Below are 144,179 nucleotides of genomic sequence, written 5' to 3' on the forward strand. Positions count from 1 at the left end.
ACTTAGCCCCTTTCACACAGATGAAGGTTTGGTGTCATGGACTGTAATAATAGCATGTTTCTGAACAAAAGCCAGTGATCTTCTCAGCCTATAATATTCTCACTGCACACACAGTCTCTCTCTCTCTCTCTCTTCCCATCTCCCCCTCTCACACACAGACACACATGTACATTTGCACTGAAGCGCCCATGCAGTCCTCATCCTACTTCTACGTTTTGTTAGATGAAGGCTTAAGCCGAGCCTCGGTCCACTTTAATTATCGTGCTCTCTTGGACTTGGAGGCCACGCTTTGCGAGCGATCAATTGACACACTTGGATCAGGCGCGTCACTCGGATCCGTGAAGTCAAACTACACCCTGACATTAACTTCCAATTCACTTCCCTAAGCGGCTCCTAAAAAATAACCATAAGCCTACTTTTAAAAGTTTAACAAGCTTCCATTGCAGGTTAGAAGTGAAGCTCTGGGCCAGGCTTCGCCACTTAAACAAATGTATCCTCGCGTTTTATGAAATCTGTTTCTTTCCACAAGCGTGGAGCGGTACTACTCCAAACATACCCCTCAGGAAATGTTTTATATCGCTTTAATGTTGACATGGGTTGTAATGATATCGCCCCATTGGCTGTTGTTTTTTACACACTAAGGTTACACTGTGAATCTTCCGCATTCTTGCACATTCTAAGCGTTCTTGCACACCGTTATTGCATCACTTATTTCCCCACAGTTTATTCTTTATTATTCTTTATTATATGATTATTGACCCTACTTTGTTATTTATTTATTTTTGGATGATTTGAAAAGCAACGTTTCCTAATTTCCTTATGGACCTACCTTAGAAACAATGGTGTTGAAGCTATGTAAAATACTGACCACCAGAGAAGTATTCATCCTTCCAATAGCCTTACACGCATTTTGGATCTTTATGTGTTAATATAAGACCGTTGTAGATAAAGGCTCAACATTGTCGTGTGTGCTATTTTGTGTGTAGGCTACAACAAATCTAGATTCGTATTGGATATTTGCAGGCCCAAGAATAATCCACGAGTAAAGGAGAGGGAACAGAACCTCATTTGTCTCATGCTACACTGCTTGCAAATTCTATCTCCAAATAGGCTATGACATAAAATATATCAAATGTCCCAATGTTTTACAGATGGAATTGTTAAAATCCATGTATAATCTAAAATTCATTAAAGGCAAATATGCTGTTTTTAAGTTATCATAGAAATCATCATTCTGCGCAGTCTATTGTGTAGCTCTGGATGTTCATTAACGAGTTCGGTGTTGTGCAATTATTTCAATGGTCTGCAGTCTCCGCGTTCCATCTCGGTCAAATAAGAATGATTAATACAAAAGAATAACAGGACTAGCAGTGTGGATAGGCTCTGAACTATTTGACAGTAGCGAGGTGTTCAGTGCTTGTATTCAGCACAATTCATACAACAGGAATGGGTCTATGCAGGCGGCGGACTAATTGAAAAGGGCTGGCGAGTGCCCAAGCGTCCGGACAGACGGCCGCTTTAACTTGAACTTGGACTTCTGCTGTTGAGACAGGTCTGCAGGCGAGACGACGCGCCATTTTCACTGATGCCCCACTAAAGCCGGCAGGCAAGTCCATTCGTAAAACGTTCGGTGTTTTCCATTCAGGGGATATTTGTTAACCCGTTTTTGAGGTAGAAATCTGCACACCACTTAGGAAACGTCGATCTCATTGACGCATCTTATATATATGATATATATATGCGTCAATATATATATATATTCTACAACTTGACTGAAATTGAAATGCAACCTTGCCAACACTTGCAACTTGCATTCGTTCGCTGTTTTTTTTCCTCCGTTGATTTTGGTAAAAGCGTCTGCCAACTGAATAACTGAACGTAGATTTGTTTTAATTGAATGTTGTTGGGTTGCAGTAGGCTACATCATGCTAATGGTGTTGCTACAGATGTTTAATACATTTGCTTAAAGTTTAAATGGATTAGCATAATGTGTGATTGTTGATATGAAGTGACATTATGATGATTCTCCTTGATTGTATCCCCATACTCAAGATGTAATTAAATTATATACATGTCGCATCTGTCGAACACACTTAAGTCTCTCAATTGAATTGTGGTATGTGCCAATGCAGAGTTGAGGAATACTATAACTCGCCTGTATGCCTTCAGCTGGATACATCTCTAACTGAATGCGTGTCAGGTACTACACAATAAATTATACCATCTCCCATGATGTTTGTGCTGTATCTGTTTCCCCTTGCGTGGCGGGATGGAGTGAAACGCGCTATATTTGTGTGTTTATTAGGCTCGCCCGGTTTTTGGCACTATTCTGATTGAAGTTATACCTGCTCGTGTTTTAATGGGCCTATATTACACATATGTGGAGTGGCCCCCTGAACTGCCATGTTACCCAAGTGCATACCAACAACTTGATCCTTCTGCTGCCACTGCTGCTGGTTCTGCTGTTTTCACGACGCCAGACGTTCCTTCACTTTATCATGAGTTTATGGAGTATTTACGTTTTACCAGTCATGGTAAATATGAGCGTATCTGCACTATGCCAAGACGGGAGAAATAAATGACGGGAGAACAAGTACAGTGGTATTATTATTACATTTTAATTGTCCTTGACAAAATTAACATGTAGCCCACATACAATGGGGGAATATCTACACTTCTCACAGTACTTGGATACACACTTACCAACACAAAAAATGCACAGTTACTGGCTAATGAGTATTACGCGAGACACCATTCTTAACTTTTTTCTGAGCGTGTATTGTTTTAATTAGAAATATACAACCATTTGAGATTACTTTGAAACAACGGAACAACAATCTCGTTCAAAAACTGTACACCATTTATTTGGCTGAATTGAGCATTTTGATGGACTACAGTTGGGTTTAAATATGTAACGTGGATTTTTTTATTTTTGTTATTTAGTCTTCTTTCAAAAGTAGCCAACATAAAAGAGACTGACTTTAGATCACCAAGAACCAGCACTTAATCAGAAACGGTCAGGAGTGCGTTTCCCGTACAATGACGGATGTTAGCACTGAACTACCCAGGTACAATGCATCGTTAAACTATAACTAACATCTGAAGAGCGACGGTTTCCCAAAAAACTGTCGTACCAACATCGAACTATGTCCGTTTGAACCATGTTGGTTAGTAGTTCGAACTAACTTGGTTACTGACGTAGTGTAGCACGTGGACTGGCACGCCTGCATATTTTAATGAGGGTCAAATCACTGAAAGTTGGAAAACCTCAATTTCATTATTTTTTTCAAATTCCTAGGTCACCTAGCATATTCATTTGTTTATATGCTTGCCTCGTAAAATTACTGTCTGCATTGAATAAACCTTTTTGGCCATTACATATGTTGAACACTTAGCCTATCTATTGTATTTGCTGACACGCATGGTATCTCATACTTGCACCTTGATAGTAACGGGTTCAAATACAGCCTGGAGTGTGCGTATTTATCATTCTTATCCTCTGTTGCTAGGCCTATGTAAAGCATACATCATATTCCTTCCCTACAACACGAGAATGTTGTTATAATTTGTAGCCTATTATCAGCTGACTTAGCAGAGGTGTAGCATCTCGCATTATTGTCTGCAGGTGTGTGAATTCACCTCGCATGCTCGTTTCTGTAAGTGGGCTTTTTAATCAGGTATTTTTTGCACAAGTAGGGCTGTACCACGTCAAATATCAGTCAGAAACGGGAATACATTTATAATGATTATTTTGGACACCTATAACTGACATTAATGATGTCTCAGACATTAAGTATCTGGAGCTAAGTTTATCCACAGGTCGAGAGCTGTGGTTCAAACTACACAACTGTATGTAGTTTGCGTCGCTAAACGATATTGTGTACAAGGAAAAGTTAACAACGTAGATGCCTCCATAGTTCGAACTATGGTTTGGGGAAACAGCAACATCGCAATTGTTCGAACCAAGTTGCTAACGTACCCCTGATTCGTAACTGACTTTGAGACACAGTTATATTTTTCTGAGGCCCATTTTGAGTGTCCTGCTTACTGCTGCTCATGGATGTGGACATACTGATGGTTGAGAATGTACCATTCTGAATGCTCTTGCACGGGTGATCACAACAGTGGACCCCCATGCAAATTGCCAAAACTGCAGAAATCACATCTGTTTGAATCTGTTCTTAACTTATTTTTGTTTCTGGGTTGCCAAATGGTTATTTCATGTCTTTCGAGTAGCTCAGAGCCTAAATCAAGGCAAAATTAGCCTAGACATACAAACTTCATACGAACCCAAACATTGAATACGTCTTACTTATAATGGAAGAGTGTCTTGCATTAGGGGGAAAGCTAGTCACGCTCATGATATGAACATAAGGTATTGATATCCCGTCCCCGGTTCTCTCTTAAACGTTACTTTTCTTGTGCGTCAAGACTTTTGACAGCATGACTAGCTTGTAGCCATATATTCACTCCCACGCTAAGAGCGGTTGGCTAATAAATTGGAATGCAAAATTTGGTGGGTTGGAGCGTACTTATGGAGCCGCAGAGCAATGAACGCCCAGCTAACTAAACTCCGGGAGAAATATGTCATGGGATGAGGTGCCTGGTCCAGTCCAGCCTCCCACGTGTTATTTGCAATGTTGGCATTAAACGTGCGGCTTTGCTACTCTCGTGTTCCTATGGAAAAATAGGGTACTTGTTTTCCAACCATAAGACGAGGGCCCTCCGAAAATGTCCATTGTGCTAGACAGCGACTTGCACCTTGACCTTGAAAAGGGACCAAGGGACGGCCTATCCCACAACACAACGCCTGCACACAACACAGAAAAGTGTATTAAAATATCTGTATCAATGTCAGGAATGTAACCAACATCTCTGGCCAAAGGCAAATGGCAAGTGCTCGGTCAAATGAATAGGCGACATGTAACCCATTGCATCCAAAATAAAAAAACATGTTGTGGGAAAGATGAATGTATTTTTTTCTATAGGACTGGGTAGCACTAAAAAGGAGTGGCCCTCTGCCACGACCTGAAATCAAACTGAAGGTTTGCTCGGTGTATGCAGCGCTGCTAGGTGCGCCTCCAAGTTCTAAATGGATGTTTTTTCGACTACGGTTCAACCACTATTAAAAGCAGATTGAACACTTTAAGTTGACATTTGGTGTTATTTGTATCCCCTTGTGTCGGCATAAGATTTGTACTTCTTGGTTCAACCGGATAATATGCAACCACTAGAAATACACTTGTATAGTGAAATATATGTATTTCTAGAGCGAGAGCCCACCTTCAAGGGGCCATACCCTACTATTGCATACAGATATCTGAGCACCTGAGCTCACACTGTATAGCAATTGACAGCCGCTTACCCTGAACGTAAACATAGGCTAAAATGCGTTGTATATGTCTCCTGAGTTACTTGATCTCAGCATGTGACATATCGTACAACTATCCTGAATTAAGACAACACCGGGAACTTTGGTAAAAGGGTTGGGATCTATCTTTCGAGTTGTAGTTCTAACTAGAATCCAAATAATAATGATTTTGCAGGCATCTATCCACATATTTGGATGAACGCAAATGTAGGATACAGTGCAAAGTGGGAAACAAATATAAAAACGGTTGTGACCACTGATTAATACAAAGTGCGTTATAAACATTTCTCCATTTAGTAGTCACCTGCATATAATATTCTAAATTCTGTATGCTTTGCGTCGGACAGACAGGCCATCTTGGGTTAATCTCAGCATGCTAATATGCGGTTCTGTCATTTTAAATGCATAGTACCAAGCGATTAAGTATATCAGGTATGCATTCTGTGCAGAGCCCATTTTCTAAGAATCCTAAATCAGGATGTCTGTTGTTGGTTTGGAAGGGGGAATGATCTGATAATGGTCATTACTGTGATGTGAGTGATGGCTACAGCCACTAGTATAAGTTTGATTATAAGCATGTTGGTATTGGGAGTGTTTTTCTGTACCCCGATTTGTTTCATGGTTGGGCCTACATTGTGATAACTCATTTGTGGCATAGAAAGTTTTTTCTATATGTTCTGGTTAGCCTCTCATGTTATATTTAATACCTGTCAAACCTAATTCAAATAGGGGATATGCGCATTATATCGTAGAGGTATTGCTCTACAATTTGAGCTAAACGTCGTAGACCCTTTGGTTTTATGATTTGGTTACTTTCAAGTGTCATTATAATACTTTGGGCAAAAATGGTGTGCGTGTGTGTGTGTGTGTGTGTGTGTGTGTGTGTGTGTGTGTGTGTGTGTGTGTGTGTGTGTGTGTGTGTGTGTGTGTGTGTGTGTGTGTGTTGGTTGGTTGGTCTGACCAAGGCACACAGTGAAAAATTATTTTCCTGAATATAGTATAGTATAGTAGTAAAGTAGCCTGCATAGTGACATTTGTCTCTTTTTGGCGGTATACGTCCACACGATGAGACGTTTTACTGTGCTCATCAGTGTTTCTTTAATTATTATTATTATTATTATTGTTATTTTCACCATCAGAAAATGCGCATTTTAACGATGGGCAATACCACTTACACGTAATTGAAAAGATAATTTAAAAAGTTAGCATTACACATTCATTGATATGCATGAGTTTTTCGGCATCAGTCATTCTAAAACTAAACCACTACACTCACGCAATGCGAATACATTGTCAGTCTAGGATTGTTAACTTGTTTTGGTGACAAATACATTTCTTTTTACCTTACGTTTTCTTTGCTCTCGGAAGCACCATTGAAAGCCTTCTCTAATTGTACCAAGTTTGCACGTAAACTCGACAATGCGAGTGTGAAGTTCATTCTTGTCTGTCTAGACTGATTACGACCCTGTTTGTCTGCGTTTCTACCTTGACCTTGGACTTCCTGGCAGTTGCCATTTGGACGAATGGTCAATATTTGTGAGCTGTTTACACTACCGGCCGAAAATGGCTGCTCTTCCTTTGGTCACACGAGTTGTGCAATCTCAGTTAATAGCCGTATTGCATTATTGTATTTTATATCCAGTAGTCAATTAACTATTCAACAGCCGCTGGGCTACAGGACTCAAACTACGACCTGCATTTCTCATTGTGTCAAAGATTAAGCTGACTAAAAGGTATAGGTAATTTAACAGTCTAAAACATGCTCAATATTTTTTTCAAAAGGCTAATATTATTATAAAATTTACAAAGGGTTACGAAATTCAAAATGAACGTGTCTTTGATATGATCATCTGTGTATATTGAATTTCCAAATTTACTTTGATGAAGAAAATCGTCCCAATCTTGTGGATTTCTGACCTCGAATAAATGTGTTTCTTCGAACCAGTAGGGCAGTAGGCCAGGGCTACCGCCTACATAAATTGTGTATCCGCGTTATTGGATCTTTATCCGCTATTTCAGACAGGATTTTTTCCATATGGTATTTTACAGATTTCAACAGACGCAATATCATCTTCAAAACACATTTCATTATACAGGCCTTTTCGAGTTTGGTATAAGGTGTATTCAGAGAAAGGTTACATTTTTTTAATTATTATTATTAGTAATAGTATTCTTGTGCATAGATGTTTAGCTTGGACCACATCGAAGCAGTGGGCATCTAACGTTACGGATGTTAAGGCGACAGCGGTCGTATTATGTTACACTAATTTCTCTCTAGTTTTTAATTAAAATTAAAATATTGATGCAATTTCCATTAGTCTGTAAAATAATTATGTATCGTCATCACTGAAAAGGGCACAACAGCCTACCTTGTGTCAAACAGGATCACTCATAGTACCTCTACAGGAAATTCTTGATGGACTGAAAACGTTCCACCTGACTTTGTGGAGAGTATTTTGAGAGGTTCCCCCTTTTCTTGTAGGCTAATATATTTGTTTATTAGACCAATTTACATTTAATTTAATCCCAAATAACGTTCGAACTTGGCATGTAACATTGCCTTATAATTACTCAGGAAATAACACGAATGAAGTGGATAGACAAATTAAGGCGATGTTAATGAAAACCAAATCATACATTCAAATGTTTTTGTTAATAACTTTCCCTCAGATTCGACAAATGTGGCGACTATTTGGCCTCCTTCCGCGGAATATTGTAGGCTCTATGCCTCCCCTTTAAGGACGTACGCGTCTTCATATCTCAGCCAATGAGTGGGCCCACAACACTTGGAAGTGCAGTTGCTAATGTGGTTCTAAATATGCTTTAAAGGGATGATTCGTTGTCCTGGCCCCCACCCCCTAACGTAGGCTCACGTTGGTCTTGTTATCGTCACATGTCGGCCGAATCCCTAGTCTTAATAATGAACTGGACACTTCGAATAGGTTCGCCTGCGCATGCGCTCAGCGAGAAAAAATGAGCTTGGAAGTGAGGTGTCCGTCTTGGAGTAGTCGACTTTTAAAAAGCATCGGCAGCCCGTGATATGACGACTTCGCTGGTCCTGCATCCATGCTGGGCGGACACCTTGATGTACGTGTATGAAAAAAGTCCGAATGAAAATAATCCACATAAAAACCAATCCATGGAGGGACTAAGCGGGAATTGCCCCGCGACCCACTGCAGGGATCTCATCTCGCACCCGGCACTTGGCCGACACTCCGGGAGCATTGCTACCCACCAGGGCTCCGTGTACCCCGACCTACCCTCGCAAGACGCCGGGCGACAGTGCCCTGCTCCGCAAACTTCGTCAAGCGCCTCGCTGGGCTATGGCTATCCATTCGGAAGCCCATACTACGGGTGCCGATTGTCTCACTCGCACAATGTCAACCTGCAGCAGAAGCCATGCTCTTATCACCCTGCCGAAAAGTACACGGAGCCGAGCGCAGCATTGCCCACAGAGGAACTCTCCAGCCGAGCCAAGGAGTTCGCCTTTTACCCGAGCTTCGCCAGCTCTTACCAAACTGTCCCGGGTTATTTGGACATGTCAGTTGTGCCGGGAATCAGCACGCACCCAGAGCCGAGGCATGAAACTTTGATTCCTATGGACGGTTACCAGCATTGGGCTCTGTCGAACGGATGGGATGGCCAGGTGTATTGTTCCAAGGAGCAAACTCAGTCGACCCATCTCTGGAAGTCTCCATTCCCAGGTAGGTAACAAAAGCAAAATATTCAGCGTTAAATATTGTATACTCATGTCCCAGTACATGTCCTAGTTTCTCTCCTCATAGACCACCAGTTGGTAAAATGGTTATTAAACCACTGAATATAAAGAAATATCGGTACTATGTGTGGGCATACACATCATACTTACACGTTTTTCATGTATTTCTGTACATACACATTCATGCGTCACAATTTCTTGGGTGGTCCCGGTAATGTCACTTTTTATTTAACGCCAATCTTTTCTGTAATTGTAGAAATGTCTGCAGCGAAACGCTTGTCATGTTGTCTTCCTCGGTCCCGTTTCTAGATAATTAGCTTTATCTTGTTTATGCTCTCAGTTACAGTGTGTGTCAAAATACAATATTGGACATGATGATTTGTGCATGCTTTTTTCTTATTTATGTCGAGAACAGAGAATGTAAACAGTGTTTTCCGTGGCCTAATACGCATGGAATGGGTATTGACCACAACAGTTTCATTTGAACATTACATAACTGTGTTTGAATAAAGAAGAGCCTTGCGCTTAATTTTATTTTGCGAAAAGGGACTGTGTATGAAAGCGGAAATCAAAGCTGAGCTTTCGTGTTTTTTTATTTTATTTTATCACAAGCATATTGTTTTTAATGAATCAATTGCTCAATAATCTGACACTGTAGTACTAAAATGTAATACCATATTCACAGCCCTTGTCATTATATTGATAATAACGTTATGGTATTTGGACTGCGCATGAGGGTACCATGGCTTAGAGTTGCCCTAGCAAGTAATATTGTGAGCTCTGTTTGCTCAGGCTCAGTAAATCTCTGTGTGCTGACTGTCATGTCTGTGGGAGTGGTGGCAGTTAGCCATCCACGGTCCCTTCTGCTCTCAGTTGCAGATGTAATCGTTCATAGGAGGCCTGCGATCTCCTTTGATCATGCATTTTATTTCGTTTTATCATTTGTTTTTGTTCAACGTCACCAAAAGTCTCCGTAACCGTGGCACATGTCCATGACTGTGGGGTATTATTGAAACTCCAGTATATGGTTTCCTTCCACTGTAGAGGTACATACGTGAATTGTGCATGCGCGTGTACGTGAGCGCGTCCATGTTCACATATGCGTGACTGCGTGCCCCTGCATGTGTGTGTGTGTGTATGTGCACGCGCAGATATGCATAGCTTGTAACAGAATGCAAGTATTTTACATATATCTTCAGTCAATCACCCTCTTCAGCTGAATGTTTCCACCATGCGACTAACGCAGAAGGACCTGCCCATGCGATGGATGCAAAGGCCATTTGGTCCTATTGGATGACACATTCTATTTCAGAATATCGGTTTCACGTTCCATCTTGTTAAGAATAGCTCCCAGATTCCAGGGTTGATTGGCTTATCACTCATGATCTAGTTAACGTTTAACACACGTCAGCTTTGCTCTTGTTAGTAGTCTTCAGTTCCACAAGGAAGAATACTATCAATTTCTATAGGCGCCAAAACCACAGTCCGTTTCAGAACTTTTCATATCAGAAAAAATATATCAAATATATAATGTCCTGAACGGCATTCTTTTTTATTTTGGAAGTAATCAAATGTCAAAATATATTGTATATTGTATATTTGGACCGTTTCCAAATACTAGAGCATTCCATGCGGTCGGTCGTCATTTTAATTGGCTATAGTTTTCTTCTCCATTGTCTTCAGTAAGACTGTCCTATTAACCGTTGTACATGCCCTCATAAACAATGCCAGTTAATTTCCTCTGCTCTGCAGATCCAGTCTTTAACTGACTGAAATATATACTTTTAATGATTGCAATAAGAATAGCGAATAAAGAAGAATCAGTAGTTCTTGTACATAATGTAGAAACAGGAGCTTATACATACACATTTATGATAATCATGGCAAACTTAAATCCATAACTGAATTAGTTTCATAAAACCGCATTACTTTCTGGTTCTATGTGATGACGTGTATTATCAAATAGGCTTTAATTTAGCGTTCAGGAAAACACTGCCCTTTCTCAATAGGATGTAAATAACCAATACTTATTTGATTGAGCGGGATTTGGTTGCGGTTTTTTCCGACTGTATACCACGAACGTGGATAGGTCTATGCTCTAGGTCTATGCGTGTTGAGGAGGAAGGCCTGTTGCGACCTATTTGCACATTCAAATGAATACATGGCCTGTGCATTGATTGGTGTCGGCAAAGAAAATATCCTTTAGTGATCTGTTTTGACGTTGAAGAAGGCCTGATAAGAATTACGAATAACCGCTTGGGTTATTCGCTATTAATAATAGCTTGGGCATATGCCTGCTGCTCCATATCCTGTGACTCCAACGTATTAAGACCAATTTTAGTAGATAACCTTGACGATTGCACATTTTTGTGCATTTTATGATCTGACCCGTGATATGGTTACTGCGCCAAACTCTAGTATTGGCGTCAACTAGTTTACCCCCACCTGCCCTCCACCCACCTCAAGTCTCGACATCACCCCAAAAACGTTTTGCATTTTTGACATGGCTATCAATCATAGTCAAGTTCCCTGTGAATCACTTCCATATTCCCTGTCTACCTAGAGGCAATATATTATTTAAATGCGTTGATCTTAGCAAATCTGATCTAGTCCTTTCTTTAGGGATACTAACTTCATGCCAATGTCAGACCAAATTGTGCTAATTCCCATCATTAGATAATCATTGAATTGGACAAGTGAGTCCCACTGCATACGAGCCGTTCAGATGGCCTTTAGAATGCAGTCTGCGGCCTTTTTGTGTAGCATGTATTACATCACGGACAATATTAAGTATTTTGTACCTATTGTTGTTATGTAGTCAGTTACTAAACTTGCTTTTTTGTTTGTTTACTTGTTATGTGACGAAACATGCACTGACGTCTCTCGCTCTTTCCTCCTGCAGACGTGGTACCACTACAGCCCGAGGTCAGTAGCTACCGTCGAGGCCGCAAGAAGCGAGTCCCTTACACCAAACTCCAGCTGAAGGAGTTGGAGAAAGAGTACGCGGCCAGCAAGTTCATTACCAAAGACAAACGACGGCGGATCTCTGCAACCACCAACCTGTCTGAGCGACAGGTTACCATATGGTTCCAAAACCGTCGCGTCAAAGAGAAGAAATTCATCTGCAAATCCAAGACAAATGCCCACATGCATGCCACCTGATCATCGCCTTCTTTCCCAGCGGCCATGATGATGACTTACGCCCAAGTTTATAACCTACACGAACTAAATATTTATATTTTATCTGAAATCTGATGCGCATCTGTCTCACATCAGTTAATCATCTGGATTTGACATTCATAATCGAAGTGTGTTGATAACAAGGACAAAACTAGAGAAGGTTGACTGTAACGACGCAGCGTTGGATATAGCCCAAAACCCTCTGGTGCTTCGAATTATTACTTTCCCCAGAAAGAAGAGTTTGAGACAGATGTAGCGTACTGGAATTATTTTCAGACCCACAAATAAAACTGGGAATGTTTGTGTGGAGAATTCTAGGGATGTTCTCGATATTCTGCAAGCCATTTCTGGTTACAGGACACTTCAACTTAAAGAGTTTTCAGTGACCGTCTCTTGTCTGGTACCAAGTGTGGAGGGAGGCTGCTAATGTGGAATTGTACAGTTACGTGCATTTATTATTTAAGTAAGATTCTCGAATGGCAGGGGTTGTAAATTGCTTATATTTTATGGTTCTCATAATTTGTTCTTTGTCAGTGAATGATATGTCTGTCATGCAACTGGAATGATTATCAAATAATGAATATTAAAAGAGAACTACGTATTAATGCACAATCTCTTACTTGGTTTATATAGCGAGTTCGCTCCCATTGCATTCGAGCCGATAACTCTCATTGTACGCGTTTTTCATTGGTTCAGTGCAGTATGTGAACAGTGATGTGGTGTGTGTTAAAAAGTTACTCAAATGGAAATGTTTCATAAATAAAAGCCAATGACTACACAGTGGTAGTTTTTTTCTCCTTATTATGATTCCTTAGTGATATGATCTCTCTCTCTCTCTCTCTCTCTCTCTCTCTCTCTCTCTCTGTCTGTCTGTCTGTGAGCGTGTGTGTGTTGGTGTTCATTTTCACTGAAAAGGAACCACGAACACTTTTGCCTCGATTTGGTATATTTTTGAGTGCCATTGTTACCACTTTGTTTGAAGAGTTTGAGGCAGTATGACTGTTGCGTAATTTTCCGTGATCTAATATCAGACTTTTAGATGTGAAGTCGCATAGGAAAGTTACTGTAACTCACACTATTGGCATATCAGTTAGTTAACTCATAAATAGGGCTTAATTATACCTAGCTGTCATAGTTAGACGATAGGCTAACAGGCAAAAAGACCATAGAACTTTAAGTATATAATAAAAGTTGAGAATGAAATGCGTATCAATTCAGTTTTACTGTACGGAAATGCACGACTGTATTCGGAAAACATTGATTTGTATAGACACATTTTCAAATGGCGCCTTGGTGTCGCCTCATGCGTAAGGGAGATATTACGTGAATGCAATTATGTTTTCGCCCCGGGAAAAGACATAAGCATACTCATTCAGGAGACTTGCATAAATCACATGAAAAATAAACAAAGGATTTTATTTATGAGGGAAACCGGAAGCTGAAGAGTCACTTTAGGCTATGTAAATTGCGTTCAATATAGCGGTCCTATCACAGTAAACAACTTTTTGTGTGGTTGATCCGGTTTTGAAACTATTCCTTATCTTCTTAACACCATGTGGTCGGTCACGATTAATAGTTTCACATGATTGACTATTTTTTAAATAGAATACTCAGTGAGTGTTTCATGAGATACTGTTTTCTATCTGAACTGGTCAGTTCCACAATGCCTGTGGTATACGCTGACACAATTCAAAGGTCATATGAATGTTTTTGCTCAACTGATGGGTGCCTGTGTATGAAGAGAATTGGCGACACTGTTCGTGCACATAAGTTCAGCTGCAATATTCAGTTCAGTTGAATATTGTTGTATGTGTATGGGCAAATACGCAAACATAATTTCTACGCATGAAAAGGTGTATATCTCAGTCGTATATGTCTATGGAGTGTTGATGGTAAAGTTGATGGTAAACTGTGATCCTATGTAGGTGTAGGCCTGTTTGTGTAGGCCACATTTACATATTTTGGGACGTTAACAGAACATTTTGGACACGTAGACATAATGGTCCGCAATGGTTTAATCAAAACACCCAACCAATATGCCCCGTCTACCTCACATTTTCAATCGGAGTCATTTTCAATTAAATGTCAGAACAAGCATATAAGAACAAGAACTGGTGTAGGTGTGAGCTCAAAGTTTTCGCAGTAGGCCACAATTTGGAAAATGTGTACGGAAACGTCTGAGAACAAAACGCATGCATTATTTTTGTTGTGTTGTCCCGTCCTGCGGTGTTTTTTTCTTGGATTTTCAGCATATAAAAACAAGTAGGTTTTTCTTATTTTTTGCTTATTTTTTTTGCCAAGAATAATTTATCATAGTGTGGGCCTACATTTGAGGGCTTCAATGTTGCTATTAGTCCAATGCTTTTCAAAACCGCAGGGGCCTGCGATAGTTTATATCGTAGTACTTCATCCAAATGACAACATTTTTTGATATTTTGACCATTTCTATAGAAATGCTAAAAACAGTAATATTTTTGTCTGAGGTGAATATTGCGGTGGCCTCATATATTAGCATGCTATATAAGTAGAGTATAGAGCATGTAGACTTAATACGCAGTATATGCAGTACTATGTAGCCTATAGTTCCATTTGTGAATATTTTTTATTTGCTGTGTTATACACCTGTCATAATGTCACCATTATTGCGTCACAGCCTCTATGTTTTACACTGTGTCACTGATGTAAAGTAGAAAGTAAGATCATCTTCTGCCTGGACCATTTGGGGGAACATGTGAAAGGTAAAGTGCACTTTTGATCCAGAATTTGTAGCTTGTCGCAGAACATGTATTGGCGTAGGCCCATTGCAGTGTGTTTCTTGCCAGTGCATATTCCCAACTGTTGATCAAATACTCCTGAAACAACTAGGCTCAACGCTGCTCATATGTAGGTGGACCTTTCTTTAAAATGAGGGAATTGGCGAAAAGAAGGGATAATTGTGCAAGGAAGGCCATCTTTCATTTACTGTTACGATTTTACCTCCAATCAAGAGGGCTTAGGACAATTGAATCCGCTTAGAATGCATTTTATCCCCTCAATTGTTTGGTTTTCCTGGTCTACTGTTTCGCCTACCCATCTGAGTGGCACAGAGACTCTGTTGTGTCCTTACGTCACTTCTTGGCTACACTTGACCATGACTATGCAGTCGCTTTGACCTTGACACAACAGCAGCTCGTGCATAGCAAACAAGGAAAGGGTGGGCTTCCTCCCAGAGATGGCGCTAAGGACTGACGAGGGGGGGTCACTGTCTGCGGACGAGGCAATGCCCTGTTTTTTTTGTTTTTCAGTTTAACTAAATATGCTTATATTTAATTCATTATGAATAATCGATATGAACATTGCCATACTGTCAATTCTGAACGTAGTCATCATACTGTCTATATCCCCACAAACTCTTTATTTTTTTATTTCTAAACTCTGTTCATTGGCATTGTCCATAATTTCCTGTCTCCTGACTGACATCCAGACTATTTTCTCTCCAGCTCGCGAAACCTTAAATTATCTCGCACACTTATACAGTCATCAGTGGAGTTGTGTGGTATTTGGACCGTGGATAACAGGTAGACCGCTGACGTCTCAGCAGACACGTTGACACGGACAAGTTGGAGCCGGGTAGTGCTCTTTTTCATGCCGAGATTTAAGATGCACCCAGGCAGATGAGCGGTGAAGCTGCCTTAAGGAAAACAGACGTCGGCAATAAAATCATTTTCAAGGTATGTAAGCTGTTTTAATGTTGGGTGCGAGTTGGCTGCGGCGTGAGGATACGGCGATGTCATATATCAATAGCTCGGAGAGGGTGCCTCGCTGATGAGTTACGGCAACTTGCCTTCATTATGATGCTTAAGTCTGGACATTATGGATGATCTGAAGCCGCGACGTCATGTGATGTTAGCCACTAACCTTGAGATGGATGCGGCACCTTGTCTTGCGTTCTTATGGATCCGGGTGTCAGTAGATAGACTTATGTTTAAGTCAGTTTTCGGATTTTCATTCATTGAAGTCAGGGCCTTTTAATAAAATTCGTTATTTTTTGCATTCTAATATAGCCCATTGTTTTAATGTTAAAGTTTCGTGTTGCGCCGTCTTCCAAATAAATGTAATGTTTTTAGAACAAACTAGGGTACTCTTATTATGTGGTGAGATAGGGAAGGGCAAAGTGTACCACATCATTGTTTTTATTATTGTTGTTGTTGTTGTAAGGACAGCCACTGAAAAATAAATGCTATCAACATGTCCCCTGACGTTTTTATTAATAATTATTGGTTTCTGAATTTCCTTAGTTGTAGCAATACAAATTGTGAATTATGTTACGAAATCTGCTGACCGTCTTGTTAGATCGTCTAAGTTTGAAAAACATATTTTTAAATCATGGAAGTAGAAAAACAACTACATACATACATAAATACATACTAAAAACTATTGTTTGACAGTGTATATTCATGGAAAGCTTTTTATTTATTTTGAAGCAAACATACAAATGTTTTTTGTAAAACCGCTAAACTGAAAGGAAGCCCTGTTATTTCAGGTGTGTGTCCACACATTAGAATACATACCTTAAGCTAAAATTGTTATTAATTAATACACTTTTATTGTATAATATTTTCCCTGTACGCTTTTAACTTAATCTGTAAATGTAAAGCATTGAAAAATGCCTAGAAGTGTACAGTTTTGTTTTATTATTTTTTTCCTTCTAGATACTAAGCTGTAGTTCATCATCAGGCCAGCCTTATAAAGTAGACTAATAATATTATTAATACACTTAAAAAAAAAACAATGGACTTTCATTCAGATTGTCACAACTGGTGACGATTGGGTAATGGAAGTAAAATAAATGCTGCTTGTAGTCGTTAGTGGCCTGTCAACACTCTCCAAAATTGGAGGTTCAGGTTATGGAAAAATAAATATTATAATCAATATAATTTGGAGTTGTTTAAGCACATTCATTCCAATCTGTAACTTAGAGTAATGCAGGGTAGCATGTTCTCCTGATCTTACTGTTCATGTGCTTGCAAACTGCCAGCACGGCCACAATGTGAACGCATGTCAAAACATTCAAATGGCCAGGGACGGATGGTGTGTGTGTGTGTGTGTGTGTGTGTGTGTGTGTGTGTGTGCGTGTGCACGCCCGCGCGCGCACAGTTATAGTGATAAGCAGGCGCCTGACAGCCTCTGGTGGCGAATCGAGGTAACATCAGGCAGCATGTGAAAAGGCAAGATTCATTCTAAATCTAGCACACTGCAACTCTGGAATATATGTGAAATTATTAATTTGAAGGTTATAGCTTAGTTATCTTTAATATTATGACTTCTACACATAACACATTAAGTATTGGTAACCCTGATATGGAATATGATGTAAAATAAGGCTTTATAATATGAAGCAGACTAGCTGGGGTAGTATTTGCTTAGCATATACGCCCAATGGCTTGCGTCTTATCTGGAACAGCTGAGAATGAGTCTGTCTGGAGCTGACATGGCATAAAGAAATAATTGCTGCCATACTTTCCTGGTGAAGTCAGACGCAGTAAGATTTAGAGGATATTGCATTTGCTTTACATGGGTCAGACTCCAGACGGATGTTGCATTAAAGAGACCCAGCCAAAAAACAGTCGACTGCAGGTGATTGACTCTTTTGCTTTTTACCATGGTGAAATTCAAATTGTAAGCACACAATCATACAACCAATGCTGAACCTTTTTTTTTTCTAAAACCACAATTTTCTCAAAACACACATACGCGTACACGCTCTCTGTCTCTCTATCTTACATCAACACACACAGAGAGAGAGAGAGAGAGAGAGAGAGAGAAGCCAGCATGCCTATGGGCTGTATTCATTTGTTAGACTCGAGGTCTGTGAGCTATAGCCAACAACCATTTTTTTTGATCGGTTATTGATCAGTCATTAGCCTGCATAAAGAGTATTTGTGGCTAACGCTTCTGTTAATTTTACTGGGGTTTGGAGAGTGCATTATTTATTCACCCCGCAAGAAGTATTAGTTTCATTTATAGACGGGTATATCTCAAATTGATAGAACTATTTTTAGACCTAGCAGGCAAGGCATAGACGCTGATGTAAGTAGTAACTATTGTAACAGGATTAGCCCTTTCGTTTATGACGCTTTCTAAATAGAAAATTTCACTTTATGACTGTGCGTAAAACTGTGTATTAATGAATTGCAAAACACATGCTAGTATGTGCTGCATATTGCTATATATTGGATGTTATTAAAATAGGGCTTTTTTGTTTCTTCTGTTTTATTAAATGTGATTTTGAGAAATCTTTGGCTCGACCATAATAAAATGAGATTTACCCTGTCTGACAACCATTTTAAAATACGAACCAGCTTATCCGTTTCAACACGAATAGCTCACCGTTTAAATGGTATTTCATTGATCTAGGTAATATCTTACACGATAAGACTTTAGTGTTTGTCTCTCTGTTGTTGAAAGACCAGGTAGAAGCGATACAAACACATGGAGGCATTAGGATACTTTTGCACACCTTTATTTGCAGTTTTCGTTGTGTGTTGTGGGTAGGCCTAACATAGTTTCTATCCTACTGTTTTTATTCCTGTGAATGAAGTTAAAAATGATCCGTCTCAAATTATTCACGGGAGTTTCACAACTGGGTAGTACGTCTGACAACATGTTGTAACAAAGCCAACGGAAGGGAAGACTCTTTGTTTACGTTATTGCCCTGTCTGGACAAGGAGCAGGATTCCAAGACGGTCGTTTCGATGCGCCGCAGACATCAATGCACTAGACAGTGACCTTGAACTGCAAAACGCCAATTGGTAGAGTCCTTCTCCAAAAACATAGCAAGAAAGAAGTTTAGTGAGAGCAGGAAGAGCGGACGTTTCTCTACATAATTGCATCTCCATGTCAGAATTGGGTTCTCTGATTTTTTTTGATTTGCCCAAAAGAGACATTTTGACGAGTAATGATGCATGTTTACGGCGTCATGAACTAACAGAAGCCCAGTCACGTTCAATGGTCTCGAAGAATGTTGGTGTGCCGCATGTAAGTTATATTTTATTTTTGGCGTTGTTGGCCATGTGTTCTGATTACGCTGATACTGATTATTGCTGTACCTGATTGGAAGTACATAACCACAGAGCTCTGTTTCAGTTATGTGACCCCGTACAGCCACATATGCTTTTTAACAGAGATACGAATAGGCCTTTTTTTTTAAAAGTCATTATGACACAAGGATAATGATATCTGTCTGGTTGAAAATACTGCATATATCACTGCTTAGATTACTGACGTTTTGTCAGGAAAATTGGCATGAGAGCATTTGAGTATTTTGAGTTTTGTGTGTTTATATATTGTGGCGTTGTAATCTGTCATTTATATGACTCTTAAATACACCAAAGACATTCATTGGCTTATACCTTTTGAAATTAACTATCTGTATTTACATGTGATCTATTGCAGGCTTCACGCTGATAGTCTTGATCCAAATCCTAAAAGACACGAAGATATAATAAGTATTATAAGTAGTAATAACTACTGCATTTGGCCAATCTCTCCTTCTCCCTCCACAACCCATTTTGGAGCGTCTTTTTTCAGCAGATCTGTGATTATGTCACGCAAGACACATTTGGAAACTTTTGTGTTTGGCACAACGTGTCGCAATGCGATCCCGTGACACTGCAGCTAAGGGTAGGCTAATTCCATTACTACTGAAGGAGGTTAGAATGGAGGACTTGATAGGAGGAGCGTAGCAATCCATTTAAGAGATTAGCTTTTAACTTTGCCATCTTTCTCTTTATTTGGGCCAAGAATGCGGCTTTGCTCCCAAAGTAAGATTTTTTCCAACTAATTTGTTCCTAGCAAGGACGGTTTTTTTTGTTTAGTTTTTTTTTACATTTCGTTGAAATCCTCTATCCCAAACTGGATTATGATTAATACATTGCATTTGTGAATGTAATACTTGTGAAAGTATTTGCGCAATGGTGTCTATTTCCATGCGCACCTGCAAACAGGCTGATCCTTGTGGTCTGGCATGAAAGAATGTATCAGGGCTTCTGATGTGAGATTGTGCCTGTATCACCAGTCTAAGTAGTTAGTAGGTTCACAGTTTGTATTTTATTATCATCATCTCTGCCATTTTCAAACAAGCGAAATGGAATGCAATTGCTCATCATCCACTTAGTTGCGCCATCACACTCTATTGACAAGAATGCGATTATTTCACTTGCCCATAGGTAGTTAGAGCGATAGAGAGTGATTGGGGATCAATTCAAATCCGCATATTTATGGTCATATAAAAACTATATGGTACAAATGTTTAAACACATTGGCAGTAGGCAGGGAAGCGTGCATACATTTATGCAAGCAGTTTACGTACATAGGCCTATACACTGGTAAGCCGAGCAACCCTCTGCAATTACAAACTATCGACATTCCCTTGGTGTCAATAACGAAATGCCTTTTCAACCCTTTTTTGCAAACCTCTCATTCTTGAAATGTTTAATAATGCATATTGCTTTGGTTATATATACTCTGCCTGTTCCGTGTCTCTGGTAACCAGCAAGGCCTCATATCAGTAATGTAGGTGTGTAATATCAGTTGAATTGGTGTCGTAGATCAAAAATCCAATTTAGGGGACATGTTCTTCATCTCTCTTTCCATCTTACTCAGAAAGAATTAGGGATGAAAAGGAAAGGCGAAATATATTACAGCATAGCCGTGCCATCCTAGTATTTTGACGTCCACTATAAAACTGGTGTTATATATTGCCCAGAAGGGCACCCCCCCTCGCTCCCATCGTGACTGGAAGGGCACCCTCCATCGCTCATCTCTCTGTCTCTCTTCTGTAGTCGAATATGAATACCTCCATCCTCTTTTACCATCATTCCCTTTTGCCGCATAGCAGCAGGGAGGGTTTATGATGAAAGTGGTGCGAAAGAACAGCTATCCCACTTCAAATTAACATAGTAACCCCCTGTTCGGCATGTAACCTGGTATGAATTTAACCCAGGTCAGAGCGAGTGTATGTACGTATCAAACCACCAGCAAAGTAAACATAATATTATAAGCATGATTCTAATTGTTGATTTTTGTTGAATTGTTGAAGTATAATAAAGCTTAACGACAATATCGGTGTCATAACTAAGCCTTTCGCCATGAATATGGAAAATATAACTCGGACCCAGGCCTAAATACGAAAAAAAACCTATTACACTTTTATTCCCCAAACCCTTCTAACATTAAGTTATTGCAGTTTCACAAGATGCTTTGTCGGCTTCAAACTGTATTTGAGTAGACTTTAGATTTTAGTGGACAGCGACATCTATAAAGTGCATATCATTACTGCCCAGTTTTCCCCGTATAAATCCACAATATTCTAGAATATTTACCAATTCATTGTAATCTAGAAATGCACTGGGCGTGATTCCAAAGTCCTGAATATACCTTTTCATACTCTGTCGTTGTGCTGGAACGCACAGTGAAGATCAATTCACTTATTACCCTGACATCAACCTGATGAAATAGTTTCACCCTACTTCTAGGTCTTTGCAAAAACCCACATGTAAGAATTTAGGAGGTTCTTTTCTAACGACCCCACCAGTCTTCAGTTACCAACGTTTCATAGGGTGTCTGTTTAAGTTGTTCCTTAGAGGTGAGCGAGATATTATTTGAAATATACGCTCTTAAAATGAAGCTTATTGCGACGCGTCTTTTTTAACAGAGCCAGTGGTTTCATCCCACTGACCTCGTTACTGTAAATACGAGAGGAGTGTGGCGGTGAGCATCACTCTTTCCTTAAAACGGGCCCGTAAAAGGGGCGTATCACAGCTTTATTTGACATTCAATTCATTTGTAATTTGCTCTAAAACAAAGACATCGGTGATCCTTTCCGGTAGGAATTGAAAACATACAGGTGCAAGTTAAATAATCCAACGCTTCTGCGTGCCTTAACTCCATACGTGCAGCCAGAATGTCATATTTTGTTTCAGAAAGGCATCGTTGTGTTTACAGAACCAAGTCATTAAAAGAGGCATAGGGAAATCAGTGGAGTTTCGGGGGTCCTTAAACACTTGAAACTCTGTAAGGCATGGGGAGAAAACGTTTTCTATTTTTGCATAAAATGTTTATAGTATTTTTAAAAAGCTTATAAAAACCGTAATACAGAAGTTAATGTTTTGTTTTGTCAGACTTGGACCTGGTGGGTGGCACCCTCTGTAACGCAAGTTGGCTGTTGCCACGTGATCTATGCAGAGCCAATCAGGCGCAGCGTACGGTTTAACTATGTTAAATGTCAGATTGCTATAAACTAGAAGCTCTTGGTCGGGCCCGCCGAAATGGGCGAGCATAATCTTCTTAATCCCGGTTTTGTGGGACCTTTGGTAAACATCCACACCGGAGACACATTTTACCTTCCCAATTTCCGAGCATCCGGGGGACAACTGGCGGGTCTACCCTCTCTTCCCTACCCTAGGAGGGACAATGTGTGCTCCTTGCCGTGGACCCCATCGGAGCCATGCAACGGATACCCTCAGTCTTATTTCAGCAGCCCCGTGTCCCTTAACCCCAGTTTTAACCGAGCATGCGAAATAACGCGACAAGACCAAGGCAAATGTTTCTACAGCAACAGCGGTGGAGGAGGCGGCGGGGTAAACCGAGAAAACTGTGTAGAGAGTGTAAACCTCAAACGTGAGGACAGGGCACGGGGGGACCCGTCCGTCTCCATAGTGGGAGAGCAAGGACTACACAACCACAACGCAAACGCAATGGGCAACGGCGGAAACTTCTCCAAATACGACTACGGAACCACTGGTGAGCAGCTGACCCAAGATCCTCCATCCTGCCAGTCGCTAGAGTCCGACTCTGGGTCGTCGCTGCTCAACGAAGGGGGCAAAACACCATCAGGCATCGCACACACATTGACGTCCCCTGGCACACACACGCATGCAGGCAGCGCAACTCCAGGCACTGGTGAGTGTGAGTATGTTTATATGCGACAATGCATTGCTCTTATTGGACGTTAACAATAACTGGCGCGTTAGCCCAGTTTTGTCATCGAAGCATTATTTCTTGATTTGTTGTTCTTGCTTATCGGACGCAGATAACGGTTGCAAGTATTGACTGACTCAGAAGTTGCACGTTGAGATGAGCACCACTAGGGGAAGCATTGGAAAAACAGACTTCACGTTTTCGTTTACACCCAGTTCTTTACACACCAGTAAACCCTTACTGCGCAGTAAAATGAGGATATTGTTTGTGGTAAAAAAAGGATATGTCTAAATCACAACTGCAGAAGCGCTTCATATCTGCTCCGAGTAGACATGATTCCGTTAGTAGCAGAAGTAGGCTACACTCGCAAAAAGTGTTATTTTATGAAAACCAGGACCCTGGGCCTTTGTGTTAGGCTATGCAAAGCGTTTTAACGAGGATTTACGCACTCGTAAAACAAAAAAAAAGTAATATCACCGTTCACACCGAGTGAAATTGTTTGAATGCCATTGAAATACAAGCCACCTATACTGAGCGTAGACAGGGTGAGGATCCGTACTGAATCCACCTGTGACCACTACACTACTATGACAAAATGGCATGAATTGTCGCAGTGTCAGGACCGAGGGAAAACATCCACTCACTTATCATCCACCACGATCACTCGATCACCCTTACTCTCCCCGCAGTTCAATTTGGTGATTGCCATGTGTGTTAGGTTTAGGGATTGCCATGTGTGTTAGGTTTAGGGATGTCACCAGTATAAAACGTTCACCTATAGCACATGATACATGTCCAGGGCCTGTTCAGCATACCCTTTTTCCAAGGCTACCCTATAATTACAGCTACCTTCTCTATGCACTAACTCGCGCTGTGCTCTCTACTAACACGAATTATTAAGTATACTTTGCCAAAGTAAGGAAATTTGTGCAAAATGACAAGGGCATTGATGTTTATATATGTGTCCATTTGCTTCTTTAAGTTCTGACAGCTCGGACACTTCATGCATCCTCGCCCACTAACTGCCCTGTGCCCACCTTTCTCCAGGTGCTCCATGGTACCCCATGCACACGCGAACCCGCAAGAAACGGAAGCCCTACTCCAAGCTACAGTTGGCTGAGCTCGAGGGCGAGTTCATGCTCAACGAATTCATCACCCGCCAGCGGCGGAGGGAGCTTTCTGACCGGCTGAATCTGAGCGACCAACAGGTCAAGATTTGGTTCCAAAACCGCCGCATGAAGAAGAAAAGACTGTTGCTTCGAGAGCAGGCATTGTCCTTCTTCTAGAGAGAAATATTTGAGAGATGAGGCGGGAGAGAATTCGGTGATGTGGATTCACCACACAGTGAGAAATGGGACTAGTGGGGACATATTGTTTAGTTTTCGTCAATTGTTCAATTGCATGATTTTAAAAGGAGCCTGGGATTCTTCTTTTCTGGTAAGGTTTGTGAAAAAGCAACTTCAGATATACTATAACTAAGAATCTGTTAAGCAGACAAGCGACCAAATACGTTGACCCAGATGCTTTCATTGGTTTAATTTTTTAATTGTTTTTGTTGAAATGGAGAACAGTGCACCTGTAATTCCAAATAATACAGACAGTGTCAAAATGTAACTGAGTTTCTATACTTTCGCTGTTTCGTTCTTCCCTTCTATTGTAATCTATTTGTCCAAAATGAGAATGTATGCAAATCGATAGTTCATCATTTCCGAAAACAAGGAAAAACACGTTTGGCCCACCCGCTAAACACTTGTTTCATTAAAAAAAAGGGCCATTGCCAACTTTTCATTTAAGTCCAATCGTTCAATGTGAATATTAGGTATAAAGAGGAATGTTTGTGCATTAGTGTAACGTCCAGCATACCATGAGCCAAGCATAGAGGTCAATGTCAAAGCAAACCGCCAAATTCCTTTGAATAGTTCATCTGTTGGTGCTGCATAATATAATAATGTGCGTGCTCCAATGCTGGAAAAAGACAAGCTCTACATAATACGTATGTACCACTGTCAGTAAAGACACTTTAATGTCAGAGGGTATGGTGCTTCTTTGGACATTTCTTAATCTTTGTGAATAATATAAGCTCGCTCTCCCTCTAAATGAGAGAAAAGCCTCCATACCTTTCTCTCACTCTCTGATTAATGCCACGTGCTGCGGGTGATGTTCACGGTCAAGGACAGAATTGTCGCCTGCACCTCACGCATCTCCTACTGACCCACGTCCGACGTGGTCGTTAATGTGCAGATTTTGATAGAAGGAAATACAATGTATCTCAACATTTCAGTGCTGTGTAAGTCTGAATAGTTTATTCAATAGAGACTGAGACGATAAATGTGTGGGTGGGGAGGGAATCGGTTTCTGCTTCTATTTCAGGATTACGATCCGCAGAGTCTCGGCGCTTGGGTGCGAAATATTAGTGCGCTGTCGTGACTCTTTAGCGACAGAGATCGTTTACTGCAATAATAAGCGACATCCAATATAATGTTTGGTTCTCATATAGGCTACACAAACACGCACGCAGGCACGCGTGTGCTTACAGGTACACACTCAAACAAACTATATGAAGTTGGCGTAGTCTGTTCGGGTTTCCTTTCTTGCTATTTGGTAAGAAATGAAAAAAGCTCGAATGGCGTTTGTGCAAGGCCTGAATTTAGTTAAAAGTAGGCTGCGCTGTCGCGCTCCATACATGGCCAGGAATGGGAGCAGGGCTGCGTGCTACAGCCTCTGCCATCTGATTTGACATGAGTTATGAACGTCGAGCCTCACCATCTTTGATTGGCGTGATGACAGAAAAAAGACTTAGCGGAAAGTCTGGTGTAACGGAATTATTCTTTAAAATGAAAATTCTCGTTCGAAAAAGTATTGGAAAAGGTATCTAAATGGACAGAATCTTCCATTTTGCGTGTCTATATTTTTAGTTTTTGTTCTTTTTGTAGTCTAAGTTTCACAAACCACCCCGCAGATACTCATTTCTATGTATAGGTAATTGTTATTTGTGTGTTGCTGCTTTTAATTTCAAAAATGAAATCTGTATTTGCTATTTCACTTTATTTTGGTGTCGCACTGCATCCATGTCAGTCGCTCAGTAGGCTAGTACATTAGACCAATTGTAGGCTAATAGAGATTGCGTTATCATATAAGAAGCTCTGTGTAAGCTCGTCCAGTAGCCAACAGTATTTGTATAGAACTTGAATGAATTCTTCCTCCAGGTTTTTAACTTTGAAATGTATTGATGTCTAAACGTTTTGCTGCTCTTCCTCTCATTTTTACCTCTCTCGGGTGCTATGTTTTGTTTCAAAGCAAGCAAATTTGGTTGTGTCTGTGCTATATTTGTATAATAAGCGAAATTTGTGTATTATACTGATATTGCCGTCTTAGAACGATCAATGTGATATGAATGTTTTCATTTTGTCTGTGTTTTCTGTTCAATAGCACCTATTTTTCTTCTGTAACCTCCGTTTACAAAACGTTGTGTTCTACCAATATGCATAATATGAATGTATTGATGTATGTGTACGTTTATGATATCTATTAAAATCTATAAACTTTTATATTACTATCATGATCATGATATGCACGACTGTGTTCGTAATTGTTGTTACTCTCGTGGACACGATAATATTAGTGATGGTTTCATACGGGCAGAAGTTAATCAGATTAATCAAAAACAAAACACTGAATACAACAGTTTACTTTTTGATGAATATTACATAGTTCATCATGTTTCCCTACCTTAACAAGACTAAGGAAAGAAAAGAATTGTATCACAACGAATGGACATTCCGGATGAGATGCTCCACGGCCTAATACAAATCCCCTCGGCTTCCTGGCCTTCGAACAATCATTTTATAAGGCACTAGTAAGAAAAATGATAACAATAAATCCAGTTATATTTCCTTTTTACACAAGCTGGCCAGAGCAAGCCATTCCTTTACAAGACTGCTAAGAGGATGCAATAAAACAATATATTTGCAATGAAAATCTTTACCCGCTGCCCGCGCCACATTCTAATCCCGTGCCGCGTGGCATCTGTGGCAAAGGATGGAGCTCACTGCTCGAGGATGGTAATGCTTGACTTCAAATCAAATCTACAACTAAATATTTAGAAGGCACAATCTTTTATAAATGGGGTTTCAAAAAGGAAACCTTTGATGATGTCACTCTACCCGGTTATTTGTAGTGCTATGCGCTCGTGGGCCAAGAACAATAGCCCGCTGCAGTGTCTTGAAATAAAATGCCTATCACAGCAAGCACATGCCGCTTCACAGCAGGACGTATCAGTCTCAAGTCCAGTTAGGACACAGTTCAAATTATTGAAATACTCGCTGCCATCATCAATTATTTAAACAGGAATCTTGATCCTCGTTATCTCCAAGGCACTGGCAAGAACACATTCAGACAGTGCATGGCAGAGAAGCAATTCCTAAGACTCACCACAATACCACAATCACAATAATACACTTCTAATTTCTTGTCTGGGTTCAATGCAAGATAAGTCTCAACTGTATGAGAAATGTTTTAACATGCCTCAAGATAGCTTCACGCTGCAGGCTCAAATAATTTCCCAGTCCCCGTTCTCTTTGACTGGTGTTGAAATATAGGAGAGACCAGACGAAAGATCTGCCTTAGCGATTAAGAGTTCACGTGGAATATTTGTTATGTTATAAATCCAACTACAATAATTTGATCTTTCAACTAAGTTACATTCAGCAAAGGCAAATATGTTATATTTACAACATGACACATATCTGTGATATATAATAGGCCTTTGTATTGGAATACAAACGAGTGGTTTTCTAAGTAAGGTCTTAACGTGATATGAACGAATGTTCTAACGATTACTTGCCTCACATTTAGAACCTGACATTGTTCCATTACGAATGCACAAACTGAACTGCAGAACTATGCGAAAAGATAACACGACTACAGTTTTTCCACGTTAATGGACATAAAGTTTTTTGCCGGATAAGACCTGGCTGGCCCTTTTCTGTCGATACGTCATTACTTCCCTTTGTCAACAAACGCAGGAATTCGTCAAGGCCGCTTCCCCAACAGAATGCCAGTTTGCATCTTCAAGGTCAAATGCAGAACTTACAACATGACAAAGGGCTTTTATAGTGGCGGATATGGGGTGCTTTGGATGCGCGATGGATTGTAAAGCTTTGTGTTTTAGTTGTGGCGTCTGCATACTCTTCACTCAGCTTGACTGACCCACTTGAACGGACTACCATATCACCCGAAAAGATGTTGAGTTCTCGAGCGATTGACCAGATTTCTGTTGTATTCTAGTAAAGAGGATACATTAGAAATGAATTAGAGACATAGGGAGAGAAAAGGTTTGGCGTTAACCATTCCACTGGAATAGTCGAATCTGGGTCCAGATGCGTATTCACATGTATTTGGCTGGATTATAAATAGAAATGAGAGTTGAAGTTGTTGACGAGTATCACCAACGGTTTAACCAACTAACACGGATTTGACTTTGAGACGGACCAGGCTCGTTTTATGGCGGCCTGTCTGCGAGGCAAAGGTCAGTGATCTGCGGCGTTGACGCAGACCTTGAATGTGAAGCTGCAGTCTCCCCCATGCCATGGGAGGAGACCAGAGGCGGCAGGATTGGGAGGGACAAGACGAGGGCCATCACTTTGTTTTGCTATGGACTGAGTAGCCTTGAACTATAGGCTGCCATGCAGTGACATTCAAAATACCAGCAACACATGAGGGGCCCAAAACGCCCTTTTGGCACGGGTTTGATTTTTTTTGGACTGTAAATTCCCTAATGAAATGCAAATTGATCGGCTTACCTTTTCTGTATGCTCTCTATGAAGACATTAGCTCCCGCTCTCTTATTGCATGTGAGCGGGAGGAAGGACAAAGTCAGCTAGCGTGTGGGGACTGTACTGTGTCTTTTGTATTCATGTGTCATCCTGCACCTTGCAGGGTGTGCAGAGGCCCTGTCATTACATCTATTTTTGCTAACAATGACGGCTGCTATTTGGGCTCTCTGTGGACGGGTAAACATATAAATGGTAGACGTTGGACGCTCAGACACAAGAGCATGCAAGCACACACGCTTTGTCAAACTCATACACACACACACACACACACACACACACACACACACACACACACACACACACACACACACACACACACACACACACACACACACACACACATACAGAGAGACAGAGAAGAATAGTCCCTGTCTGATGTCCTTCATTCTTCATTGCAATACGGAATTATAACGGTTGGGTGACATATGTTGCTAACAGGCGGGTTATGGTGTCTTTATATCAGTTCTTCAGATTTACGCACGTTACCGTATAACCGTAGAATGGTACTTTAATATATATATGTGATATTTAGGTATTGTAACTCTCATTATTCATTGTATGATTTAGTGGTGAAACAGGCTTGCATGAATAAGCCATGTTAACTTTTTTAGATTTCCTCGGCATGTAGATGAACTACACAGGATGGTATGCGCATTTATTAAAAATGAATATGTCCTTGTATTAGGATTGGTCGTTTGTTTTCCACATAATATTGTTCAGTAGGCTACTCACAGGAAACTCTGCTCATATATTAACCTTATTTCGGTGTGCGCTCATTGTTCGTTTTGCATATTTAGTTTGTAATGACACAAATGCAAAATATTTATCTGTGTATGCAGTGGAGGGATGGAAAACAAATTAATCTGGCTAATTATAAAGCACAGTTTAAAAAACTGGAAAGACACCTTACCATCTTCCTATTTTATGACGTTTATCTCAGAAGGTGTGAAAACAATTTCCTTTACTGTCACTATTTCACTCTGGTCCAAGTTCATACAAAAACGAAAAGCATATAAAGCAATTAGGATTAAATGAGTCAAACCTTTTGTTAAGTAGAAACAATAATATAGTTCAAATATAGTAAAAAAAAAAAAACATTTATAAAGTGAAATGTCTGGCTCTGCAGGGTCGAATGATTTCAGGATTAATTTATTTTGGGTTATTGCATAGGATGTGAGTGGCCACGAATGATCTATGTCAAAAGACTATAATAACGAGGTAGACACTGTGCTCATCTCTGTCTTTTTTAGTTTTGATATTATTGTATTTTTACCCTTTTAAGGACTCCTTCCCTCTTTCCCTCCATCTATCTATCCATATCTCACACGCACACGCACACGCACACACACACACACACACACACACACACACACACACACACACACACACACACACACACACACACACACACACACACACTCTCTCTCTCTCGCCATCTCTCTCTCACACACACACATACACACACTCTCACACACACACTCTCACACACTGTGTGCGTGCGTGCGTGCCTGAGTGTGTGAACCATGCGTTTTTGTGCCTCAAGCGGGAGCTTCAAGTGTATTGTTGCTTGTGTCACTATCCATGTTTGTGTTCACTATCTGTATCCATTTACCCATTATTGCGCATTTGAATTCTAATTTCATTCGTAAGCCGTCTGTCTACTTCTTGTTTTCACGTTTTACATATATATAAACCCTCTATGCATATCTATTTACCCATGATTATGTGTACGTTTTAAGTTGGCAAGAATTCTATGTATATATAATCATCCATGATTGTTTTCACTGTTAACATTTGTATATCTTCTATCTGTGTGTTTCCGTTCGGGTACGTATGAGTATGAGCACGCGCCAGCGGGCCTTTGCGTGTGTGTAAAATCAGAGCAACAAAGTCCTCTCAAATTCATTGAAGTGATCCGTTTGTGTTTGCCATTATTATAGGACTGTCAAACACACCGTTGTGTCCGTATTAAACAGTTTAACTGAACGTAAACAGGTCTATATTATTTTCATTGGCCGACTGGGCGTGAAGGTCTCCACGGGAACCTAGAGCTGGGTTTAATGCGTATTTACAGACTGCTGTTCATTGGCCTCTGTCGATCAATGCGTGAAATTTCCAACATGAAAATTCCTTTAAAAAAATCTATTCTGTATAAGATCTATTTCTGTATAATAGCTGCATAAAATGAATGGGATGAAGACATTGGGATCAATGTAATCAGAAAAAAAAACATATTCCTTAGTTCGGGTCTAATCTTTCTTTTTGTTCTTTCTAAGTAATGAGAATTAGAAATCGATTTTATTTTTGAAGAATGCGTGAATTGTCTACATTGAGTTCATCGTATAGGCAAACGTTTTAAATGTCATGTCTTCTCCCCGCAATTTAATAATATGCCCTTTCCCTGCGATTCAATGGCATCAGGGTTTGGGTAGCAACGCCAGTTCAAATTGAAATGTGTAAAAAATGATATAAATGTGTTCAGATCTTGAACGTTGATGTCTTATCCATAATTCCAATGGTTTGTGGTGTAAAAGGCTTTACCATTGGCGAATTTGTGCATGCGCCAAACCTTGGTCTTAACCTTGCCCTTGACTTTAAAATAAATCATTTATTTTCGACCTGCTCCATAGTATGTAGTGCATGAATGAAAGAAGGGCTTTGCAATTCTTTCGAACTTAATATTTTTAACATATGTGACATATAGGCCTTCTGAAGTGAAACCATTTAAAATACCCCCCCCCCCCCCAACACACACACACACACACACACAAACAAATGCTTTTGTAAAAAAAAAGTTGCACTTATAGACAGATAGACCTGTGTTATGCTTCTGCTGGTGGGTGGGAATGTTTCTAAAACGTTGTACTCTCCCCTGGAAATGCCGCAGTTTAATGTAATCAAGCAGACTGTTGATCACGCAGTTTTATAAGCACACTGTTGAAAGTAATGTATGTTTTAAACGTCTCACCATTGAATTTCTGATTGAATTTTTCTGTGGATGTAAAAAATGCTACACCAGTACGTTGGTGAGACTTAATGTCACCCGCACTTTGTAACCCAAATTCTCTCGCCAACATAATGGCGGTGTTCCACATAGAGCGTATTATCTGTGTTTCTAGGAGCTAATTGACTGATAGCATGCAGGCAGCGGAAACAACTAGCTTCGCATTGATATGGAGCAAATAGCCTGCACATTAATACACTTTGTTTACTTTTGCCCCTTTGTCTGGGATGCTATTTTTGATGTGGAGTTCCAAGGCCTGTGTGGATGCCTCCTTCATCTGTCCCGGCGGAGTGTGAGCGAAATTTACCCCGTGTTTCCTGCTGTCTATGTGGGCGGGAACCCATACAAATTGAAGGTCAAGTTAGTAAGCGCCTTATATGGGGTTCAGGAGTCCACCAACAATGTTTTGGAAAAGGGCAAAGAAGACCAAGGCCTGAGGAGTTTGTTGGATGAAAAAAAAGTTTTTTTATTCCTCCCTGTCAGTCGTATTTTATCCTTTAATTGTGGTAGGTATAAAGTAAGACTTAGCACTCGGATAGATAGAAAGGGACAAGAAAGTTAATAGGGACCAAGCCGCATTTCCAAGTGATCGGGATGCCGACTTCAAAAACCACAGTCTCCTCTAGCTCTTAAGGTATCAGTGTCTAGAGTCGGAGAGGAAATTAAACGTCATAAAGAGAGGGACTCAATTAGGGCCCAAGGTTTAGCGCTACCGAATCCTGTAGGAAACAAAGACGGATTTTCGGTAAGAAAACACAGATACTATTTCCTCTCTCATAAATCTATTTTATATTTCAGATACTTTTGGAGAAAAAAACACCTTTACGTTATTTGAAAGTGTGCCTTAGATAACCCAATGCCGAGGGTGTTTAAAGTCACGAAGAGTTCATTGTGTCCTAGGCTGTAGGATAGTTAAGGAAGGGTCGTCTACAACTATGTTTAGTAACCTAGCGCGTCAGCTTGTAGCTAGTCGTCATTCATTAACAGGACTAGCCTAATCATCTCACTCCCATTTCACTAGGTTTATGGAGAATTGTCCATAATGTCTCAAACGCTTTTTTGCATGATTCCGTTTATTCCAAATTGTTCAGGACTGGGTCTTCCGATAACCTGTTTCTTAACTTGAAAGTATCCCTTACTAAAATTGTTTACTTTTACACGCTTATTTCCTAAACCACCTCTTAAGAGTCTCCCTAAGAGAAAGCTTCCAACGTATACCTTAAGAGGCTGAATCCATGTGTCTGGCATCGATTATTGTCAATCACGTAGATTTGAGTATGCGTGAGATGAGTATGATGGACATGACTCAGATTGGAACGCAGGTGATCATTATTAGAAAGAACATACAAGTAAAGAAAATCTAAACAAGTAAAAGTTTCAAAAGGGTCCCAATTAGGGACGGCTTTGGGCTAGATGTTATTCATATATTTGTATTCGCAAAGGCCTATGAACGACTAATTAATTAATACCAATGTTTTTTATTTTTATTTAATGAAGCACAAAATGTAATGCAACATATATCAGTCAGTGTATACGTTCAGACACTAACACAACATTTGTAGGCTCTAAAACGTTTGTTTTATCTAAAAACTGGGTTTAGGTAAAGCTAAGAGTGGTCCAGACTAACATTGCGAAAGTATCTAAAGTGTGAGAAGGTATATAGAAGGTTTAGCCTACTTAGCTAAGGACGTTCTGGGAAACACCTCGAAATGTTAGGTATAATTACGAATGACATAGCGTTTAGAAGGCGTTGGGAAACCCTGTTCTGATCTATATATCGAATGGCCGTGATAACCTTGCATTGCAATGCAGGATAGTTTATCATTTCTGAGTACAAATAATAAAAGGTAAAAATTACAACATAAAACAGATACAAATATTTCTCAACCGACAAAACGATGAGTTGGCTGTCCAAAACACGCAAGGGCATGCCAAAGATGAGTAGATATGTTCCTGCTTTTATTAGACTGCTGAGAAAGCAGTTGGATATGTTAGCTCCATCGGTAGTAGTGTTAGCGGCGTCTGAAACAAGTCGCAGTTGAAAATTTGCATATTAAGATGGGATGTACCTGTATGGGTTGTCGTGACCTAATGTTTGCTGATTTTGAGTTGTTTTGAAAATCAGTTTTTTCGTAAAATAAACCATTGGAATGCGTCTGTTTGGTATTTAATATACAATGTTTAACAAAGGATATGTAAGACTAGTATATAACCTACTAGTTTTGTTTTGGTCAATAATGTATGCCAACAAAACGCTCACTAATTATTTAACACTTGTAGTGAACCAACAAGAAAAGGTAAGGCGTTTAAGCATGTATTTCTTGTCACGTATTGTTATAATTAAATAATACGCTTTTTTTTTGTTATGGCTTGTGTCTCTTACACACATACTTCCCTCTACACTCCCTCTGTCTCATTACCGTTGTTCCTCGCATGTACATTTCCCCATCCGACGCGAAGGACATGGCTACCAACTGACGGGCCTCCATGAACTTGCGGACTTGAGTGTATGTGGTCTATGACTACACGTGTATAAACGATCTGCTGCCCAGCTGGATCGACCACAGAAATAGTAATAGTCAAGAAACCGCTTTGTGTACACTCCACCTACATAAACTCAAACCACTTAGAATTTTGACATCATTGGATATGTGTCAGCAATGGGAGAAAAAGAAAACTTTGCAATTTTAAGGGCTTCCTTTATTTTACAAGGCACAGAATGACTCTTGTGCTGTATATATAAAGAGTTTTGCAGTCCTTTTGATGTGTTGTGTATGAATGTTAAACAATTGCTTGTCATTAAGGAAGATTATTGTCAACACAGATTCGCTGCAGTGGTCAGACCACACCTTAGCTTGTGGTTATTAAAATATTTCTGTTAGCACCAGACGTCTTTTTTCCTTGTTATGGCAGCCATTATATGACCAACCATTGTAATAAATTACCAAGACGGTCTAAGGTGTAGGTCTCTTTTAGTTTAAGCATACAATACCTCAACAAGCAGAATTTGAACTAAACAGTCTTGTACGGCGTTCTGCGTTATCACCCAGTCATTAGGTTGCCAATTGCATACGTTGCATTTTACACACATACACATCAGTATGGACATTTGCATTCCCGATTTAGTCTTTGCAGGCAAAGTTTTTAAACAATGCATTCATAATGCACAATTGCTGACAATTTGACGTTATGAAACATCAAATGGCACATATAATATTACGCTCATCTCCAAATGTACTATGTACTAGTAAAAATACTACATCCATGAATATATTGTATACCTAGTTTTTCGCGCTTTATTTTATTTTATTCTGTGTCTACTACTGAAATTGGCCCTTTGCATTTAGGCATATTTGATAGTTCTCATGCAGTGGCCACAATGTGCTTCAAATGGTGTTAGCACGCATGGGGGCTCTATGGTAAAAACCTGATTCCTGTTCACAAGCATTGCGGCTCGGTATGTTGCACAGGACCTCAGTGTTATCGAGGGCCTTTTTTCTGACGCTCGAAACTGTTCACAGCTCAGACAAGCGAGTTTAATAGCCTGGCTTACATCCAATTAAAATGATCTGAGCCATGAGGGGACAATAATGTTATTCCACACGCTTGCCACGTTTAGCGCTTGTTTCTGAGCCGATTTATGTGCAGTGGGCGATGGACGCCTAAAATTGACCACTGCCTTGAGAGAGAATCGGCTGAGCTCACTCCTTCTTGATTTTTCTTACTGGGGTTTCATTTTTGTAGGGTTTAAGAAGCAGTCTGTAATTCTCACAGTTTTTACTGATATAGTAAAGAGTGCCGAGGCGTTGCTTAGATTCCGCAGACAGACACATGTCGTAAAGTCTGCTCCCCAACAGTGTTGTTTTCAAACAGAGAATGGGAAATATTTACAACAGCGCTTGCGTTCTTACAACCTCCGGGACCCGAGCCTATACTGAAGCTGCAAGGCTACATCTTACCTGTGCAAACCTTGAATTTATCTGTGCTATTTCTCGTATCACCTGCATGGAGAAGCGCAGCGTGCAGTGATTGACAACTTCAGAAAACGCAACACTCAGCAATTTGGTTGACAAAAAATGACTTTATTTGAGGAAGGTCTAAGACCCACTATTCATCCCCAGGGTCCTATTGCTAGTAGGCTTGGATGATGAGAAAATGTTTTGGCGTTTCATATTGATATGTCCACAGTAGACACACGCACACAACTCACGTGGTGACTGGTTTGGAGAGACGTAATCTTCTGATAAAAGAAATACATTTAGCATGATTAAATGAAAACGACTACCCCGAGCCACTGCCGCAATTGCAAACGCTTAAGTGATAGAAAGATGGTCGCTTAATGGTCATATACGGTAGACTGGCCCAGGAAGAAGATATCGTTTTTCAAGACTATTTGTTTATTAGTTATACTGTTCCCGATATACAGTTTTATTCAATCTAATACTCCCCCCCCCAATATGACAAGAAGTAGACAGATATTACTGATATAAACCGTATTTGTACCACACACTTTATTATATACTACTGTTTAACCCTTCTATCCCTTATTGACTTTCATACTCACGTTAAGATATGATCCCATGCATTTATTAAATACTTTAAGATAGTTACTGCGTAACTTGGGTGAGCATGTAGGATATGAGAGAAATACAGATGCGGCTAGTATCCAACACATATTGAATAGCTGTGAATAAAGCAATAGTTATTACTTCAGAATAGTCCAATGTAGGCTATTTTCTGTCTCAAAGTCTCCCCAAACGTGTGACTACTTGTGTCGCTCTGTTGCTATTCGACGTTTTATGGCAGGCGAGTCGCTTGGAGGATTTTAGTGGTCAAATTCAAGTGCTGTCTGGACAGCTGTCTGCTTTCTTTGTACTTGATTGAAGGCGTCTTACACTTCAACCTTTTATCTGTGGAAAAGGGGGCTTTTGAACCAACTGTCCGACGTTAATACCGCGACCACATACCTTCCTATGAAACGGATACTGACCTTAGTCTGTTAGGCCTTTCTGTTTTTCGGCGGAAAATACGTGCGTAATGCTTGGGCAGTATGATTTAAAACTTTTAAAAAATTACTGATTGTGTGATTGTAAACGCGTTTAAAATATTCGTCATTCACAACATGAGTATCGCCGAAGCAGGATGATTCTTGTGTTTTTGATGCTTTGCATCTGGGATGTTTGACAGGCAGTTTATGTCTTAGACAATAACCCGACCAATAATTAGCAGATATTGGGAAATATTCTGTCGAATGCAAACAAGGACACCCTTAACAAATCAGTATGACCTATTCCAGTCTTGTATTTTGTCAAAGGAAATTTAGCCGAATTAACAAACGGATGTCTCAAAGAAAGAGTTGAGGAAAGGGCGGCGGCATCTGCTCCTTTATGTAAGCGTGGCCTATTCCAGGGAAATGCTACACTTGTATAGGAAATGTTATATCAAAGACATTTTATTGGCAGTTTTTATCTCGAATGTAAATCAGACAATAAATTCATAAGAGTGAAGCGATTACAGTCACAACATTTAAGGGGACCTCACACATTTGTAAATGTAAATGCTATTGAGTAGGCCAGTAGACTTTGCACAATTTCTCAACATAAATCCGCTAAAACTCTGTTTAGTCTAAAACAATCTTCATGTCTAACACTGTGAGGAACAGCGTTAATGTCTAAAAATAATTGTGCATAGGCAAGCGATTGTGATCACATGCATTCAAATACATATAGTCCCTCTCTCCTCATCCGTCTCCCTCTCTCTCTCTCTCTCTCTCTCTCTCTCTCCCACTCTCTCACTCGCTTACTCTCTTTCTCTCACACACACCCGCACGCAGAGAGAGAGAGAGAGAGAGAGAGAGAGAGCAATTATTAGCTTTTCCTTGCTGCTGCCCATATACATTTTGCAGGGTCCAAATCTGGCGTTGGCTCTGGTTGTTTTCATCGTATTTACATACATAAAAAAAACTACGCCTGTTTAAGTGAGGCGGTTGCCTAACATTACCATTAAAAACTGTTAGCTAGATGATTAGCCATATTGTTGTTTTATTGTCAATCTGAGCAATTGTTATTGCACTACTCTTATGTGGGGTGAATACATTCTAATAATTCATCAAGTGTTTTAATACAGATGATGAAGATGCTTGCAGAGGCATCCGACTCTGGAAACTGAAAGAAGAATATGAATTCATGGGAGAGAAGTCATTGACCTGCCCTTTATTGCCCTATATAAAGTATGTAATTATGTTTTGTTAAATGGGTCGTTATATGTGTTTAATTAGGAAAGATCCTTTTGATACCTCAGTACTCTATATTCGGGAAAATAACAATTATTTTATGGAATGTATCTTATACTGTGCTGTTTATGTCGACTTTATTAAGTATTGTAACAATAAGAGCAACATTTAAGAGTTAAGAACAACGACAAAGAGAGTATGAAGAGGTATAAATAGCATCGCGAGTGAGGGTGTAACACACTACCCTATACTTTGGTGTGGTGCGCATGTGCCATAACATATTCATAATTTGATTGAAGTGTTTATGTGTGTATAGCAGAGAAAACGATGCAATGTCTGTCACCAATTTTCATAATGTTCATGCGATCTTTGAAAACCAATCGCTTCTACCTCCTATATCTTACCTAAGTGAACCACTCCTACGCATGTAAGTGTTCCAAATTGATATATGACAATATCTACTTTCGATCACGTGTCTAAGGGTGACTTAGACGGATGGCGCGTCATCTCGCCTTCCCAAATTTTCCCCTTCTGCAGTTCGAATCCAAAACATCTATCTATAGAGCGAGTGAACGGGGAGAACGATGTTTAACTCGGTCAATCTGGGCAACTTCTGCTCCCAGACGCGAAAAGACAGGACTTCCGAGTTCGGGGAGCGAGCGGGCTGCGCCTCCAACCTCTATCTCCCCAGCTGCACCTACTACGTGCCTGAATTTTCCGCCGTCTCCTCGTTTCTGCCACAGGCCCCGTCGCGGCAGATTACCTACCCATATTCCACGAACCTCTCGCAAGTGCAACCGGTTCGGGACGTATCCTACGGCTTGGATCCCTCGGGTAAATGGCACCATAGAGGAAACTATGCATCCTGCTACTCAGGGGAGGACCTGGTGCACAGAGACTGCCTTCCGCCATCATCCACCATGACAGAAATGCTGATGAAGAACGAGAGCGTATACAACCACCACCACCACCATCATCACCCGACCTCCAACCACCCGTCAACAGGCTTCTACACTGGCGTGGGGAAGAACAATGTACTGCCCCAAGGTTTTGACCGCTTTTTCGACGGCGCCCACTGCGGAACGGAAAACAGCTCCACGGAGAACTGCTCGCAGAAGGGGAACGTAGGCAAGCCGGACCCGGCGTCTCAAGTGCCAAACGCCCCGCATGGCGCAGCGGACCCGGAAAAAGATCCAGAGGATGAAGAAGAAAACACAAACTCGGGTTCATGCGCCTCTTCTTCGGGCACGAAAGACGACAGCGGCGCTAGCAAAAACAGCCACTCCAGTAGGTACCCGCAGCTGTAAATGGGGGAGAAAAAAGGTTAAGGGACTAGCCCGGTGTTTTGTCGGTCAGATTTTATGTGGAGTTTTATAAGCATTCAAAGGATTTTATTATAACCTACAAAGCTCTTTCTTCCAACACGAAGAATTTTTACGATGGGAAAGCGCTTTGGAAAAACGATATGTTACACACAGGCACTGCTATCTTAGAGTCTGTGAAATTTTAAGAGCAAGCTATTGTGACAAATGCTAACTTTGATCATGAACTTGCGCTGGGCATTTTAAGGGTTGTTTTGCGGGGCCGTCGAGGGTAAAAAGCAATTGGGCAGAACACTGCTTTTGGCGAATGGCAAATTTTAGCAGCCTGCATGCAAAGTAGCCTGCTGTCCAATTCTCAAATATAACAGTGGTTGAGTTCATGGAACTTAGGGTTGAATGTGAAAATAAGTAGTTGCCCTGTTGGTTAATGAATAGCATGTATACTGACACCAGTGTTGCTCCTCTGAGAAAATATAAAGTACGCAAGTAATGCTCTTCTTGGTCACTTAATTGTTCTATTACAATTGCTGTAGCCTATTATCTGTAGTGATAAATGTTGCCACTGTAATGGATATTGCTACCCAGTACTATAACCTATAATGTCAAAAGAGAACAGCATGGACAACGGATCCACTGAAATAGTTAAATATGTGTGCCTTAATTTATAAAACATTTAGAGCTTCGATATTTCAAAGCATCCCCCTAACCTTAAGCAGTTTTTCATTATTTTGTGGAGAAAATGGGTTACACAGGCCACACTCTGCTTAGGGGCGCTATGTGTTCTCATTCATTAGCGCGTAGTGTGTGTTTGTAACTCACGCTACCCATGAATTCCCTTCGTTACCAATTTGCTGCTCAGTAACAAAAATACGGAGAAATACCTCCTATGTTATGACCGTCGTGCTGGATGTTTGTGCCTCTGAACCGCAATGGAGAAGTTACCCCAAGATTGGAAAAACAGGGCTTTAATATATCCGCTCTAAAAATTAGCAGCTGTGTTGTAAGCCACGGGGTACTTGATAGGTAAAAGTTGCGCAAAGGACCTTAGTCCATGGTGCACCGTGACATAGGCCTTTGCTTGACAGGAATTATTAATATTTCATGTTCCATGCTTGTTTCAGTGTCACTGAATAGACTGTGAAATGGACTGTTGACTAGATAATATGGGAATCATCTGGTTAAGGTGTGGCTTGGATGTGTGTTACAGTGTTCATTTTTCACCCACTTCCAGTTATTTAGGATGTCGTTTAGTCGTCATTTAGATATATTTTAGCCTTGAACGAGTCGCCTATGGCGTGCTTGTGTCACGTCACACTAGAGATGTTGTTGACCTTGCCTTCTCTGTTTTCTCTCCCCCATGTCTCTGTTTCTTTTTGTTCTGGTTTATTGTTTTAAGGTACCCCTCGGACGAGGAAGAAGAGATGTCCATACAGCAAGTTTCAGATCCGAGAACTTGAGCGAGAGTTCTTCTTTAATGTGTACATCAACAAGGAGAAACGACTGCAGCTCTCCAGAATGCTTAATCTGACCGACCGGCAAGTCAAAATCTGGTTCCAAAACCGCAGGATGAAAGAAAAGAAATTGAGCCGAGACCGCTTGCAGTATTTTTCCGGCAACCCTTTATTGTGAACAGTTACCCCAAATTTAGATTTGGAAAGTCGTATTCATCATCAGTGATCGTTCAGATGAAATCGTCCTTGGATGGAGCCAGCGCCGACTTCAGCTAAAAAGCCTTGTGTGTTTGGGTGAAGGGACTGGAAGCGGTAAACAAGCTAATCGATTTAAGTTGTTTTTGTCGGCATGTCTTATGCTACATACTTCAAAAGCCTACAAAGGTCTTGCATCTTTTAATGAAAGATCTTTAAGGCCGTAGCCTATCTTAAGACATGCGATAAGAGAAAGACTGGTGGTTTGCGCGCAGGCATTTTTGTCAGTGGGAGGATTTGTGTATAAACCTAGGCCTATGTTATAGTTGAAAGAACGGGTGAAAAGATCGTTTAAGACGTTTCCAAATATGTGAACGGTTTCTTGTTATTTACCGTATTGTATGTCTCAAATTTCTCGTCAAAAAGATGTAAAATAAGACCACTTTCCTTTATCAACACGCATCCCTTTTCGTGTTTTTGTAGATAATTTCTACAAAAATGATGTGTGCAAGAGAGCCACAGACTGTGATGACACACTTTACGCAGTAATAGTGAAGAGACTATGCAATCGTGTAGTTTTGATTGTAAATATGTATTTTAATTTCTTAAGTACTTTTTATCTCGTTGCCGAAAAGCTATTTCTGCAAGAACTGAAAATCTGATTGGAAGAATGTAAGGCTTATTGTTCGGCGCCATTGTAAGCTAATTGTGTAATGCTTGCTGTTTACATGTTATGCGGTTGACGGGAGGATAAAGTCGTTGCATATATGCATCTAAATAAGAATGTATAATTCAAAATAAACAAATACGCGATTCTTAAATTAATACGATTCCAGCATGCTCTATGAATTGTTTTCACATTGCCGTTTTTACACATTTCATACATGACTTCAGTTATTTATTCTGGAATGTTTGGCAGTGCGTTAATGTATTATTATTTTGCTTTATCCTGCTGAAATGTGTACATGTGTCACATATTGGCCTGTAAGTGAACACCCCTAGGCCTACTGACTGTCACTATTTAAACTGCTTGGATTAAGTCACTCCGGTCTCACCTAGCCTGCACAGTGAACAGTGTAAAAACGGATTAAATCGTCACCTGTGAACAAATAACTTAACCTTTACACCACATTTATTCCCGGGGAGCACGGAAAGTCTAGGTGCAGTCATTCCTTGACGAGCTGCCATTAAGGTATTTTAACAGTAAAACTCAAGAATCAGTCTAATCACAACAATCCACTAACATCGTCAAAAACTTGAATGCCCTCTCTGAGTCTTGCACAGGTATAAGGGGGAGATTGATGGGAAACATAGGCCCTATATGGCCTTTGAAATCGCTACATTGTAATTGGCAAATCAGAAAGTGTTTCCCCTCGCAAATCACTGATTGTGAAAAGGCCGTGTTGTTCATAATATACCTCTCCCAGCTTTTAGAAAACAGTTAACAACTATTAGGACCCTTTTTATAATTTGTCACGGCAATGAAGTCCATCGCTCTGTCTTAATCATTTGGGGATGTTTTTTTTTTTTTTACAAAATGTCTGCAAAGAGTTAGTAGAGCTTTGTAATGCTGAATTGGTTTTCGTCCAGGTATGACCTACGTGTAAAGAAAACCACATTTGTGTGTGCGTGTGTGTACGTGTGTTTGAGGTGGGAGGTGGGCACTAAAGGAAATATCCAGCGGTCATTTGAAAACTCGTCCAGTCTAGACACCGTCGTAAAGACCAAGGCACTAAATAGCCATTTTTCTCTTAATTGCACCCTCTGCCAAGTGGAGTGAGATTCCTTCCGCCGTAAACAAGCATAAGTCGAAAACGTCGTCCATGCACAAATATTGTTAAAGAGTTTGCACACCGATATCCACACTATTTAATAGCTTCATCTCTTAAATAATAATAAAAAACCGTCATTAATTTTCACAGTGAAAGTTGGGAAATTCAACTTTATAAGCACTGATTGGTGTGAACCTAAGGGAGTGACGGAACAGATTTCTGTGTGGTTTTAAAATTAGAGCGTTCTCACGACAAAGGTACAAGTAGGCCTATTTATGAATGCATGCAATGCTATTTCAATCCCTCTCGAGTTCAACTACTGCTTATATGGTTGCATGCAGAGGAGAGATATTGTCTTTGAACTTCCGTGAAGTCAAGGCCATCACCTTTAACCCTGCGCAATAAAGCTCCATCTGAGAGTGGCTTTGCCCCCGGAAATCTGGGGACCGAGGGAAAAGCAGGCCAATCAGGTGGCGGAGAGAGCCAAGAGGTGGGGGCTGTTGAGAAAATCCAATATTGCCTTGGTAACGTTGTGAAACGGTGGCAGGTAATCACCTCCTGACCAACCTAGGGTCAGGATAACTGCACTGCAATAATGGGGCCTTGACATTTGGAGCGAAAGGCTTCGCTGGGGAAAATAATCTTAAAGAAGCTGAAATTTCAAGAATCTATACCATTTCTGCTGTGCACTTCAATACATATACTTTCCAACATTAATAAGTTATCAATGAATTCACACGGAAGAATTTAGACCACGCTGTAGGCCTAATTTAAATCTAGCCTGCAATGGGTTTTCTCAAATTATGGTGGATTGCAAATAGACCCTGCACTTTTGATTACGTACATAGCAACATGCTCTTTGCACAGCAAAGGCGACGTAGTTATTTCAACACCTAAGTGCCTAAAACTCGAGTGGGCGTTTACTTTTAAGTATATTTTGCTCTCGGTTAATGTGTCGCCGAGTGTTCCATATCTTGTTTCCTCTTGTTGTAAATATGATATCTTGGAATTGCTTAACAATGCGTCTTGCGCCAACACTGACGTTATGGTTGTCTGCGACTCTGCGCATAAAATCAAGTCTAACCACCCGTTTTGTTTAGACGGTTGTCATGTAAGGTCTCTAGAGTATTTAGTATTTGGGGACTTAAACCATATTCATTAGGCCTATTCCGTGTGGTCAGAAGTTTAATAGCCAAATAAAATGCCCCAAAGTTTTTTTTTTCAGTCAAGGCTATTTACTTGGGCGTATGAAGTAAATGACGAGAACGACCCCGATCAGCTGTAGTAGTGATCTGTCAGGGTAGTCATGACATTTTGTAAGGGAACGTATTCAGAATGTTCCCTTACTGCAGTGCTGCACTGCAAGTAGAAATCATAGCACTAAGAACGATTAAATGGCACGCAAGAACAATAATTCTCTCATTGGTAAATGTACACGATTATGCCAAAATTAACTTGTGTCCAGCTGTGTGTGTTTGTATGTGAGTATTTTGAAGAACGACGATGGGTTTTTAAGGGGGGGGGGGGGGGGGGTCAAGAATCTCGAGCCACTGCACTCACATCTTGCCAGGAGTTCTTAGACCTGGCCCACAGATTTTCACGACCACGGACCCCTTTCGCCGGCATCATATTCCAGGGCCTCCCTGGGTCCCGCCTCCTTCTCCTTCTTCATGTTGTGTCTGCCTATGAAGCGGGCGTGTTTGGACTACAGCTGAGGTAATCATCTATGTGTGGCGGGTTCTCACGCCACTCAAAGTAGAGAGGAATGCTCCTCGTCCTTCTACCGTGACGTCATAAAACAGAGTAATACGAATTGTGATCAGGGAGGAGCTATTGCCAACATACAATTAAATGAATGATTATTCTTGGTCTCAGAGGACTGTTTGCCTTGCTTTGAAATGTTTGATGTGTCACTTTTGGTTTGTTGCTACAAGGCGAAGTTTCCGCACTGAGAAAACAACACTTTGAAGCCAAGAGGATACAAGAAACCATATGCTGGCTGTAGAGGAAAGTCATGAAACAGGAACAGATACCATCTGAAGCAAATAACTTGACGTGTCGTAGATTGAGGGGTAGGGTGAATGTCTCTGAGCTGAATTAGATTCTTCAGATGTCCCAATAGTTTTCAACAGGCATACAAAACGCGTGTTTTTACTTCACAAAGGCTGCTGTTACATGAAATTCTTATTCGCACTGTGGGCGTCCTAATTGGACTACACCTTTTTGAACCTAAAGAGCACAAGCGCTTGCGACCTTAAGCATGCACCCTTACATATACAATATACAACTAGCAGCAGATTGCCGAGACGTATCTACAATTGCGTTAAGGTGCGCTCCGAACTTGTTTATTTGAATTACCAAGGCTTTACCAACTGCACAATATGTGTACACTTTTGGTTATGTATGTGTACAAGGCCACCTCAATGGAAACTATTTTAATGGAATACAGACAGCCTTTCAGATCACACAGCAGGCGAATTTGTAATTAGATTTAACATACAAGAGTTTTACACTGCTAACTTCTGAGGTCGAGCAATTCATTTTTAGCTGCCACTTCAGCTGTTTAATGATTTCATTTTTGTCGGCAAGATGTCTGCATTCTCCAGCGAATGAAAACTATTTTAACCCTTTGCCATACCCTGGAGCTATTTCGAGGCTCAGATTGTCGAGGTTTGCCTTGTGCTCCTCGTATTTATGTTGTGCTGGTTCATATAAATATGGCGATCACATGATAGATTTCTCAGGCCACATAATTATGTAGCAGTAAAACGGCTTCACATGACCATACCACATGGCAGTAAGTAGTGCATCTTGCATTTGTTGCCTAGAAAAATATAGCACATATATTATGTTCGATACAAATGCGTGCAGAAGAATAGAAATATGTGAGAATATGCTTTTAACGTATGATACAAACTGTTATATCGATATCATGAATCTGTCATTAAAAATGGAGTTCAGATGATGTCAGTAGCTGGACTTGCTAGCGCCAGCACACTTGCTAGCAGGAGAGGATATTTTGCTTGTTTTAAATGTCAGATTATGCTTACCGTTCCGTGCCTTGCGTAAACCAGAATTATAGCATCTTTCCAGAGTAATGTGTTGATAAATAAAACAGAAGATAAAACGCAAGGTACTTCAGAGTGAGGAAATCGTATTTACTTAAAAAATACAGTGGCCTGCATTAAACCAACAGAAGATTTTGCTGGTTTGAAGCATGGCAATAGTAATCAGACATTTTAAACTCACTGATGTAAGGCAGTACAATACCATTTCATAAATGGGCAGTTGGAGAAAGCCAATCAAACAACATGGATGATACAAAGAAAGACAGTGAATAATATTAAGTGTTTTATTGCTGTGGATGTATGGACAGGTAGATCGACACAAATGGCATTTAATTTGTTGCATGCTCTTGAATTAAGCCCAATTTAATGAGCAGATCAGGTACTGCCAGGTGTGAACTTTAATGACCTCTTTAATGACCACTTTTTCATCTCCTGTCATTCACACACACACACACACACACACACACACACACACACACACACACACACACACACACACACACACACACACAGAAACACGCACATACACACACACTTTGTACCCCAATTCATTCGGAAGACAATTGTATTCGAAGTACCGTTATAAGTTAGAACAGCACATACTGAACAATCAGTCAAGTCAACAACATCAAGATTCATTTTTTACCACACAAAAATATTCATCACACGCTGGCACGCACAGGTTATTTGTCCTCCTATACTTCCCAAATGGCCGCTAATCGTCTATGTATCGCTGAATTAAGCGTATCTAACGGTCCAGTCTGTCATAAGACACCGTAGTGTAGGTTACCGGATACTGTAGTCAGCTGCAACACTGCAAATATAAGGCATATATCTCTTTATTAATCCATTGGGTTTTTTTTTACATTTGGATAGATATTTTAACGAGTTTCGGAGCATCACATGATGCCTGTGAGGCTACTATATGTGTCTAAATTAAGCCTTTCATTTTAACCAGTTGTAATGCCACTAGAATGTAGTGTTAGTCCCTGATTAAGTCACTGAATTATTGCAATGATTTGGATGTATTTTTCCTACCGCATGCCTGAAGACTGTTTGTTTTAGAGAAAGTAATAACAATGTTATTGGGAGGTAATAACAATATTACAAGGTAATTAAAAATATTCACTATTTGACATAGAAATGCAGTCTGTATTTAGTGTGTTCGTCTGTGCCTAAAAAAATCCTCAAACTCCAAATCATTCTTCAGAGTTACCCATCTTTTAAGTTAGAATTGAACGTACAAGTAAATGCTTATATTCAAATAACAGATTACACCTGTTTGATTGCAGTCTTAGTTATCTATTTAAAACAAGCATTAAAACTGTCCTCATTTATGATGGAATAATTGTCATCACATCCCCAGTGCTTTGTAGACTAGGTGTAACCTACGAGGAAGGGAAAATGTTGCAAAATGTAAAGCAATGCCTTTGTCATTTTAAAGTGCTGTAATTACATGCTAGTATTTCTCTAAGGACTCACGTCGGTTGTAACATCGTAATAACCAGATCTCAATGGAATTTAATCCTCATTTAAGGTAAGAGGAGAACTCTTGATTAGGACATTTGTGTACACACACCGAACTATGTTAAACCAAACAGACAGACATACACACATACAAACATACACGCACGCACGCACACACTAAACGCATATCCACGCGGAGAGAGACGAGAGAGAAAGACTCCCACACACAGATAGCCACATGTGGTTCCAGCACGACTCTTTGTGATCACAGAAAACATATCGGAATCAAACTTAAGTCGTACTAAATCCTACACATGTAATGAGAATACATCATTTCAACAACAGAACTCACGGAGGGGGCAAAACTGTGCAGTTTGTGTTGGAATGGTGGGGTCAGTGTTATTGACCTCCGTGTCGGCGCCATTGAAAGCGAGCCTGCACCTTTATAGTCGCTGAAACCCAAGGACTAGAACCAAATAAAGTTACAGTGCAAGAAGCTTTGTAGAGAAATCATACACCATACTCAAGTACATTCTTTGTCTCAAAGTATTTGTCCTAGGAGAGGAGAGTGGATTTCCAGCCTAAGTTTTCAGAACTATAAAGACGACCTGTTTTTAACTTTCACTCCATTTACAAGGAGCTACAACGTTGTTAACTAAGTGTCAGTGGTTCCAGTATTAGCAGTGGATTTTATAGCGTGTATTAGCCTCCCCCTGTCTTCCCCTTCTTTTGGTTATTTGTTTCACTCTTTGTGGCATCAATTGAATGCTCGAAGGAGGATTATTTTGAATAAATTCTGACGTAGCTGCATAGCTACTATTTGCCAATGATTAGATACGGGTGACATCCGCTCCAATAAAAATACCTGTATTTCTAAAGAGCTTTTCTGCTTAACAGGCTCGAGAGGTCAGTGAAATTTTTTTAGAAAAAAAGCCCAAGAATTCCTTCGGCTAAAACAGTGAAGCATCTCATTCGCTTCTTAATAAATAATCGAGTAATCTTCTAATAGAATAAACCACTGAACAGGACCATATAGTTGACATACGTACCAGCGATGGGATACAGCAAAATAAAGAAAATATTAGTTCATGCACTTGAGATAACAATATCATGAAAACTTCACAAGACGACTCGAGTCTAGTATTTTATTTTTGTAAATACATTGTACATATAGTCTTCTTCGAATAATTTAACAGCGCACACGCCTACAAATTTTTCGTGTTTACATAGAGATTAAAGCCATCTATTCACAGAACCCATTATGCATTCTTATATGTCCAGCCAGGCACCATGATACATAATATTATTTTAGATATTATGTTTCGAAGCAAGATTATACATAGACGAATGTTATCTTAACTGATTTTTCAAATGTTCACACTGCTCATGGGGCTATGCAATTGTAAGCTTTTGCGAAAATCACGAAAACATTTTTGCGCTTTTTATCCAAATGTGCTTTCTCTTTTTTGTATTAGTATTGTCTAAATATACGATGGTATAGCATTTTAATTGTTTGAAACCATCAAAGAGACATGACATAGTTAAAAACGTAGCCCATCATCTCCAATAAATAGGTCTAGATTATTTCCATCTCTTTCGCAAAACTAAGAGTTAAATTGCACCAGAATATTTGTCTAATTGGCATCAATTCTCATTTAAATATAAAATAAGTGATAGGCCAAATTAACTCACATGCGCTCCTATGACGGGTTTATTAGAGACTTCCTTGCAAGAACATAGTGAAATATCCTTTCCTCGTTTCAATATTTGGAACAAATAAACCATTTGATATTTATATTTGAAGACTTAGAAATGTAGTTTTGTTTGTTGTGATTTACCCTTCCTCCATGCGCTTGACTTGCAACACCATCGACTGTTTCTTTGTTCTCTGGCCTGCATGCAGTTACTACATTTGGCCTGGAAGATGGCACCCTTGCTCCGCGCAACATCACAACACTCTACAACTTGACCCCTGTGACGTCACCTCCGTCTGGCGCATCAAGGCCACTTTCAAGCTCCTATTGGTCTGATAGTCACGTGGCACGGTCGTACCTTCATAATTATGTCACTGATGTTTTTTTGACGTCCCCCTCCTTTCCCCTCCCTCCTCCCTACTCTCCTTCTTCCCCTCCCTTCATCCAACTCAAATATGTCACTCTCTAACTATCATAATCCTCTTGGAAGCATCTGTGGTGTTGTATCAAAATAAGAGCTGTAGGGTGATAAAATGGAATGCCCAAACGGCATGTCCGCTGCCAGCGCTTCCCTCCGCATGAACACCCCCGTAGAAGGACCCGCCGCCTGCAGAGGTGATAGCTATTTCGGCAGTTCCGGAATGTTCGTGCAAAGCGCCGAGTATGACTGCTCCTTGGTGAGAAATTATGGAATCGCTTCTCTCTCTAAACGTCACCAGTCTCAGAGCGCACTGGTGGGCGCATATCCACATCAACACTATGTATTGCCAATGGACACTCTAAGGGAAGATCAAAAAATGTGCGCATCCGAACAGCCTGTTGCCCGACCTTCGTTTCTAAGCCCTTTGTCATCGGGCGTTGAAGTCTCTGTAAATTCCCACTACCGTCCCGCCAGTATCGGATGTAAAGAGACGGTGGAACTCTCCACGTACACTCAGATGACAGACATCAGTCGCTCCAATCGACTCCAAGATTCTGAAGAGGACATGCCAAGTGCGCGCCTTCAGTACGCGAGCGAAAACACACTCCAAGTTAGCGGGCTAAAGTCGGGGTTCCCATCCGTCCATGTACCTGAACCTGAGACGCTCGCTACGCAGCCGTTCACCGACACCTGCAAAGTCAGCCTGAACTCTAGTTTGCTCGAATTTAAAAACGACGATAGCGCGCCTAAAAGACTCTCAGAAAAGGAGAATGTTCTCAAGACGGACTGTAACACAGATAATTCAGACAGCGAGGTGAAAGGTAATAACATGCCACACACTGAGACATACAGACACTTAGACTCACGCACAAACAAACACTACACACAGGTCCTGTTACCCAACTCTTTTGTAAATACACTCACACTCTCACACACTCACACACACACACACACCCCTCCCTCTTTCTTAAACATAGAAACACTCATGCACGCACGCACGCACGCAAAAGTACACACACACACACCTATGTTTCCTTCTCTAATCCGTATTTGCTATTTTATTTCCTATATTATATTCTATATTCCTATATGTACTAACTAATCAGAAATGCAGACCACTAAAACCCCGGTCAAACATACACACACACACACACACACACACACACATTAAAGAGTTGGTGGGATGGGGAGAGGCGTTTTTAGATTGTAACCTGTGAATGATAAATGCATCTTTCAAACACACATATACTACTTTTCTTTTTAATCTGAGTATTTTCTTTGATTTACCACCACAATTCGGCGTGTATGTGGAATCTTGGACACTGAAAGGTGAGATCGAGATCAGGCGAGGACATCAACACGGTAACAGGCCTTTCATATAAATAGCCTGCCAATTTTTATAGTAGTCTAGGCACCCTACACTTTTACACTGCAGCCATTTTACAAGAGGACTAAACAACATATGGGTGCCATGACTAGCAAACTACCTAGTCAGACTAGGGGTAAATATGTTCATGTTTGTATCATCTTACCGTGGTTCCAATACCAGTGCCGTGTTTTGCGTTCAAGCGCATGATAACGAGGCCATATAACAAGTACACTCAGCTCCATAAGTGTTTACTTGCCCTATAGCTTAATGCAATTTTGGCTAAATGGCATTTATCTACACGGATATATTAGGTTACACAAATGTTGATATTACCAAGTAGCCTAGTAGCCACTGCAGTGGCCTACTAGAATCCAAAATAAAGAATCGACACAACCTCATTCCGTTTATCAGAATCAGAATCAGAATCAGAATCAGAATATGATATTATATGATATATGGCACAGGCCTGCCATATATTTCGCACAGTGCAATGTTTTTGTAAGGAGGTCATCTTTACTATGTAACTCGTACGAAAAAGAAATAGCACGAATATGGCCTGGTAGCCTTCAGGTAGACTCCCTGCTTACCTCTTTCTTAGGGCACCTCAAAATGTAAACCAATCATGCTCACTTCCCCCACCCCTACCCTTAAAATCTCTTGTGGAATTAAAATAATTTTGGCAAACATATCACTTCACCGTGCCTCCTTGCACAGTTATCGCTGAAAACTGTTTTAATACTGTTATCTGATTAAAGTAGCTAATACAGTGATTAAGTGTTGCGGCGTACCCATTACAAATCTCAAAAGTTATGTTGTCTTATGTCTTTCCAAGTCGGGCCTTATTTGAGAATGTATTCGTTAATTCTTGTAAACATTACATTTTTGTATATTTAGAGCTTGACCTTGGCTATGTTATTTTAATATTTGCACGTCGCAAGATGTCCGGAACTACACTCGCACTATAACTCTTGTAGTTATACCCTGTGTAGCCTCGTAAAAAGGAATATTATTGATAAGGCAGTGTAATTGAAAATCATATTATAGTAGATATTTTAACAACAACAATAATAATAAAAATAACGTTTAATAATAACGTTTTAAATAATCTTCTTTTTCTTCTTCTTCTTCTTCTTGTTATTATTGTTATTATTATTACTTCTTCTACTGCTACTACTACTACTTCTTCTATATTTCCATTATCATGAATTTCTTCAGTGACATTGACGAGTAGCTTCCAAAAGACTTGATTTTGACCAATGTAAGAACAGACACGATACAGGGGGAAAAGCAGTTTTTTTCCCTAAAAGGTAGGGTGTTGAGTGTATCAGAAATTAATAATGTGTCTTTTTTATTTTATTGGATGATGCGTTTGTGTTTTTAAGAGCCATTCTCTTGGATAGACAATGTATGGTGAATTGCCTTTTTTACTGGATGAATTCACTGTGAAGTACACCGTGAAACAGTCAGAATCTATGTTTGGGACATTGAACATCTTTGTTCCGTCCAAATAATGGTGTTTCCTGTTTTTTCTCTCTTCTCTGTGAATGGAATGGTTCGTTTTATTATTCGTCCTGCTGGGCCATGTAATGCAGGCGGAAGTCAATAACGTTTGGATAGGAATCTCTCTCGCTTGCGTTTATGGCTTGCACAACGGGACACACAGTCATCGCACATAAGAATACTGCACTGTAATATTTATAGACATTCAATACCCTTTTCTCATTGAATGTAGCTGTAGCTTGTGCTCATTCATTAATGGAAGAGCTAAAAACCACTCAATCTACCAAACTATTTTGTTAATGGCATCAGTTGCGGTTTGTTTGTGCTAAATAAACGTTTCAACTTAAAACAGTAACCTTTCCGGAAAGAGTCCACACTGTGACAGGGGTTGCTTATTATAAATATTAAAGGCAGTTATAGGATACACTTGGCAGCAAGGTGGTGAATCATTTGGTGAGAAGAAAATGACAATTCGTGATTAGGATGACAGTAAAAGTAAAAATTGTAAAAAGTAAAATAACTCAAGTTACTAGTTTGTTCACCTAACCCCCAATTTCACTGTATTTCACGACTGTGATCTCTACACTGTCCTTAGTACTTTTTTTCTTAAGATATTCTGGGGTTATACAAGTTGAAAATTAAGTTTAAGTGGATTCTTTTTACATTTTTAATTATCTTATATTTTAACAGATGAATCTAAACCGGCCATGGTCGCAAGTAACTGGCTCACAGCGAAAAGCGGCCGAAAGAAGAGATGTCCATACACCAAACATCAGACACTGGAGCTGGAAAAAGAGTTCCTCTTCAATATGTATCTTACTCGTGAGCGCCGCCTGGAGATCAGCAAGAATATCTCACTCTCCGACCGGCAGGTTAAGATTTGGTTCCAGAACCGACGCATGAAACTGAAGAAATTCCACCGGGAGAGCAGGGTGCGAGAGCTGACCTCGGGTTATGACTACACCTGAGCAGCACTTTTAAGCCCACCTTTGCATTCATAAATGTTCACATAACCCACTGCGGGAAACAATACAAACACGCAACAGCTATCAACCCCAGAGAAATAAAGATCCCATTGTATACAACTGAGTTTTTCCATCTTTTCATAGTTCGAATATGGCGCTTCTTGTCACAGATCTGTGATGAGTGACATGCGTTTTGTATTTGCCTGATGTCAAAATTAAAACGCCAGACAGGCCAATCTGCTGTACTTAACTTGGGCCTAGTGTATGTTTAAATATTTGTCGGTGATAGTTTAAGATGTATTTAGATTAGAATACATTGTGCAATTTTAATCTTAATGTTCATACATGTCTGTTTTACGATTAAGTATTATGCATTCATCTCATATTTGTTGCTTGCGTTTCTGATATATATAAACTGGACTACCCCCCTTGTGTACTTTGAGTGAAATGCATGCATGCACTTCTTTGGCACATATCCTAAATTATTCAAGTTTTTCAAACGATGAGCGGCCTGTTTGACAAAAAAATAAATAAAACGGGTTTTGGAGCATTATCTCTCCCTTCTGTCTTTCCCCTTGGTATCGTTTATGGTTGATTTGAAGACAGTAAGAAAGGAATGAGAGTGAGGGAGAGAGAGAGAGATCCTGGTAGTTTCAATGTAAGTGGAAGAGCGACCATAACGTTGATTTAAATATTAGCCAGGTGACCACAATAAGTCAAGGCCATAAAATAGTAATGTCAGTATGGTCGGAGTAGAGCGCCCGAGCAGGATTTTATGATCTGCAAATATAATGTGCAGCCGCCGCAGTAAAGATGCGTTTTAAAGGTGAGGAGGAGGACGGGCTTAGCCACGGAGCCTAGGCTGGGGATGGCGCTCTTTTATACGGCGCACAAAGCTGTGGACTCTCCGGTTGCTGAGAGCGCAGTGTTCATCCTTAGATGAGGAACAAAAATCCACGGGGATATGACATAAAGGGAATGGATACGATGGAACACAAGCGACGGGAGGAGGAACACGGGAACGCGGATAGCGTTCGCCAGGGAGACGGAAGGAGAGTAAGGTAGGACCAAATGCTGGCACTACTTTTCTTTGGTTTGGAGGCGAGCATGTTTGGCTGTGTTTGTTTGGCACCATCATTGCTGGCGGTGAATACATTTCCATAATGTTGTGTATAATCTCTGAATATCTTGACTTGAACCCTTCTTTTTCACGAAGAAAGACAGTACAAGCATGGTCGATGTTTTCCTCTCCTAGTTAAATAAAAAATGAGCAGTGGTGTGGACTTTGGAGTATGATATGCGCCGTGACTGGCGGCGGCAACTATGTCTTTGGAGTAAGGAAGCCTTGCGTGGAAAATTGCATTGTGAGGGCATTGTGTCTACGTCTAGCTAGGTTAACTGCACATCTTTCATTGTGTTTGGAGTCTTACAATGTTTAGGAGTTAGCCATTGGAATGTGTATTTGCACAAAGGCGGAGAGGACATAGATGATAAGTGTCATTTGGACGTTTGGCTCTGAATATATTGTTTCATTAACCATTCAATAACTATGCAGACTTGCTTAGGATGTGTTCGCACATAACCCTATATTTGACTGTCGCGTAAATTGAGATGCAGTAGATTTTACTTTGAGATAGCAATTTAACTCAAGACTGTTGATTTCAGTGGACTGCCCGTTACAAACAGCTGATGCGTGGTTTAGGTAGTTTCATGTTGTTGGGGTTGACTTCCTGGCTCGGCAACAAGAAACTGCCCTGATTACGTCAGTTTGCCTTCATCAAGGGCGTCCATTTGCGCCAGATTACCCTCGCGGTCTCCGCAAATGGCATTGTAAATGAACCACCGCCGCCTTTCCTCCGTGACACGGTCCCTTTTCTTCCCTTCTCTCTCTTCCTGGTTTTATGTGACGGTCACTAAAACGGGTCTATAGCCTCCAGCCAGTGAATTGGGGCTGTAAACAACATGGGGGTTGTGGGAGAAATCGCCTCTCCCCCCTTTGTAGTTGCGGTTTGCGGGCCTTGAGATCCAGACTCGCGTCCGGAATGGTCTACCGGAGGTGCCCTAAAGATGGTCGAAGCATTTCGGTCTGTACAGGTGCGAGCCCATATAGGCTAGAACATCTGCCAGTGTTGTAGCTGTTTTTGTACACACACACACACACACACACATACACACATACATACATACATACATACATACATACATACATACATACATACATACATACATACATACATACATACATACATATATATATATATATGATACCATATAGGCCTATATGACAAAGTAATTGACAAGTAAAACTGTAGGTTTCTGTATTGATACAGATGTTCATCTATAAAAGGCACAGGAAGTGTGAGGATGAGTTTGCTTTGTACAGTTTCTGACAAGTGTGTGACTCTGCATACACTATGCACATGTCCTTGAAACACACCTTTTTATGGCTGAGCTTCATTCCACTCTACGAACGTTAAGGGACATTGCGCAAAAAAAGAAATCTTCCCAAATTAACTTTAGTTGTGAATATTGCACAAATCAATTATTGTGAAAGCCCTGAAATGTTCATATGAATAAGTTACTTGTCCACACAGTGTCGTTTATAATGCCAGACACGGTACACAATGCACAGCTCTACGGTAAGGATTGCAATATTTTGGGTTTGAATATATTTGGTTCCATACTCTGCAAACTATTATTAACATTCTTGTTTACTGTAAAAACAGAACCGTTTTGTAGGTTTTAAATAATATAGTTGAAATTCTATCCAGTACCCGTTTTCTGCGGAGCAACTAAGTTATCATCATGGCACAACAAAATAAGTGTTGGCCTAATTAAACTACAATAAGGAAGATTTCATTCAGTGTTTTGATGTTCTTGTTGTGTAATGGTTAAGCACTTTGATTGCAGTTTGTTGCAGTCTGTACACACTTTAGCTTCTAGAGTAGGCCTATAGGTAGCTTCACATTCAAACACAACTCACAGTGCTTGTTATTTTGCATTAATTAATGGCAGTTCATCACATTCGCTCATATCACAGTTCTGACATCATTCAGCACAGCATATGCTGATTTGTGTCTTCCTCGGTGTCGAACTTGAAGGCCTGTTGGAGCATTACGCATGTGTCGGCTTGTGGGCGGTTTAAGACAAACGAAGGGTTCGTTTTCGTTTTGGTACGACTTCTTATTGTCTCTTCTTATGGTCTTCTTCTGAGGCTAAAATGTGATGCTGGCCCTGAGTAGCTGTGTAAACTCCAATGGACTAACAGTATTTGGGACCGAAGGTCCTGGCTGAGTTTTAATATTATTTAGCAAAATGGCTTAAATGTTAAACTGTTACCGAATGTACTGTACTTAATGTATGTGCAATGTTCTACATCAACGTACCGTTTTAAAAATGAGAAGGGTTCATGGCAAAACAACATAATGTCTATCCAAGCAGACGCTGGAAATACAACGAAACTACAAAATAAGTCAGAATTCAATATCATAGTTAATATAATATACCGGTAAGGGTATCAGTCTGGAATGCAAAGGTCTGTTTATGTTGTGTTTTAGCCTGGTCTTCTGATTGTATTTCAGAAATCGACGCTCAAGTTGGAACACTAGTATTTTATTTTATTTGTATTATGAGGATGCATAGCATGGATTTGCTAACCCTCGGGTACACTTCACTTTGACTTGGGACTGCATTTAAGTTAGCATGCTCGCATAGACTTTGGGCTTCCCAGATAATTCACTGCTGGTCGTAAATAGCATCTTTTACGGTGTAGCGCATAGGAAGAGTCCAAGGGTTTAGTTACAGAGGCAGGTTGCAGTGCCGAAATTTATCCCCAAAATGCGCACCGAAACGCAGTCTGTAAAATAGGCTACACTAATTATAGGCTACCTTGCCAGTCCTAATTTGCCGGTTTAAAATAGTGGCCTTATTTTACCACTATGTGGGTCAGATTGTAAACTGCATTATTTAACAAGCAGTTTGGTCAACCAGTGATTATCTTATTTCATCAGCCTCTGGTGCAGTATGAATATGCTAATTAATGTATATAAGCGAATACAAAATTGACAAGGTTTGTGGAACTGACAGATTTCTGATTGACACAATGTTAAAGCGAAATGACTTAAAATTACAGAATAGTCAGAAAGAACCTTTTAAGCTTTCTATCGAGACCTAAACCACATGTGACTTAGGACATTATGGTGTCCTCGGTTTAATAAGGCTATTATCAAAGTGAGCAAGCCTGTCCCATCTTCATTTGACGGATTTTGGTTGGTTTGTTAATGCACATCGTACGAAGCTGTATAAGTAATTGCTTTAATTTTGCCCTATATTTCTGCAGGATTCAATTGCTGCCATAATATGAATTGCTTTACAGCAACGAGCTTTGTCTATGGGCCTACCTTTCCTGTCAGCGAGACTTTAAAGCGACGGCTTTCAACGTGTTTATGAGTTCGCAATACTACCCCAGCTCGATGCAATCAGTGCAAGTAATAAACAAGATTCCTTAAAGCTCAGCAGCTGTGGGTTTATCCAGTCACATATTGAAAGGCATGTCGCATTAATATGTAATAGTGAAAAATAAGTGTGAATGCTCGTGTTCATAGGCATATATATATATATATATAGTTACAATGGCATATTATATATATATAACTATATACTATATATATATGACTATAAAGCCAGACGATATTCATGCAGTTCTGCTTAGGCTGGGATATAGGTTGCTTGATAGGACGAAGACTTTTCACAAGGTTGACACTATTCTGCTTTCATGATTTTTGCAAGTATAGACGCGATATGTTCTCTCTCTCCCTTTCTCTCATGTGCCATGTGCTCGTGAACACAAGTCATGGCTTGTGGTTGTCTAATCATCAATGAGGAAGTAATGTCACTGTTGCAGTCTTGGCCTGTAATTTGCAATATTTCGAATGCTTTCCGTGGGCATTTTCAAAACAACACAGAATGTTTATTTCCCCTGACGAAGTTTAACTGAGCATGGCGTGTATGTATGACACTATTGACTGTAATGATTCACTGCTCATCCAAATTGGGCTCCAGCTTTGTGGCATCGGTGTGTTCTGAAACTGCGGCAGAGTGCTTTAGTCGATGTCTAGACAAGCAACAGAAGTCAAACTCACCTTGAAGTGCATCGGTGATCTTTCTCCCGTCAACAACACATGCGTGGTTTATCAGTTCAGTATGGCTGGTTTAAATGTACTTGTATTTCATGTTGCACTGTGCATTTCTGTATGTGTGTAGGACTATAAACAATGTTTGAATGTTTATTTTTTCACAAAATGTAAAGATAGTATAGAGACCCCACATTCAGTCACCACTACCAGTCTCTGTGTTTGGGGGCAAAGCAGTGCCTGAGTTGTACATTATTTTTTATTAATTAGGTTGCCATGGCACCCATGGATATTTACAACTTAAGCAATACATTTGTACTCATGAAACATGAACATGCAATTTGATCCTGATTGCAGCCAATATGAATTTGAATATTTGAATATGCTTGATGCTCGTCTGTGTTTTGTTCAAAATATGTTTCCAGCTAAATAAACAAAATGACTGACACTGAATTGGGATGTGGCCTGTTATTGCAAGATATTAAAATGATTAATCCTCCTTTAACACCAAAACACCAACTTATTCTCGATAAAATAACTACAGTTCGTGTGACTCGCATCCTACTTTCATCACCAATGAACGTAATGGCAATATCTGTCTTAATAGCCCATTACTTCCAAATTACACTGGAGCAACGGACCTGATTGGTTCATGGTTAAATGACAGTTAAATGTGTCTTTGGGAAACAACTCATAGGTGGACGCAATGGGAGACGTAGGATAAAAATACCAAATTATTGTGTCTCTTACACAACCCTTCAATGTGGCCTTGTAATAAAGTTGTATCTCTGATGGTAAAATACTTTGCCACGAACAGCAAGCCGTTTAAGACTGTCAGAGCAATGACTCAGAGAGCGTGCTACATGTATTAGTACATGTGCTATGCTATGCTAGCAAACAAGTGCAAAGTCCAGTGGCGTAGTGTAGTTATTTCAGTGCTCTTGTTTTGTTTGCTATGCCCCATCAGTATTATAAATAACAAAGTACTTTCATGAATCATTTCTTTTCATGAATCATTATGTTTAACCTCTACAAGCTACAGGCTGCGTCGATTCAAAAGAAAACACAAAAAGTTACTACACACAAGGAACATTACGTTTCATTATTCTTTATTTGCTCATCAAGTAATTACATAAATTAAACACATTATAGATTTATTAAAATAAAGTGTATTCATTGTCACCAGTGTAGAGAACATACATTTCTTGGTATCCACGTATTTGTTGGTTGCATTTTAAGGGTGTCGATGCAGCACTCCTGCATGCTTGAAAAAACAGTTTGTCCGTAAAACCAATATCAGAAGAAACTCACAATATCAAATCAGTCATAGATTTTGGAACACTTTTATCGGAAGAAATTGCATTCAAATCAACGTACGGTGTGTGGTTGTGATAGTTGGAACTGTAAATGAACGAATTCAAGTCGTTTCACTGTGGAAATCATACACGGGCTAAATGTTAATTTACACGTATTTAAATTGTGACTTGTGTCCTTGGTGAAAGCCAAAATAACTTAACAGTCACGTATGCTACAATATGGTTGCAGTTGTGGTCAGTGAGTCGGACCATAAGAGGACAGCGACGAAAGTAATGGCTCACAGAGTTTACCCACCCACCCTTATGGGGTTCACCACTAAACCACAAAGTCATTTCTGTAAATGGGATGTTTTCTGTAGTTCCCATGCGACTAGTTAGTGAGTGCGAAAAGCAAAACAAACAAAAAGCAGGACGAAATAAAGAAAATGGGGACGGGATAGCAGCAAGGACAAGGGCATAAAAATAATAGTGACCCCAACAGATTTTGTGCATTTGGTATTTTTAATATAAAAAGTTATTTTCATTCATGCATTTATTTGAACTGTTGTATAAGAAACATAACATTGCTGTCCGTACCAAATCGTTCAGATATCGGATTTGATCATAAAAATAGAGGCTAATGAATGGGGCAAGTTCTACTGTCCAACGACTGGTGGCGAGTTGAATTTTATCAGTTCTTTGTCAAATCCTCTTTCTTAGATGTTGTCATATATTTAATATTTAATTTAATACTTGACAACACCACGCATAAAAAACCCAGTTTGGTCCCCCATACTAGCCATGTGGCAACGTCTCGCACAGATGAACTTCGGAAGGCCTGGAATTATGTCTAAAAGGAAACTAAATGAGAATGTTCAAAGAATTTCGCAACAGTGCAGCCACTGTTTTTATGCTTGCCGGTGTATACCTGTGATGGCTCCCTTATCAACACAGAAAAACGCAAGCGTTTATTGAGGCTGCTCTTTGAAACCGGTTGATCTTGATCACAAGGCCTCAGCTCGCCTGCGCCTCAAATTGTGCGTTAAGCAAAGACACGCGCGCGCGTGCACACACACACACTCACACACACACACACACGCGCACGCGCGCACACACACACTCACTCACACACACACACACACGCACGCGCGCACACATGCACACATGCACACACACATGCACACACACACACACACTCGAACAGTGCCATTCCCAAAGCCAGTGTCGCTTTCTGAGTCCGAAGGATAGCCGTGCAAAACGACATTGAAATGGACAAAGTGGACCAAAAGCCTCCTTTCCCGAAAACGTAACAATTATAGAAACTGTATTACACTTCAAATATAGTAATAGTACACACGAGATCGCCCAATTGTTTGATATTTTCTCATGTAATGAACTCATGCATTCCATACATATCCTCGCATTTGCGAAAGGATGATCTAACATTGACTTAGGCATTAACTGCTGTCCGTAATTAATCATAATTATAGCACATTTAGGCTGCACATATATGACTATATAATGGTGCGCAATACTTCCCATAGCATACAAGACAAATATGCACAACACCGTATTATGTGTGCCTTTACCTCCCTGTTAGAACATGCAATATCTTCCCCAATTATCGTAACTTTCGTTTTATGTCCATTCCAGATTCTTTGATTCATAGTTTGATTATTTAATTTCATGGTTTGTTTTCTGTCGAAATGCATAGAAAAAAATACCAATTACTTTAGCTTTTACGGTTTTATTGATATTACTGCATCGTAGCTGGCTTGATTAGATGAAAAACGTGAATATAGTCAATCCTCAATGTATAGAGACGGATACATATCAGAAAATCCTAAGTAAAATCATGCTTTTTAAGGAGATTCTGAATACAGCCCTCTTGTTTAGGACCGACGACAAGAGACCATGTGAAAAAAAATACCTTCTATGAATGGTTATATGACTGTGACATTGGTTATATTATATTACAGATATATTAGATAATTTTATTTAAAGGGTTAATGCCTTGCCGATAATCAGCGACAACGCCTGCCCCACATACAGGACTGACTAACCAATAGGTTTCTATACTGACAAGTACGTTTATTGTCTCCACTTTTTGTAGATAAAAGTACATTTCATAAACTGGGGTATTTTGTGGGCAGTAACCAATAGGAAATAGGGTAACTGGATTTGGCTGATGACGACGTCAAAATAAACATCGCTGGTCATCGTTATTGATCCCCATCGATTAGAAGGTACAATACTTTTGTCATTTGCTAAGTAGGCTATCGCCGGCGCGCGCAAATAAGCGCATTCCCAACACCACAACAATGTTCAGGTAATAACAATGCTGACAAAACCTAATTCACAAAGAGTCTACTGTGCAGTTGGATCTATCTTATTGTTCCAACTCACAATCCTATTTAATTAAGGCTTGGGAGTAAAAGTGCGCTTGTGTTTTCCACACTAATAAGAGATGGGTGCACTTAAAGTGGCAATCTATTGTGCGACCAATATCAGCAAACCCACAATAAACTACACGGTTCTCGTAAAATGGCAATTGTTCTCTATCTCATGACCATTATTTTGGCCACGGGGCTTGCGTGCGGCCTGGTAATTTGCGCTGTTGCATTATTGTATACCCTATTCTGTACGATTCGGAAAATCAGCTACCTGCAGTATTGGTGGACATAGTGGAAAAATACTACAGAAAAGCCTGGACCTGAAAAGGGCATCAAACATAATGTCATCCTCTCAAAACTTATGGCGAGCTCTGATTACACAAAAGTGGGGGATTGGCTGCAATCCTGCGGCAGGAGATACTGGGCCTAGCAGTGTACCGGAGTGACAATGACTGTTTATCAAGGGGCCTCGACACCGCAGTGCGGTGCGTCTATCTTCCATCTTTCTGCAGACGAAGGCCCCGGAAGAAGTTCCTTAGCGACAAAACGTGCTATTTCAGAACACCCTGGAAATATGTGATATACCGTATTTACAACCGGCACTGAAAGGTCCGAAACATGTTCTTAGTAATGTTGTTGTACGAGCAATGGGAAACAAGGGTAGCACAACATGAAGTGTAAACGTGGTAGTCCTTTCACTGTTGGTCCTGACACAATTATCTCAGACTGTGGTGTGGGGGACCTGCACACGTCGTTTAGTCGTATTAGGGACTGTAAAACGAGCAGCTGCAATGTCAACACATGAGAGACAATCACCCCCTCCACTATATATACTGACAACACCATAGACTTCTCCCACATAGGTTACACCCAAACTAAGTTAAGACTCCTTCTATTCTTAGACATGTATATAATTAGAGTTGTTGTATACTCTTACGAGTCTTACGAGTAGGGACGGTGTTGAAGAAAAGCAATACACTGGTCTTCAAAAATATCATATTTACCGACGTTCGTTTGCTGATCATCAACTGGAGTTGGCTTGAAGCTGGGTCTAATTTCTGCACGTTTGTTCAAAATAAATGTTTCCCTTCTATCTGTCATGCTGTTGTGATTTGTGCCATGCTCTGTGTGTAAAGTGTTGGTTTTATGTTTGTCATACGAAGAACTCGGCTGAGTTTTTTTTATTATTATTATTATTAACGACACGTTTATGAACAATCAAATGGTCCTCGTAAAAAATTATTGAGGGACATAAAAACATGCATGGCCTCTTTCCGAATTTAGCCTCAGTAGTGGGCAGGTCTGCTCAATCCCCGTCAAAAGTTCGTTTAGCAGTGAATATCCCGTGCGTACAAAGTTTGTACAACTTAATAGTCCATCAAAACCGATAAATAGCAGCTTCACCCCAAGTAATCATATTGGAACACACATCGAAAAGGAGTGCGGTCAGAAATAAACTATTTTTATCGATTGCAGTGAATTAATGCTCAAGATCATGATAGAAAACGATAAGCCTTGTATTTAAATCGAGCAGTTCTGGTGGATATGTCGAAGTTTTTTTGTTTCAAACGACATTTTGTCGACAAAGACAAATTACACGAGGAAATAGTGCGTTCTTTAGAGCGGTCAACGTACCTCCGTGGTCCAATAACTGGGGGGCGCAGTTCTCCATTGTTTATGACAACAGCATAAAACTATGGCATGATGAGTGGTTATTCCGGCCTAATGATTGGTCACAGAATGGAAATCCTTTTCATAAAGAGCATTTTCGGATCTGAAGTACATCACTGTCCCAAGTATTGCGTGCGCATTAATCGACTGTATAATTTTGGAGTAAATATGATCACGTGTCTTCCACCAGCCAATGAGAGCTCAAAAGCCCCGGGAGAAATAATTACCTGACTTGATTGTTCTATGGGCAGATAAAAAAGTACACATACACTCCATATAATAATCTGATGCATGTAAAAGAGGAGAGAGGTATCACATCGTCATGTCGACCACGGGTCCTATAAGCAATTATTATGTGGATTCGTTGATAAACCACGAGAGCGAGGAAGTATTAGCGACGCGTTTCTCCGCGCCGGAGCTGCTCCCTGCCGGTTCACGACCGTCTCCTCTTGTCCCGGAGTGCTCGGATTTTCCTTCTTGCAGCTTTGCGCCTAAACCTCCAGTCTTTACCTCGTCCTGGGGCCCAGTGCACTCGCAGTCCTCCGTGGTGTACCATCCCTATACCCATCCGCCACACTTAAGCACAGACTCGAGGTATGTGCGGTCGTGGTTGGAGCCTATCTCTGGAACAGTCTCTTTCCCAGGCTACCCGGCTAACAGCAGACACTACGGGCTGAAGCCAGACGCTATCCCCGAACGCAGACCCGGAGATTGCATCGCCGCCAACGGACGCGGCTATCCGGATTACTATTATGGTTCTTCACCTGATCTCCGGGATAAAACGCAGCAGATCATCCCTTCGCCAGAGGCGGAGGCTTTGGTTTCGGGCAAGCTCAAAGAAGACAAGCCGGAGTTTGATCCAAGTAAGTATAGGCTATACGCCACCATCCCTGTTTACGGTCCGTGTGATGGCGGTGTGAGGGGGATGTTGTGCCATTGAGGGATTTGTGCTCAATGTTGTCCGTTGGCCCCTACTATAAAACGAAATTATAGTCCCTTTTCAGTTCCCTTTGAACGCGGGCTCTTCTGGAGGGCTGTTAGACAGCGATAGACAGGACAAACGCCAATGGCTTTAAGGTTGTAAAGTAAGCAGTAGCAATAAACCGGCTATAAAATGGGGAATCTCGGCAAAGTAGCTTTTCATTGGCGCGATGAGAATCAAGACCAAAGCTCATATAGGCAATTTCCTTCTCTTTAAACCTCTGTTTGAGAAACATAACCTTTAAATCGTGGTTAACCAGCAATTAAACTTTTTCTTATGGGTATAAATAACACCACATCATTCCTCGTTTGAACGAGTCAAGATTTTCATGGCGGAAGCAACTATTCGTGGACAGTCACGTCTATTTTTTTACATTGTAATTATTATCATAGCTTGTATAACCACTATTTGTTATAGAGTTATATCCCTGAAATGGCAATAACCTCTGCTTCGGAGTCTCTATAACCTAGTATAGGTGCCCCAAGGCCTGTCAACATGGCGCTCTTTCAGCCCATTATCCAGGAAAATTCAATTTACTTTTGAGGTTTGCTTTTAAAGCTCTCTCAAAATAACATTACAAAATCAATCCTAACGATATGATTAGTACATTTGTAGAGTACTTGTCAAAGCAGGTGTATCATTGTTATTCCAAAGACAGTAGTTTAAATATGTAAGTATTTCCCTCGTGTTAAGTAGAATGATTGCACACAAGCAAGGGGAGAGCAATCGTAGATTTACACAGATTGTACGTCATACTGAAAATGGTTTTAGTGTTGTTTTGAAATGTTTACTGTGGGGGAATAAGTGACCAACACAGTCTGCAGCAGACAAACCTCGGAGCCACAGCATTAGGAATGCGAATGGCCCATACACACAGAGCTGCCTCCGCTGCAGAGCCTGCCGAGACTTGAAGCTACAGGCTTTTAAAATCTTTTATGGGCCAATAAAGCAAATGGGTGCACTCACTTTTTTACGACTGGATCCTTTTTTTTAGATCGTCTTGAAAAGGGAATATTTTGGGGGGGGGAAATAACGTAGAATTCACCCTTTTGTGAATGTGTACAATCTATTGGATGTCATCGAATTATGATGAAAGCAGACCATGAGTTCCTTTTCACACCCAGTCAATGTTGTGGGCCTCGGAAATTAAAATTACTTTTTGAACTCCGTCTGATGTGGTGTTTTTGTATTTCCAGATAACCCAGTGGCGAATTGGATCCATGCGCGCTCCACCAGGAAGAAGCGGTGTCCTTATACCAAATATCAAACACTTGAACTCGAGAAAGAGTTTTTGTTCAATATGTACCTTACAAGGGACCGTCGATACGAGGTCGCCCGGGTCCTAAATCTCACCGAGCGACAGGTCAAAATTTGGTTCCAGAATCGACGGATGAAGATGAAGAAAATGAACAAGGAGAAGACCGAGAGTAATGAACAGTAGCTCGAAATGACAGACACAGAAGATTACGAAAACCCGCGTCAACATTGAAATAGTTAAAATGGACATTGAAATAATTAAAATGGACAAAGAGTGACTGCATTTTTCGACTGAAAATTCAAAAACAATTCAGTCGCTCTTCTCATGATTTCTATATTTGTTGCACTTAGCTATCTCACTTCTCAAGATCTGTGGATGACTTCTGAGCGGTTTACTTTGGCTGTTTTTGTTTGTTTTGTTATATGTGACATGCAGCTTGTTTGGTCACATACTTTTTTTATTTTTGTATACCATGAGTACATGAAGACATTCATGTTCATTAAAAACAAAAACATTGGAGAGACTTAAAACGAGGAATTATACTCAGTAGTGTTGGTGTGTTCACGTGTAATTTAAAACTTGTGTATTTTTCTAGATGTTGCATCGTATGTGTCCACTATGACTAGAAGGTTTTGTACAAGAAAAGAAAAATTACAAGGGGATTGTTTGTGTTTTCGTCACTGTGGATATTTGTTTCATCTGCCGTATAATGCATTTCTTTCTCTTGATTCTGAAAGTTTATGTTATATTGTAGATTGTGGTTATACTAAAATATATCTGACATCATCTCAGTCGACTGTGTTTCGGGATTGATCGCAATAGATTGCTTGCATTCATAGTTGTGTTCCTCGACATGAAGTAGCTGGAGAAAAACATTCCGTGGGCCTAGTGGCGTGCTTTAACACAGTGCGTGAGCAAGTACTTGATATGGAGGAAAAGGTAAACAAATTCTGTCACGAGACTGTACGTAGAACGACCGTGCTAATCTTTATTGAAAGCAGCTGTAGCGTTAGGTCGTCATTCTCCCCTACTCCACTTCCTCCGTAATGAACGTTTCCTGACCACTTCCCTCCACGGTAGCCACAAATACAAGTGATATGAATTAGACTGCAAACGAGGGTGACATTTTGAGGCCCACTGCGAAGGCGCCACCGCTACATTGGATGCAGTGCCCTCACTCACGCGAGGATATACGAAGTGTTTCTGTCATGAGCGTTATTTCCATGCCGATGAATAGCAACGTCTCTAAAATTACAAATGGCAGTAGTATGAAACATCCATCTGTTTACAACAAAAAATAACACCATATCTGAAACAGTGAAGAGCTATTCTTAATAATCAAGCCGTTGTAATTTAGGTAGGTCTGCCTGACATATACTAGTGTATATATGTGAGAACACAAAGTTAAGAAATAAAAGATGCGTATTATTTTGCATTGCCTCATAACCTTTGCAGTTGAGAAATTAAGCATTTGGCTAACACGTGTGAATGTACCGGTCTATAAATAAATACCTTTGTCCATGACTTTCCACACAGACCTATGCGAAATTAATCATTGTCTAATTAGGCGAAATACAGTTTCTTAACTGTATTGTACAATTTTATTTTCTCATTTGTTGTTTGATTTCACATTTAGTAAAAGGCTTAAAAGGTTACACTAAAAATTAAATTATGAAGCTCGCCCTCTCCTATGTAGTGTGTGTGTGTGTGTGTGTGTGTGTGTGTCGGTTACTAAAGGTCATCATGTTCCATTTGTTCCATCGGTTGCCTATTTTTTATTTTTTTATGTGGCTGTACGGCGAATTTGGTGTGCCGGTCTTTCCCAGTGCTAGTCTACACAGCACCTTGTGGGAAGCGTGACTGGTCTGGCGTTTCGGCTCCTCGAGCATGTCTCAAACTGTCTCTTTTCTAGAAGGTGCCACAAACATTATTGACAGGATGCAGCGATTTTAAAGCCCAATCAAGCTGGACATTTCCGCCGCGGAGCACAGAGTAATGTAGGTTTTACAACTCTGCTTGCGGCTGCACTGTTTGCTTCGATTGCAATTGAACAAAGCAAAGCCAGGGAACTGGCTAGACGTCTGGGCTAAATTACTTTATTGCTCTTATTGGATGCAATGCTGGGCCTTGTTTCAAAGCAGGCTTATTGCACTTGTTTTTGTCTGCACTGTCCACTACAAACGCGTCGACCCCCTTCGCCATTTCCCCTTTATTATCTACATTTCTACAAGAAGAAGGGGGTTTGCAGAGTAGGCCCACTTGAAAGACCCGAACTGCATTCCACTTGCAACTGCACAACCACACCAGTGTCCTAGTCCAGCCACTGATATCTGAATGGTTGCTTAGCTACCCTATTTAAATGCAATTTCGCTTCGCTTCGTAACTTTCAGAGGAAATAGGTATCAATAACCAAAATCAGAATTAGAATCTAAATCACTGCCAGATGAATCGTTTAGGTTATAATTATAATAATAATAATAACAACAACAATTTATGATATTTGTATTATTAATAGTGTTATATTAGTATTATTCTTTCTTTTAAAAGATACGTTTTTAACATAAGCTAATTATTAGTCTGTTATTAATTACATTCTTACGAAGCCGTTTAACCAGGTCTATTCTTATTATAGGCCTATGAGTTTGGCGCAACATCTTCAGCCAAATTACTTGAAGTCCTAAGACATCCACTAAGCCTCTCACGAAACTGAACTTCGAGACAGGGGATTCACTGGGATCATCAGAGGGCTTGAGAGGCCATTCCACATTTGCCTTTTTTCCGTTGGTGACTCCAAAAGTGGCTGGCACGCTGAGCGTTCCCGACTGAAAGGGTGATGAAGCATTGTCTGACCAAACACACATTCGACGCTAGATGTCGCTGTTGGTCTATCTTTAAGACTATTGAAGACGTACTTGTATTGCCCTGCACCCTCTGCTTTTGGCAAGGCTGAGTGAACCATATTCTCCGAACATGGAAGACCTCAGGTATATCACTAAGTGGTGGCAGTTAAGGTTTAGTGGCATTGCAATAAGCTATTCAATTTCTGGGCAAATGCTCTTACACCCTTGTTTTTTTATCTTGGAAAGATCGAGAACGAAATATGGCTTAGTGATTTTTATTTATTTTATTTCAAGCTAAGTACGCCTATTAACGTTGTACATTTTAGAAAAGTTTAATACTTGTCAGCAGTACTATTATGGAAAAGATATGTATTTTTAAAAATCGGAGTATGCATTTCTATTTCTGTTTATTAGGCCTACATCCCTTTCCATGGTAAAATAGCTCTGAGAGGTTCATCACGAAGTGCTTTTTTACCAGTGCTTGAAAAAAAAAATGAGTTAATTCAGCTGAATAAAATGGCTGAATCCTAATTTACTTCGCTGCATTGTGAAACCATAAAGCCTGATTTTATAGCTACAAAGTCTCTATAAAAGAGGTTGTCAACCAAGCAGTGCTTATGAGACGTGCATTGCATTTCTGTGTAGCCTCCGCTAGGGTGCACCATTCACTTCCAGCCCTCTGTAATTCGCATGTGGCATCTTTGATCTCCACACATCATATATTATACATTGTATACCGTGAGAGAGTTTATCCTTAAAATAAGCCGAACTGTGCCCGATCTCTCATTGAAAGCCATAGCCTAGGCCTACCTGTTTATTGCCGATGTATAGCTGTGTAAAGACAGTGAGAATATGCTTCGCCGAGTCATCTGGGGCATCTTATTTTATTTATTTATGTCATCAGATGTTTCAGGAATTTCCTAATTAACTGTTGATCAACTGTTATTATTCGTCAGTTCTTAAATGTATACTTTTTCTGTAAAAACTGTGTTGTTTTGAGTTAACTTCACCTCGTTAACCTCGGAATTAGATAAACAGCTTTTCAGTTCTCTTCGCCCTTTTATGGACTTTTTGGACGCGATCTTCCACAATCACTATATGCTATGTAATACTGACAAGAATTGTTTTAGTTTTCATTTTTGTGAAATCTCTAATTTGTATAAAATACAAAGGCCAAACATAATATTCTGTGCAGTGGTCTCCGGCGGGCCCATGCATCGAAAGCAAGATTTAACAAGCTGGGTGAATGATAATTGAGCTTCATTGGGAGGTTTTCACTACACGGACAGACAATAATCTGTATGCAAAATCTGAACTGCCCCAGCTAAATAATGCAAGGTCACTTGTGCAACGAGGTTTAAGCACAAGAGCAAGTACTGATGCGTGTACAGGTCGATGAAAGAATCATCTCTAAAATAAATAAATGCAACAAACAATGTCATGTTAATCAGCACAGTTTTATTCACACAATGATAAAGACATATCTCAAAAGATAACTTTATTAAATGCAAAACCAGTGAAGGAAGCAAAAGTCTACACACGTGCGTTTTCCTGTTGGTAATAGTCCCGTTTAACGTAGTGATGAGCAAATACATTATCAATACATGTAGGCTTACACCTAATTGGATATAACATTTCGGGGAAACTATACACATTCGTGCTGTAAGTATAGCACAATTTAAAATGAATCATAGCAGCATACTCAAAAATGTTCATTCAGGGTACCTGCTTTCAGCATAGCAGCATAGACCGTGAGAAGCTTTTGAAATGCACACACGCCATTTTAACCTTAATATAGTAATTTAACTGCACCTTTGTGTCATGAGTACACATTATTACTAGTACACGAGCTATTACTGCTAGAATAACCAGACCTAGGCCGGCACTAACTGTTAGAAATCCAGGGCCTCGTTACACACGTGAAATCAAGCACAAAAAAGGGGGAAATCGAAATGTGCTTCATAAACAGCGGCGATTTGCCTTTCAATATACAATCGTGCAACCAGTCTGGATAAAAGCGAGTACTGCTGCTCAAGGTAGACGTCTAGGAACGCAAAGAAGGGGAGGGGGATTGAGGCTGGTAGGTTGTGGAGAAGGGAGGGGGTCTATGTCATGGGGAGGGGGGCGCGCAAAAACGCTTGTGACTGTGTCGGAGGAGCTAGCCAGCCTTAGCACACATCAACCATTCACGACATAAGTCCTATTAGACGCTGCAAAAACAGAAAAGGGTACAAACGAGCAGCCCTCAGCGGAGAAGGGGGGAAACAGTGAAGAAAGAAAGAAAAACGGTGATACCTGGAGTTGGATATTGAGAGTCTATCAATATTTTCTCCAGCTTGTCTCTTTGGTTGTATGGTTCCGGTACGCGGTTATATGCATGGGCTCTGGAAAAGAACTAAGGTAATACCGAATTGTCCACTACTCTGCTCATCCAACAACAACACTGAACAGGAAGGGGAAAGAAAACATGAGCTCCTACTTTGTGAACCCGTTATTTTCCAAGTACAAAGGCGCTGAATCGTTGGAGCCAACTTACTACGACTGCAGGTTCCCTCAAAGCGTCACCCGGACCCATGGGCTGGTGTATGGGGCTGGAGCAACGGCACCGGGCTTCCAACCCACGCCCCATCACGTCCAAGACTTCTTTCACCATGGAACGCCGGGGATCTCCACTGCCGGATACCAACAGAACCCCTGCGCTTTAGCGTGCCACGGAGATGCCACGAAATTTTACGGCTACGACGCTCTTCCGAGACAATCACTTTATGGCGCCCAGCAAGAGGCTAGTGTGGCGCAATACCCAGACTGTAAATCGTCGAATGGCACTAACCTCGGAGACGGACAAGGCCATCTAAATCAAACCCCGTCGCCTGGTCTTATGTTCCCTTGGATGAGACCCCACGGTCAGCTCCTGTTTTTACGTTTAAATCGTCAGTTTTTAGTGTTAAAAATAGATATATTGTTTGTTGTATGCGTGTGGGTATGTGTACGTTTCTATGAGTGTGTATTTGTATATCTGAGTGTACGTGTTTGTTTTGTTTGCATTGAGTCGAGACATTCTCCGTGTGTGATGGCATTACACAGTTGGTTGTTGACTCACCGTATTGTCGATCTTCGTTAACTACCCACGGTGTTGTCTTTCACATTACCAGAATCGATCATACATTTTTTTAAATGCTGTCAAGTAAATACGTTTTAACTGTGGATAGACGCTCATCTGGCCACGAGTGAAGATGTGCCAGCAAACAATAAAAGAGAGGAACGCATCACTAACAAGATATAATTCAGAGTGCAGTAACAGAACTTGGCCTGGGTTCTCACTCATCCTTCAATCCTCTGAGATTTAAGGGTGAAGGTGTATACAGGCGCATATTGTGGAAGTCGTCTCACCGAATAAATACTAGCTGGATGTGTGGTATGTCATCAGCCGAGTCATAACACAAGCGAGTGTTATAAAAAAAGTTCCTGAAATCAGGTTCAGCGCTGGGTTACAACCAGCTGCTCTATACACGAATGTAAACAGTATCACATGATTTTTATGTGCATGTGTATGCTTAAACATCTACCCACTGATTTCCTTAGCTCCCGGAAGGCGCAGCGGTCGACAGACGTACAGTCGTTACCAAACACTGGAGCTGGAGAAGGAGTTCCTGTTCAACCCTTACCTCACACGCAAGCGACGCATCGAGGTCTCCCACGCCTTGAGTCTAACCGAGCGACAGGTGAAGATCTGGTTTCAGAACCGGCGTATGAAATGGAAAAAAGAGAACAACAAAGACAAATTCCCCGGCCAGCGAGGGGAGGCCGAAGCGGAGGGAGAAGGAGAAGGAGAGGGAGAGGGAGAGGCAGAGGCAGAGGAAGAAGCCAACGAAGAGGGAGAAGCAGAGGAAGGAGAGAAAAAAGAGACGAGAGAGGAAGAGGGGACGAAAGAGTGATTTTATTGCCCCTTTTATGGTTATACGACTTAAAGTTAAAAGATAGAAGAGAGAGAGGGAGGGTAGAGGGAGAGAGGGGTAGAGAGAGACGAGATCCCCTTTTACGACCACCGTTTTATTGAGTCAACAAGTGAGGAAATCCTTTAGAGAGGCAATTGTGACACGGCTTCCTGTCCACGCAGTAATTCTCAAATGAGAGCAGGCATCCAATAAGAATTCATGCTTTACCAAACAGACTCTCCCTAAAAAAGGTCCGTGTTTATCTCCAGATCTTACACTTTCATGTTCCTCACCCAGGTCTCAGACTACATGTAGTATAGGCCTTGAGACCAGAATAACCCATAAAACACAAGAACGAACTATACAATTCCGGCTTGAGTTGACAGCAATCACAACGGGAGATTGGGGTTCATAATGTTTTTTTTCATCGGCTCTTTCGCCCATATGACCAACATTTCAGTGTGGTGAAAATGAAGTCAACATAGTCTTCAGTAAGAACACCTTAGGCAACCTTAGAGAAGGACAACTTATTAGGGTACTTGGATGGGCCTAGATAAGTATAAAATGTATTGCGAACACATGCTTTTATATTATCAATGTGTGTGTGTTTTTTTAGTAGCCTATTATTTATGTAATTTGGGTGGGATACAATTATGAGAATCCATGTAATCATGACGCAAATTTTTAAATTTGGAGTCGATACGATGCTACCTAGTGCGAGGAAACTGCAACTTAATTTTACTTTATTTGAATGGCAGTTTCCTCTCACCCCTTCAATTCAAAATTGAATCTACCTAATCGCAATTATATTGATATCACTGACAATTTGTAATGAATATTTTGTACGCTTTGTGACATTTTTGCTGAAACTGAATATCCTTGGTTACTCAATCAAATGCTGAGGAGAAATAATGAATCATTCGACTTAATGACATCGATGTAGCCTATTGACACTCAACTTGCAATACAAGTAGGCCTACTAATTCTGCATTTCTACGTGTAGGCTGCATAACTCACTACACCTCGACTCGACTGAGTATTCAAGGGCATCTAACTACCTAGGCCTAGATAAGACTTGACGGTATTGACATGTATCAGTAGTAACGTTGGAAGCCATATTTTTGTCAGGTATTGTCAGAGAAGGAATCAGACGTGAAAAGCACTCAGAAGCCACGAAAATATAACGACGCCTGTCGATAGCGTACTCTACTGTCGCTATAGCTACACCCGGCTTCGTAGACTTCTGTAGCTTCTGTTAAAGGAATTAATGTCTTAACTCCATCTCGAAAAATGGCATTACTTTACAATAATTTATAATGATTGAGAGTTAAAGAGCTGGAATGGAAGGCTTCATATTAGCTTTGAGGGTCAACAGTTTCTGACAGATGTATACCACCAGGTCTTGAGAGGCCATGCCAATATATGTAAACAAGTTATGATACAACGCAGTTAAAAAAATAAAGTTTAATACTAAAGTCCCCAACAACTTAAACTGCCTAAACCGACGCACTTTTGTGTGACAATTGTTCTACCAGTTGAACTGTAATGTTTCTGATCAAGCATCAGTTATTATCATATTTGTGTGCTGGTGTTCTAGAGTAGATTTTTATTGCACTGAACATGTATGTCTTCGTAAACATTGTGCCACAAAGGCTTGAGTTGTTATGTTTCAGAGGGGGAAAAGTAACTTTTCTGTATGCACATGTTGCCATGTTGTACAATAAATGGAAAAAGACAAAAAACACTGGTTTTGCATTTTGTATGGCATATGAACGCGCGCGCGCGCGCACACACACACACACACACACACACACACACACACACACACACACACACACACACACACACACACACACACACACACGTCAATGCGTGTAACCCACATTACATAAGAATTTAATAAATATCTGCATTTTCTTGACAGTGGATTTAGATGGGTGTAGAAATGGACACAATATAGGTAGATTTTCAAATGTGTCAACCTGTCGGATGTGTAACAAACCAAATGGCCGCCTTATGTAGCAGTTCTGTCAGTATGCAGCTTTAACTCGACTATACACAGTCATTATTTAGAAGTGATGTAATCGTCATATACATCATTTCCTTAAAAAAACTTTGCCGTCTCACACTTGGATATTTAGTTCAATGGCCACCATTAGACCTACACCGTTATATCACTAAAGTAGGACCCTACAGTTGACCAAGCTCGTGTACATTTATGTAGTGATGGGTGATTCAGTTATTAAATAAAGAACGTATATAAATGCGGTTGTTATATTCCCTACATAATAAGGCTAACCCTATAGCACCCTGGGTAACTTAGGGTATATTCAGAAGACAGTAGTAGAATCGGACCAAATCTTGTATTATGTGGCCCTATGGACAATTTAAGGAGCCATTACGCATCTCCATGATTGCAACTAACCAAGAGGAAAGAAAGCTGTTCCTTCCTAATTCAGTGTAAATGCAAGGTGCAATAGTAGATCTTGTGTTTATGGGCTTAACTTCTCTTCTGTTCACGCGTATAACGGTCCCATGAAAATGTTGGAAGTGTGTGTGTGTGCATGTGAATGTCTACAAAAAAGGTTAAGGTTTGGTGATAGTGTGCAATTTCTCACCTTAATAAACATAGTGTTACTGCATGTATCAGCATCACCTGAAATTTGAGTAAATAAACAAGCAAAAAAAGTGAAATGTTTTATCACAGTTTAAGTAAACGAATTTTGACGGGGCGCTTTCTGTGATAAAAAACAACATGACTTGGAGCCTTAATTCTTTCATGATGATTAAACATACATATTTTAAAATAACAAAACAGAACGGATCGGAATAGTTTGCTGATTTTAAGATACATTATTCTATATGTGACTGGATTTGTTTGTTGAGTAAAAACTGTTGCCAATGTCTCACGGCAATGTCCAATGTCTCAACGGCCAATGTCTCATAGGCCTGTTTAATGATTTCCCTGGTGTACAAGTTATTTCATGTTCTCTGCTTTCACTGTGTTGTGAATTTATTTCATAAACTATGCCTTAAATATATAAGCAACATGCAGTGGATATTATCAAACCAGATAAATCAGGTTGTGCGTTTAATAGGGACATTTTGTACAACCAAATATGTACAACGGAATCACTCCCATTACAATAAACAACAAGACATTTCGAAACAAGACATTTCGAAACAGTGTAAATGAATTCATAATATAACGAGTCTATAGTCGTACGTTTAGTTAACATTTAAACATGTACTATTTAAATATTTAAAAGGTTGCGCTTACCAGTCGTACGCTTCAACAAGGGAGATGAGCAGCACTAGACAGTCGTGTAGTTTTCACAGAAGAAGAGAGCAATCTTTTCCACACACTTAAGTCTTCTGCATCCTACAGGGTTTATAGACAGTGCCTCTGGCCCGGAAGAAGTTTTTCTTGTGTGTGACAATTGTCTGCGACTATTGTCTAACGGTCTGGCCTTTGTACTTTATATTGCCCTTGTAGTAGCTACTTCCTGCGTGGTCGTAATCACCTGTTAACTTTATTGATGGCTCATAAACTCACCAGTGTCTTTAAATCCCAGCTAATGTTTTCAATGAAACATTGAAACATTAGCTTTTTTTGTTGTTACGCAGCTCAGGTCTTTTCAGTTGATTCTTAGTAACGGTTTCAGGCATTAACAAATGTGGCTAAACTACTTGCCGAATCATACCTATCCCTCCACTGGACACATTAATAGTAATATATATATTTTAAATATCGAACATTAAAACTGCGTGAAGGAAATTAACAACAGTATTTTAATACACCCCATTCATGTAAATTGATACCTATAAATATATATATATGAAATAAGAGCATTAGTATGAGCATTATATAATAGCAAGCCCTACGACCAGCTGTGAAGTAACCACATGTATAGTTTTTACTCTACTTAAGATATAGCCAGACTATTTGATCTGTAACTCTTTCAAATATCACTTTAGATTGTGACACAGCACTACAGTCCAAAATAGGTAGGCCTTGACAACGACAGTCTACATTATTGGGGAAAAGCATGCACTGCCTGGACGCAGACAGAGACAAAAGAATGCAAAGTTTGTTGTGTGCACAGTTTTATTCTTATTTATTAATTTCCTCTTAATTTACTGGTGATTACCATATAACAACGTATGCCAACACAAAAAGGGTCTACGATTCTCACCATTCTCACACTCTCATTCTGTTGATGAAAAACAACAATTTCAGAACATTACATTTGTTAGTTTAAAGGAAGTCTTCAACAGAATGCTATTTCAGGATAGATCAAGCTGTAAGTAAATCAGTTGGTGTTCCTGTGGCGCTCAAGTGCGGCACTCTGAGACATGGGCTGGTCCCTCATTTCTGAGCAAGGCGTCACCGCAAAAGTTGTATCCATACAAGCACCTCATGATACTGTGTTTCTTCCAAAATTCTGGAAATGCATTCTTTGACAACAGGAATTGCCTGGATTATTGACATTTTCTTGGGCACAGCTGGGCCCAAAATCGTTGTGAACTTGTGACAGTTAAAACAGTGGTAATGGTAGTGGTGCTCACTGTGTTTGTAAGAATACCGGCTGCAATGCTGCAGTATTAACTATTATGATTTTTAATTAAGTGAACTCGTGAGTAGCCTTCCTCTGACCAACAGCTCTAAAATCCCATGTTAGAATGAATGAAACAACAGTTCAGAATGTTCAAACGGTAGGAATAAGTAAGAAATATTTGTTCTTATCCTAATGCGGTACGAGAGGGACTTATTTGTGGTGAAAAAGATGAAGAATAGAACTGCGGGCGTGGACGGGGCTCAACGCATTCCTGGTTGTTTGGTGGAAAATTTACAGCTAAGTAATAAAAGTTTACGACTGAGGTACTATTTGGATTGGCTGCAGCAGGTCACATGATGCGCCCTCGGTGAACGTGAACTTTGTACTGTTGTCTTTCCTGCTGTCATATGCTCACCCATTCGCGCAAGGCAGACCGAGAGCACAAACTCCGTTTTTGTCTTTTATTCAGGACTTACCCTGTCGCTTGGGCAGAATGCTGTTACTTTCATTTGACTTACATTACCCACCCCTTTCCCATTCTCCTTCCTCTGTTTCCTCCTCCTCCTTTCGCTCCTGTTCGCCATCTCTCGCTCTCCCTTTCTGACACTCCTACTATGAGGTAGAGCAATAGGTAGGGTAGATTGCTTTGTTCCTTGTTGCGGACGCGTGATATCGAATACCGAAGACGTCCAGCCTTGCCTCTGAAAAGCCGAATGGAATTCCTACAGGGTCTTGGATATTTACTGATACCGCAGTTGGCACAACGCGGTCTCTCCCTCTCGTGCCGCTAGCCCCTGGACCAGTCAGCGTGCGTCACAGCAAAGGGCGCGGAGAACGTGGGTAAGTTTGCGAATCTGCGTTCCTTATTGGTTTACATTTCTATCTAATAGTACCCATTGGGAAGTAATATCATGATGTAACAACTTATCCATCCTGATTTAACCCTCGGTTGACAAAGTGTGTTGGTTTTCTATTCATAAAAAGGACAGGTAGTTGTTATAGTCAGTGAATCCGGGTGTGCACAAGGTTTCTTTCTGACAACTATGATGTATAATGTTTGATAAGAGAGGGTGGGTGTAAAGGCGCATAGTCAATGTTCTAATGTGTGAATTGAAGCAGTAAAGATACACTTTTGCACGTGTGGCCTCTTGTTGGCTTCATGGAGAAGTGTGGTTGGTAAGGCCTGCGTTGCCTCTGCCATTCATCTATCAATACAACACTACAGGAAACGGAAAGACTGATACAGCAACCGTTTGATGTATGCATGATGATGAGTTGCAGGTGGAAAGCAAATGTAAACTGTTTATCTCATAAGCAGATGTATGTTCCATTGATACACATGTATTTGGTGTATGTATAGAGGTTAAATGTTGGGCTTTTGATTCTCCACTGGCCTATTTCATACCAAGTCAATCTATGAATATTAACCACGTGAGCTGATTGTTATTATATACGGCAGTGGCGGTTTAAATTTGGTTGATGGTGCGATACCATATTATGGCATTGGTCTTTGTTATTAGATACTTCATGACAGGTCTTTCACTGTTCTCACTGTAGTTCTGGTAGTTCAAGCTCTTCAAATAAGCGTGTTGCTTTGTTATTTAATTCATTATGGTTTGATTCTTTGTAGGTCATTCTAACAATGATGTAAGGCATTGGGTGTGTAGTTTAAGTGTGAAACCCTTTAATGTAGACTAGGAGATCATGTTCTGTTTACAGATGTTTTGGTCAGAATCAGCTGTTTTTCAGTTGTATATTAGTCTGTATATTTATTCTTTATAATATGAAATAAAAAAAACAATTCAGACCTAGGTATGTGTGTTGATATTCATAAGTAAATGTTGATTAGATTTCTGTTGCAGTAGCCCTGTTGCGAAAAATGTGGCAAGTACTATTAAATAAAGACAGCTTTTTAAATCAGTCAATTTCTAAACTGTTCTGACCAATTTTATTTTTGACTGTATGCAGTGAAGTTCTGACTTCCAGAGCAGTCTTGTCAAAATCAACACTGCCACCTAGTGTTTATTTTAGGACTGTATTCACTGCATCAGTAACGGGCCTATATCGATAAGGCTACCATATGCAAAATACACATGTTTTGTCAACAGGGTATGGTTGTATTATATGGGGTGGCGAATGAAGGAAAGATAGTAGAGCCTAGAGCATCAGTGGGTCCCCCATCTCCCAGCCAGGCTGCTGAAGGGGAGATTTTATGACGCTGAAGGGGCTGCGTATCCACCTTTTCTAAGATGGCATACACGTGGCATGCACCACGTGACTAGGCTACCTCAATTCTTCTTGAAGAGACGACCTACCATTTTTTACGTTTATTTCTCAAAACATAATAAATGAATCTAGCTTTGTCGCGGTGTAATTATAGACGAAGCACACAACGTTCCATTCCATGTGTATGTTGACTACCTTCTTTGATGACGTTGTTTACAGGCCTAACCAATGGTATCCTCGTCTTGATACCTATTATTATTCCGAGTTCCGATTATCTTTTATTTCAAGTAAAGATTATTTTACCCCATTTAACAAGGCACTTGAAATAAAGCATCTCGATATGTCATTTCACTAATTCATTAATGTAGGCTACTACTTTCTCACAACATGAGCAAAAACAACAATAGTAATAACAACGCCATTAATAATATTAATATTAACAATATTATTATTATTAATAATAACAATACAAGGAAGAAGAAGTGTATTAATGAGATGCTTGTGGGCTTTGTGTTGTTTGTATTATTTTGCTTTATTTTCTACCTTTTCATATTAAACAAGATCACAATTTTAGGAGTAATAGTAACACATATTTCCATGTATACGTTGTGTTTGGGAAGGCAACCATTACCAACAGAATGTAAGAAAAACAGATACAATTACAAATGACCAAATGCTCAAAGCCTACCTAGCTTACAAAGCACGCGTTACATCATGAGAGGGCATTTAGTCATTACATTGGTCGTTCTTGAGGGTGAAGTTGTACTATTACCTGTGTCATATTGGCAGATATGTATCATGTTACTGCTCTTAACAGTATGCAATGGGATAGGAATTTGATTTATTTCCACTGCGTGCTTTGGCGGTTGCGTCAGCAGACATTCTTGTGGGGTTAGCGTTAGTTGTATTCTACAGTTGAAGAACATGCAGAGTTTGAATAGAGTTCTTTTCATGGAGACCTGTGTTCAACAGAGGGCCTTCGGCTGATATTGAGCTACCATCCCGGATTTCTGCACGCTCGCTTGGAGTTTATTCAAGGACATGTACGATCAGATAGTCCTTCCGTCCGGGTCTGCGCCTGAAGAACAAAAAGAAAAGAGGGCGAGCGAGAGAGAGAAAAAATGGGGGAGTGAAAAGGGAGTTACGGGAGGTTATTAAACTTTATGACCGCTTAGTCTTTATCCAGAAAGTCAGAAAAGCCTTTTTGCCTTGGTAGTAGAAAGAAAAAAAACATAAATCACCATAAGTTTATCTACAAGGCAAAATCAGATTTCAAATTACTCATTTTAGTTTAATTTTTAAAATGATCAATACAATTAATTATTTCATAAAACAATTGATTAAAATGATATTCTACACTCCCAAGTTTACGCTACTTCAATTGGGCAAATTAACGTGAATAGCCCTATGAAATCTTCTGTTCATAAAAATTATGTGAACCGAAAACCTTTGTAAATAATTGAAACAAATGGCTTTAGTCAATGATATTAACCACATTAAAGAAGCACAAAATACGGAGGTATTAAAAAGCTATTAGCAAGGTTTTGTGTATCTACTTCAATACAAATGGGCGTGCAAGTGTTATGGCTGCGTTATGATGGCTTTATGGTCAACGCAAAAGCATGTTGAGGTGGAAAATAAAGCTGTTTTGGCGCCCGTCTCGGCACCATCAGCAACACCTCATAATGACGTCCTGAATCAGAACTTTACACTAAAAGAGAAACCCCAGACTTGACGGACGGCGCCCTGGCTTTAAGGGTTTGCATGCGTAAAGGACTTTGAGCTTCAAGGGGTTTTAGTTTGACAGGCCTATGCGAAATGTGTACGGGATTATGAGCTTTTAGAGTGTAAACAGTACTTGAGGAAAAGGGCACTTAAAAAGTGAATATTTTGCGTGGCTGGCGGCTGCTATATATATGTTATATATGGCCATAATGCTAATGGTCATACTATTATACTGTTACTATTATTAAATCTTAGTATTTAAAAAAAAAAAATCCAGGTGCAACTCGGGCTATATCACAACACATTGACATTTTACTACGCAAGATTAATTCATCACATACGCTGGTGTGTGCTATTTGCATTAATCAATTATTATACACAAATATACGCAACCTAAAGTAATGTCATTAAAAGGTTTACATTACCTGTATGAACAAAATACGACAATGCGGTCTACTGATCTCCATTTGTCTACTTTGACTTGGGTAATCATCGCGTCTTTACCATGGTGACGATGCGTCCATAGAAAATCAAAATCAAAATGTACATGTAGGCCAGAAAAGGCTAAACACAACTACAACAGGGCCCTTTTCCCAGTGTATGTTGTTGTTTTCCTGATGAGACTACTCCGATCATCCCACTACAGCTTGTGGGGAGGCATTACACAGCAGATTGTCTTTGCAATGCCCCGGCTCAACCAGTCGTCCACAAAAGGATGCAATAAAACACTTCCCCATGCACTTCCACTTTCAGCTTCCAATAAAACAGTTCTCGCGCTCTCCCCCACACCAATTCACATTTACTTTACAGCCACCACCATGACAGCAGATGTCTTGTCGGGTGTTTTGCTTCTTCCGAGATTTCAACAACTATACCTAGTTGTCGCTCCCAGCAAGTTTTGATGAATCTAATTAGCTACGCTTTCTCCTAGCACTTGAGTTCCTTATCAACCATGAAACCCTGAAAACTCTCCCGTTTTGTGAAAATGTGCTTCCTTGGGCAAGATTTGGTGGTCATTATCTGGGAAGAAAATAAAGAAGTGTGTTGCCTTAAGACACGAGGCTGTGAGTGCTCAGCGATAACATCCTGCTGCATACGAGCCTGACAGCAAGACTCATATGGCCTACATTAAAGTAATAGCTCTTTAAAAGCATTTGCTTTTCAGATCAAAGTCCCTTTGAGAAACACTACGTTTGTATCCGACATAAAGGCTTGAGGGCCCGAGCTTTCCCAGATCTTGAGAATGAACCGCGGGACTAAAGAGAAATAATTGTTTTGATTGAAATTTAAGGATGAACTGCAGAGCTGTGATTTTTAAAGAAGTTTTACGAGGCCTATGTTTACATATGACTTGTTTCGGAGGCTGGTTACGTTATCAGAAAGGGTAAGGAACCCTTTTAAAAAGTTTTGCTAGAACATGCAGTGTTTTAATTGCCATTATTATAATGTGCCATATTAGGCCAGTAATTCTGACTGGTTGTTCACAGACATTATTCATGACGTCAGTAGAACATGAATTATTTAATGACATACTTTCCCCATTAGTTTTAAATCATAGCCTACTTGATGTGTTTGAAAGACATTGCCATGTGCGGTCTGCTAAACCATAATTCATAAATAAATTATAAAGTGGTTTGAATGCTTTGTCACTTTATCGTGTGAATTTTACGATATAAAATTAAGTTTTCATGGTGTGGTTCTCTTCCAGTGCAACCTGATTTTGTGGTTTTGAACCGTTTGACGCACAGACTGCCACCGCGCAGGTGCGCTTAGACGTACACAAATATACAAGACCTCGATTGCCCCCGCCCCCCCCATACTCATATCCGTTTGCCGTTTGCGAGGTAAACAAATCCACACGCGTAAACAAATGCCTTCTCCCATGTCTTTGTACGACCGGCGGAATTCCGGCATGTAGATCCGTGGCGCATGCACAGGGGTGTCACAAGCGGTCGACTGGAACCTGTCATTTGTCTGGTTTTATGACTACTGTGGCTGCACAGGCGTTAAGACATTCTTTCGCAGTAAAAAACGGCCATAAACCCCCTCCTTTTGCTCAAGGAATTCCCTCTGAACAAAGAGGAGAAAGCGCTGCGCGAAAAAGCTTACCCAACATCACACTCGACTTATCGACTATTAATCTGCCCCGAGTCACTCTGGTGAAGTAGCCTTCTGTACGTACGTGGAAATGTGTGTGTCCAAGCAGAATAAGTTGCATCCTTTCGCACTACATCGGTTATGTGCACGGTGGTGTTGTAATACAACTTATCTTCACCATTTAAGATGTCGGTCACTATGGTAGGCCACATGGAAGGATAAAAACATAAATTCCCACCCCCACACGTCCCTAATTCTACACGGTCTGTATATGGTGCATACTCCACACATAATTATTATCCCAACAGCAGTGCGATGAAGTCTATTCTCTGTGCTATGTTGTCTGTGGTTGGTCTGTAAAATGAAAATGAATTCACATTGCGTGTGTGTGTGTGTGTGTGTGTGAGTGAGGGAGGGAGAGAGAGAGAAAGAGAAACCACTCTTCTGTTCTTTTTATAAGACGCATATGGACGAACAGACATGTATCATAAGTTAATACGATAACTTTTTGCCACATCCGAGAGAGAGGAAACCCATGACAAGGATCATGCCTTGCGTCAAAATACAATCATTTTGCTTATTTTGTATTTAATAATTATGCTAAGCAATAATCTCTCACCAGCAGTGAATGAATCGCTTGTCTCGGTGCATATTTGTTCGGCTGTTCACAGTTTGTTTAATTATATTAACTCGGAATCTTTACCATGCATCAATGTTTTAAATTGTACCGCAATGATGTCACCCGCTCTCAGAAACAAATATGTTCATCGATTTTACAGACACTGTATTGGCAATGTTATTTTATGACTGCATAACTCGATTACTGTAACCTCGACCGGTGGCCAAAGCTGCGTTTATCTTTGCATTGCGTGGCATGAAAGCATAATGTTTGCTTTGTGGACTGGCATTGTTCGTAGACCACTGAAAACAGTCTTAAGAAATTAAACAAATAAAATATTAACATAGGTTATTATTTTCCTTTAGGCTCTCATTGCACAATTGTTATTAGTCCTTTATGTTCAATTAAATTTCCATTAAAAAAAAACAGTTTCGATGTAGAGTTCTTTTAACATATTACACAACAGGATACTCCAATATGTGCGTGTGTGTGTGTGTGTGTACGTGCACGCGTACCAATGTATGTATGTATGTATGTCCATACATGTAAGCTCGTGTGTCTGCTTGTGTGTGTGAGTGTGTGTATGTGTCTGTGTGCGCATGTGTGTATGAGTGCGTGTGCCAGTGCAAGAATAAAAAATCTACTTTGGCGTTTTTTCCTGCTTTCCCTCTACTCCTGGCTTTTTATTGGAGGAAATGTGGTCAGCTGACATTGTCATCTTGTCCATCTTGGAGCGAGGCTTCAGAAACAACATTCGGTTGTGTGCACAGTGTCTTTATTGGCGCCCGGAAATAAATTATAAAGAAATCATATAGCTCGAGCACTTCCATTAAAAGATAGACTGACCAAACGAAAGTGAGTGAGTGAGTGACTGCAAGAGAGACCGGAGAGAGAGAGAGAGCAGTGAGAGTAAGGGAGGGAGGGAGAGAGAAAGAGTGGGAGCAAGGGATAGAGAGGAAAGGTATGAATTCCTATTTCGCAAACCCGTCGCTCTCATGCCATTTAGCCGGTGGCCAGGAGGTTCTACCCAACGTGGCCCTAAATTCAACCACCTATGACCCGGTTCGGCACTTCTCGTCGTACGGCGCAGCTGTGGCGCAGAACCGGATATACTCATCGCCTTTCTACTCTCCACAAGACAACGTAGTTTTCGGCTCCGGTCGGGGACCATACGATTATGGATCAAATGTATTCTATCAGGACAAGGACGTCCTACCCAGCTGCCGACAAAGTAGCCTGGGCCAGGGTGCACAGAGTTCGCTACAAGATTATTCCACGGAGCACGGCAGAAGTGTGACTCAGGACCCGAAGGGCAACGTTCAGATTTACCCGTGGATGCAGCGCATGAACTCTCACAGTGGTGAGTATTACAACTCCGAGAGATAAATTAAGCAAGGGTCGGTCTGGTTTTACGACCGGGGAAGCTACTTTTTATCACCCCATAAACCATTACTGCAGCGCCCTGTCGCCCAGCAATAAAGGCCTTTTATCTTTGGAGGATATCCCTTTTGGCCGAACTATACCGCTCTGCTACGAACCTCCTCCATTTAGACAAAAACAAAAGATACTCCAACTTTTATTGGACCACATTTGTTCCTAGCTTAAAGATATTCTCGTAATGAAAAGAAAGTGCGCGCTGACCCCAATTTTGTTGTGTTGAAGTGTTGATAATTTTGGTGTGTATAGGTTGAGATACTTTTTTTAAAGAAGAAAAACGGTAATTTTGAAAAGTTACGTTATGTGTGTAAACAGTACAGTATTGTGGGCATGTGGGTGTATTGATGTGTGTTAGTTAATAATTATCCCCAACATTACTTTCACGAATCACCAAGTGTGTGCTTTCTCGTAGGAGTTGGATACGGGTCAGACAGACGAAGAGGTCGCCAGATCTACTCCCGATACCAAACTCTTGAACTCGAAAAGGAATTCCATTTCAACCGCTACCTGACGAGACGCAGGCGCATCGAAATTGCGAACATGCTGTGCCTCACCGAGCGCCAGATCAAAATCTGGTTTCAAAATCGTCGCATGAAATGGAAAAAGGAAAGCAACCTGACCACCACCCTCACAGACACAGGCACGACGGGGACCAGCCAGGAGACGGGCAAGGAGGACGCTGACGAGGCGACTGACGAGAAGAAGGAGTGAGCGTCGACTTCGACATGCATTAGCGCAGTACACTTAACCATCGTGATGTACGGATAACTTAAACTACCTATTGACTACCTTTGTTCGGCACAACTCATCGACATGAAAGAAGACATGAACTGATTGAAAATGCAGTGCGGACCCATCACACAGCCTATGTGTTCCATTCCTCCTGAGTTCAAGAAGAGTAACAGACTGTGCGGACAGAAAACAGATTTATTCCAGGCTTGCCATTCCTTTACATACTTTGGTGGGCTAGTAGCTGTAAAGCCAAACATGATTTTACTGTATTTGCCTTGAAATAAGGAACACCTTACACCAGTCATGAGGACATCTGGCTATGTGGAGAAATAGTCACAGGTGAGCGGTTAAATGGAGATGAAATTGTGAAGGAAAGAACTCTACATTCGCGTTAACTTTTTTATGCTTAGATTTCATATACTTTTTATTTTGTTGTATAAACCAAAATTCTATGCTGAATAGAATATTCACTGAACGATCCATACTACCTGAGTTGTGAATATGTTTGTAAATATGACATATTTCAAGCCTTGCTCATATGTGAGAGTCAAGGAACGCATCCTGAGGTAATTACTGTAATGTTAGTAGGTACTATATTTATGTTTAGAAGTATACCAAGGTAAAACATCACATATATGGTCATATCATAATTCAAAGTGTGTCTTTCAAGTAGTTTTAGATTACTTAGTTAAATAAGTGTTGAATGAAAAGTACGTCACATCATATGTAATAAAAACTTGTTATGAAAACTTCGACTCATGTGATTTTCTCACTGTTCATGTTCTATTCTCCGTCAATAAAATGTTCTTTCAATTCTGATGATCAGCAGGATTACTGATAAAATGATATTTCCATAGGACTTTTAGGAGTTTTCATCTGAGCTGTTCCTGGAAGGGAGCTTCTCTTAAAAGCAATTATGGCAACTTCTAGTAACAATTATGACACAGAGGATAACAAAAAGTGATATAAATACGCAAATAGGCCTTGGATTTCAAAAACCATTGCACAATCGCAACTTTCCGGTTCAAAACGAGATTTGGCCTCCGAGCGCTGATGCACAATGATTAAAACGAAACAATGCCTCACAAAAAGAAAGACTGGAAAATAAATGAATAATTAAAACACCACAGCAATCAATTCGCCAGTCTTTCTGGCTATGAGTAATATTTCCAGCTGCCATGATAAGGAAACTACATCTGATGCATTAAAGTAAAACCATAGCGATACGATGGTTGCGTGTGTGTTTATTCAGTTTATGCTATCTGCTTGTTAAGCGGACACACACAAGTTGGAGAACTTTCTGGTTCGACATTATAACATAACAGTACCGAAAACAGATGCCATATCGTGTATATATATGTGTGTAGTCACAGTGATATTCAAAACCCGCATTTCATAAGAAGTTATACTCCGACTATTACCAGCACGACAGTGCGGAAAGGCCGCTGCAACTCGAAGACGTGTTCTGCATTGTTAGGTCCACAAGACATAGACTACTGCAAAGAAAACCTTTCTAACATGCCATGCGTACACAGAATACATCGGGCCCGTGTGGTATAAACAACGTATTGTTATTATTACTATTATTATTATAGTCTGCTTTTAAAGTATCTTATGTCGCCTTATATTGCTAGTGGTTTAATCTAAGAATCTACGAATTTAGAGAACGCTGCAAACGCAGAGTCAATGATGAATAATCTGTTTCAAAAATATAAGCTCACGACGTTTTTTTAGTATTGCATAAGAATTGTACAGAAGAACAATTCCTCCAAAAGGACATAATAATGACAAATTATCTATTTTTGTCTAATTTGGATCCATGTCTTAACGTACCTATAGGCCTACGGCTGAGATGAATATACGCGTTTAGGCCTACTTGGAACGAAGGACATTTCAAGAGACATTTAGACCCGGAATAACCAAAATGAGAAGGACGAGTAAACTGATTTCCACTCGTGTTAGTTATATTTGGTATAAAATTGCATTTACATATTTGTGGAAACCAGTGACAGTGGTAGAAAATTTGCGAAGTGAAGGTAGGCTGTCTTTCGAAAACGTCTGAAGTTTCACATAAACTTCTGAAAAACAATGCTCAGGCCACTTGTGCTGATTCATGCCATTAGCGTTTATTTCACCATTGAGATACATTTATTGAAAAGCTCCTTATTGCGTACAGATTCATTTCATAATATGAATACACATCAATACAAAATACTGTACACAATTACACAAAACAAGTTTTATACATAAATTCCTTTATGTCTCTACGATCTTTGGACATGGCAGCCATATTCTGAGTTTGTGTATCCTATGTGCGCATGACTTCGTACGTTTCTCTTTTTTTAATTTGTGTTGCCAGGTAGATCCTGAGAACTGTTGAGGTCGTAAGTAGAGGTGGCTTGTGCACAAGCTATGCTCTTTTCCGTCTCCGGCACCAGGTGACGCTCTCGGCCTTCTGTCCGGCTCTTCCCCTCTGGTGCCCCCCCCCCCCCCCCAACACCCCCCATCCCCTTCCTCGTGTCCCTGCTAACAACTTATCAGACGTTTCTCCTACTTCCATCAATAACCTCCTGGTGTGATCTAGCCAAATTTATGACTGGCCGATAGGAGCACGTGATACGTCTTAAACAACCCATATTTGGGCAATAGAGAACAAAAAAATAAAAGAATCCCCCCACCTATAAATCGTGGTCATTTTTAGGATAAAAACCCTCATGAACTTCAAAAAGAGCCACAAATCAAACGCAATAACAATAACAAAACGTTATAACCGTTCTCGGCGCTCGTAGAATATAATTATCATGTTGTGGTAGAACTTTAATGTAATAATTTACTCGGTATAAATGCTTCTAGTTGGTGTTTGCTACGTTTTCTCTTGAAATGAGCTCTTACGTAGCCAACTCGTTGTTCAAGCAAACAAGTCATGAAGCGTCCGCCTTCACTTTGCACAACCATGGTTACGGTTCCGTGCCCGAGCTCCACGTACCGTCGGGCTACTGTTACGGAGGGCTCGACCATCAACATCGAGGTTCCTTCGCGTGCCCATCCTCCTCTAACTCGCTCCGTGCGGGGGAGATGAGCTCCGGTCCGCGTGGCAGTCCGGATAACCACACACCGCGAGTGGAGCAATCCACTGGATCGCCCAGAGGCCGCCTTAACACCACTGGTCACAGCTCCCTAAATCTCGGACTTTACGGCCACAAAAGTGAGGGGGCAACGGAACTCAGCGAAATGCCCACAGGCAAAACGAAAGGCGCCGACGAGACCAAAGTTGGAACTTTGCAAGCCGTTCAGCCGGTGGGACAAGCCGGCCACCCAAGTCAAACCCAAGGCAGTGAGCAGCCGCCGCAGATCTATCCCTGGATGACTAAACTACATATGAGCCACGGTAAAGTTTAAGAGCCTTCCCTCTTGTCTGATAGTTCTCGAGAAGTGTTACTTTGTCACTTTTACTCCTCCATGTGCTCTCCGTTTTCCCCTACCACTCATGAGTTCATTCACAGTTTTCCCAGAGTTTTATAGGCCGTATTCGGAAATAATAAAACTCACAGTCGTAAATTTTATGACAAAGGCATCAATTGCTCGTAAAACTGTCCGGTTACGCCGAAGAGGCGATCTACGTCCAAATTTACGGCGATGAAATTGGATACGGGAAACAAAACTCGACTCAAAACAATATGTCTATTGTCCAAACAATTAATTGAGAATAAAAAACTGTAATTTTGGGGAATATAAAATTCTAAGAACTTAAGATTGTTTCAACCAATAGTTTTGGGTTTGTAGCCAATTTCCACGCATTATAATCCACTGTAAGGAACGTGGCATTACAATGAATAACGTAGTAGAACATATCACATAAAGGCACTTTATTATCCTATTTTGCTTGTGTGCCTTGTTAAACATAACCTAGCCTAACAACAGAATTGTAAGAAAAAAACCTCAGTTGTAAGAGTTGTGAAATTATAAAAGTTCACATCTGAGGTAAATTATTCAGTTTTGCAAGCTTTTAACACCAACCTGTTAAAGATTTATTGATCTTTGAAAGCTTCTGCTCACACCTGCATTTTCTTTTTACTTCATTTCATCAAAATTATTTATGCTATGTGAAGTGCTACATTTCCCCCACCCATACGTCTGAATGCATGAGCTTTTCGTTTATGAAGTTTATCAAATTATTGATTATTGATAGCCTATCTGAAAGACAATGTGCGAGGGGATGCCTGATTCGGTTTACTTTGATCCTTTTGGTTACATGTTTGTTGCAAACCTGTTATCGATTTCAAATTAATCCTGTGACCTAATTCTAAACCAAGACAGAGGCCGCCCTGGGAAGTATCTCTATGACAAGGGCATAGTAACCCTCAATTGACCCGAAATCGATTTCTTCCGACAGTCATATCCAGTTTGAGTGAAAGGGATTCTTTGTAAGGTTTGGGTAATTTGCACTATAATTTACTTAATGAGGCAGTGCATGCTAAGGCTCATCACATGAAAATAGCTCTAGGAGAGTAGCCAGTCCTTAAAATGATACAAAATCAGAGTTAGAGTTAAGCAGGCCTACATGGGACTGTTTGTATAGCATACAATTTCTCTGCAGAAGTTGCCAACTGTTTCAAGAGGACTGTCTATTGTAGTGATTTTTTTTATTTTATTTCATTTATTTATTTATTTTTTGATGCCACTCCAGAACCGGATGGGAAACGCTCAAGGACGAGTTACACCCGCTATCAAACTCTGGAGTTGGAAAAAGAGTTCCATTTCAACCGCTATCTGACGCGTCGAAGGCGCATCGAGATCGCCCATACCCTATGTCTGAACGAGCGACAGATCAAAATCTGGTTCCAGAATCGGCGAATGAAGTGGAAGAAGGATTCCAAGCTCAAACTTAAAGATCCATTCTAGAGTCCCTATTTCACTCGGAGCTGAGGGTCTATTCAGAGGATGGCGTTCAAAAACTTTTAACCCACCGGTGTTTCCAAACTGTGACTTAAATGTAAATGCGATGTTATAGTGTGATATGTGAAAGTATTATTCAACTTACGATATGGATATGAGTGTAATTCAATTGTCATGTTTATTTAATATTGTGAGCATTTGTTTTTGTAGATAGGCTTGTGCCTACATAGGTCATACCCTAATCGTATTATTAGATGCAGTCAAAATGCCATTTTCGAAATGCACAATATTTCTAGGTTGCATCCATTTCAGCAGTGAATTTCAATCTCAAGACTTCTGTTGTCTTTATCATGATACTAGGCCAACTAGTAATGCTACAGTTGTATTATTAACTTTGCAATTGTAACCATTCGGATTTCATAGTTTTTCATATACGTTTTTCAATATTAAGATGATTGTTGATCTTGTTTAGTTTAAGTTTTAGGCTACATTAAGGTCATTTCCACTATGGTGCTCATCATGTTGGCCCACGGGCCTTAATGGTTTACTTCTTACATTTCGTCACTTAAAATTCACCAAGTGAATAGCTTTTTCCCAGAAACAGGTGGGGTGGCGGAAATTGATAAAATACACGTGTATTTATTTGTTTACATCTTCGTATTGTATTTAGATTATATGTGATTGTAGACTGAATAATGTGACACCGTCTAGCTTGATTTACAGAAAGCTATTTCACCTTCTTTTGTTCTTGTTACAACCAGAAGTATTATTATAAAACACAGAAATCCTTTTTACACTCGCCTTACTTATACGTCCATATGCGTTATGGTTTGATTCTAACCCCTGAGATGTATTTTGGATGAATGGTGAAGTTATTGTTCAATTTCAATCGATTACAAAATAATAAAAATAATCAGTGCATGACGTCTGTCACGCAGACAAATATGACGCATGTGATCTTTGAGTGAAGGACATATGTATGCCGCCCGTTCTTGACCAAGACGTCTTCAATTCCTCAGGTGCTCTAACCTACTGTCAGAAATTAGAGACGTTGGGTGACCATTGCACGTACATACACAAATACAGTCAATGGGGCGAAATAATAAGCACAGATCTAGATTGTACCTCTGGACCTTACAAAACGAGACAAAACGACCTGACTTTTTTCTTGGGCGCAAAGAAGACCTCTGTCATTGAGAAAAATAACATTTTCCTATTATGTTCAGTCTATGTCAGAATGTGAGTTCATATGACAGTTGCTGTGGAGCGAAGCTCAATGTATAGCCATTAAACTCAGTAGCACTCGTTGTCGTTTCCGGCACCTGCCACCTGTCCAAATGGGTAGTGTCACATCCGCCCTTAGCCAAGTTTGTCTCACCACATGGATACGATCGCTCACCCAGAGGCATAGGCTACACATTTGTGTTAGTCTGTACAGGCAGTCTAGTCTGATTTCTGTCCAATTTGAAACGACACCTGAATTGAATATCTGGGGTTCCTCAAAGATGTCTCTGAATTTATACATTCAAGACTATGCTGGAATGTAAGAGCGCTGACGTGAACTCAAGACTACCCATATGACTTAAAGTTCTGATGGCCGCTGCATAGGGTTTACCTTTTTGTGGACAATGCTTGTGAAAACGAAATAGAGTACTGATGAAAGCAGAAATATCTGTCTTCTTTGTCAAACCACACTTATTGCAGGGTGAGTCTCATTGGATCGAGAAATAAGTTTGTCCAGTGCAGTAGCCCCTTGATTGTTAAACGAAACAGTAAGTGTTTGCTGACTTTTTCCTGTTAACAGTTCTCCGCTGGCTGCGCTTTGATGCCGACTTTCTGACAGCCGCCGTTTCCTCTCCTGTTATTTACAGTACAGACGGAGGCCTGCGAAACTTTATGACCCTATCGCGTCATAAAACTTTACAGCTTTGCCTAGCACCTCCCAAACGACAATTGCTTCCTGTTTAATGAAACAGATGCGAACAAGGGAAAGCTCTAAATGCAACAGACTCCCACCCCACCTTTTGAAGTGTCCAGCTCGTTGCATTGCGGAAACGGCCCTATTAATCATAACATTTTGATGCCAACATTCCCAAAATATTTCACAGGGTGAGTTTTAAAGAGACACTTTCCATAGGAGTTTTTTTTTCGAGCAGAATTTAAAGATGAGGGTCCCCCTTAGAACCCTCCTCTCAATAACACGTGTGAGTTAATGTATTTATAGATACGTATCATAATAATGAACTTATGCATCATATTAATATCATATGAAGCTGAGCCCCTTCAAAAGATGCACATGACGAAAAATATCATGGAAAACAGACCAATAAAATGTTGAATAAACGAGTTTACGTAAATATACGACAGTGCTGAGCGGAATTCGTGGCCCAGGCTATTTAAGTTATTATGTTTGACAACCTTTACATGCTGCCAAAGTTTTTAAACTATACCAAACAGCTCATATGATCTACCACAGGCCATACAAAGTCACTGTTACCCAGACAAAACGGTTACCTGTCTCACATGCCTGTATGATGACCAGCACAACCAAAAGTTTTAAGAATTCAGCAGTATCTCAAATGAAAGATGCTCGGGGAACCCCCCGGCGCAGCCATCCGAAACATGTCAGATCCCTGCGCCGGAGCAGCCAAGTTCCTCCGAAGAGACTACGCCGGTTAGCTCCTCCTGCAATGCCTTGCTTAAATCAACAACGGAGCGGCGTTTTATAAATGATAATGTGAACTGTTATGCGGCTGCCGGCAAGTTATTTGATCACTTTTGCGTCATAGAGAAAGAATGAACATCATTACTCACCCCTCGTTAGTGTGGATGTGGTCCTCCTGAAGAGGTTCTTCTACAGAGTAAGAATACTTAATTTACAATGCTTATCGGATAGAACAAACTTTCAAGAACATCTTACACGTAGGGCAAGAGGGTCTCTTTTTGGAAGAAACCCCCTATATGTTTCTGTCAATGTGTGTGTGGTTTTTTTTCTCCACTTAGAAACTTTTGGAGGTTATGTATGCCAAATGGCCTTAGGCACTGACCCTGAGTGGCTCGTGGGGAGCACGTGACACCATTAAAGTAAGTTTTATGGTTAGGCAGGGCTGACAAACCCCTCAATATATTTACATCATACATAATGTTAACTGTCGTGAATCGCAGCTGTTGGCCACTCTTATCTGGCTGGACGGAAGGGCGCTGGGCGTTTAGTGAGGATTAGCTCGTTCCCGATGCTCCCTCAGCCTCCTCGTTCGACACCGGCAAATGGGTCCCAGACGGTGCAGTAAGTTAATAATCTTGTTTCTAGAGCTTGTAATGAAATAGACACCTGCCCTTCGGTCACCCAAGGGGCATTAATGAATATTGTAATTTAATGTTTCTTTGAGAAATGCTTGGGTGTTCTTTGCGCTAATGGTTGTCAATTAGGCTCTTAACATGTTGACATTGCTTCCCTTCCCTCACTTTGGAGAGTCTCGTTAATATGAGAGTTGAATATCTGTGGGATAAGTAGTTTGGGGATCTCTCAGTTCTTCTCTCGCTCTGTCCATATCTGAGTCTGTGTGCTTTTGCGCACGCGTGCATGAGTGTGTGTGGGTTGCGGGGGAAAAGGCGATTTGGGTTATGTACCTTCACAAGCATCTTGGATGCTGCTGTGATGTGCCAAATTAAAAGGTTTTAAAAATAGAATTGGTTTCGTTCAGTGTTTACATCTTATGCAATCATAAGTGTGTCTTTCTGCCATTTCTTGAAACCGAGTTTCTTTCGTGGCCTGGCCCTTGTTGTAATCCACAGGTTGTTAGAACCAGTCATGGATGCTGCGGGGTCCTTTCTGATAAAGTAGTGGATGCACATTTCATGCACATGTGCATAATCTGCGATATAAAATGCTTACACAGTATTCTCAACAACTTCTATGATGTTATAATCAGACTTAAATGAAGTGGCGATACATGTACAACATTACAACATTATAAAATTACAACATAGGTGGGCTAATTGAGATAGCAGTTGTCCACCGTTTCAGCCATAGTGCAGCAGGCTGAACTATAAACTATGATTTGAATGGGAAAAATGAACCTTGTTAATTAATTACCCCCAAGTCTTTTCTGAACGCTGTGAAACAGATTGCACCGCTCTGCTATTTTCCGGCCACTGATTTTAAGTTATGCAGTCTCAGCTGGATAGTACATTATCTGTTTTTAGTGAGTTGGGAAACACGCTGTTCATAAAATTAGCCGACTACATAGTGCTATAACGTTCCCAATTAAGTCCTTTGAATGGCGCCTTGTCTTAAGTAAACGGGAAAAGGATAGAACTTTTGTTTTAAAGAGGTTTCGTTTCACAATCAAGTATTCACTCTCTTCACTGCTGTGTATTGCACATACTTTGTATGGACAGGTGCTTGGTACTGTCACCCAAACTCTAGAGTATCATGAGAGGCGTGAATGTGTGTATATGTATGTGTTTGTGTGTGTGCGTGAGAGAGGGGGGGTAGTGCGAGGTATAGGGGGCGTGGGTATAGGAAGCAGAGCAAACTCCCAGAGTCTGATCCCTGGTTGCATAGTTCAGCTGCAAGCAGGACACGTTCGTATCTGCTATCTATGTTATCGTGTCATCTTTCTGGCCTAAGCTGATTTCTCAAAGTCAGAAATTTCAACATTATGATGATTTCAACCGACAGGAAAAAAAGCATTTAATGCATTTGATGGTGTGTAGGCAATTCAATACAAACCTGTAAAAAACTAGAACCATCAACCAAGGTGATTTTCTGCATAATACTGTGTCTTTAATTACACTGTGAAACTACAGCTCATATGATACATTTTCAAATACACTTACGGCCGGTTGTATCAAATTACAAACATCATAAAATAGCATTTTATCTTAACCACTTTTGAGTATGCTACTTCAACGGACAAAGCTTCAGCATTGAGGTCAAGTGATCTCCCAGTCTTACTGCACCGTCTACGAGCCTTGGTGTTCCATAAATCCTACTGACGAGATGTGAGCACTCGAAATTGCTGTATTATGATCTACAATACCTTAATAATGGCCGTATATATTATGATAATCGTTAGCAATACAGACTCAGAGCTCAAACGTGCCCTTTCCTCGCCATTGTTTTACCACGTGATAAATCCAATAATTAGCCTTCAAAGGACACGGCCTAGAATTTGGCCCACATCTCTATACCTTTCATTACATCAAAGACACGGGGAAAGAGTTGTGCGCAAAAGCAGTATTAAGAAATAATGAAGGGATTCATATATCTATTATACATCATACATCTATTATGCATACTTATCTCGCATGGAAATTACCCACCCAGCTTTCTAAATGGTGCTATCTACCTGATGTACAATGGTTCCTGGTGAGCTGAATACGGTCAGCAATGTTGACAGCTGTATCACAGACAGTAGACCGCTTGAATCCAAGGCATGGTCATATATGTATTATAGAATATTAAAATAACAAATAGCCTATCTAAATATTTGACACCAAATACCATTACCTCACATTTGTAAAATGACCCAACATGACGATGACACTAAGGCAAACCAAATCAGGAACCATATCAGACTGTTACCTCAGACACTAACTCATCAGCTCAACGTTTTGAGGTATTAAGATATCGCTTATCCTTGTGAATGACTTGCACTGGTGGAGTCGGACTTATTACAATTTAGGCTATTTCAAATCTGAAAATAACTTTGGACCACAGTGGACCGATATTGTGTGTTTACTAGTGCCCATTTTCTAGCAGCGGAGCTAATTATGTAGTAAAGCTTCCACTCGCTAACGAGCTTTCAGTGGCTACGGTTCACTTATCCACACTAATTATGAAGTGTCCACAAAACTAACACATTTACCTAAATCACATATTTGTCATACACCAAGTCTGTTGTCACACCCCAAGTCACTTACTATGGCCCTCTAAAATGAAGGCTTAATATCAGCAAAGCTTAGCATCACTAATTTGACTGTGTCAATGTCATAAAGGCTACCGTTTCAACATACTGAAAGACACTTGCCGGAGATTGCAAGCCCAGAGACGTATACATACACAAACACGTACATACACGTGGTGATTTTGTGCAGGCGTTAACATTAAATCAATATAATTTATGATGTCATCTGTTCTTATTTTTAACTACTTAGATCTACGTTTCACGTGCGTGTATTGACTGGATTTACCTCTATTGTCAAAGCTTAGGCCACAATGATACCACTTGTGGTTTACATTTAGCTCTGTTTTGGAATCATGTTGTCGTAAACAGACATTCCAAGCCCTCTTAGGAGATGTACTGGTGTGTATGTATATCATTCTGATGTTGACAAAAAAACTCAAAGAATTAGTCTAGATAGCCCATCTCTCTTTACATGAAGAAATCAAGAAACAAAACATACTTAACCACATACAATGATTAAAAGCAGCAGCAACATTCATTTATTCAAAAAACAAAAGGCCAATCAAGGGAAGCAAGGGAATTCTTGATATTGCGATGCTCGACGGAAATCCATCGAAAGTAGTAGTTCCTAATTGGTCAAAGGCTTCGTCACCGACGGCTGCAGGGGTCTGTTGAAGCCAGGAGTTCAATAACCAGGTGGTTTTGGGTCATGCTGATGTATAGGGTGTGTTTTTAATGCAGGGGGCCATGGTAGGGAAACTCCATATCCTAACTCCATGTTGAATATTAAGGCCTTTACCGGGACATGGCGTGTCATGATTTTCTTATTTTTTCTGTTAAAAGTATGAAATTAAATGTAGAATTAGTTTGCTAGGTGGCTTCATTTTTCCGGCACTGGGTTATAACTAGTTATTGAACAGGAAAAAGATCTAAATGACATTTGTGTAGAGACAAATTTCATTGACGATTCTTCATCAATAACTCTTGGCAGTGAACTATTGGAACGAGTCAAACGCAGGAGGTGAAACGCCGGTCAATCTGTCTAACTAATATTAAAATGTGCTCTCAGAGAGCGAGAGAGAGAGGAGAAGAAGAAGAGGGAGAAAGAGAGAGTGGAGTGGGGTGGTGGGGCATGAGGATGTAATGCTTTTCCCAATAAAATGAATTAACTCAGTTACAACATTAAAAAGACCATTTTCAATAAAAAAATTGAAAATGTTAAAGTATAACTGGAATCAAAGGTGTGAGAACTGATCCTTATTTTATGATCATGAGGGCGAATACAGAATGCCTTTACTTACCCTCACCTTGTTTGTATTCTGCTTATTCTGATAAATTACGAGTTTATCAATAACGTGATATTATGGTATGCTGTTGTGCGTATCTTGCTCTTCTATTCCATTTCAAAGGCCATGCTGGGGCTCGTCCCTACGCGATGCACAGGTTATCCAGCGGTCAGTGGTATGGTAATGACGAACAGAATAAAAACCCTGGGGGACAAAAGAAAGTTATTTTTCATCTCCTGTCACATGACTGCTTTTGTATCTTCCGTTTTTATTGAATATTTATAATATGTTGGGGCACCCCAGGTTAAGTTTAGGGCAAATGGGAGAGAGATTACATTTAATTCGTTATTTTATCATGACATTTCAGTTAGTTATAAAAATGTTCTGTAATCTTCTGTTTTCATTTATGGCTGGACATTTCCGAATATTTTTTTAATAGAATGGTTGCGTAGAAGTGTGTCTGAGAAATCCTGGTGCAGAGAATGGTCTCTTGAGCCATTTTGTAATTTACGAGCTCCTGGGTTGACACTAACGACGTCTCAGTGTTTGCGGAATTTCTCAAATATTTGGCCTGTCTTCTCTCTGAACCTCTGGCCTAGACTGCACAAATGGTATGAAGGCAAAATTTCAGAGGAAATCAAAATAGTCGTTTTGGGGAGACATGTCAGTATGAGGAGAACTTTCGAAACGTTGTCATTTGAGTGTACAACTACAGAATCTTTTTGCATCGATTCCTTTCAAGTCTATTATCATTTCCATTTATATTTTCAAACCAGATTTCCAAAAAAACACACCCCGAGTTTGTCTAAAGTTACATAAGTGTATGTGGGTGTAGGTGTGTGTGTGTGTGAGAGAGAGAGAGAGAGAGAGAGAGAGAGAGAGAGAGAGAGAGAGAGAGAGAGAGAGAGAGAGAGAGAGAGAAAGACAGAGAGAGAGAGAGAGAGAGAGAGAGAGAGAGAGAGAGGGAGGGAGAGCGGTCGTTGAGTCTCATTTGGCATTTGCAGCTATCGACACTGAGCTCCAAGTCGTCTATATGCACCCTGTAGAACCGAATTTGTGTGAGCAATCAACAACCGCAAATTCGCGTCTACGGGAATACATGGGCGATTTCAATACTACCGCTTTGTCAAGCTCTGCTCGATTATAGAACTTCTGATATGAGATATGTTTTAACAGTCAAACAAATCCAACCAGGGCTAAAGACGAGAAGTGGGTGAGAGACAGAGAGGAGGAGAGAGCCAGGAAAGGGGAAAAACGGTCGAGGAAACCGTAAAGCATGGGAGAGCGTGGGGATCATTGGAGGCGATTGATTTACGGCGTTTTACAGACCAATAAAACTTAGACAACATTCAACGAGAGGCCTTCAACGTCGCTGGCCGCGTGCGATTCCAATAAATAAGACATGCTAACGTTATGTGTCGTTTTTATTCTTATCCCATAAAAACTGACAAAGCAATGATATCCATTATTTAAGAAGTAGCGTAGAGATGCCGTAACCTGGTCTGCTTCTGAGCCTAGTCAATTACAGGAGCTAGAGGGATACAGTCTGCAGCCTGTCGTCTTGCTATTGATCACGTCCTACTAGCACGACTGCCTCTGCTCTGGCAAGGGTAGTTCCTCTGTTGCAATAGACTCGCTGGCTATACTGCTGTAGCCCCAAAAGCATCCAATGACTTTATTTAACTTTTACGGCCTGTTCTACAACCACTAAGCAGTAGGCCTATACTGGCCTTTCACTGGCATATCATTTCATTATTTTCCTGATTAATAACAGCATACAATCGGGGCCCCAATTGGTGTTGATAGTGGCAGTAGCATACGAAATCTTGCTGCTATGATGAATAACTGTAATTATACTGTCGGTCTCGCCACCATGTTACCTTGGCATTTTGGTTTATTTAACTGGGTCAGTTTCTTGAGCCCTTGTTTGTTTCAAATATTATTTTGTATAGTCCCACATTCATAGGTATAAGGATGCATTAACGTCAGTCTTCTATTTTTATTTATTTATTTATCTAGCATCTGCATCACTGTACAGATATCCTGAATTATACCATCTGTGGATTTAGGCGAATACATCTCTCAGTTGGTATGGAGTTGACGTTCCTTCCCTATGTTAGTGTCGATGCTGCTACTTTGTATTATTTTTCCAGCACATTTTACGAGCCATGTCAGGTTACCTGTGTCCCACAGCATGGGCCAGTCCAGCACTGGGGCGCAAGCAGCGATGGTATGTGTGCATTTGGCAATGTTCAGAAGCAGGTTCATCGATATACCGGGCCTCCATTTCATACAACACACTCTCGCACACCTACACAAAGGGGTACATAAAGATCCGAATAAACATTTGGTTCCTTATCCGGGGACTACCTCGTTGGCTGCCATTGGACTGCTGCGTCACGTGGTAAAAGTAACTTTACAGGGTAGCTCGCTAGTAGGAGGGCTTTATGGACCAGAAAAACGACAAAGGTAGAAAAATTATTTTCCACTCCAGAAATTAATGATCATGAGCTCGTATTTGATGGACTCTAACTACATCGATCCGAAATTTCCTCCTTGCGAGGAATATTCACAAAATAGCTACATCCCCGAACACAGCCCTGAGTATTACAGCCGCACGAGGGACACCGGCTACCAGCATCACCACCAGGACTTGTATCCTCCGCGCGTGACCTATCCGGACCGCCAGTATAACTGTGCAAGCATACCCGAGCCGGAGCCCCAGCGAGGGCATGGGCTCACGCACTCAGGGAGCCTGCTGGCGGCGGGGAAGGCGCAGACTACTCCACGTGAGCCCCCGCCACCTTTACCCACATCCCCCACAACCCCACCGACAGCACCTCCCGCCTGCATTCAAGCTGCCCCGGAGCTTCCCACCAGCACAGCCGCGACTAAGCTGCCCGTGGTCTACCCCTGGATGAAGAAAATCCACGTCAGTACCGGTAGGCATCAGAACCCTGTGTTGTTGTTTCCCTTTGCTCGCTCACTCCCTCCTTCACGTGCGTTTCCCCCTTCCCCTTCTCTTATTTTACCTCGGGAGTCTGCTTGAACCAGCCCCGTGCAACGTACGTTGTGAGAGAAGCCCTTTGAAACGACGCATATGAGGCGGATTTACGACTCAGCATTGGCAATTACACCCGCCATAAATTTTATAGCGGAGGCACTAGTCTGGACAGCCGTATTGCCATGTGGCTTTTTTCTGTTATGTATGTGTCGACGGAAGGAGAGAGAGGGAGGAAGATAGAGAGAGGGAGTAAAAGAGGAGGCAAAAATATCTTAGATTTGTAATGTTGAATTAATAATTTAGCTACACTCTTAAGTGTGAAACGACCGCTCATTACAGGCCGAGTCTTTTAGGAAGTGGTTAAATGAAAATAAAGTTGATACCCATTTCATTTTAGACACTTTTCACATTTCACTTCATTCAGAATTTACTATCCTCTTTTTCTTCTATTTTTTCCCTTCTTTTCCTCTATTTCTTTCCTATCTTCCTATCTCACCTTACCTCTTTCTAGCGAATCCCAATTACAATGGAGCGGAAGCCAAGCGGTCCAGGACTGCTTACACACGCCAGCAGGTCTTAGAATTGGAGAAGGAGTTCCACTATAATCGCTACCTAACTCGGCGACGACGCATCGAGATCGCCCACACCTTGGTGCTCTCGGAGCGGCAGATCAAAATTTGGTTTCAGAATCGCAGGATGAAGTGGAAAAAAGACCATAGGCTACCCAACACCAAAGTCAGATCATCATCTTCGTCGTCTACTTCAGGCGCAACCGCCGGGGCCAACACAGCTACCACAGCCGGCAATGTATCTAACAGCGCGGGCTCCAGCACCGTAGCAGTCCCCGAGCAACTCTCTCGGGTTCCCGGGGTCGATCGAGATCAGGATATAACAAGGTTATAGACACAAGAATATTTCAACTTGCGGGAAAAGAACAATGGAATATTTATGGAAATATATTCTTTTTATATGTATATTAAGATATGTTCTTCGTAGTGTTCTTGTGCGTAAAACTGGGTTTCCTCTGAGTCCATAGTTATATAAATATGCATGTTATATAGCATGGATTACTGCGAATACCTAGTGATTTTTCGGCTATCAGGGTTTATTTATTAAACATAGTAATTATGTAATTTTAATAAGTTGTTTTGACTGAGGTAAATGGACATTTTGAACAAAAGAGTCTGAGGGAGACTATCCGTCTGCTCCATGGCCTACATGCACAATCTTGTTATTTATTTTACAAACAAAATTGTAGATATTTTTATTGTTCCCCCATGTGAAAGATGATTACACGTCTTGCAGGGCTGAACGTACGTACTTAGCATTCGTGTAAATTATCAGTAAAATGTTGTGTTTGTTTTGTTTCTGCGCAACCTCCAAAATAAGGCCTCTAGTACTGAATAAAAAGGGTAGTGCGTTTTGTGATACTAGTATTGTGATTTAGACTGACTTAAAGTTGTTACTGTTAAACAAATGCAATAAAATAAGTTTAAATGTATTTGTGATAATCGTAGTGGCAAATAAAACTGTGAGTGTCAATTAGTTTAGAGTACGGCTGGTCGTTTATTTTACCTATATACATATTTGGCCTATATTTGTACACAGTGGTTTCCACAGATCATGTAAACGTCTTCCACAAGGGTACCCAAACAGCAAAACAAAATACTTTCGAAACTTGAAGTGCTCAATGGCATCGGAAAATTGATTGATGTCTCTTCTAACAATAATTCTATTCTTCTACAAGTGAGGGGGCTCCTCGCGAGGGCAAAGGATTTTCCAAGTCATCTCACATGAATAGATGTTTTGGGGTTCATGTAAAGGTTAGAAAGTCCCCCCCTCGTCACAAAAACTGATAACCTCCACACTCCACCTACACCAATTTTGCAAGAATAAATGGGACTTGCGACTTCAGCTTCATAGTATAATCAAATTAGAATATATACATATATAACATATAATATTATGAGACTGCAAAAACAATTATTTGGGATAGGGGTTTTAATATGCAATTAGCCACGCACACATTATAAAATATTTGGACACGTTAATGTAAATTCACATCGTCTATTCCAAATTAAAGTAGACTCAAACACAGATAAACCCACCCAGTGTCTTTGTTCCCCGTTTTACACCTACTTTGTCTAGATGAAGGTTTTATATCTTTTAAGATGACAGTTTGCAATGAACAAGCTGGTTTTAGTATAGACCGTATTTACAGGCTAGTTGTTTGTATCGTTGTTGGATGTAGCATTTATTTCCACTAATCAAAGGTCTTAAGGCCTTGAAGCGCGGATGACTGTAGTGGAGCCGTTATATTCTGGCAGCGTCAGTAAAATTTTTTGTCAAATATAAATATGTAAGATTATGACAACCTCATCTTAAGAGGCTTGCACACAAATTCCCAATTACACTGCATTGTGCCACGTGGGAAAATGACTGCATTTCAAAAGTAGTTTTAAAACTACTAATGATTAATAATGACTAATATCTAATAACAACTACTGATTTATATGATGTTTCATGTTGAAACGTAAAACCCTGTACAACTTATCAAAGCGACATCAATGTGATTAGACAACTTCTAAGTAACATAAAGTAAAGTCTGTTGATTGAACTGTAAAGACTTTGGTTAAAATCAAGAGTGTTTTGATCTTTTGTTAATAGTTTTCAACATACATACTGTACTGTCCGTGAGCCACAATCTCATTGTGTCGTTCTGTGTTTCAAAATGTATTCCTATGACTGTCCCACTGAGGCTTTTGTTCGGGGACGGGAAATAAATACCATAGGGTTTATGTGGGAAACAGTTTCAGTAGTTTATGTCATTGCTAAAAAAACGTACTGGCTTAAAACAACAAAACAAGCGGCAGCTGGGATTCGCGGAGCCACTGCAAGGCGTTTTATTAAGCTGATCTTGAATGGCGCTGACTCCAGCTACAACAGACCCCGGCCTGTGAGGAACGCCATTCCGTGTTAGTAAAGGCACATTTGCGTGACAGCGTAATCTGACCTTTCAACTTCAACTTAACTTCTCCCATCCAGCGCCTAGCCTTCCACTCGAGGTTTCGGACGATAAATAGGCTTTATCGGGCAGTAGTTCACACCCCTTCCCGGGAAGCAAATATACTCAGCCTTGTTTAGATAGAAACAATCTGACTTGGCTATTACTTTCCCTGAGAGAGGGGGCGGGGAGGTGAGATGAGGCTCACGTAGACCATGCTGGATCGTCATAGTACGCGACTAAAACGCCACTGTCGTTCCCTCTGAATTTTTTTTTCTGCGTTTGCTGTCGTCCAGAATGTGGAAAGAAGGATCCCTTTTGAATTCTTCGAACAGGCGATAAAGAGGGCTTAGAGTTCATAGCGAGGGCAGGTCCTTTGCGCTATTTGGTGTATGTCATCCCTTGCTCGACCTTTACAACGTCATAACACTCACGAAAGCTCTGTCGACTTCTAACATCTGGGTGTGTGCATGTGGGTGGGAGTGTATTTAGGAACGCATGTGTGTGTGTTGATATTGTAATGTTATGATGGCCTTTGAGCTGTTTTGATGATATCCCCAGCCTATTGATGGTTGACAAATTTGTTATATAGATGGTTTCTCAATATTTCTTTAGTAAATCAAATAAACAATGTATAACTACACCAAACAATTCCGTAATTCCATCATGTTGCATCATTAATTATACGCTATACTGTTGAAAAAGTAACTTATTAAAATTATAATAAAATCCTTCATTAGGTCTTCGGACAATGCCGTGGAAGTTTGTCAGTGAAGATAAACCGTCTGGACAAAAACATTACAGTAGCCTAATACTTAAGCCCAAATGATTTGACCAACATTGAGTGCTGAGATGGTAAACTTTGATGGTCTATTGAGGTGTCATCGGACTTTTATCTCCGTGATATTCATCAGTGTATGATAAGGAGTAGTAAATACAGCTTAATAGAATGTAATGCCAGAACGTTATTGCACACAAGAGAGCAGTTTCATGCGTGCGGGCCATCAGATATGCTCTATAATTTACTGAATGGCTAGATGCAGGCAGCCATGATACTTAATATCACCAACACCAGTTGGTTAGTTTGTAAACACACTGTTTTACATCATATGTGTGTTGTCTTAGCAAATCACCGTCTCGTTTTGCGACCGTAGACACCGCGCCACTTTGACGTCCCTATGCCCAACTATGCCAAGCATTTAATTGTAGTAATTTCACATGGAAACCTGATTGAGACTTAACACGTCACACTCCACGAATCGTCCTCGACCGGTCAGAGGTAAAGCAGTGGAGAATATTTTACTGTGAATGCCATAGAAGGAAAAGAATGGACGCCTGATAGCAGAGGGGTGATAGGGCTAACGCGTTGGTACTCACAGAGGTTGTTTTCTGCCAGGCTACAGACACTGTGCAGTAGTTCTCTATGTCTCTCAATCCCCTACCCCCCCCCCCCCCCCTCACTCACTTACTCACACACACTCACAGACAGTGTACTTTACAATAGGACAGAGAGAGAGAGAGAGAGAAATTGTTAAATGAGCGCTTACATCAGATATCACATTAACCGTGCTTGTGTGTGGAATTCTGTGCGATCAATGCTGGTTATTAATAAAAGTCAACTGTTTTCATATAAGCAAAAATAATGAATAACTATAACCACCATAACTGCATTTACTAATGAAAAAGAGGAGTAAAAACAGTTACCAATTAAATTGATGATACCTACGATATATTTCCATGTAAAGTGTGCATATCACCATATACACAAAACGGTTGTCAATGGATTGGAATACATCTTTATAAATGTCCAATAGGGCCTATATTTCCATCCATTTAACTTTGCAGACGCGCATCAGTAAATAACCTATGACCAGAATTTGCAGCTAAAAGCCTATAAGAAATGCCTATTTGTCATCTAACTGTGGTTTTGTAATTGGGCAGATGTGGAATACAAATTAGACTGTAGGTACATTTGGATAATCATGCACAAAGCACAAGATTGTTTTGGCTGCGGAAGAAAGGCCAAGTAAGAAAACATTTCCTTCTCATTTTTTAAACATATTAACGTTATTACCAGTGCAAGGATTACAGTTACTTATTACAGTAACGATAAACCAAAAAAAGGTCTTCACATGGTTTTGGTTTGAAGGTGTATGAGCCCTTCGAGTGCAGTTGTTGACATCGGTTTGCTCATGTACGGATTTATTTTCCTCTCCCTTAATGTTGTGCTGCGTGTGTGTGTGACTTGTAGTAGGTTAAGTGCAAGTCTTGCGATTTTGTTTGGAAGACAATGATAAATATTTGTAGAACCAATGAAGTGTTTACTTGTGAGTTCGTGTCTGGCGACCAGGAAGGTCACGACCCTACTTGAGATAGGGGGGACACTTAAAGCGAGAGGAAATAGAAGAGACCCCTTCAATGGTGACATGGACCACCACACTGCACTGGGTGTAGTGACTAGCAGGCTAGATAGACTAGTACCTGCTGTTTAGATGCAAAGTTAGGATAACTTACTGGACCATTTCACCACTGAAGTATTCTTTTTGCTTTTTAATTCAAATAGAAACGTGTTGCAGAAAATGTGATTCGTTGAAAAAGTGTTAGCAGGATAAAATGTGTGTTAGCATGACAAAACAATGCACGCTAAAAGGCCCATTTGTAAATCAGGCCATATCTGGAATAGTTTGAGGTACAGCATTCCTTTGCAACACTTTGATTTATGACACCGTTTTAAAGCACGTTTTATGTTCCTCCGCCCATCGCCATCTCACATAGCACTGGCAAGAGTCTCCAAGGGGGGAAAAAACCTTCAAATCTAGACAACCCTTAATAAGCGTTTTTCTTATATATGTCTATATATTGCATTGCCATAACACCGTTACATTTTTTTTGCAGTAATCTTGGTCAAAGGGCGCTTGTTTATTATTTTCTTTTTGTCTAGAGAAAAAAACGCGAGGACTAGATCTCCTAGAGTATGGCCTAAGCGTGTGTGCTGCATATGTACCAGCGCACATGGTAGCAGCCTCGCAGAGTTGAAACAGAGGTCGCCTGACTATTGAACAGAAGAGGGAGGGCATTCTCAATCGCGACGTGCTATAAATCTAGTCGCTCTCTTATTCAAACGCTGGAGAACAGCAGATGTTCCCCTCTCTCCACTGCGTGCCGGCGTGTATGCGTATGTGTGTGTGTGTGAGTGAGAGAGAGAGAGAGAGAGAGAGAGAGAGAGAGATAGAGAAGAGTACAGACTTCAAACAAACAACCAATTCTTGCAATGTTTGGCTACGGGCTTTGACAAGACCGAACCTGCGCTGAAGACTACGTGCCCATATCCCCGTAAAGGTGGCCCACAGTCAGAGAAAACAGCTCCTTGATAATCAATGTTTTTCTCGACATTGTTGAGTGACGTTTATGTCGCTCCATGCATTTTAAAGTAAGACTTTGGTTTCAGTACAATAGGCCTATAATATGATTCTAACAACATAAGATACAATTTTAAATATATTGCAGTAGGCCATCATAATATATAGTTATTCGATGCCCTGTGCTTTGTGGCAGGATTGAAAATTACGCTATTATCCGAACAGAAGACAGAAATATTATGTATTTACATCATGCAGCCTAGAGTTGCCAGTGGGCTATAGTCGACCATTATTAATGGTATCTTCGACAGTGCATGGCGGGTGGTCGTTTGGGTACAACTGAGAAGGTGAGGTTGCATATAGGTTATGCTAACACACCAACACACAGTTCCTTCCACCTTTCCTCAATTTGAAGGGCAATGAACTTTTTTTTGCTTAACTTTGTAAAAAGCCGCCATCCTTTGGGTGGCTGAACTGCTGATTCTTCGTTTTGTGACCTCAGACGGCCAAGTTACATTAGTCCTCTTCATAGCCTACAGAGCCATGGTATGTGTTCAGGAGGGGAATTAGTTCGCCTACTGCACAGCTTTAACCTCAAAGCCAAGGCTCCACAGGTAAACTAGCCCATGAAAAGGTTGTGGAGAATTAGCAGGAGTTGAACTGGTTTCTTCAAAATCTGGCCGTAAGGCAAGAAACTTTTATTCTGTTGCGGTCGAGTGAAAAGTAAGTAATTAAATGTTAAAATTACAAATTGTGTAGGTTACCCAAAGGTTACGTCAATATTATTTCTCTAGCCACATCCACCACAATTCACGAGTCTTCATGCATGTATTATAATAGACAACAAGATTTCAGAACAAAAATACAACTCTACACGAAATTAATTAATAAGAAAGCCTGAGCAATGCGGTATTTAAGTGGGACGTTTAAAGGAATAGTTAATTAAGCCCCCCGAGATGTATAATTGTGTTTGATCATTAAACGGAAACAAATATGTAGGTATAGGCAAATTATTAAATGACGCATGATTATTATCCCTCAATTATGAGGAGCAGCAATGTAGACTCGGTGATTTTAATATAATAGGTTAACCGTGCCGAACCTTTACTGTGTGTGTATGTGTGTGTTTTAGCATAACATTTCAAGTATTTTTTGCAAATGTGATCACATGTACATTTGTAAGCAGGAACTTGCTCAACCAGCTACATTTTCCTCCACGCTGATGTAGGAATCGTCTATGCTCTGTCGACTCCATCTTTTCTTTTCTTTCTTTCTTTTTTTCGAAACTCGGCGTTGTTTACAGCAACAGAAGGCAATGGAGTCATAAATCTTGGGCTGACTCCGCCGAGACAAGGCTATTTGTATGCATGGATCCTACCCCAGCCTGTACCTTACCCATTCACATCTCCCCAGCTCCCTGCCTCTCCCAGTCTCCCCTTCATCTGATCTGCCCTCTGAAAGTCATCAGATAGACACGGCTCGGATGAGGGGGTGTATATAGCTAATTACCGATCTTAGACTGAATTAACGCAGCTGCAAAAGGACCGTATGTGGGTATGTAAATCTGAAACACGGGCCATTCAAATTCATTTTGCTTCACGCTTCAATTTATTTATTTTTTATATCAGAAATGGGGTAGTATGGCTTGGGACATGGCGCTGCTAGTCGCTTGTGTGTGTGATTAAAAAAAAACACCTTCTTAATCGTGCGCAGCTTCTTCTCTTCCCTTCATTTTTTTTCGTGTATTGATGCTTCTGCTTGGCGCTGCCGAGACGGCCTCCTCACAGAGAGACATTGTAATGGTTTGACAGGGAGAGCTAACGGTGCGCGCGTTGCGAGCGAGGAGAGTAAAAATTGATTTATTGCCGTCGCTGCGGTTCATCCAGAGTTCACGAGGAACTGCCTGCTCGCTAGAAGTGCCGCAGCCGGGAGCTGTAGTCTTGCTCGAGCTGAAGGAGAGATAAACCAAACCATACTGTGTGTGATACATTGTACAACCTGTGTGTTTGTTGTACAAAGGTACATAAATATGATTAAGAATAAGTGACAAGACACCAATAAAATAAATAAAACCTGAATTATTATTATTATTATTTGCTGTTTTTATTATACAGTAAAATATGGAGACTTTGGCACTTGGCAAGCACACCACCACCACCATTATTATTATTATTGTTATTACTACCAGAAGTAGCAGTAGTAATATATAATTCATTTATAATGTTAGTATATATTATTATTATTGTTAATTTTTATTATAGTAGTTGTTGTTGCTGTTGTTGTTGCAATGTAGTAATAGTAACTGTATCCAAGACCTACATTTTAACTTGTAGTTGTACTATTTGGACCCTTTGCAAAAAAAAGAAGCTTTAAGGCTGCCACCTGAAAAATTCCATAGGATTTCGTCCAGGAAGAGACTATTTGGACACATTCTTTAATTGACAATTAAGGCCTGTCACCCTGAGGTGCTTGTGAGTACACAGACCAGATAATGTTAACATTGCCACATAACAAATATGCTATGCAGCTCTTAAAACAGCACAAGGGTTTGCCTTTGCTATTATCATTATTATTGTTATTCCACAGCGACAAGACAATGCTGAGAGGTTTAGTACATAAACACATAAACAGGAAACTTTTATCGGATTCCTTCCATAGCGTTATGTGAAATGCATACATCTGAGAAAGCTGTTAGGATAAAGAAATATGGTTATTAGCATTCCTTATCAGCACCTGGCTATCCGATGCACCAGATTTTTAGTACATTAACTGAAAACCACAGGCGCAAGACAGCCAACTTTGCCATGCAAATATGATCATGATCAATTCTCTTTTAAACACATTTATGTCATACAAAACATAAGTAATGTATTTTGGCATTTCATACGGCAGCCACATTTGCTGTATTTCACAAAGCATGCAACCACTGATTTTGAAACCACAAAATATGTGTTTGCTTATATATATATATAAGCTAACACATTTTTGTATATAGCTTAACTAGAACATCTAGACGATGGGTTCAACCCCAGGGAGACAGCACACTGATCAGCTCTTAAAACAGCACAAGGGTTTGCCTTTGCTATTATCATTATTATTGTTATTCCACAGTGACAAGACAATGGGGGAAGAATTGCTGAGAGGTTTAGTACATAAACACATAAACAGGAAACTTTTATCGGATTCCTTCCATAGCGTTATGTGAAACGCATACATCTGAGAAAAGCTGTTAGGATAAAGAAATATGGTTATTAGCATTCCTTATCAGCACCTGGCTTTCCGATGCACCTAAACTAAAAACAACAGGCAAGACAGCCAACTTTGCCATGCAAATATGATCATGATCAATTCTCTTCAGAACACATTTATATGTCATACAAAACATAAGTAATGTATTTTGGCATTAAACCACAAAATATGTGTTAGCTTATATATATATATATATATATATATATATATATATAGCTTAACTAGAACATCTAGACGATGGGTTCAACCCCAGGGAGACGGCACACTGATCAGAAGGCATCTCTGTACTGTACCTGGGCCTGGAGAAAAGCATCTTCTAAATGCATACATGTAAATGTTGTCACTGTTTGTTAAATTACAACACCACAGACACAAACACCTGTGTTATGGCAATAACAGTGACTACACAATGGTCTTTCAAACTGTAGTTCCTCAGAGGAAATATAGCGATGCACCTGTATCAGTGTTGCATGGTACTAGTTGTAGGTGCACTGTTATGTAGGCATACTAATTATGCACTGTTATGCACTATGCACCCATAGTTATCAGTCCATTTGAAAATACTTTACCCATGCAGTTTATCAGGGGAGTGTACAAGCTTGATTTACCAGGAAGTGTGCCGTGGAATGTTTATTGTTTGTGTTGTTTGTGTTTATGGTAATAATGTCAGTATTACTTCCTGAGTCAATCCTGTTTGTGTACATGCCGAGTAGGTCAACCGCTCCTACCGTCCAGGCCTAAACAGTCTGTTCACCAAAGAAACGTTTTTAGAACAGATGCTGCTACTGAGTGTCGTGTGGTTCGGGCAACCAGTTCAATTTAGCACATTGAACACTAAAGACTGTGAATGTGTTGAGGTACTCTGGACACATCTCGTCGTGTAATTAAAACTAAAAGGTTTGATTATCCCACTCTGTACTCTGAGGTTTGTTACAGTGCGAGCCGATCTCTTATAGTTTGCTACAGTGCTACCCGATCGTAACTAATAACTCTCTGCACTCATTTACACTGTGACGTTTCACTTTAAGTATGAAAATGCTGAGCACCAAACTCTTACAAGATTGTTATTAAAAAAAATCTAAATGTCATTAAACCACCGCTTGGTTGAATTTTCTATTGTGACTTTAGAACATTACAATTTGATATTTGAGACTTTAGAACGATTATGTTTTGATATTTGCACACCTATGAGGTAGCTCCAGCCCAGGGCATTGGAGTGTGGAGTCAGACCCAGATGGCCCCTGGTCTAATCCAGGTAAGGTGCGCTCCAGAGCGAGGCATTCTAGGCTAGGGTATGGAGCATGCCAGAGATGGGATCACTGCATGGGGATCAGTTTCATCCTGAGTAAATATCATTAGGTTACAGAAATGGAAGCACACCAAAATGGCTAAGATAGATGGTGAAAGGATGTGGCGGCCGACCCAGTTGCAGCTTTGCGAACGTAATATGGATTGAAACTGTAGCTGCTCTTTAATAATGTGAGCCTAAATGAGATTCTTTAAACCTCATTATAAGACTTGGGCATATGTGGCATGTGCTCAGTCTGTGTGGTTAGCATCTCCCCCCCCCCCCCCACTCTTTGCGTTGGGGAAGGCGAAAAGGCTTGAAGGGTAAATTAAATGGAGATCATATCTGCAGTGGAAGGCAGGGTCAACGTGGGGTTGACATTCTCCTGCACAACATCCATCACAGAGAACAGACACACCAGCAAGCACAAAGAGAGAGAGAGAGGGAGTGAGGGAGAAAGAGTGTGTGTGTGTGTGAGAGAGAGAAAGAGAGTGAGATAGACAAAGTGTGAGTGAGAGACGTACAGAAAGAGGGAGGGAGAGAGAGAGAGAGAGAGAGTAGGAGAAGCTGTGTCGAATTAGATTACATTAGATTCAACTTTATTGTCACTGTGCAGAGTAACGGTACAAAGGCAATGAAATGCAGTCAGCATCTAACCAGAAGTGCAAAAATATAGTATTATTTACAGATAAGTGCAGGAAAAGTAAGTACTACAGCATAAGTGCTGCTATATATTACAACACGTACAGTTATGGACAGTGGATAGTTATAATGTACAAAGATTATATATGTAAATATTTTAATATTTTTTAAACGTGTATATATACAAAGAATAAGTGGACAGATTTAGAGAAATACAGAGTGCAAATGTAGGGTTTTATGTACAGTATGAACAGCATATGTACATTTGATTAAGTATGTATAGAGTATAAACAGCCCATGTACAGTTGGTGCATATGTACAGTCACATTATTTGAACAGTACTGGTGGTTCAGTCTGTACAAAATATGAATACTGCAAATTACATGTTCGTTAAAGTGAACAGTGCAGTAATGATGGCAATGATGCTATTAGAGTGGTGGTGTGGAGTTTAGCAGGGTCACCGCCCCAGGGAAGAAGCTCTTCCTGAGCCTGCTGGTGTGTGAGCGGAGGCTCCTGTAAAGCCTGCTGAATGGGAGGAGGGTTAAAAGTCCATGGTTAGGGTGGGAGGCATCCTGGATGATGTTTCTCCTCCTGCCCAGGCGGCGTATATGGTAAATGTTCTTAAGGTGGGGTAACTAGGTGCCGGTTGATCCGTTGGGCAGTTTTCACCACCCGCTGGAGTGTTTTACACGGAGCAGAGCAGTTGCCGTAGCATACGTGTAGTTTGTGAGTATACTCTCAATTGTACAGCGGTATAAGTCCCCCAGTGTCCTGGGACACAGGTGAGCTTTCTTAATAATCTGTAGGACGTTAAGGTGCAGTTGTGCCTTTTAGACCAGGATCTAGGAGTTTAGGGACCAGGTGAGATCATCTGAGATGTGGAGCTTGAAGCTTGACACATGCGTTACTACGGCTCTGTTGATGTAGATGGGGGCGTGTGCGTGGCGGCAGACACTTCCGGTCGGGGTGAGTCGCCCGTAGGTCAGTGGTGTCCTTTCTAACTCCGGTGGTAATTTCACAAAGTTGAATGGAAAGTCACAAACTATACTGGTGCACCCACAGCGCCCCCACACATTGCTAAATTGACTTAATCTTTGTTTAACCTCATTGATTACTTGGTGTGTGTGTGTGTGTTTGTGTTTGGGTGTGTCTGCGAACGCGCGCGCCTGTGTGTGTGTTTGTGTTTGGGGGTGTGTGTGTGAACGCGCATGCGTGCGTCTACAGTATGTATGTGTGTGGATTATGCATTTTATGCATTACATAAATTACTTTGTCCGTGTTTATTTCAAATGCTCTGAGAAATACTCTGCAATATCGAAATGTGTGAAAATACCATAGTTCTACTAAACATGTACCACTAACTGCAATGTGCATTGAGTACTGGAGAGATTTATTTCAGTTGGAACGCCTCTGTAATTACGACATCTTTTTAGTGTTTTTACAAGCCCAGTGTGCAACCGGCTTGGAGTCACATGAGTTATTGCCATGACACAGGAAAGGTTGTTCACTTGCTCGTGATATAACAAGATAGTGCAGCCAGACGATTTCCTGGTGATTATCCAGTTTTGATTGTTTGATTGTCTGTAGGAAGGCAAAATTACTGCTGAAGAGATATATGTATTGGAGAATGTTTAATGAAACAATGTTTAGTGAAGGATTTTCTTTACAAGACCGTAACATAAGCTTACTGCAATAAGACACTTTGGAATAGTAACTGTGCCTTACACCTTGTCTGAATCTGATGACTATGGGATTAATTATTTCTTTTACTTTTTCTTTTACATTGATGTACCAGCTACACTCTACAAATTAATTTAGTCCAAACATCACATCCAAACATCAACCTAAAATAAACACTTTTGAAGCACTGTGCAAATTATTGTAACACATGTCATGGTTATCAATTGGTTCAAAGGTAAAGTTCAGTTTGACCAAATTTGTCTTCAAATTCATATTAAAGTAAACATATCACATCTCTGGGTCTGCCATTTTGTCATGTGCCATTTAGTTTTGTTGGGAATGAAAAAAAATCACAGGGTCATAATCCTTGCATTTAAAAAAGATAGAGAAGAATCCTACAAATGTGAATATTTAAATAAATGATTTACTTCAGGAGGACAGCATACAATGAATTTATGCCTTAGGCTAAAAACACTGCCTATTTTCAGTAATACTAAATGAGAGATTGTGAAAAAGTATATGCCTAGAAGAACCAGCCCAAACATCTCGAAATTATAATTCGTCAAGCAAAGGTCAACTTCAAGAGATGGCTCATGGCACATATTTAGTGTATAGATTTGTAGTGATAAACAAAGCTGTATTTGTTGTTTTAACATTACTTAGTTAAACTAGTTTAACTTAGTTAAACTTATACATGACATAAGTACATGTTCACAACTTTATATGTTGTAGTATATATTCCATTTAAAGTCTATGTTTTGTGGATCACTCCTACTAGTGATTTTGTGAATCACTCAGACTTGCCAAAGCTACTTAATCATAGCTCACAAGTCCCTTTTTGACGATGTTTTTGCATACATAACCTCATGAAATCTTTGATATCGGTTTGTATAGGTCCCGAACACAACCAGTAGACAACTTAGTTTTACATTTACTTTCATACTACAATTAATATATTGTAAATGAACCCTGTTCCGATTCAAATTCTGTGTGGCTGCTATCTGTCATTATACTGGCAAATGATGTGCCCTGACAAATGTTTGCATATCTCTGACTGTCTACTTAAAGCTTTAAAGCGCTCAGTGATTCAAAACTCAAAACCAATTACAGTGAATTTCCCTATCAGATAATGTACCATAACTTGAGATCTGCCCAGATGATTGACAGGAAATGGTTTTGTGATAGTTCCTCTTTCCTTAAATGCATTGCTTCCATCTCCTTTTATGCCTTACCTTTGAGAAAGGTCAAAACACAAGTCACTAAATGGGAAGTATATGTAAATTGAGTTTTGGAGGGTTTATATTTAAGCCAAGACAACACAAATCTCTCCGCAGAAATTCAATTTGGTGCGGTAAAAAATGAAATTTGACATGAGCACTTAGGTGATCTGTGAGTGCCTGGAGAGTCTGTTCTAGCTCAGACAACAGGTAGCTGTCATCTGGTAAGATTACTTACACCACACTCTGCCTTGGGACACTCCTTGAACTCTACAAATTTGAGGCAGAACTCCCACAAATGAAATGAGAAAAGCCTTTAGACTGCAGTCCCCACAGCAGATTGAGTGATAGAGGGTAAAAGGAAAATATAATGAACTTTTGCTGTGTGCTGTGTTTTTGGAAGGACAATGTTTGTTTTGTGAAATGTGGACAAATATTGAGAAATACGGAATGAGCAACACATTTCGATTTGAAAATGTACACAATATCTTGTGTAACACACTACATTATACACGTACATGTGCACACACGCACACACACAAAAACACACGCACACTCAGACAGAAACACACACACACAGACACACAAACTGTGCTATTGTTGAAGGTGAAAATTATTTAAGATCCTTTGTATTGGCTCAGGACGTCTGTTTCTCCTCCGGTTCATCCTGTTTACATTCTGGTTCTTGTTGTAAAGTTTTATTTACGTTGCTTTCTATTGAAGCCTAAACACTGCATGTTGTAGCCCTCACCATGGTAACAGATACTTAATTAGATACTAAATTACTAAACAGGTGCTGAGCAGTTGGCATTTGTATTTTGCACAAAATAAAGTCTTCATCAGGTGCAATAAAGATATGTATATGAAGGTATACATCTTCAACTTTGCTTTTTACCATAAAAAAAAAGGTCATAGAGTTGTTAAAGGCCGTGGTTTACTGGTGCCGGTTGGTGTCCTCATTGTACGCAATGAAATGCTGTTAAAGCTAAATCTAATCTAATCTGCTAATGCTTTATTATCACGGATGAAAAATATTCCCCGAAACAGCTTAGGTATGAGAAATCCACAGTGCCTGAGCATGCGGTCTTAGGTCTGCTTGTGTCTTATGCCTTGTCTCCCTCTGCCCTCTTCCTCTTCCTCTCTCCATCTGTTCTGCTGTCTTTCTAGGTAAATGGTCTTCATCGGGAGCAGTCACACTTGCCAACACGGACATGGGAAGACCCAGTTACCATTCAGAGCACCGCCCCCGGATGACACCGTCCTTGAGCGGGCAGGACATTGACAACCAAAGGAACAGGGAGGGAGAGAGAGAGAAAGGGAGACAGAGAGAGAGAGAGAGAGAGAGAGAGAGAGATCAAAGCATCTTGTTCCAATGTCTTCCCTCTAGACGAATATACTGTCCCAAACCACATCATGAAACAATGCAACTAATGTCGTTGAAGTTGTATTAATGATTGATTGATTGATTGATTGATTGTTCAGGGTTGTCTATCAGCACTTAAACAGGCCATCAGCACCAAACAGGCCACAGGCACCTTGGGAAGAGAATCACAATACATGCAATTAATAAGGACTTAATAATAAGTGACATGAAATTCTAAATATTCCTAGTGGCAGCAGTCAGTATGGTCCGAACATGTTGGGATTCCTATGTGTCCTTGTGCTTCATGGCACCTACTATGCACCTTTAAAAGACATGTGTAGAAAGCTTCACAGTACTCTTCCAAAGAATACTATGCACTTTTATAAGACATGTCTAGAAAGGTTCACAGTACTTCCAAAGCATACTATGCACTTTTATAAGACATGTCTAGAAAGGTTCACAGTACTCTTCCAAAGAATACTATGCACTTTTATAAGACATGTCTAGAAAGGTTCACAGTACTTCCAAAGCATACTATGCACTTTTATAAGACATGTCTAGAAAGGTTCACAGTACTCTTCCAAAGAATACTATGCACTTTTATAAAACATGTCTAGAAAGATTTACAGTACTCTTCCAAAGAATACTGTGCACTTTTATAAGACATGTCTAGAAAGGTTCACAGTACTCTTCCAAAGAATACTATGCACTTTTATTAAACATGTCTAGAAAGGTTCACAGTACTCTTCCAAAGAATACTGTGCACTTGTATAAGACATGAAAGGTTCACAGTACTCTTCCAAAGAAGACTATGCACTTTTATAAGACCTGTCTTGAAAGGTTCACAGTACTCTTCCAATGAATACTATGCACTTTTATAAGACATGTCTAGAAAGGTTCACAGTACTTCCAAAGCATACTATGCACTTTTATAAGACATGTCTAGAAAGGTTCACAGTACTCTTCCAAAGAATACTATGCACTTTTATAAGACATGGACTAAGGTGGACAAAGGTTCACAGTACTTCCAAAGCATACTATGCACTTTTATAAGACCTGTCTAGAAAGGTTCACAGTACTCTTCCAATGAATACTATGCACTTTTATAAGACCTGTCTAGAAAGGCTCACAGTACTCTTCTAAAGAATACTGTGGAGCTAATAATTCAAGAAAATCTCACATGATTCTGAGCAACTCATTATTGAGATTGTAGCCTAATGCTATTAATATTATTTACACTGTCAAACCAGCTGCAGAGGTAACACTTACAGTTTAACAACACAGTTGAGGAGTCACAACTCAGCTCACAACACAACTCAGAACACACTTGAGTTGTAAATGCATATGGGAAAATAGCGGGCAGTTAAGAATAGTGAGTTGTTATATTGTCATGACATGTTTCATACATACTTTTAGCAACAACAACGCTTCAAGAAAGCAAGCCCTGGAAGGGTGCTGCCTCAAGGCAGCAGCAGACATGTGCACCCTCAACATAGGGATGCCTGTTTGCCACATGTTGTAAACTTCCTCTGGCAAAATGCTGAGCAGTTATGTAGCTTCGTGTAGTCAATATGGGCCCCCCCTGTAAAACTTCATTGGCTTGTACTACACGACGTCTCATTACAGCAAGTTCAGAGGGCCCCTTGTGAACGGCAGTGAACGACAAAAGTAAGTGTTGCATCACATTATGAGGGTATGAGAGGTCTCACGATGTCACCAATTCAGCACCATAGCAACGAGGTTGTTTAGTGGAGTGTTCACTCTGATGTTTCACGGGTCTTATTTAGAACCTATTTCTGTTTTCTTTAGAGTACATCCTTCAAGGATTTTTGAAACGTCAAAACAGCCGAACAATTTGCAGGTTGAATATTGTAAGCTAGGGGACCAATTCAGGAACAATGAACATGCCAGGAAAATTAGACTTTTCTTTCTCGACCAAATCTTTGCAAGCCAAATGTAAACCTGATCCTTATAGTCATACTCAGCCTCTGGCAGACAATGTACCGGACAGACCTCATTTTTCCTACACTAGATTTTTCCACCTCAGAACAACCTGCTAAAAGTTTTTGTAAGAAGCCAAGTCACATTTAACAACCACAACCAGTGAAATCTCACTCCTCGTGAGCGGCTGGCGCTGTCATACCTAGCGAGTGAGAATGACAGGGAGGTGACTGATCACAGGACTGACACACGACTCTGCACAGGGTCGATGGGGCACGGCTCTGTCTCGCCTGCATGCACAGGGAAAATGGCGTCTTCGTGACACTTATTTAAACTGGAAAAGAGTTGCCGACAATAAAACTTTTTTTTGCAGCATATTAATTTTTTTAATCGCACTTGATATGGCACTGTATTCACTGAGGAAGGATATACCTGTTGTTATCTGTTGTTGTTTTGCTGAATAATTTATTGAATAAAGTCTACGTGATAAACATGATGAAATCTGTTTGTGGGATTCATTTTGATAACTGAAGAATTTCACAGCCCTTTATTGTAACTCCCCTACTCTCTCAGAATTAACCATATCAATACTAATGCATCACACAGTTTACTTGTTAATGTATAGTGTTTACATTGTGTCTGATAGCATGCATGTTATTTCTGCTCTCTATAAAATAACCATCAGACAGGAGCACCTTATTATTTCATGAGTAGAGTGGCTCATTTATTAGGTTGCATTTGGTAATAAGACGGTCTTAAACTTAATGATGCACACTAAATGTTAAGCCCTACAGCTTATCCCCTCCTACTAGATGTTGTCTTCATACTGTATGTATGTTACAGTGAAAGAGCTTCAGTTATCTGAACATATTCTTACTGGTAAAGAGCTTCAGTAACCTGAACATATTCTTACTAGTAAAATCTGATATACATGATTACATTTAATTCAGAGCCTTAGTATGACCTCTCAGTAAACATTGCCCACGTGCACTCAGCTAGACATTAGTAATATCGGCCCGTTTTAAACAGGAAGTCATAATCTAGCCCACTATATCCCACTCCTTGGAAACTGCCTTGGAAAATGTCTAATTAGCTCTTACGAGCTGAAGAGATCTGGAAGACTATCTGATTCAGGAGGGAGACCCTGAGGCTGTCATATTAGCCAACTGATCAGAATGGGCACATCTCCCTTCTTTTGTTTTAAACAAGGATGTACATGAAGTTAATAACTGATCGTCGTTAAGCTGATAGAATCTGATGGGTATTTTACGGCTTGTTTTACAACACTGCAGGCTACACGTCTAAAGGTAGGCTACTACCAGTGATTCTCAGTTGACCTCTTAAGTCAGGAAAGGGACCTCATGCAGCAGCTACATTCATTTGGAATGGGATGACAGCAATAGTGGAAGGTCATGAAATTATGAGGGTCATTCAAATGACCTCACCAGGCCAGAGTACCCAAAGCACAGAACCTTTGACCTCTTACAGCCATTGGAAATCCAGGGCCATTCAACTACTACAACTACAAAAATGGTGTCATTTCTATGTGACTTTGCGCACAGCTCTGACATTTTGTTCAAGATCGCAGATGACAGTTGCGCATGTGTGCATTACATCATGCTTGTGGTGAAAGAAGATCTCTGAAGTGTTTGTGTAGATAAAGCTTAAAGCCTCGGTTACACCCTCATCCGTTGTCTTTCTCAGTGTGAATCATCTTATGGCCTTTAAGCCAGTAAACTCTAAGGTCAGTCACGATATTTGATAATCAGGAAGTAATCTAGGCATCCTTTTATATACAAAAGACCCCTGTCTGACAAGTTTCCATTCAGGCAAGAAACACACCAATCCTTTCCTAAGAAAGTCTGATATATTCTTCATTATATAATTTTAAATATTAAGAGCAGTTTATACATTAATTTGAACTGATATCTGACATAATAAAACTGTTAAGGATAAATCACAGTATTGTATGCACGGACATAAATGACTCTGATTCCAGTGCAGAACAATGAGTGACAAACAAAGCAAAGTGCCATGTTCGTTGTCAATGAGTTGGCTGCATATTGATTATGTCAGTGCAATCATATCAGTTCTACACGTCTAGGTAGAGTGTTCAAGTCGAAGTACCTTTCCTTACCCAGACTGCACACCCAAAGGTTTCTCTGAAGAAACTTTCCTCTGTAGCAGAGTATAAGAGGGAAAATGTAGATATATGGAATGTAAAATGTGAAGTCAGTTTAGCTAAACAAATCATATATACATTAAGGTGTTCATTTTCTACATGAGGAAATGGAAAAACAAATGTACACTAAATGTTAATTTGGGTCATTGAGCTGTCGGCCCGGTAACCATAAAAAGGCCTGAATAACGTCTAAATATGCAACACAAAAGGTGCTGAAAAATCTTTACACTACTGAGTATGTCAAACATGCAATGCAGTATATTCAGAGTACCTCACAGAACAAACTAATGAGGTCCTCTGATGCCTCGAACGTGTGAAGTCTATCCGGGAGTCAGGTTAGACGCCATGAATAATACTGGAAAACGAGGCGTATTCACCATTAATACCTCAATATGTCCAGGTCTTCGACACTAACACGGGTAATTGACAAGACAAATACTCAACAATGACCCTTTGTGTTTTGTTCGCTCTCTTCATACCTATTCAGTCTGATGGCGAGGTATAATGTTCTGCCACAGCTATTACCACTACCTACTTCAGCAGCAAATGTCAAACAGCCGTCTTGACACAGTATATCTCACAAACTTCTGGCAGATTATGGATGACTGTGCTGCGTTCACAACTACCTCAGCTATATTTTGTATTGCTTCTGAGAATTTATGACATTTCACAATATGTGACAAGCAACAGTCACGTATCTCTGTGACGGAAATTAAAGAACGCTATTCAGACAGAGCTCAATTTTTATGGCTTACCTCTTTAATAAAATATTATGGGATACAACTTTGAATGGTGGAAGGACCAAAAGGAGGATCTGACAAGCAGTCAGACAGTAATTAGAAGGCGCTGATGTCTTAATCCAAAGTAACACAAACAAAACATGAGAAATCTGTTTAACAATTGAAGATATTTCATCTGCCGTCCTCCCACCCCAAACATAGAAAAGTCACCAATAATACATTTGTAATAATTCATGCATTCGACACAAGATGCATGATGCTTCCAAAACAAAAATTGTGCCTACAAATATAAAAAAATATATGCTATTTTAAGTAGCCTCCAAACTCCCCTTTACCAAAAACTTTCAAGCCTTTTTATAAGCAGGCTGTTTCCAAAGTCATGACAGGCGATGCAGAGTGTTGTGTTTGAAACTGGAGGCAGTGGTTGGGTTAACCTCCTAGTCCCTGCTTCAGTGAGTCTGATCAATGGGGCGCCTACCAAGTTTCTGGTAACGTTGTCCAAATTAAGCACGTCCTCTGATGTGTAGAAAGTCTGCTGACACTGCACAAGATGCAAGTAGTTTTAAGAGTAGTGGTGGCAAACTTGTCATTATGAGGTATGTGCTCGTTATAGCTTTGCCATATTGACACAGACATTGTGTTATGGCATGGAGTAATGGAGTGGAAAACTGGCTTTGAAATCTCAGTTTCAACTTTTCACGGAGGGCTGAAAAACACAGCCGACTCACAGCGTCGAAAAAAATTAAATTAAAATGAGGCCGAGCTACAATAATCTGCATTAGGGCCAATAACCACAATTACAAGTTTACTTACACAGTGATGATGCACCATAATCTGTGCCCTGTGACACAAATGATGAAAGCGCAGCCACACTAAAGCACAAGGGAAATGCAGGAAAGTGCCATTGACCCAGTCTAATGGTCTCTTAAAACCAGCATCGCCACTCTTAAAGCTTCCCTCTGCTCTATGCCACGGCACGCAATGGCATTTTTTAATTGCATGGGGTGAAAGTACACGGTTGCGTCTTACAATTAACAAAGCACCTGTCCTGAGATCCAGCTCAAGAACTGCATCGTGAATACTACTATACAGCACTGAAAACAACAACAGAACAAAATAACAACAACAAAACAACAGCAAAATAAACCACAAAATAAACAACAACATAATCTGCATGGCAGGTTTATGTAAATGTGCGCATGAACAAGAATAAGACATCTGCAATGTACATGGAAAAAGAACACCCCAAAAAGTCATACCATTGTAGTGCATTTTCTCTGACTAACAGATGCACAGACATATAAGACCTCATAAGCAACCATTACTCTGCAAGTCTCCCTGGTAACCTTTTTTTGTGGTGAAACTGGCCACGGGGTCGTTATTAAGAGCATCAGCAATCTGTTCATCAGTGTTAACAAGACTCCATTTTGTGCATTTAAATTAGCACAAAACAAAGGGCATGGCTTTCATGTTAGGTAATCTGTTTAGTATGGGCCAATCGTGATTGAATCACTATAACTGAGTGCTAATCTATAATGCATTATTGGTGACTCATACAAATACACACACACATACAAACAACCATATGCATAAACACTAACACATGCACACACAAACACAGACACCAAATTGCTTTTTTGGCTGGTCTGGGTGGCCGGTCAAACATAGGGCCAATACATCTTCATAGCATTCCTATGAGGTAAAATACTCACGCTCTGCTGTCCTACTTGTGAAGCCACCATGGCTTCCAATTGGACACGCCACAAAAGTGCAGAGCCATTTCTGCTGCCTCAGTGAGTACTATGGCACATTATCCCCCCAGAGTTGAATTGCTCTCTGGTCATATTGTCCCCCTCTTTGCTTTTTAGGTTAGGCAGCTATGCCTCCTTTCTTCGACAGAGGCCCAGCCACAGACAAACACTTCGGAGGCTGGTTTACTGGAAGCAATTTAACACAAAATGGCATATGCTAAATAATATATAAACCATTATGTCCAACCTAACAAGAATGTTGGATTTGAGATCAGTGTGCATACACAGGAGAGGACAAGTTTCTCTCTCTCTGTTTTTTCTGTCTCTATCTCTGTCTCTATCTCTGTCTCTCCCTCTCTCCATCTATCTCTCTCTCTCTCTCTTGGTTTCTCCCTTTCTCTCTCCCTCTGTCCCTCTCTCTCTCTCTCGCTTGCACCCTCTCTCTCTCTCGTTTGCTCCCTCTCTCTCTCTCTCTCTCTAGGGTATAGGCGGCAGCCAGCAATGCTGTTACTGCACGAATTCAAGCGAGGCCACATCCATCACGCTGCACGCTGAAGGAGGGGGCATAATGGAGAGGTTGGCCTGCCGATGGCCCCTGTTTGTGACGGAGGCAAATGCCAAGTCTGCTCTCCGTGCTTCACGCCGCACCATTCTAATTCTGTTATTACTGTCACGCCACGATTAATCACAGAGCACATGGGAGAACAAGGCCCAAACACACGCGCAAAAAAAAAAAAAACGGAGAGAGAGCTTTCTTAATTAGACTCACAGCACAACACACCAACCTAATGCAGCTTCCATCAAAAACACAGGAAAGGGGAATGAACGTGACTGAACACGCTTTAGGTCATGCTGGTACAAATCGGAATGAATGGTTACGCAGGTTTCTTGAAATGTAATGCCGGTGATCAGGAACAATTTTCAAATTCTTTTTTTTTTTTTTTTTTACCAATATGGGAAGCAGACCGTCAGGATCGGGGATGGATGACGAGACACTTGACTTCACACACAGTCAACAGGGCGAAGATGCGGAGAGACGCGGAGATGCAACATTACCTGGAGGGGTCACGCCGTCGGCCAAGGGGGCCGCTGCTAAAATAATGACTCCGTAATCACCCCCAGATTGGAGTTATGTAAATGTGGGAACGCATGCAGATGAGCGCGCACGCGCCGCTTCGGGGACGCATGGCTCAAAGTCCCACGGTCATCAATCAGGAAGCAGGCTTTAAAAGACTTTCAGATGGTACAAACAAATGCCTCCATGACCCACGCCAAAACAAGTGTCTCCTCTGAGCTGCTAGTTATGTGTATTTGTGTTTATTTGTTATTACCCTGGGAGGTCCCACTAAGCCTGCTGTTCTGTCTTTCTGATCATAGTTTTCTCTTGTTTTTTGTTGTTGTTTTGTTTTGCCTTCAGAGCTAATCACTCCGTAGTGCTTGTCTAGCCAAATAACGGAGGCAATAAGTGGAGAAGAGAAGTACTGAAGCACCAAGTTGTTTATTTATTCATTATTTGTATTTATACCTCGTGGAGTACATTGTGGGATAGAACTTGAGTGCAGTACACCTACGATACCGAGTTTCTGTAGTCTTTTTTTTCCCGGATTTCATGATTACAAAATACTTGCTTCCTTTATTGCTGCATCTAGAATTACTACCGCAGGGTGTTCTGGGTAATAGACTGGTGCATTAAAGAGGAAGACGGAGCTCCTCCGAGAGGCAGCAGAAAAAATAACAGTGTTCACGGAAAAACTGTGAACTGTCAAAATATTGTACATCACAGACTCATGAATCTGAGACATACAGCTTATGTTCAAAATGTAGTGAATAACAGCCAATACCAAAATGCGCCCACAAAAAACTTTGACTGTAAAAATGACACAAATCTTTCAAACTAATTGAAATGTAATTACATACTACGCATCACTGGATCAAACAAAACCCCCCCAAAAACGCCACAATTCCCTCAACAGCTCACTCAACTTCCCGTGCGTTCCTCTCGTCTCCGGTGACCGATGTCTTTCCACCGGGGAATGCTAAATATCCACTGTGTTGTCACCTTCATGACTCTTATTTATTTGTCTGCTTTATTGTAATGGCTCACGGAACGATGCATCGTTCAGGTAGATGGATCATAACTCACCTCGGCCCCGGCCATCCATCGGGCCAAATTTGACTTCCTGTATAGCCCACAACTGTTACTGTCATATTAAAGCGCTGCATTATCAAAATCAATTGCAATTTAACGGCACACCAGTTACAGCAGTGACTGGAGCCAGTTAAGAGGAAGAGGCATGGGACGGCCAGAGCAGAGGTAGAATAGGTGGATGAATGGCCACGTGGCGTAAAGCTTGTCGCAGCCGTGCCGTCGCTAACTGAAGGCAATGGCTGATGTTTGCTTTGGAATGATGAACTGATATTAGGCTACTACAAAGTCGTACCAGCCACAGGAAAATGTATCAAATATTAACAGACAATGGGTGTTTAAATCTATCTTTATTATACCTAAACACTTTCACATTAGTTTTATTTCCCCTCGAATGCCTCATATAAACTATCCTTTCCAGAGAGTAGGTGTTGAATTACAAAATTAACTGGAATATGGGCTGATTAGTTGATTCATGTTCAGTCAACAATTCTGTGTTCTCAAAGACGTCTCTGTTTCAACATGATCAAAGTGTGGCGGCTCTGGACTTCCACAATTCATGTCACCACTGCCATCATTCTCACTACTGCACTACTGCATTACTTCAATTCTATTCCTAGACACACACACACACAAACACACACACACACACACACACACACACACACACACACACACACACACACACACACACACACACACACACACACACACACACCAACCACCACTCGCTACTAGTAGACAAAGGAGCATCTGTGGCTTCCAACCCTTGTACAACACCGACCTTTCTCTTCTCCATCTTTCATCAGGCACCAAACGCCTCATTTTCAAGAGCATCATGACGTGCTGAGGGCCGGGATGCAAACCCTTAAACAGCATCACCAACCCAGCTTCTCTTCACACACGGCAACAGCAGCACCCTCCAAGTAGCACACCCCCCCCCATCCAACACCCTTTTCTTCCCGAGCGCAGACAGTCATCCATCGCCACAAACGCAACCCCCCCACCACCCCCCACTGTCCCACTCCCCCATGCACAGCTCCCCGGGCCAAGAGATGGGGGAATAATGACACCTGACAACATCCTGGGGTCACGCCCGAGTCGTGCCTCGAGCGGCGCGGGCCGTCTGGCAATCTCCCAGGGCAGCGCCCGCCAGGGGAGGTGAGGAGATGACACGCCCGAGGGAAAGCTCGCCTTCGTCAGGCAGCACATACAAAGACCTGGCCCTGAACCTCCACCACACCGCCCGTCACCCCACTCATTCATTCTCACCGCTGCTTTATCTAGAACTCCATGGTGCATTAAAAGAACCCTGCTAAATACACACACACACAGACATACACACACACACACACTCAGATAGACATACACACACACACACACACACACACTCACATAGACATACACACACGCACACACACTCACATAGACATATACACACACACACACACACACACACACACACACACACACTCACATAGACATAGACACACACACACACACACACACACACACACACACACAGTCAGACGACTCAGGCGGTGGCCTTTATGCAAACGAGTGACAGAGCTGCCGTAGGGGCAAGTTATGGTTCCCCCTGGTGACGCCTGACCCTTCTTGACCCCCCTGAAAGGTCCTTGAAAGTGAAACCTGAACTCAAGGCTACTTTTAGACAGAAAACATGTTGGCAAAACACACAGGTGAGAGGTCCAATTCTTTAGGAGCCGTCTGTCAAAGAAGACTGCCTCTAGTCTGTTGGAGCCAGAAGAAACAGCCACTGAGGGAACGGGGGTCCAATATGGAAAAAAGGAAATAAATATTGCTGATGTACTACCATTTTTTGCTGATACTGCTGATGTGACTAATATAATGTCAGTCTGTGGGGAGATCTAAGAGTTTCAGTCTAAGCTGACAAGAGCATGCGCAAGCATATAAACCGTGAAAACACTACATATGTACACACATTCTAGATGTTTCCATAACTGAATGGTGCATTAATCATCTGGTTAAATTGAGGAAACGTACAAACCAGTCGGAAATTTCCACAAAGCAAGAAAGGCAACAGCATTCAATGTGGATATGTTGGTATGGGATATGACTAGCAAATCGGAAATGAAGGCACCAGTCACATCAATAATACTCATTAAAAGTAATCTTCACTTCAGTGTACGGTTGGATTCCTATGCATATTTCATGATAAATCAATTACTGCAGTAAAACACACTCTGTCTCTTTTTCTCTCTCTCGCACACACACACAGACAGAAACACACTCACATGCAAAAACACAAAGACACAAGCTCTCACTCTCTCTCTCTGTGTGTGTGAAAGAGAAAAAGCGAGACACACAAACACACACACACACACACACACACACACACACGGGCCATGCTGCAGAGGCTGATGCAGCAGAGGGCTAATCATACTGAATGGGGAAGGACAAGAGAGGACACATTTCGCAATCCCCAATACCCGTCCCCCAAATTCACCCTCCAGTCCACATGTAAGTGATTGCAAATTCACATCATGAGTCTCTGTAACTGGGCATGTTTTAGTGAACATGTGCATGGGTTTGTGCTTGAGATTGTGTGTGTGTGTGTGTGTGTGTGTGTTTGTGTGCGCCCGTTTGTGTGTGAGAGAATGTGAGTGTGTGCATAGATGCATATCAATTTGTGTGAAAATATGTGTGGATGTTTGTGCATTACTGTCTTTGAACGTGTCTGTATGTGAATACACACAAATCAATGCCCCAGTGTATGATAGTCTCTGTTTGTGTGTATGTGTGAGTGTGTGCGCATCTGTGTATGCATATATGTGATCGCTTATACATTTGTGTGTGTGTGTGTGTGTGTGTGTGTGTGTGTGTGTGTGTGTGTGTGTGTGTGTGTGTGCGCGTGAGGGGATGTCTGATCAGGCAAACCAACGGACCCAAGCATCGATGGCGGCGGCGGCGAGTGAATTAATATTCGGCGCGTAAACAGAGGCGCGTCGCGAGGAGATTTATCTGTGCAGCAGTGGGCGCGGGGAGATGCAGGGAGGCAGCTGAACCCTAAACGACCCCGAGAAGCTGTCACACAGACGGATATGCTTATTATGCAAATGTGAAGAGTGAGCCATTGATCGCAGCCTGTAGAGACCCATTACCACTCCCAGCTGGGACCGTGGACGTGTGTGTGTGTCCTGAGTGTGTGTCTGTGTGTGTGTGTGTGTGTGTGTGTGTGTGTGTGTGTGTGTGTGTGTGTGTGTGTGTGTATCGTGGGTGTTTGTATGTGTGCGTTCTTTCTCTGGCTGATCTTTTATACCAATGTATGGCAAATATCGCAGATCATTTAGAAATGTACATTAAATCTTTCTTCTAAATAGCCTGAAGACGAGAAATACAAACAGACCACATCAGATGATGGTGGCAATGATGAAGAAGATGATAACAGTTGTGGCGATGAGGCCAATAAATGCACTTGTAACGACACTGACAATAATAGTTAAATGCACACATACTATTTACAAATTTGAGCATGATTAGGAGCACTATCTTTATATCCTTAGATCATTTTTTTCAGGCTTCATTGAAGGCAGAACTTCCTCAAGGCTGTTTTTTTCAATAGCAAACCCAACTTCTGAACTTGCCTAGCCTGAATGCCTACAGACTTTTAAGGATTCCACCTCGTTAAGTGCAAATTGACAGACGATATGACGATGAATGTACTGTTACAGCGAAAGAACAAATGACCACCAACAACAACGCACTGGTAAACTGATGGTGCTGGTCAGAGACAGAGCAATACCATGGTGGTTACCAGATCAATTGTACCCACCTTCTTTTAAAAAATGGCACTGAACTCTGTAGTTGCTCTGGCTCATGATCCTTGGGGAAACATATCTCAGAATTGCACAAAATATAGTCATCAATCACAGGTATCAGTGTACAATTGGATATTGGACCCATGTCAGTTTCTTGTCAAGCAGCAGTGTACTGAAACTCTGACAAAATACAAAACAATCAGTCACATATTGAACTCATTTGCAACCAGCTCGCGTAAATGCTCTGGAAAACCAAATTATAAGAATACTGTGAGGCGTATTCACTTCACCGGATTATCCTTATTGCTCACATGGGTATATACGGAACACATCTTCTACATTACCAAATGATTCTGATTCTGATGCTGAAGAGATAGAAATAGAATAGATTTTAGTGGGGAAGTTTAAGTGGGAATTTCACCACCTACCTCTCCTGAGTGGAAGCGGCTAACAAAAAACATGGAATTATTAAAATAACTATTGATATATTTGTCCTCACATTGCTGTCAATGGCAACGGTCATGACCTTTGAACCCAATGATTGTTGTGATCTCACTTTCTGGGTGTCATGCAGGGGTCAATCAACACTGACACTGGTGTCTGTTTTGTGTGTGTGCCCATACGAGTGTGTTTGTGTGTGTGTGTGTGTGTGTGTGTGTGTGTGTGTCGGGGGTGGACTGAGGGCCCCAAATGACTCTATGCTAAAATGGCACCCTGTTCCCACTTCTTCCAGCCAACTCTGCCACATCATCACTAACACAGAATGTTCTGGCATCAGACGAGAACAGACTCAACACATGCTCAATACTGTAAGTATTTTGATTTAAATGTACTTATCTGAGTAAATATATGTCAATATGAATGTAATCTTTTCTTTTAATATTAAACAATGTTATCTGTAGAGGTTATTTTGATCTGTAGTTACAAGAGGCTGCTGCCAAAGTTTCCAAAACTTTCATGAAGGTGTCAGAAAAAAAGAAAATCACAATGAAATTCATTGTTTGCTGAGAATTTCTTACAGTTTGACTGTTCAGTAAAATAAAAAGCAACATTGTATTTTAATTTCTGCTGTATTTACACAGAGATCAGGTTACTTTTTATACACATCATATTATCAAAAGCAAATAAGATTGTTTTAAATTGATTAAACCTTTTCTTTTTCATTTTATTCAACCACAGAGTTCAATTATACATTTACTATGTCAAGTACTTTTTCACACGGTGATTTATTTTGTATATACTATATTATGAACACAGAAGTCATGGCACGGTATCGGTTTGTCACCACCGATTAATTTGACAAATTTGAATCGCAATAGTTTGGAGTTCAAACAACGCCAGAGTGAGAGAAGTTGCTTGTTGTCATGACGTGATTCACGCTGAGTGTATAACGGATAAGGGAGGTATATCTGATTTCTGTTTATTCACTAAGCTAAATTCAGATACAATAATTAAATTTCACCGGGTCAAAGATAGACCAATATTTCCCAAAAGAACAACGTATTTCAACGCAATATACCATTCACATCAAAGGTGTTTTTAAAAAGCGCCTGGATTCTGCATAGCCTGCCTACTAGGCTATACTGAGTCGAAGGGCCGTTTCAATTCGGGATGGTAATGGAGGATGCGGTGCAGTGCATGTCCTGTTCGCAGGATGTGTCATTCATATTCATTGTAATCTCAGTCAGGCATCAGGTTTCCGGATGCCATCCTTCCCTTCTAAAAAAACGATGAAAAACGACCAATTGCTATTAAGTGGTCACTTAAAATCTCTAGACATTGTGACAGACTTTGCAGACAAGTTGCTGGTATGAAAACCTGTTTGAGGAGTGCGTCTGAGGCGGAGCTGAGGTGAGAGGTTCCGGATGTAAAGGACTCAGGCATAGATATCAATTACAATTGGTGGGACACCGACTTCACCGATTTACGGACCGATTTACGGACCGATGACATACACCTCAACAGGCCCGTTTAGCTAAATGTAATCGCAATACAAGGCTGATCCAAAACACATGTCTGATTCATGTTTAAGTACTTAATTCATAAGTCTAAATGTAATGTGGCTTACATTTCCTTCGTTCATGGGTCAACGTGTTGTATATTTTGTGACAGCATGGTATAATACAATGAAATAGTCTAAAAGAGCACATGTTTTTATACGCATTGTACACGATTATACGACTGTGTTGAGTAGACATAGAATGTTTGACATTGAAGTAGGGAGAAAAGTTTTAGGGGGATTGGCTCACTTAGTACATGTTTGGAAACAGGGCCACTGAATTCACGTCCCTCACGGTTATTTCCGAACAGGGAATCATTCAAGAGCGCTATTAAGGATTGGGTTTACTGTTGCATCAGAGCTGCAACAGCTTAAAAATAGACCACCCTGTGATAAATGTACATTATATTAGGATGGGTTTTGAGGGGAGGAATAAACTAATAAAACGCTAGGCCTATTTGGGACGCAATAGGCTTTTAAAACAGAATGTCGGGCCAACTGACCAGACACATTATCCATCTTCTACAATGTGTCTTTTATACTTTATTTAGTATCGTTTCAACGAGAGCAACAACAAGACCGGATACAAGAGACATGCAACAGCATATAGGCTACAAAATGTGAAATAATCTCAGAAACATAAAAGAGGGTGAAGGAAAGGAAAGAGGGAAAGAGAGACGGACTCAGGCATCAGTCCCCATCATTAATCAGTGCTCAGGATCATGTAGGCCTACCTTCAGCCTTCAGAGAGATGTGAGAGGCGGTCATCACTTCTTCCCTTCTCCTTACCCCACCTTCACCTCTTCATCAAACTTTGCCTTCTACTGCTCCTCTGGGTCTCTTTGCGCTCTCAAAACAGATTGGAAGGACAGGTGAAGCACAAATGCTGTCCGATATTCCGCACCGTGTTAAGACTAGTCCTGATTTCATTAGCTGAAAGTAGAATGCGGTGAAACGCAACAATAGGAAACCATGGTAATAAAGAAAACGTAGATAATTACAATGGACAACTACTTTTTAAACAAACGTTTGAACCCATTAAAATATCCCTAAGTTGAATTACTTTTAAATTACTTTAGAAAGACTTCTTCAGTTCCCACCACAGTAAAATACCACATTTTCGTTGATATGCAACTATGTGACCTTTTTTTGAGAAGGTATTGGCACTCTGTGTAGGCGTCCCGTTTCATAGAGGGAGTCAATGACAATGCTATCTTCTGTAATGAAATAGTCTTAGTTGGTGCAATAGTGTAATTCTAAATAACCTCAGCTATCCACACGCTCCAGTTTCAGTGACACAATTCAGCCAGGAAGAATCACATGGACCCTCACACTCGTCAGTAATTTTGTTAAATCGAACATTGCAGATTTTTTTCAGTTGTTTTTCCTTGAGGTCTTTGACATGGTACATGTCCTAATGTGCTTATATATATTATATCCTACTATTATCCTCTCCATAGAAGAATATGCATAGTGTTGTTTTACAAGCTGGCAGGGCCCTATGTGTTGCCTGGGCAATGCAAAAATATCTTCGAGGTCGATGGTACTCTTTTAAGCCACTTCGGTAAATCACCTGGCCTCATAATTTACACCCCCAACTTGAAGGCTTCAGGTGATAAGACAGTGCAGCGTCTGCCTTAAAACCACTGGGCTCTAGTCGAAAACAGATGTTAATGCAGTGCTTACACGTAATAGTTCTTCACCGGCGACAGTAATATCATTAGGCTGTCTATGCTAAAGTGCATAGAAAGGTTTCTTTCTTTCCGGGAACATTGTAACTTGGTATGCAACTGTTAAGAGCAAAGAGACTTAGTTCTCAGGCACGGCAATTTAGCGGCATTTAATCGTTCAACAAGCACATTTTAAATTTGCTTTGATTGCTTCGTTTTCCAACTGGCGAATCATTTTATAGGATGCTCAGCTTTCTAACCACGTCTTTATTGAAAATATCTTTTTGGGGGAAAGATTCCATCCCATATATACATTTGAGCCAAACAAGTTGGTATCTGTTTGTAGATAGAATAAGATACCGATATGTATAATAAAATATTATTTCTGTTATGCAGTGTTTCACTGTAGCCTGTTTGAACTCAAAGTACAGTAGTTACAAATGCGCTGTCCAGTGACCCATAAAAACCCAGTCCACATGCCCAATGTTGTCCCCCTGTGTGTACAACTCACGTTGAAATTTGAAAGTAAATAATTTTAGATGGCCAAAACACCAATCAGAATGATTTAACATCAGTGGATGTTATCAATTTGATTTGATCATGGGCGTGTTCCCCTATTTGATTTTATGTTATTCTGTGTAAATAAGGCCAAGAGTATGAAAATGTTATTCCAGCTTGATTTAACACTCATCTAAGTATTAACGCTTCAGGTTCATCTCCTTAACATATTCTCGTAGCTAGTAAGTGTTTAAGAGTTTTCTGGTTGAAAGCGTCAGGACATCCAGTGCACTGTCTTGAGTGTCTGCGTGCTCTCGAATTCAACTTTAACCTTTTGACCCCTGACTTGCCACGGGACAATACTGACCGGGTCATGCACAAGGCTTGAGCCCCGGGTCGGCATTCATTTGCGTACAATTTAGGAAAGCTGTACGGGTCATCCTTAGTTTCACCAGCCAAGTGACCAAGGAAATATTCAAGTTTCTGTTTAGTGCTGTGTATCGAAACGTTGCTTTCAACAATTACTGCCCGATTACTGTATTTATGAAATGATTTTAACTTCTTAATGAACTATCATTTGTATAGTTTTGATACACAGCAGTACAAAATCGGCTATAACTTTCAATCACCAGAAAAATATTAACAGTAGTAACAGTAATGATCATAATAATAATAACACCAACAATATTTGTATTATTATTATTATCATTATTACTATATTATTCTGTTCTCACAACCACCGACTGCTCCTGGCATTTGTAAATGGGCAAACCTCTTTGTATAACAGTCCGGTCCGCTATTTACAGACGCATCCTTAGTTCGGCTCAAGCACAATCGATGTAAGCCAGAGGAAGAAGAATTGTGACAACCCTGCAACATTAGGGCCATTGATCGCATCTATGCACTTTTTATTTATCGCTTAAGAAGGACACTCAATAAACTTGTGAATATCAGTCATTTTAATTCAATCATCTTCGGGCGAACGACTCTCTTGCGTCTTAGGCTTTCACCCAAATGGACGGATTTTAATATCACAGCATTGTCGTGATATTCAAACAAACTATTCTCCATTTATTAAGAAACTCTAGCAGGAATGCAAGTTTTTTGTGTAACCTATACGTGGAATCCCACTATAGAGATCTTAAGAGACTAAAAGCTACTCGGTGAACTACAATAAAATCCATGTTGCCGGTGTCAGCTGAATCGAACGCAAGCTATGCTGTAGTATTCACCCCGCTGCGAGTTGAAATATTGCAGGCTCACATGACAAATACCCCACGCCAGTTCGTCCCCCGAGTTTAGACCACCATGCGATGCACAAAGGGTCAGTGTGGTAGACCGCACATTTGTAGATGGGTCGCTGCTATCTTCCAACAAAGAACACGTCAATGTAATAGAGACAGATACATATTATTGCTTCATGTGAGTTTTAAATTCATTAGAACGAAGCATATCATATAGTTCGAGGTGGCTCCACTATTAGCCTATCAGTTAATTTCTTCCGTCAATTGCGTGGAACCATATACCAAACAAAATATAGCTCAATAGGTTTTGTACACAAAGGGGCCTAGACAAAATTATAACTACACACACACACGCACAACCCCCACCACCAACTCCCTGTCCAGCCATTTGGTTCAAGCAGCCGTTTCTGTTCATTGCACTTACATGGAGGCCTAGTGACTGTAATAGCTGCCACCTTCATGGGATAACAAACATCGTTCAAATATCTAATCAGGTAATGGGTCTATAATGTAATTTAACAAAATGCCACGTCCATAATATGAGTTTGTGCTGATTAGCTAACGTGGTGGATAAGGCCTTGTAATTGCCCTTGCTCCCTATCCACACGATAATGCCAATTAAAAAGTGAACAGCTTGAGCTAATCAATTTTAGATTTGTTACATATAAAAATCCAAAGTACAGACCTTTACCATATTAGAATTTTAACTTAAGGATATATTGTAGTTTTCACGTTTCAAATGACTGTATGCAAGGGGCTTTGAAGTGCCGTAAAGACAATCAAGCAATAAGCTAGTGAATTTAAAATAAGATACGTAATACTTTTTAAAACAAGACATTTAGACATTCTCAACCACAACAATAACTTAATATATAAAGTTCTTTTGAGACATCTTCACTTTCCTTAACACTTTTAAGAGTAAACACTTTCCTTCAACTTTGTTCTCTCTCTCTCACTTTGGTTAAAACAGTTCTCAAGGACTATTGTGATAGTTGTAGCCTACTTGAGCAGTGCGGTTGATCCATAACAATAAATATTACAACTAATGTGCTTTATCGGTTGCAAAAACAAAAATGTGTCTATTTACTGACCGCTGTCTTCTAAATGTTTCGTTTTGTGCAATAATGTCCACAGACTCGTTTTCAGTCAATCCACATCAAACAGAAATATATTTTAGAGATTTAGTCATCTAATCATCAAAATACAAAACGAATGGCTCAACAACAACATTTTGCAGAGGTTCTTTTCACTGACCGTAATAACAGCCCGTGCGCGCTCACGCCACGTAGTGGGGTAAAGGGACTGAGACGAGCACGTACGGAATAGCAAAGAGTACAGGAAACTTTTCAGGAACCTTCTGTGTTGCCATGTCATTTCCAAGCGGAGTCGATTTACGTTTAGGATATAATCCATTCTACGAGTAGTAAGCTATCCTTGCAAGTCCACTGGTTATAAATAAAGTGTTTCTTCTCATCGTCCACAAAAAGTTTTATTTCGTGAAGCTGTTAGAAACTTTCGGACAGTGTAAGCACAGTTCATGACGGGCTTTTCTCTTTACCAAGCCAACAGCTAAAGGAAATCATGACGTTATGTAATCTTTTTGTCGGTTTTAACTGGAGAAAATCACGACGTTGTGTAATATTTTTGTCTGTTTTAACTGGATAGAGCTTTGCCTCACATTTTTATGCTATTAAGTAACGGTACCCAATTCAATGTTACTACATCTGGCAGCACACACGTTGTCTATAGAATACACAGGACACATCTTTGTTGTTAATCCCGTTAAGGTTAACTGAGGTTTTCTTTCCCGTCTTCTTGACGCAATGCGTTTTAACTTTTTAAGCTTTCAGATAGTGTAATTGCGCTCAAAAGCGACTCCGGTGGGACTCGAACCCACAACCTTTGAATTGCTACAACAGTTTCTTAGAAGTCCAATGCGCTATCCATTGCGCCACGGAGCCGATGCTAGCCTTCTACTCTGACCCCGAGAAGATTGGTCTTCCTAAAAGTACGCTTAAGTGAGCTGAAGTTCTCTGTGCACAATAATTCTACATTCACACTTCCTACAGCCAATAAATGCAGTTATTACTAAGTAAGGCAGTATGGCATTCGTAATGTCAGTAAGGTTATAATTACTGCAGGAAAGTTAGTGATGGACTGAAGCAATAATCAGGCTGGGAATCTAACTCCATCCCAGGCCACCTGTTTATGCAAACCACCAGAACACTAATTTCCTATTCGTTGATACAATTTCTTGATTGTTGGTACTTGACTAGTTATATATTTGGTCGCTATGTTCTTCTGGGAGGAAAGTTATCCAGATAACAAAATACAAACATTTGGGATCGACCATCAACTAGCCACCTGGATACTGGGTTTTCAAGGTAGGCTATGGCTATGGGTGCACCCTCACAAACTCACTAGGAAGACACCAACTACTGCGGCTGTTATGTTCATGGGTGTATTACATGACTGTAGCCTGTTTTGCTGTACAGTGTCCATAACTTTTGTGGCAAGACTGAGCGCTGGAAAGTTCCTAGTCTAAGTTTACTATTTTTTACTAGTTTACTAGTTTACTACTTTTTTTACTACTGTATATCCCACTTACTGTATTAACTGTATTAATCGTACTTACACCATACAATACTTATTAAACATTATATTACTACTACCTCATTCACTTCATTTCACTTATTACCACCACTAATACTTACACTTGCACTTTTTCTATACTTCATATCTACACTTCTTACCTCAATTGCTGCTAGTCCCAATTCTGTTCATATTACATATATATTTCTTACTGTACATATCTATTTATTTATTCACTTATTCCACTTTACATATGCACATACTCTGCACTTTTTTTGCTATTTTGCACTTCTGGTTGGATGCTAAACTGCATTTTGTTGTCTCAGTACTTGTACTTGTACTACTTGTGCAATGACAATAAAGTTGAATCTAATCTAATCTAATCTAATATTGACTCAAATGCCACATGGTCACTACGTCTCACTCATTATTATGATATTCCTCCAGGTAGGGGTGCAAACTGAAACGTATGGGCTGTTGTGTCAGTCACACTGTTATTAGCTACTTAGCTAGCCATGCTGTGTGCTTTTAAATGTGTTTTTGATTACTGGCAAACATGTCACTGATTTTGCAGCATTAAGCTGCATCTGTGGTCAGGGCCTCTCTTTTTTATTCTCCCTCTTTCTGTTCCACCCCTCCTTTTCTACTGACTGTCTATTTCGCTGGATGACTTGTCTGAAATGGTAGAGAAGCAGGGAGATGGGTAGATGCTATGTGTAGAGACTGAGTCTGCACCTGATTCGTGGAATTTGGCAAAAGTAGTCCCTTAGTAAAAAAGTGTTCATGTAGGCCGCCATTTGTAGCGTACAACATCTGCACTTTATGCTGGCAATTCACATCACATCAGCCATCACATATGTATGGATTTAAGGTCTAAAACGAAAGGGAAGAAAGATGTGGTGAAAAAAACGCATGCTTGAAAAACAATCAAATTGAAAAAAAAAAATACCTCAAGTTTGCTAATGATGTAATCATCATATAGACAAAAAACCTTCCATTTGTTGTTGCAGGAAATTCAAAGATGCTTATTTAATTGCCCGTGTCAAGTTAAATTCAGTTGGAAAAACCCAAGATATGTCTCTACATACATAGCATGGTGTTATCAGACAAAAAGGCATGATTACTGAAGCCAAAGTCATCACTGAGGTCAAAGTCATCCGATGGCTAACACTGAATTTATGTATTTTGTCTACAGAGAACACTACTAGCCCAGTTAGCTCAGCGGAGCATTCATGTCAACAATGAGATAATACATGGCGCTCTTTTCTTGTATGCACTGGGTTCACAAAAAGCCTTGTTTTGTATAGAAATATCAGATCATTTTCTTTTTTTTTGAGGCAATTTGCCTTAATATTAGATAACAAATGCCAGATTATCCGATGCTGGAAGAACTATGCAGTGATGTGTTACGTACGTCCATTAATTTCAGAGTAAGCTGGAACGACTGAAAAATGACATTTTGTTCGTCAAATTAAACAAACAAGAGCCACTGAAACGGGTACCTGACCCCCTGTTGGTCTGCTGGGCCAGACTAGCTTTGCCAGTTTATTGTCCCATTGCCATCTGCTTTAACTGCAGTGCATTTCTTACCATCCATCCCTGCAACTGCCAATTAGTAATTTCTTTAGCATTTTATTGCCACATGACCAACAAGCAGCTTACTGATTACTGACAGCAATTCCCTTTATATAAACTGTTCAAAGTGTGACTGAACCGAACATGCTGTCATTACAAATAGGATTTACCTCTTCTTGGTATGGCGAGGGAAAAAAACACCTGTCCTCTAGATTAAAAGAGTATCAGAGGGGAGACATTTGACCTTTGAAGCCATTAGTGGTAGATTGCAGGCTATTATATTCACTTGCAGTGCCCCTCAAGACATTCCCGTGGCTCAGCTGGTACAGCACAGCTATGCTCACTGTATCAGTTCATAGAGAAGGAATGATAACGTATTTCCTGTACGCTATATATGCACATCTGCCAAATGCAAAGATATGATGTTCAGCAGATGGCGGGCTTTCTGTATCAGTGCCTGCACTCATTGGAATATACATAAGGCTTGCCAAGCAGACTATGGCAATGTTGGGCTGAATGCCTTTTTGAGTTAAAATCAGCAAATAGTTTATACCAATGTATTTTGTAATTTACTAGCTTGTAGAGCAGGCTTGATTACTGGTGAGCATGCATATTGATCAACTTTGGATAATACCTTCCCAGAACATATAATTGGGTTAAATACAAAACAAAATAAATTGTTTTTCTGTACACAGATTAAAATAAATCTGGGCATTGCAGACTGAGCTTGTTTGCCTGAGTGGGATTGCCCCCCCCCCCCTCTTGTAGCAGTACTCATCGCCCATCTCTATGTGCCCCCCCTTGCCCCCACCCTTGTTCACACTACCCTATGTGGTAGCACTATCAGAGTGAAAGTCACCCCAAATTCCCTGCCTGGCGCTGCCCTTGGCGTGATTGCCATAGTAACAGTTTCCCAACCATATGGATGAGGTGGTGAGGGGCCTAGCTGGAAGGCGGGGGGGTGTGGTGGGGGGTAGGTGGGGGGTAGTCGGATGAGAATGGGCAATTTTGGGGGCTGGGGGGACATGTGGTGCCACAGTTCAAGGATGCTGCTGTGCGTCTTTGTGCTTTGTGCTGCCACCTCCAAATGACCCCTGGCCGAACTCCGAACAGGTTTTTTCCAGAGGCCCACTTGCTCACCGTTCAGCATGCCCTTGCATGGGAAGTCTTACCAGTTCCTAACTGGCATCTATACGAGTCAATCGTGTCGAAGGAGAGACAAGTATTTATTTCTAGCATTTCCTGTATCGAGCTGCTGATATCGCGGCACCTAAGAACACCCACAAACATTAATGATAACATTTTTGAAAGCCAAAGTACAAATAACAACAGCAGAAGCAGTCTGCAGAATAACCAAATGCCCGTGTAACCGTCTCAGACGTACAAAGGGAACACACGGTCGCGGTAAGGTCATTCTCGCTGACTGTCTGACCTCTGACCTCTGCTCTAACACGCAAACAATGCCTTCCTGCGACCAATCGGATGCCGCCGTTTGCCACAGAGGCCGGCCCACCGCCTCGTCTTTCCAGCTCGCCTCATCTGGAGCATCATGTGCCAGTCACATGATCCGAGAGCCCAAGCGGTTGCCGTGGGGATGATGGATGAGGCTTTTAGTGCCTATTTAGAACAGAGCTGTCCACACTGTTCTCTAATTACGTACTCCCCGAAGGAGGCTGCCCCACTTAATTGCTTTTTGTTTGTTGACCCAGTTGAGCTCTCAGAAACATCCACTTGCCTCTACGCTAGGCAGGAGAGGCCAAGGTGCGACGTTTCCTGAGCACGTCCCTGAGGCTTGCACATGTACATCAGTACAAGATGTCAGTGAGCTTGTGTTTATGTCTTTGTGGATACAGGTGTCTGTGTATGTACAGTTTTTTGTTGTTGCCATTTCAGATGTACATATTTATCCTGAGATATACACTGTATACGACAGATGTTCATGATTATATATATTACAGAATTATACATACAGTGTTAACCTACACTGTTTTTTTCTATTATTACCTTAACTTTTAAAACTAAAACTCTTGCCTAAGTGTATTCAGTGATACTTACTCACAGTGGTGTCCGAGGTCCCCCAGGGGCCAGTCCAGCTGTGCCTCTCCTTTACACATGAGACACTGATCTCAGAAGTTGATATAGCATCGGTCGCTGGTAGAACCAGGGATGGAGGTGTCCAATAAGAGCACAGTTTTTTCTTGATCCATTTCAGGGACATCCTCCTTCAAGTTCTGAACTACCTGTGGAGGGTCACATGAAACCAGTGCTTAGTGTGCTTCAGTTGAAACCCTTGCAGCTCATGGACATGTATATGACACCATAACCACAGCTCTTTATCCTAGACGAGGAAACAGCCCTCCTAAACATGTTGTCTTCCTGAGAAGACTCTGTCTGGTGCAGACATAGCAGATGCCATCTACTGCCCTCTAAGACTAGGACAATTATTGGTCCTTTGAGACCATGAGATCACTGTGTTTTGCCATCTTGTTAGGACTTTGGTGAAGGTCGTATTACAACTACAGGAAGACTTTCAGATGTTTTAGTCCAGCATGACTGAGGTGGTTGTGAGTACTCTTTTATAAACATTTTGCATTGCCATAATGGTCCTCGGTTTTGATCTGCAATTCTGATTAACACCAAGGTGTATTTGTAGGTAGACGCAGACTGCAAAAAAATTAAATACATGGCATTACTTATAATTTAAATACTGAGCAAAACTGACAACAAATTAGAACATGTTTTACAACCTACAACAACAGATGGAATGATTTGGCTATATGACAGAAAACAGTATATGGTTTCCAATTTCCACTATATCAAGCTAGTGCTTTTTAATTGCAGCAAAAGTCTTTCTAGGCAATTTACCTGATTATTTATGACAAAGACTTTTCAGGAATCAACTTTGTTTTACTTGTGAGCACGCTTCAGTACTTGTAATTATCTGTTAAGTAAACTTTTGTGTCAAAGAAGAGAGGTTTGAATCCATATGTCTTAAGGAAGTGACCAGACCCCTATTGCAATGCAGACTATTAAAGGCACAGTCCACAAGTCTCATCCCACACTTTTTGTAACATTTTGTGAATTGCTCCTCAAAAAAACTCACAGGCACTCACTTTGTAAACAGCAATGGCTCTGTAAATGGGAAACGACGAGCCATGAACCATGCCAGCCAATCACGGAGAGAAGGTGTGTCATTTCATTGGCTGGCTGTTGAGCTCAAACATCAACAACGTGTACCTGAAACCGAATTCCGCATATTGTATGCCAAGGATCTTTAATCCACGTTACTCCGATTAGTCAACGAGCTCATACAATCCTCTCATAGTCAGTTCAAAACCACGACTCCGGTGGGACTCGAACCCACAACCTTTGAATTACTACTGTGGTAATTTCATAGAAGTCCAATGCGCTATCCATTGCGCCACGGAGCCGCTCATACCGTACAACATGTGTCATCAAGTAGATTACGTCGTTCACGACCACATGGTGTTGAGCACGGTGATTAGGCATTTTTAAAAGATAAAAGCAGTATTCCACAAAATTCCTACCATAACACAAAAAAACTCATAACTTCTGCGTCAGTTTACAACGGTTGTTCACCCTGACTCTAGTCAAATGTTATAGTCATTAAAACTTAGCAGCAGCCCACTAACAGCTTTTCAGTTCAAGGTGTGCAGTCTGAAGTTGCTCAATTAGGCCTACAGTAATAGAGGCTACTTCTTACCAAAATTGGACTTTTACAGTCCTTCCCCCACAGCCAAGGCTGGTTTTCTACACATTGACATTTTCAGCCTAGCTGCCTCGGGCCAAAGTGAACTTTCTTTGAATCATGCAAGATATCTACATCTTATGTATCATACGGTAAAGACACGTTTAGTTATCGGACAGAGATACACCCAACACAAGAACGTTCCACTATGTCACATTCACGTTTAAACATTTTTATGTCAGTTAGTTTACAGCCTTGGTAAATTTACTTTGGCGGAACTTACCAGATGTTTCCACAAATTGGTAAACGCCATATTAAGGAAAGACAAAAGATTTTCCACTACATTCATGTTGAGGATATTGGACATCTCATCCAAATGCTTCTTAGTCGACATCTTCCTCTTTCTCTCTGGATGAGATCAGGTAGGTTGCTTGGATAGTTGTTTGACGTTGATATGGACTAAAGATTACGTCATTAATGCATAATATGCATGCTAATGAAAGTACATTTCTGATTATGACGACACAAAGATTCTACTCCTTTATCGAAACCGGAATTTGTTTTAACATGGTATCAGTCTTGTAGATTGATCAGTTTTGAGTAACAGTTAAAACATTATTATTGTAATACCTTTAACTAGTATAACATGTTGTACCCATATACAACAAATGAGCATGTGTATTAATTTAGCTAAATACATTTTAAACTTTAAACTGTTTTCAATGCACTTACGCATTTCTGTGTAAGACAGGGTTGTAGGCAGCAAGTGAAGGTAAGGTTAGCATTAGTCTATGCTGGGTGTTGGGTTCACACACAAAATGAGAGAACGTACTGTTGGCTACACAGTATGCACACACACACATACACACATGCACGTGCATTCGAATACATTGCAGATATTCTTTTATTAGCGTCTAGTATCAGCAAGCATTGAAAAACTCTCTCTCTCTCTTTCTGTCTCTCTGTCTCTCCCTCTCTATCTCTATCTCTATCTTTTTCTCTTTCTCTC

The 144,179-nt window shown here is 40.5% G+C and overlaps 9 protein-coding genes, 1 long non-coding RNA gene and 2 other non-coding genes across 12 annotated transcripts; 10 read left to right on the forward strand and 2 right to left on the reverse strand.

Moving 5' to 3' along the window:
• The first annotated feature begins 8,411 nt into the window (after positions 1 to 8,411).
• hoxc13b (homeobox C13b) lies at positions 8,412 to 12,251 on the forward strand. Its single transcript, XM_012836065.2, has 2 exons — positions 8,412 to 9,075; positions 11,992 to 12,251. Exons 1-2 carry the CDS (start codon positions 8,412 to 8,414, stop codon positions 12,249 to 12,251), a joined length of 924 nt encoding a protein of 307 aa, XP_012691519.1.
• A 10,325-nt stretch (positions 12,252 to 22,576) lies between these two features.
• hoxc12b (homeobox C12b) lies at positions 22,577 to 24,514 on the forward strand. The gene is made up of 2 exons (XM_012836254.1): positions 22,577 to 23,210; positions 24,276 to 24,514. Exons 1-2 carry the CDS (start codon positions 22,577 to 22,579, stop codon positions 24,512 to 24,514), a joined length of 873 nt encoding a protein of 290 aa, XP_012691708.1.
• A 14,159-nt stretch (positions 24,515 to 38,673) lies between these two features.
• hoxc11b (homeobox C11b) lies at positions 38,674 to 42,091 on the forward strand. The gene is made up of 2 exons (XM_012836712.2): positions 38,674 to 39,585; positions 41,017 to 42,091. The coding sequence occupies exons 1-2, from the start codon at positions 38,883 to 38,885 to the stop codon at positions 41,247 to 41,249; spliced, it is 936 nt and encodes a 311-aa protein (XP_012692166.1). The 5' UTR covers positions 38,674 to 38,882; the 3' UTR covers positions 41,250 to 42,091.
• Positions 42,092 to 49,223: 7,132 nt separating this feature from the next.
• LOC105908222 (homeobox protein Hox-C10-like) lies at positions 49,224 to 54,201 on the forward strand. The gene is made up of 2 exons (XM_012836701.3): positions 49,224 to 50,509; positions 53,248 to 54,201. The coding sequence occupies exons 1-2, from the start codon at positions 49,801 to 49,803 to the stop codon at positions 53,523 to 53,525; spliced, it is 987 nt and encodes a 328-aa protein (XP_012692155.1). The 5' UTR covers positions 49,224 to 49,800; the 3' UTR covers positions 53,526 to 54,201.
• A 6,949-nt stretch (positions 54,202 to 61,150) lies between these two features.
• LOC105907629 (homeobox protein Hox-C9) lies at positions 61,151 to 66,468 on the forward strand. Its single transcript, XM_012835997.3, has 2 exons — positions 61,151 to 64,876; positions 66,192 to 66,468. Exons 1-2 carry the CDS (start codon positions 64,336 to 64,338, stop codon positions 66,434 to 66,436), a joined length of 786 nt encoding a protein of 261 aa, XP_012691451.1. The 5' UTR covers positions 61,151 to 64,335; the 3' UTR covers positions 66,437 to 66,468.
• Positions 66,469 to 71,560: 5,092 nt separating this feature from the next.
• On the forward strand, positions 71,561 to 74,170 carry LOC105907544 (homeobox protein Hox-C8a-like). The gene is made up of 2 exons (XM_012835903.3): positions 71,561 to 71,996; positions 72,676 to 74,170. The coding sequence occupies exons 1-2, from the start codon at positions 71,561 to 71,563 to the stop codon at positions 73,026 to 73,028; spliced, it is 789 nt and encodes a 262-aa protein (XP_012691357.1). The 3' UTR covers positions 73,029 to 74,170.
• A 3,146-nt stretch (positions 74,171 to 77,316) lies between these two features.
• LOC116220516 lies at positions 77,317 to 119,760 on the forward strand. The gene is made up of 2 exons (XR_004163706.2): positions 77,317 to 78,427; positions 117,128 to 119,760. It is a non-coding gene; the product is annotated as an uncharacterized LOC116220516 (long non-coding RNA).
• On the forward strand, positions 84,822 to 88,905 carry hoxc6b (homeobox C6b). The gene is made up of 2 exons (XM_012836615.3): positions 84,822 to 85,614; positions 86,104 to 88,905. The coding sequence occupies exons 1-2, from the start codon at positions 85,218 to 85,220 to the stop codon at positions 86,400 to 86,402; spliced, it is 696 nt and encodes a 231-aa protein (XP_012692069.1). The 5' UTR covers positions 84,822 to 85,217; the 3' UTR covers positions 86,403 to 88,905.
• On the forward strand, positions 88,906 to 92,264 carry hoxc5a (homeobox C5a). Its single transcript, XM_012836605.3, has 2 exons — positions 88,906 to 89,811; positions 91,111 to 92,264. The coding sequence occupies exons 1-2, from the start codon at positions 89,304 to 89,306 to the stop codon at positions 91,323 to 91,325; spliced, it is 723 nt and encodes a 240-aa protein (XP_012692059.1). The 5' UTR covers positions 88,906 to 89,303; the 3' UTR covers positions 91,326 to 92,264.
• LOC105908118 (homeobox C4a) lies at positions 99,429 to 106,019 on the forward strand. The gene is made up of 2 exons (XM_012836594.3): positions 99,429 to 101,459; positions 102,033 to 106,019. Exons 1-2 carry the CDS (start codon positions 101,018 to 101,020, stop codon positions 102,422 to 102,424), a joined length of 834 nt encoding a protein of 277 aa, XP_012692048.1. The 5' UTR covers positions 99,429 to 101,017; the 3' UTR covers positions 102,425 to 106,019.
• A 17,406-nt stretch (positions 119,761 to 137,166) lies between the features above and the next one.
• On the reverse strand, positions 137,167 to 137,255 carry trnar-ucu. Its single transcript is given in 2 exon segments — positions 137,167 to 137,202; positions 137,219 to 137,255. It is a non-coding gene; the product is annotated as a tRNA-Arg (tRNA).
• A 5,545-nt stretch (positions 137,256 to 142,800) lies between these two features.
• Positions 142,801 to 142,892, reverse strand: trnar-ucu. Its single transcript is given in 2 exon segments — positions 142,801 to 142,836; positions 142,856 to 142,892. It is a non-coding gene; the product is annotated as a tRNA-Arg (tRNA).
• Positions 142,893 to 144,179: the final 1,287 nt, after the last annotated feature.

Source organism: Clupea harengus, chromosome 5 (genome assembly GCF_900700415.2).
Source record: "Clupea harengus chromosome 5, Ch_v2.0.2, whole genome shotgun sequence".
NCBI classification, from domain to species: Eukaryota; Metazoa; Chordata; class Actinopteri; order Clupeiformes; family Clupeidae; genus Clupea; species Clupea harengus.

Bases quoted from the DNA above. Each gene is read 5' to 3' on its own strand.
- hoxc13b (XM_012836065.2), top strand. From the start codon at position 8,412: ATGACGACTTCGCTGGTCCTGCATCCATGCTGGGCGGACACCTTGATG. The intron at 9,076-11,991 runs GTAGGTAACAAA...TTCCTCCTGCAG, and splicing joins CTGGAAGTCTCCATTCCCAG to ACGTGGTACCACTACAGCCC.
- LOC105908222 (XM_012836701.3), top strand. From the start codon at position 49,801: ATGGAATGCCCAAACGGCATGTCCGCTGCCAGCGCTTCCCTCCGCATG. The intron at 50,510-53,247 runs GTAATAACATGC...ATATTTTAACAG, and splicing joins TTCAGACAGCGAGGTGAAAG to ATGAATCTAAACCGGCCATG.
- hoxc5a (XM_012836605.3), top strand. From the start codon at position 89,304: ATGAGCTCTTACGTAGCCAACTCGTTGTTCAAGCAAACAAGTCATGAA. The intron at 89,812-91,110 runs GTAAAGTTTAAG...ATGCCACTCCAG, and splicing joins TAAACTACATATGAGCCACG to AACCGGATGGGAAACGCTCA.
- LOC105907544 (XM_012835903.3), top strand. From the start codon at position 71,561: ATGAGCTCCTACTTTGTGAACCCGTTATTTTCCAAGTACAAAGGCGCT. The intron at 71,997-72,675 runs GTCAGCTCCTGT...TGATTTCCTTAG, and splicing joins CCCTTGGATGAGACCCCACG to CTCCCGGAAGGCGCAGCGGT.
- hoxc6b (XM_012836615.3), top strand. From the start codon at position 85,218: ATGAATTCCTATTTCGCAAACCCGTCGCTCTCATGCCATTTAGCCGGT. The intron at 85,615-86,103 runs GTGAGTATTACA...GCTTTCTCGTAG, and splicing joins GCGCATGAACTCTCACAGTG to GAGTTGGATACGGGTCAGAC.
- hoxc12b (XM_012836254.1), top strand. From the start codon at position 22,577: ATGGGCGAGCATAATCTTCTTAATCCCGGTTTTGTGGGACCTTTGGTA. The intron at 23,211-24,275 runs GTGAGTGTGAGT...ACCTTTCTCCAG, and splicing joins CAGCGCAACTCCAGGCACTG to GTGCTCCATGGTACCCCATG.
- hoxc11b (XM_012836712.2), top strand. From the start codon at position 38,883: ATGTTTAACTCGGTCAATCTGGGCAACTTCTGCTCCCAGACGCGAAAA. The intron at 39,586-41,016 runs GTAGGTACCCGC...TATTGTTTTAAG, and splicing joins TAGCAAAAACAGCCACTCCA to GTACCCCTCGGACGAGGAAG.
- LOC105907629 (XM_012835997.3), top strand. From the start codon at position 64,336: ATGTCGACCACGGGTCCTATAAGCAATTATTATGTGGATTCGTTGATA. The intron at 64,877-66,191 runs GTAAGTATAGGC...TTGTATTTCCAG, and splicing joins CAAGCCGGAGTTTGATCCAA to ATAACCCAGTGGCGAATTGG.
- LOC105908118 (XM_012836594.3), top strand. From the start codon at position 101,018: ATGATCATGAGCTCGTATTTGATGGACTCTAACTACATCGATCCGAAA. The intron at 101,460-102,032 runs GTAGGCATCAGA...ACCTCTTTCTAG, and splicing joins GAAAATCCACGTCAGTACCG to CGAATCCCAATTACAATGGA.